Consider the following 144,179-nt stretch of genomic DNA (forward strand, 5'->3'; position numbering starts at 1 on the left):
AAAATGGTTTCTCATTGGCCTCAAAGTATTCATACACTTACTGTTCTGTGACACTGTATAAATGGTTGAAATATTTCAACCATTAGTATATGGCTAGATTAAAGATGAAGCAAGAACAAGGACTCTGTCTTTAGCTCTATCCTATGGGCTAATCTTCCAGAAGATTCAAGAAGCTAAGTGCGTGCTTATCAAACCTGACAGTGGCACAAACCTGGGTATTAAGTCCTAAATGGGATCAAAAAGGGAGAATGGGGAACAGCATGTCAATGCTTCTCTACATTCTTCAAGCCAATGTTTGAAAGCCACTTCCTTAACTCTGACTCAGGAAACCATTATGTCAAAGTCTGTTAAAGTGAAAATTTCCATATTTTGGGTCTTTATAAAATTATTCTTGGATGTTTTAGTTTAGCATCTAAAAGACATAGTGATTCCCATTCAATTCATGGTTATCAGTGTTACATTGTTAGAGTAATGCAAGAATTTTTGAAGTGAGGAGCTCTAATTAATTTCTATATGATTTTCCTAGAGTAAAATCAGAAAATCAAACCCCCAAACAATCACATTGAAAATCAATGAAGAGAACAGGTGTAAGAAATCTTATGCCTCCTAAACAGCCAGTCTAAATATTTTATTTTAGCAAAAAATTACTTTTGGCAGCTCAGTTTATCTAGTATTTACTTCTATGCTAATTATACTAAAATAGAAAGTTACAAGAATATATTGATGAATATTTTCTGTAATATCATTTCAACATAAATAATATGTAGGTACTTACATATATGCATATACTTGCATGTGAGTGTATATTTGGTGTGAATATGTATAATCATGGTAACTGTGTAGGAACTTGTGTTAATTTTCATTAATAAGAAATACTGTCCCTAAGTATCTTTCTGGATTTGGGGAATGCTAGGCAGTTTAATTTGTTTTATTTAAACACAATTTACATGTGTTAACTTTTACCTTTATGAATTGTACAGTTTGGTGCCTTTGTAATAGCAATGAATAGAATACCACCATTCAAAGTGTCTCTCCTGCCTTTTGCAGTCAAAGAATCAGAGCCTCTTACCCAACGTTGGCCTTCGTCTGACACTGGCCCTTGTTTAACCCAATATATGGGTTCGATTTTCCTGTTCTAGAATGTATATAAAATGAAATCATACAGTAGGCCTACAATGTACTTTCCTTCTTTGTTGAATAAAATATCTTAAAGACATCCATTTTGCTGTCCATGGTGTTCTTCCCTGTCCATGGAAAGGATACATCACATTTCATTTATGCCTTAACTGTTATACATTTCCGTTTTATTTTCTAGATTTGGGCTATTATAAGTAGAATTTTATAAACATTTTGTAGAATTATTTTCCTGAGCATACATTTTCATTTTGTTTAGGTAAACAGCTGTAAGAATTGTTGAGCCAAATGGTAAGGTGTAGGATTAATGTTGTAAGAAATTGCTGAACTGTTTTTGCATAGTTGGTGTTCAATATCATGCTCCCACCAGCAGTATATGGAAGTTCCAACTGTTCCACTTTTACCCTCACACTTGACGTTTTCAGTCATTTTATTTATAGTCATTCTAGTGGATGGGCGTTTCTGTGATGACTAATCATGTTCAGCACTTTTCATCTGCTGATTAGCATTCAGATATCTTGTTTTCCTGAAATGTCTTTTCAAATTTTTGCCTGTTGAAAATGTCTCTGTTCTTATTATTGAGTTGCGGATGTATTTATATACGCTGTTTAGAGTCCTTTGTTAGGTATATGTTTGCAAATAGATTCTCTTGTCAGTGGTTTGCTTTTCATTTTCTTAGTGGTACATTTGGAAGAGGGCAAGCCTTTAATTTAGATGAACCCCAAGTTATTAATTCATTATCTTGATGCTTCAGATCTGTCTTTGTTTGATCTAAGGAACTTTGCCTATATCACAGTAATAAAAGAAACAAACATAGAAGCAAACAGAGGAACTGTTAACCTAAAATTTATCATTAAGGCCCACGATACAACTTGAGTTCAATATTATATGTGGAGTGGGCTAAGCTTCAAATTTTGTTTTAATATGGATACCTACTGGTTCCAATACCAGCTTTCGAAGATACTATCCTTTCTATATGGAATTTCCTTGGCAGTATAAGAAAAAAACTAATTGGCAAATATGCATATATCTATACATCAATTCTTTTGTCAATAATACTGTGTCTTGATTACTGTTTTGTTGTAAATCTTAAAATTAAGCAATATCTTTTCATTTTGTCCTTTTCAGAATCACTTTGGCTATTCTGGGTCCATTGCCTTTCCATATAAATTCTGAATAAACTTGTCTATTTTGAAAAAAAAAAAAAAGACTACCAAATATTTTTTATTGGAATTGCATTTCAATCATAGATTGCGTTCAGAAAAATTGACACCTTGACAATATTGAGCCTTTTAAGTCATGAACCAAGTATATGTCTCCTTTTGTTTAGGTATTTTTACTTTATGTGTTTTTTCGTTTTTATTATTCTCTTACTTTTGGTTTAATGTATTCATTTTTATCTAGTACTCAAGATAAAAGATTAGATCATTTACTTTAGCACTTTCTTCTTTACTTATACAAACTTTTAAAGCTCTGTCCCTCTATGCACAGCTTTAGTTGCATCCTATGAATTTTTATATGCTATGTCCTTATTTTCATTCAATTCATAATATTTTCTAATCTTTCTTATGACTTGTTCTTCTAGTATTATTTGGAAATGAAACTTTAGCGGTGCATGGGTGGTTCAGTTCGTTAAGTGTCCCCACTTCGGCTCAGGTCATGATCTCAGGGTTCATGGGTTCAAGTCCCGCATCGGGCTCTGTGCTGACAGCTCGGAGCCTGGATCTGCTTTGGATTCCGTGTCTCCCTCTCTCTCTGCCCCTCCCTGCTCACAATCTGTCTCTCTCTTTCTCAAAAATAAATAAAAATGAAAAAAAAATTAAGAAGTGCAACTTTTAATTTCCAAATATTTGAAAACATTCCACATGCCTTTCTGATATTGATTATGCTGTTGTTGAATACGGCTTTCTCTAAATGTCAATTAGGTTTGTTTTTGTTGTTGTTGTTTTGTTTTTATCAGTTTAGTTCAAATTTTCTATGTCTTTATGGATTTTCTTCCTACTTGTCCTATTTTATGCAAACAGAGGATTATTTAAATCTCTACCTGTCATATTTGGTTTATCTGTTTCTCTTTTTTAGTTCAGCTTTTCTCAATGCATTTTGAAACTCTGTTATTAGCCACATACCCGTTTATCATTATGATATATTCCCTTTATTCATGAAAATATATCTGCCCTGTATTCTATTTTGTCTGATAGTTGTACAGCAGCCACATTAGCTTTTTTTATTCATTTTTACGTGGATCCCTCGTTCTATTCTTTTATTTTTTAACTTATCTATGTCCTTATATACACAATGAAGTTTTCTTTTAATTTTTTTTTAACGTTTATTTATTTTTGAGACAGAAAGAGACAGACCATGAACAGGGGAGGAGCAGAGAGAGAGGGAGACACAGAATCAGAAGCAGGCTCCAGGCTCTGAGCCATCAGCCCAGAGCCCGACGCGGGGCTCGAACTCACGGACCGCAAGATCGTGACCTGGGCTGAAGTCGGACGTCTAACCTACTGAGCCACCCAGGCGCCCCTACAATGAAGTTTTTTGTACCACACTTTTATCCACTCTGACAATTTTGCCTTTTCCCTATGTATTTCGACTGTCTACATTTAAAATAATTATTGTTATTATTGGTTCCCTCTCAACCATTTTGACATTTGCACACTTTGCTACATTATTCCTCTTTGGAATAAGAAGTTTCATCCTCACTATTGGAATTTTAACTGTACACTTTTTTGTATTTTTGTGGGGGTTTTTTTGGTATATTTTTTATGGTAAATTTATTTCTGCAACAGGCATTTTAACTTATCACAGTTTAGTTTCAACTAATATTTTATGATATTATGATGTAATTTGTGATGTAAGAAACTTTTAATCTTTTATTTCAATGTCCTACCCCTGTTCTTTGTGCTATAAATTTCAAATTTTACTTTTCATATAATATAATACCCACAGTACATTTCATTTCATTTTAAACATTTAGTAATCAGTGTAAAAATTTAAAAATAAGAAATAACATCTTACATTTACTCATATATTTAACATTTCCAACTCTTTTAGTTATATAGATATATTGATAGAGATACAGATAGATATATACAATGGTTTTATACACTAGCATTTCCTGGAGACTAATTCTCTCAGCTTTCGTTTGCCTGAAAAATGTTTTTGATTTTTTATTTGCTCAGACATTTTTTACATGGTGTAAATCTAAATGGATATTTTTCCTTTCCTCCTAGCATATTAAAGCTGCCATTCCATTAGCACTTGGGTTCTGTTATTTTTGATGAGAACTATAAAAATTCTTACATTTGTCCTTTTATATGTAATGGATATTTTTCCCTCCTTTTACTCTTTTTTTGTCTCCTTATTATTGGTTTTCAGAAAATTATAGTGTTTTAATATGTTTTTCTTTGTGTATTTTTTCTTTTGTTTTTTTTTTTGTAATTTTGCTGAGCTTGGATTTCATAATTTTTATCAAATTTGGAAAATATTCTACCATATTATCTCAACTTTTTTTTTCACCACTTCCTCCTCTTTCCTCAAACATCCGTTGCACATGTTAGATCTCTCCATCTTGTCCCCCATGTCATTGAGTCCCTGTTCATATCAAGTTCACTAATCTATGTTTTTCTTTTGCAGTATCTAATTTGTTAAAAGGGAATGTTTTTACTTCAAATATTATATCTTATCTCTAGAACTTTTATTCACTTCTTCGTTATATCTTCAATTTTGTCTTCTCATTAGGTTTCTGTTTCCCTTTAAAGTTTTGAACACTTAAAAATATTTATCATAATATAAAATTAGAAGGTAACTTCTAATCCATTGTGCTTGTTCTTTATTCAGTGATTTATTGTTTATTTCTGTTAGCTCATTTTTCTCCGGTTTCTAGTTTATATTTTCTGCTTCTTGACATGTTTAGTAATTTGTGATTGGATGTGGGACACTTTGTCTGAGTCCTTTCTTTGTTTAGTTTCTTTCTGTAAACATGTTTTACAAAGTGTTGAACTAACTCTCGCCCACAGATAAGTCACCTGTATTTCAGAATACGTGTTTTTCAGAATAACTATTAAGGTTTCTTTAGGGCAAATCGAATATAGTCTGTAGGCTTGGCTAAGCATTACTACTATATGAGCCTTCTGATACATTTAAAAAATGTTTGTGGGGCGCCTGGGTGGCGCAGTCGGTTGAGCGTCCGACTTCAGCCAGGTCACGATCTCGCGGTCCGTGAGTTCGAGCCCCGCGTCGGGCTCTGGGCTGATGGCTCAGAGCCTGGAGCCTGTTTCCGATTCTGTGTCTCCCTCTCTCTCTGCCCCCTCCCCCGTTCATGCTCTGTCTCTCTCTGTCCCAAAAATAAATAAACGTTGAAAAAAAAATTAAAAAAAAAAAAAATGTTTGTGTATTCAGTGAGGATTCTGCACTCTGGCTCATGAGAATTCAAAAATTTTCAGCCCTTTATGAACTCTGAAAATGGTTTATCTGATAATCCTTGGTAATTGTTATTTTCTTGAAAAATTTTATCTTCTAAGATTTATAGTTTCACTTACACATCTGCAGATTTATGTTCAGCCAGAGACTGTAGGGGACCCCATGCAGCTCTGAAGTTTCCTCTGTAGAGTTTCCTTCTCTCCATGATTGTATCCCACAAAATCCTGACACCTTGGCCTCCCCCAGAATGTCCTTATCCCTTAAATCAGAAAGAATACTAGGGTTTGTTCACTTTCCCCTTCTTAAATCTGAGTTTGTAAATTGCATCTAGATATAAATCTGTCTTTACAATGATTAATTCCTTTCTCTTTGGAAACACAGTGCATACTGCATGTGGTCCCAATTATCCAAAAACAGTAATTTCATATAATTTGTCTAATTTCCTACTTTTGTGAGATGGCAAATCAAAACGTTTATTCCTTCACAGACGGAAATGAATGATTCTATTTTTATTTATTGTCTTCCTGTTGCCAAAGTAATAACAGAATAGTTATTTGGCATTTACCCTCAACCAGGCAATGTTCTCTGTGTTTTATTTATTTTAAAGTTATTTAAATCAGTTTTCCATTTCCCAACAGAATGACAAAACTGAGGCATATAGAGCTTATGTGAATTTTCTTGAGATCACATTGACAAGAAAAGTCGCAGAGTCAGGATTTGATGCAAGGCATTCTGAGTCCAGAGCCTTTGCTCTTTATCACTCTGTTTCCATCTATCTATAATCAGATCATTTAATTTTTTTTTTAATTTTTTTTTAACGTTTATTTATTTTTGGGACAGAGAGAGACAGAGCATGAATGGGGGAGGGGCAGAGAGAGAGGGAGACACAGAATCGGAAACAGGCTCCAGGCTCTGAGCCATCAGCCCAGAGCCCGACGCGGGGCTCGAACTCACGGACCGCGAGATCATGACCTGGCCGAAGCCGGACGCCCAACCGACTGCGCCACCCAGGCGCCCCGATAATCAGATCATTTAAATCACATGGATACTCCATGAAGTTTATGAAATAAACATGCCCATTTTAAACATGAGTAAACTAAGTTTCATAGAGATTTATGAAACATGTTATTTGAATTACCTGATTTCCAACAAACTGAGCTTTATGATCTCTCTCACTGCAGCTTTTTCTTTCAACCCCAATAAATTCCTCAATCTTCCCTGAAGTTGTTCTTTACCAATATCAAGACCTCCAGGTCCTTAGCTTTCTCCCATCATTAAAATCTAAGCAGGGTCCTCCCTCTATTTATACACACCTATAACTGACAAAAACATTATTTTCCCAATGCCTGGATATTATGTGCTTCCAGCATAATCTAGAATTCATCTTTCCTGGACTCTCCAGGTTGCTGAAATTGGCTACAGGCTCACAGCACCATATCTGTTGTTTCTATTCAATTCTCTAGTTAACCACCAGCACAGCAAAGGCAGGGCAGACCAGAGATATACAAGGCTTAGAACCAAACCCCAATCCCTGTTATGTGGGAATTTCAAAGGAAATTTGACCTCCTTTCCACGTTGACTGTATTAAAACCCATGACTTACAAGGTTATGCAACAGGACTTTTTAGGTGTGTTGTTATTTTCCACTTGGCCCATTATCCTATATCATGTCTAACTTTCACACCTTCTGTGTCCTGGGGATGACTATGGCATACTGCGTCACATACCTCCCTGTTCCCCTTAGTTCTAACAAGGGGAAGGACAAGGAGAAGACTGGGAAGCACGAGAAGAGGGAAGTACTTTGTTCCTGATCCAACGAGATCTGTTACTCCTCTTTTCAAGTCACTCAACTTGTACCGCTCCAGCTCTCATGGGGCACCAGGAACACCATTTCCTCCCCTGTCCCTTGAAGCCTAAGGAAATAATTAATTCATGCTGTAGTTAGCCCATAGATAACACATTGATTCCATAAACTTTTCCTACACTCTTATAATAAGAACTCCATTAAATTGTCTTTAAATCCCAGCTTAGTATGTCTTTTGCATTGTGCTGGGACTCTGATAGATCACGCCAGACAGAAATCCATCAGTTAACAAATAGAAAAACCTTCAACAATTTCCTAGAACCCTAGAAAGGATGGTGATCACGAATGCAATCTATGTGAGTGATGCTTTCATAAACAGCAGAGTATCAACCGTGAGATTTGGTGTCGGAAAATCTCCAGTCTTTGCGAGGGGGCATTAGTATTTCTAAGGCTTCTTTCCAGCTCTGACAGAGGACCAGAGTATCATCATATTAGCAAAGGAAGAATCTCAAAACATGGGATATAACTGAACAACATGACTAGCTGAAGAAAAACAAGAAAAAACGTACATACGAAAATTAAACTGAATACATTGAAAGCACATTTGAGTAGCCCAGAAAACTGCAGAGGGATCAAAGACAGAAACATGCTGAAGGGCAGAATAAGACAGGTTTTGCATCGGTGGCATGGATCTGTGGACCTCTCTCAACTATATTACTATTAGAGTAAGGTTGGTCTGAGACTGTCTCAATTCGGTCAGTTTTTAATTTCATCCTAACGTAATAATAGTGCCCCCTTGTACTCTGAAAAAGTGTCATTCTACAATAAGATGACACAATTCCTGAACTTCACTGTTTCCCCATCGGTATTTCTTGATCTCACTACAAAGATTTATTGGCCCAGGCTGCTCAGATCTCTGCATCACGGGGTAAAAGACCAGAGAGCACAGATTTTGTTTACAGATGAGTCTCTGGACAATAAGAAGCCACTCTAAACGGTGTTTACTATGGCTTTTCATGCTCTGTTAGGAACATTAGATTTATAACTATGTTTGGAAAAATCTGAGAAACATTGAGCATGAATGCAGTGTAACCAAAATTGGAATTTGAAAAGCTTCACTAGTAACTTGGTGGATAATAGATTGTTGTGTGGAGATGCCATGGGAACGAATAGTGGACTCTGCAGAAATTTGGGAATGACATCACATAAATACAACTTGAAAAACTGGAACTAGAAAGTAGAAGCATATTTTCTGTAAATGAACTATCGAAGACTGGCAATATTTTGAATGTAGGGATAAAAGATACGAACAGAAAATAGTCAGATGCAACTTTAGACTTCCACGCTAAATGACTGAGTACATATCATTATCATTGGTTAGGACCAATCAAATTAAAGGCTACATGTCTTTGGGCAAAAGAAAGCATGCTCAGTATTTGACATAATAAGAATAGATGACTTGGTGTGCTTCAAGTTTTATCTCAGAGATATATAAACGTGGTAAGAATATATCGTTCCCACTGTTTCAATAAGAAAAAAGCTGGGGCACCTGGGTGGCTCAGTCGGTTGAGCGTCCGACTTGGGCTCAGGTCATGATCTCAAGGTTCGTGGGTTCAAGCCCCGCATCAGTCTCTGTGCTGATAGCTCAGAGCCTGGAGCCTGCTTCAGATTCCGTGTCCCTCTCTCTCTGCCCCTCCCTTATTCACACTTTGTCTGTCTGTCTGTCTCTCTCTCTCTCTCTCTCTCTCAAAAATAAATAAACATTAAAAATTTTTTCAAAAGAAATAAAAAAAAAGCTAACTAGGTGCAAATTTATGATTTGCCCAAAGATTAGATTGCAGAGCAAACAGATAACAGGCAGTGTGGAGTGATATTGGTGCTTACAGGGGGAAAAACAACTCAACGTATTTGGTGGATATGCTGTTGAATTCCAGGTAGGCCAGTGGGAAGATTGGCCTAGACGTTTTAAATAAATGTCAAAAGACACAGGCTTAATCCTTCACCACTACAATAATAAGTGTAGAAAAACAACAAAACAAAACAAAAATAACATAGTAGCTGAGAATGTGGTATTATCTGCTAAGAACAGATTCTTCCTGGGGAGGAGTGTGAAAGAAAGATCCACAACCTAGTGAAGAGACCCAAAGACAAGCCGGGAACAAACACTGAGTAAAACCGTTTGGCAAATCGACTCCCTCCATAAACACAAGTAAGCAATAAAGCAATTCGAAGACTCTGGAACACTGAGGGTAAAGAAAATAATAACAAACCTCAAACTCAGTCCAATGACTGACTGTATGAGCACAAATTCCCACACGAAAGTCCTAACAGAAGGAAAGTCATACTCATTCTCAAGCATAAATAAATATACTTCAGTATTTACTGTCCTATATAACACATAGGGTTTTCAATCAAAAATAATGAGGCATATCAAAAGGCAAGAAAACACACATTCTGAAGACAAAACAATTTTCAGAATCAAAATCAAGTTACGCATAGATAATGAAACCAACAGAAAGGGGATTTAGGGGCTCCTGTGTTACTCAGTAGGTTACCTGTCCAACTTCAGCTCAGGTCATGATCTCCCAGTTCATGAGTTTGAGCCCCAATATTGGGCTCTTTGCTGACAGCTCAGAGACTGAAGCCTGTTTCAGATTCTGTGTCTCCTTCTCTCTGTCTCCCTCTCTGTCTGTCTCTTCCCCCACTGGCACTCTCTCTCTCTCATTCTCTCTCAAAAATAAATAAACATTTAAAGTTTTTTAAAAAGAAAGAGGATTTAAAATAATATTAATATGCCAAAGTCTCCAATAGGAAAAGTAGAAAGTATGTAGGATCAAATATAAATCACTTCAGCAGATATATGGAAACTATAAGAATCACATAAATGGAAATGTCAGATTTTTTTTAAAAAAAGAAGAAACAAATAATAAACAGACTTATAAATGTCTTGATAAGCTTACCAGGAGGAAAGTATCAGTGAGTTTGGACACAGGTCAACAGAAATTTTACAAACTAAAATGCAAGGAAAAAAGTAGAAAAAAATAAAATAAACAGAGAACCCAAGAGCTATGGGAAAATATCAAGAGTTTAACAAACTGGATTCCTAGCTGGAGGAAAGGGAGACAATAAAGCATAAGAAATAGATGACAGTAAAAGAAATGACTCAAAAAATGCAAATTAGTGGCAGTCACCAAACCACAGAAGCTCAGAAAACATCAAAGAGGATAAGTAAAAAACACACAAACACTGTCCCCAGGGCATGCTGTGTTTAAACCTCTGCAAATTAAGAAGCTAAAGAAAATCTTGAAGGGGAGTCAGGGGGCAGGCATTACCAGTGTAATTATTATCTGCAAAGGAAGAAAGATAAGAATTACAAAAGACAGTTCTTTTAAAAAAGCATGTGAAAAAATAAAGCCTTTCTCAAAATAACAAAATTCAAGAGATTTGATTGTCAACAGCATATTCTATAAGAAGGGATTTCTTCAAGAAGATATATGAAATAGGGGTGTAAGAGGTTCAGGAAGATTCGAGTGCTTGGTGACAAGGATATCTTATAAGGGATTTTTTAGGGTGATGGAACTGAGTGGTACAGAGGTGATGCATATAGGATCATTCGCGTGTCAAGTCTCACTCACTGTACATCACAAACAGAAGACATTATGCAAGTTTTTAAAAAATAAACCAGAACGTTGGTATTTTGATTAGATATATGTAAGACTAAAGAGAAAGAACAATACGTGCATAGTGAACACTACTTGATAAATTCTGACACTACAGTGTTGAATCAATTAGTAAATACCGTATGGTGTATGGGAGTCTAGTTTTTCACCATTGGAGAAGGAAGCCAGAAGGAACAAGAAGGAAGGAGATGCTGGAAGGAATTGTGTAGAACTGGATTAGAATCAGATATATCAGTATGAACTCATCGGTATCTAATATATATTTAAAAAGAGAGATAAAAAAATAATTATAGACTCTGTGGGTTAGTATACAAACATTTATTTCTAGCCTTGTCAATGAGTAGGCCTAGAAGAAGCGACACCCCAGTAACAATGAAAACCCCTAGTGCCCAGATATTGTTACTCTAATTCCATTCTTTGATTAAAGCAAAGTGAGATCCTTGGAGAAATGCTGAATCTAAGCCTAGGGCAGGGGAAAATAAAAGAAATGCCCGGAGCATCTCCTAGTGCAAGAAAGGAGATGTTCTATTAAAAAAAAAAAAAAAAGCAGATGTTGAAGTCCTGTCAAAAGGACACAAAAGTCAAAAAGAGCTCTCAATGGCCAGAGTATCAAAGTAAACGGTGATCGTATTAAATTACAACCCCAAGAGTAAAATAAATATTCATGACTCCATACTAATATAAATAAATGAGGGAGAAGGAACAACTCTTCCTTATAGGAGTATTATAAATATTAACCTTGGAAGGAGCAAGAGAAGTAAAAAGTCATTCTTGGAAGGCCATCATAATAATAGCTGCTGCCAAGATCCACTAACAAATGCTAAAATTGGTGGGCAAACCTTTAAGTAGGAAAACGATAGCTGGGTGGCACCAGAATATCTCCCACATATACATATTATGTATTGTGGTGGTTTATATAGGTCCAAATTCTCCGATATTTTCCTCTTCAGAATGTGGGCCTTCATACACCTGCCTTGATTGTGGCTGGGAATAAGAGCTCACATCCAAGGAGTAGTGTCTGGAAAGGGAGAAAATAGACTACTTTGCAGTGGAGAAGCCAGGAAGACACAACGTCAAACAAGTGTTTATGTTTAACATAACCAAAATGAGTTATGTTGATATCATGCGCCTGGAAGGATGTAAGAGAAAAGAGCTTCACCTTGGGGGTATGCCTCCCCAGATTTTCCAGTCCCTGCCTAATCATGACAACACATTAGGCAAACTCAAATTGAGACATGTTCTTCCAATTATTTACCAATGCTTTTCAAAAGTATCTTCATGAAAATTTTTGAACAAAGGTACAGTGTTTCGCTGAGGTTGCTAGAATATCATTACATAGTTCCCATTGACAGCAAGTTCTGATAACAAATCCTACCTTTTAGGTGTCTTAATATGAAGAAAACGAGGGTCTATACAACTGAAGAATTCAGAAGGAGCACAATGCAACCTCTAGCTGATGAGTGCACAGTCTGAATGTGTGAAAATATGGACAGTGGGCAATTTTTTTCCCCTTACATAGGTATTGTTTTTGTAATAATTAAAAATTACATTAACTGGCTAAATTTTCCATTCCTCACCAATGCATTAAATTTGTACTTAGAGTTATAAAATGTGAAAGAATTTAGTATTGATTTTTTTAAAATTTTTTTTTAACGTTTATTTATTTTTGAGACAGAGAGAGACAGAGCATGAATGCGGGAGGGTCAGAGAGAGAGGGAGACACAGAATCTGAAACAGGCTCCAGGCTCCGAGCTGTCAGCACAGAGCCCGATGCGGGGCTTGAACTCACGGACGTGAGATCATGACCTGGGCCGAAGTCAGACGCTCAACCGACTGAGCCACCCAGGCGCCCCTAAGTATTGATTTTTTTAATATAGCACAGTTCCCTACTTTCAGATTAATCTTATGAAAGTTTATTTAAAAAGTCATAAAATTGAAACTGAGGGAGGAAATTTGAACATAATATTTGAAATAGGCTCAAGAAATCAGTCTTATCATTATGAAATTTCCAGATAATTGAGTAAAATGCAATTCCGCACACAAAAAAGTCTATAAAATTAAGCCCATTATTGGCTTATCTGTAAGACCTTGGTTGAAACTACAAAATTTTTTTTTTTTTACAAATAAACAATGGTTTTGAGAATCATGGTGCTTGTAAAAGAAACTTTATAAACAAAGCTTAAAAACTACATGATTCATCATCATCAAAAATTAAAACAAAGGATATATGTTAAAAAAAATAAAGCACTAATAAAATCATTCAAATTAACAACTCATGAAATATTTTGCTTTTCACAGCTATTCCAGAAAGTAAACGTTGGACGATGGAGTAGAAACCCTTTCCCTATTTCTCCTGTTAAATATGGGTGAAATACCTGGACACTCTATATAAAACAAAGACAAACAGATTCTGAAAAGTAGAGGAAATAAGGGACTTACCAAATGACCAGGCAGAGAGTTCCTTGGGTTTTGTTTTGTTTCGTTTTCTTTCTTCCATATTTCTCAGACTGAGTTCAACAATGACTCAGAAGCCAACAATGTAGAAACACCAAGAGGTACAGATAAAAAGGCCCATGGAGGCTTACTCTCTCCAGCCAAAGGACCAGGAATAGGGCAGCCTCAAAAGGCAGAAAACAATTAGATGCTAACCACCCGGCTTCTGGCAAACACCAAGGAAGGGTACAGCTCCCCCCACTCACACCTCAAAGGCCCAGTGGGGAGCTTAGACTGCACTCTTGCTCCCCCTCCAATTTCTGCCCTGGTGGTTTCAGAGAAGGCTGAGTGAAAGGCTACAAGTTTCATCCCTGCATAACCCCTTCCCTTAGAAGACTACATGGAAAGGTCGGACCTGCACCCAACCCGGTGGTAAAGAGACACCTCTCCCTCTTCTGGCTGGGGCAGTGTCAGAGAAAGTCCAGTGGAGACATGCACTCCCAAACTCACCCACCATAGAGGAGGCCCCTCTACTTTCTGCACCCCTAGTGTTAACAGAGGTCAAATGGAAAACCCAGAATTACACATACCTTACACTAACGAGGTGGTGTTCCTTTCCTTTTCTCTGGAGTGGTATCACAGTGCCTGCTAAAACACAAGATTTAAATAATACAAAAGTCTCACGTACTTAATAATAATAATGATTCCTGTATTTCAATGGAAAATCACTCTTGTACTAACGAGGAAATTTTCAAAAGGCCTGAGTAAAAAAAAAAAAAAAAAAAAAAAAAACGGAAACAGATGTTTACAGCAAGATGACAAAAACATTAGAAATATCTGACAAGGATTTGAACCATAAATCTCAGGCATCATAAAAAAAATTAAAAATCTGGATAAAGATTTCAAAAGAGCTTTTATGAAGAACTTCAACAAACTACAAGAAAACTCAAAAAGACAACTTAATTAATCTATATTACAACAACCAATAGGTCAAAGAGATCAAAAGGGATATAAAAATTATCTTGAAACAAATGACATGGGAAACACAACATATCAAGTGTATGGCATCCTGCAAGAGATATTCTGAGAGGAAAGTTTCTAGCAATATATCATAAATTAATAAATTAAAAAGATCTCAAATATACAACTTAACTGTATACCTCAGGGAATTAGAAAAAGATGGAAAAATTAAGCATACAACGTTAGCAAAATAAAAAACCTAATAGAGATTGGGTTGGAAATAAATGAAATATAGACCAGGAAAATAATTGAAAGGATCAACAAAACATAGAGCTAATTTTTTAAAAGATAAAAAAAAAACTAACAAATCTTTAGTCAGACTAACTAGGAAAAAAAGAGAGAAGGCTCAAAATTAGAAACTAAAGAGGAGACATTACAACTGATACTTCAGAAATACATAGGATTATGAGACTACTATGAGCAACTATATGACAACAAATTGGATAAACTATAAGAAGGATAAATTCTTAAAAACACACAATCTACCAAAAATGAATTTGGAGAAATAGAAAATCTGAACAGATCTATAATGTGTAAAGAGACTGAATCATAAGCAAAATCTTCCCAATACAGAAAACCCCAGGACCAGCTGGCTTTGTGGTTGTATTCCACCACACAATTAAGAAGAAATTAACACAATCCTTCTTAAAGTCTTTAAAAATGTTGAACACTTCCAAACTCATTCTAGGAGGTCAGCAATACCCTGATACCAAAGCTAGATAAGGACGCTACAAAAAGCTAGACCAGTATCAGTGATTAATGTAGTTGTAAAAATTATCAAAAAATATTAGCAAACCAAATTCAAGAACGTATTAAAAGGATTAGTCACAATGATCAAGTGGGATTTAGCCTTGGAATGAAATAATGGTTCAACATATGCAAATCAATAAATGTAATACATCATATTAATGGAATAAAAGATAAAAAAACATATGATAATCACAATAGATGAAGAAAAAGCATTTGACAAAATAGAACATCCTTTCATGTTAAAAACACTCACTGAAGTAGGTATAGAAGGAACAGACCTCAACAATAGAAAGGTCATATATGACAAACCCACAGCTAACATTACACTCAAAGGTGAAATTTTGAAAACTTTTCCTCCAAGATCAGGAGTAAGGCAAAGATGCCCACTCTCACCATTTTTATTCAATATAATACTATAAGTCCTAGCTACAGCAGTTAGGTAAGACAGGCAAATAAAAGACATCCAAATTGGAAAAGAAGAATTTAAATTCTCATTATTTGCAGATGGCATAATTTTACACATATAAAATCTCAAAACTCAACCAAAAACTCCTGCAACTGATCAGCAAAATCAGTAAAGTTGCAGTACATAAAGTCAGCACAGAAAAATTAATTGCATTCCTACAGGTTAATAATGAAACATCTGAAAAAATTATCCTATTCACAATAGCATCAATAATAATAAAATCCCTAGGAATAAGCTTAAATACAGAAATAAAGATCATACAAAATAACTACAAGGTTTTGCTGAAAAAAAATATTGAAGAAGACACAAACAAATGGAAAAACATCCCATGTTCATGGATTGGAAGAGTTATTACTCTTAAAATTTTTAAACTACCCCAAAACATCTATAGATTCTATGCAATCCCTATCCAAATTCTAATGATTCCTCTTTAGAAAAATAGAAAAATTAAGTAAATATAATTCATAATTGCTCAAAAACTAAAACACTTAGGTAAAACTAACCAAACATATGTGAGACTTATAAGCTAGAAACCACAAAATGCTGATGAAAGTAATTAAATAAGATCTAAATAAAGAGATATGCCTCTTTAATGGACTAGAATACTCAATTTAGTAAAGATGTCAATTCTCCTCAAACTGATGAGCAGGCTTAAAAGAAATTCTACCAAAATATCAGCTACATTTTTTGTAGATATGGACAAGATTACCCTTAAATTTATATGAAAAGAAACGGAACTAGATTAGTTCGAAGAATTTTGAAAAAATAAATAAGCAGAAGAAATACTCTGTCCCAATTCCAGTCTTATTATATAGCTATAGTGATCAAGATGGTGTGTTATAGATGAAGGGACACGTGAAAACATAAATGGAACAAAATAGAGCACCCAAAAATAGCCCCATGCAACATAGTCAAATAATATTTAAAAGCAATTTAATGCAGAAAGATTAATCTTTTCTACAAATAATGCTGATGTATTGGATATCTATAGATGTAAAAAAAGGAAACTAGGTATAAACCTCACATCTTATAAGAAAAAAATAAACTAAAATTGTTTATAGATCTATATGTAAATGTGAAACTAGAATACTTTTAGAGAATAACATAGGAGAAAAATCCATGATATGTTGCCTGGTGAAGAGTCCTTAGGCATGACAACCAAAACATCAAGTCCATAAGGCAAAACATTTAATGAACCAAAATTCTTGCAATCAAAATTATTGATCTGCAGAAAACCCTGTTAAAAAGATGAAAAGACGAATTAGAGTGGGAGAAGATATTTTGAAGCCAAAAATTTGACAAAGGACTAGTTTTTAGACTATATAAAGAACTCTCAAAACTCAGCCATACAATAGCAAACAATCCAAAGTGAATACACCAAAAGATGTAGATACGTCACGATTCAGTGTACATCTTGTATTTCCAGAGCCTCTCTGTTGAGATTAGCCATATTCCAAGTGCTCAAAAGCATGTGCGGCTAGTTACTACCACATTGTACAAAGCAGACTTAGATCCTTCATAAACATAGCCAACTTCCCTTGGCAGACATTATTATTCTCCAGAATAATTGATAACTTCTGCAACACATTCCACAGCCCCATCCCTCTCACTAGCCCATCGCTAATGGGTCACGACACACTTCGTGCTGTACCAGGACGTGGTCTTGGAACCTCTCCCCACCGCTCTCCGGGCAGCAGAACAACCGAGCAGTGTGTTACGTGGAGGAGACACATTATTGAGAAGCAATGGAAAGCAGGTGCAGATGGTCCCTCTTGCACAGGCCCCTCCCAAGGCGTCTAGAGGGTTAGTGGTGTCCATGTGTACTCACATCTCTTGAATGTTTTAGAGATCTTTTAACTTCAGTTGTTTTAGACAGATGTCTTTTGCATTCTTTTCTTTCACACTTCCTTTCATATGCGGAGTGCTGTTGGAAAGGCCAAGGGCTTTTGGGGAGCCTGGGAAGCAGGGTTTGGGCTTACTAGGATACATTTATGTCATTCACCATCAATTCCATTCAGAGGCTTTGGGTGGATTCGCCAATTAGTAAGGATGAAGTATGTAAAGATCCATGTTTCCATATCCCAAGCGTAAACAATAGGAGACAAATTGCAATGGACCATGGTGGAAGAAAAACTAAATTATCTTCCTATTCCCTTTATATAAAACAATAATGCAAAGTCATGGTCACATAAAAAAAAGAAAAATACGTGAGTGAAAAATTAAAGGATGACATACAGGTATATGAAACTATTAGTTAATATTTGTTCTATTTTTCTGCACTTCCTGATGTTTATATTTATTAGCTTATTAAAGTGTATAATTTGTTGTGATTTCCCTTCTATTCTACTATTCACTTTTGAATTTAATTTGTACTCTTAATTTTGTTTATTTTTTCTTAGTGAAGGCCCTCCACATTGCATAAACCACAAAACCTAGATTTTTCTCACTGCTCATGATTTCATGAGCAATCAATTGACTCATTCAATTTGCGGTCTCTGTTCATTATGTGTTAAAGCAAAACTTTATTATGGCAAACTTAAGAAGAGGTCTTGCTGTTAGACACTAATCACAATTTATTTCCATATTTTTTCTATTAAAATTGTCTTCATGACTAGTAGAGAATGTCAAAAATTATTTAAAAAAAATAAAAGAATATCTACTGTTGTAGTGCGAGATGACGATTATACGGATGCTCTAGCAGTTGACAAACTCAAACAGAGGTGAGCTGGTATACCGGCTGTCAATGAAAAAGCCATCATGTGGTATGCTTACAGATTTCCATCGGAGAAATACTCCCTCAAGGGTCCGTTTCAAGTTACTCTGCTTTTAGGGCGCAATCCGCTCTCTTCAGGTGGCTCCAACCTCAGCACACCACTACAGGTGAACTTCAGGGAAATTCCTGTTCGTGTTGATGAAAAGATTCAGCAAAGTCGCAGGATATAAAATCAACGCACAGAAACCGGTTGCATTCCTCTACACCAACAATGACGCAACGGAAAGAGAAATCAAGGAATCGATCCCATTTACAATTGCACCAGAAACCATCAAATACCTAGGAATAAATCTAACCAAAGAGGTGAAAAATCTATACACTGAAAACTGCAGAAAGCTTATGAAAGAGATTGAAGAAGACACAGACAAATGGAAATATACGTTGGTGAAGAGAATGGAATGCTCAGATCATGAATGTCTTCCGTCCTTAACCACCGGCCATGCTTCCACTTGTTGGGCCCACACTCACTTCCTGACTTGCAGTTTATGTCTCTGTTTGGTTCTGTTTTGACATAGAAGTCACAAATGGTCACTGGATTTTAAAAGCTCAATTGGAAAGAGTTAAGTCCTCTGTAAATATGGACAAGCCAATGTGGCTCCATTATCCACATTGGCTCCAATGTGTGATTACAGGTGGTAAACGACAGACAGATAAGGCCCCCAAACAGCGTTCCAGCGTTGATAAAATATGACTCTCAAAGCCTGTGGAGCTAAAACCACCCTCATGAGGAGTGCTCTAACTCGCAAGGGACAAAACATCAATTAAATACTTAGGGCCAAAAACAGGAGTCAGTGATTTTGCATAATGCCAATCCACAAGGAAATTTGAAACTTGGTATACAAGAAAAAGTACATAGGCATATATAAATAACTATCTGCAACCAAAATTCAGGGTCATATATGTAAATCATTCATATTTCCATGGTTCATTTTATGTTCAATACAAATGGCTCCACGTTTTCCCTTCTCCTTACCATTGTACACTGGGAGCACCCCATAAAATAAAGTCAGCATCCTAACTTATTTTCCTATCTCTTGTCTTGCCTCCCCACCCCACTCCGACCCCTACTTACTTCATCTTCTGTACTTCCCCCAGAAACATGTGAGACAATTCTCTGTCATTACCTTACTTAAAATTCTAAAAGAAATCTCTATTGTCTAACATATATAGATTAACTAGCTAATCGTGGTAGAAAAAGCCTTAACAGGGTGGCCTAAGTTTCCTTTTCAGTTTTTCTTCTAAGTTCTTAATCACATAACTCTACATTCTGCTTATACAGAAACTACCACTTGCTTTTCTGAAACACACACACACATACAAAGAGCTCTCATTTAAATCTCTTATATCTCTCTGCTGATATCTGAAGTAACTGTATTCCCCTTAACCTTTCCAGTCTTGTGAAAACTCATTTGTCTGTGACCAAGTATCATTCTTTGTAAGACATTGCCAAGAAAAAGTGGTTAAAATCCCTTCTCCTCTATTATATGCTAGAGCAAAGAGCCCTTTGTGTTCTTATGTGTTCCCTAATCCATTACAGTTAATGTGTAGGGGCAATTTTAATGTTTAATAAGGTATTTGAGCATCGTTGCACTGAACATTATTAAAGGGAGGCCATTTCTATTCATATTTTATTCCCGTCACCCAGGCACATTGCTCAATAAATATTTGCCGAATGAGTGAATGAATGTTGGATATGCCTGGGTGTTGACATGACATAAATTTTGCTCTAAAACAATAGTAAAAATGACCTGTGACAATAAATCCAAGGCTAAGAAGCGGTGATTTACTACTAGGACATATTTATATCTTGTGCAACTGATGGCTTTGGCTTCTTTCATCAATATTGCAATTCATTTATATGCAATCATATGCTCTATAAATCTTAGTTTGCTGAAGTTCATGCAATGTATCAAATCATAGTCTCCAATTTTAAGTATTTTTGGTTTTTATCCTTTTGCAACCATAATTCAAAATGTCTCTTAAGAACATTAACAACGTTAAGGATAAAAATATATCCTGTGTTATTAGAAGACAATTGTTAGAAATATAGTAGTTATGACCAGTCTGAGATTTTTTATGAATGAACAGTTACCCCCCTACCCATCAGACTTTATGATCTAATCCTTTCCTAACTTTTAGAATTTAGACCTGACCACGGATATACAAACATATTTCTGTTGGTATTAATTTAAGGTCACTTCATATACCAATTTAAACTATAGTTAAATTATTTCAAAACAGAGATTTTTTCATTTGTTTTTAGGGAAATTGTGATTATAAGTTCATTATTTTTTAGAGCAGAAAGATGCTTTTGGGTAGGTAACTAGTGCTGATATCTAATTACCAAGGAAGGAACACTGTCTAATGAATGAGTCAGAGTCAAAGAGAGCAAATCCAATGCCCTTCAGTGATTTTGGAAATAAATACAGAAATCTGAAACTACAAGGTGACGGAAAGTTAGGATACGAAAATGAACTGCATTTAGTTAATGATACAAAACCACACAGCGATTCAAAGGATATCAGTGTTTGTTGAATCAATTGATATTATTTTCCTATATTACTTTCAATCACAGTATATATGCTTTATATTTTTAAATAGAATACATTGACAACCTCTGACAAATACTTTGGATGCATTTTCTGTTTCAAATGCATTAAATGATCACAGAATCAGATCATTTTATTTCCTATCTGACTGGAATGATTTCCTTTCCTTCCTTGGTGTAGTAGCACACTGCTTTCCATGTGCCAGACATTCTGAGTCCTCCCGTTTCCTACCCTTCCCTATGGTTCTGTTCATATTTCTATTATAGCACTTCCTACATTTTACTGCAGATTACCTGTTTCTATTTCTCTTTCTCCATTGTTACAATAAAAATCTCTTCAAATTTATGAATTGGATTTCAATTCAAAAAATGTAAGCAATCCCAGCACTGTGTTGTTTCATTGCCAGCACTTGGTTCTCCATAACTGACATCGTGTGTCACTTTTTTGAAGCAGTGGCCAGTGGAACACTGCAAAATGCACAGAGGTAGTCAATTCTCAGCTCCCGCGGGAGGTGAAAATGCCACAGGTTCGCTGCAAGGGAATTCCTTACGTAAAAGGTTCTAGTCACAAGGTGACTAGATCTAAAAGTTTTAGGCTTCTTTTTTATTTCTCACTTTTTAAGTTATTTTTAATGTTTATTTATTTTTGAAACAGAGACAGAGTGCAAGCAAGGGAGGGGCAGAGAGAGAGGGAGACACAGAATCCGAAGCAGGCTCCAGGCTCCGAGCTGTCAGCACAGAGCCTGATGAGGGGCTTCAACCCATGAACATGAGATCATGACCTGAACCGAAGTCAGAGGCTTAACCAACTGAGCCACCCAGCGCCCCCAGGATTCTAACATCTAAATTGTTAGGACCCAGCGTGTTGGAAAGCTATTTCACTCTTTTAAAGTTGTAAAGGGTTCCTTTACAATGATATTCACTTCTGAAATTAAACTTGAAAACATACTAGAAGAAATATAGCTGCCTTTTTCAGGGAAACTTCTCAATAAGAATGCATTATAAGAGGATATTAATGGAAAGTAGGAACTTAGATTCCAAAATTTAAGTGAATGTGAAAACTCAAAGGGAAGATTAAGACCACCATGCAGAAATTTCAAAGTAATTGGACAGGAACCATTTTAAGGGCTGTGATATCCAAAAGGAAGATGAAAAGTAACAGGGAGTAAAAAAAACACTGAAGGTCTGTTTTTTGAAAGCATCACTTTGCAGAAAGAAAGATTCCAAATCCAAGCGTCTCCCTCTTCTATCCACCAAGAAGGGGAATGCGGGGTTCTTTTTTTTTTTTTTCACTTTAAGTCTAGAAAGAGAAGCTTTAATACAACCATTAGAAACTTAGCCCCACAGTTTGGGGAGGTAGAAGACTAGGTGTGACCCACACACAACAGATCCGGGAGGTCAGGGCTGGGCATTTTCTCTAACCTCAGAGTATGAAAGAGACGGTTCAGTTAGGATTTTCTTGCACTCCAAATGTTGACAGGGTCACCCAGGCACAGGTGTAAGTGGTGGTGTGAGGAACGGAGCCCGTGGAAGCCATGTTAAAGTTTGTAGGGGGACTTCCTGGAAGGGTAACACCAGAGGAATAGAATGGTTGGAAAGGCAGTTGAGAAAGGGGGAGATCCAGAAAGAACCCTCAGGGAAAAAAAAGAAGCCATTCTTGAACCCCTAGGGAAAGAGTTAGCTTTAACCTTCAGCAGGCTGGGAGTATAGCAAGTCATTTTATGACAGGACCTGTCAAGAAACAGTATTCAGACCTTTTATCTAAAGTCAGCCATTCATCTGAGAAGGAAGTGTGTGAGAATAAGAGAAGAGGTAATAATGCTTCCTTCTAGAATCACGTGTTCCCTCTCACAGCAAGCTTCTATGTGGAGAAAGGAAGTCCACTGAGACAGAGTCTGTACCTTGAAGTCACAACGGAGCTTTTGTCACTAGAAGCCAGCAGAAAAGTAATTTACGCCACTCCGTGGAACAGGTTAAATGAAGACCAAAATAAAACTAATTTCCAATTACGTCGCAAGCTCTGCTTATTGGCTATAGCTGGTACAGTATGTTTTACAGTATGATTAGCTAGCTCAGTGATTGTTGAAACAGTATTTAATAATTTAATATGAAATGTTTTCTGCTACATGGAAAGTTGTAATTAAATTGTTCGTGTGCTTTTGTAATACAAATTAAATCCAGACTAACACAGGCATCTTAAAAGGCGAAAAGTTTGTGTACGGGTTTCCAGCCCGGCTTTGTCAACTCTCAGCTCAGGAATTAGTGTGAGGACGGACGTGAGCCAGGTTTGCTAAGGTTGCCCTGTGGGAAAGCAAACTGCTACATTCCGTTTCCTCCGAACTCCACGTATGAGTGAGAGAGAGAAAACTTCTGTTTCCTTAAAGGATTTCAGTCGAGATAGAGCTTATGTGCAGTGAACTTCGGAGACCCCAGATGCACGATTCAAGCAGAAAAGGTTTTGATAAATTAAGTGAAGAAGAAAGTAATCTGATCTTTCTCATGTACCCGAGGCTGTTTTTGTCCCACATTATTCAGTTTTTTAATTTGTTCCTTGTCGCATTAATTTCTCCCAGAGTGCTCATTGTATTTGCACCCACAGCTGCCCAAAATCCTTAATTAGAAAATAAGTATCATCGTAAGACATCTGACCCTTGAATAATATGAGGGTTATGGGTACTGATCTTCATGCAGTTGAAAATTCCATATATAACTTTTGACTCCCCCTAAAACTTCTGGTAGTCTACTCTTAACTGGAAGCCTTATGAATAACATAACCAGTCAATGAACACATTCTTTGTATATTATTTTATACTTTGTTCTTACAATACAGCAGGCTAGGGAAAAGAAAATGTTATTAAGAAAATCATAAGGAAGATGGGGCGCCTAGGTGGCTCAGTGGGTTGAGAGTCCAACTCTTGCTTTCAGCTCAGGTCCTGATCCCAGGGTTGTGGGATCGAGCCCGACATCGGACTCTGTGCTGAGCATGGAGCCTGCATGAGAGTCTTTCTCACTCCACCCCTCTCCCCTGTTCGTTCTCTTTCTCTCTCCCTCTGCCCTTCTCCCCTGATCGTGCTCTCTCTCTCTCTCTCTCAAATTAAAGGGAAAAAAAGGAAAATCATAAGGAAGAGAAAATGCATTTATAATAATGTATTGTTAAAAAATCTGCCTATACCTGTTGAATCACCATATTGTACACCTGAAACTAATAGAACACTATCAAACTATACTGAAATTAATTTTTTTAAATAAAAAAGGCCAAAAGACAATCTACCTGTATGTAACTGGACTGTATAGTTTAAACCCCTGCTGTTCAAGGGTCACTCTACATTATGACGGTTTTCAGTTAACAGCATGAGTGTAGGTATTGAATAGGGCCGGCCTAGGAGTTTCTTAGTTTCTCTTTCCGTCTAGAATGTGAGTGGAATAGGTCATATTTAAATATAACTCCTTTATTACAGGAAATATTTCTTGACTAGAATTAAGGGTAGAAACACAGTTTCCTTCCATTAGGCAAAGGTGGCAAAGTTACAATAAATTCTGTTTGGTAGAAACTACAAATATAAGCCTGATTGGTTTTATTTACTTTATTTTAGTATTCTATAGAATAAATTCTACATGTTACATTGTGTAAGTTTAAGATATACAGTGTGTTATTTTAGTAAATTTATATATTGTAATATGATTGTCATGATAGCAATATCAATCACCTTACATAATTATACTACAATATTATTGTCTATATTCATTATACTGTGCCTTAGATCTCTATGGCTTATTTACTACTCATTATGTTTGTTCCTTTAAACACCATCAATCTAATCCCCACCCCCATCCTCTTGTAACCACCATTTTACTCTGTTTTTTACAGGTTTGATTTTGTTTAGAGTCCACATATAAATGAGATCACAGGGTACTTGTATTTTGTACAGCAAGAGAAACAATTAACAAAATGAAAAGAAAAACCTACAAAATGAGAGAAAATGTTTGCAAACCATATACCAGATAAGGGGTTAATATCCCAACTATGTAAAGAACTCATACAATTTAGCAACAACAACAACAAAAGTTTGATTAAAAATGGGAAGAACAAAATAGGCCTTTTTCCAAAGTAGGTCTACAATGGCTAACAGGCACATGAAACGATGCTCAACATCACTAATCATCACGGACATTCAAATCAAAACCGTAATGAGGTTTGCCTCCCACCTGGTAGAATGACTACCATCAAAGACAAGAGACAACAGGTACTGGTGATGTGGTCAAAAGGAAACACTTAAACGTTGTTCGTGTTAAACATGGTGTTGCACATGGTGTTGGAATGTAAATTGTCCCAACCACTATGGAAAACAATATGAAGGCTCCTCAAAAAATTAAAAATCAGTCTAACATATAATCCAACAATTCCACTTCTGCATATACACCCCAAAGCAATGAAAGCAGTATTTCAGTTGGATATATACAAATGAATGAAGCGATGTGCTACCTCTATCAATGGAGTATTATTCAGCCATATGAAAGGTGGATTTCTTGCCATTTGCAACAACATGGATAAACTTTGAGCTCATTAAGGGACTCATGGACAGACCCCGAACTGAGTGAGATAAGTCAGAGAAAGATAAGTACTGATTCGTTTTAGTTCAGACTTCACTTTGTACTCTTTAATAATGAGCATTTAATTATTGATAGACTATTCATAATTCTTTAAGAAGGTCTGAAATATATATATATATATACACATATATATATACACATATGGAAAAACTTAAGCATACCCTATTAATTTAAATTTATAATGTTGATCTTTTTCATTTTAATTTCTCTTCTACATATCCTAGTAATTTAAATTTATAATGTTGGTCTTTTCCATTTTAATTTTTCTACCTTTGCCCCAGAAATATAGGGATCAAGGAGGAAGCAGATTTCTCGTTGAGTGTGACCTAACTAGAGTTTGGGGTGAATGATAACAAGTGTATGAAGTAACAAGCTCTAGAAGAAAGAATGGAACTGAAGTAATGGAATAAAGTCCAGCAGTAGAGAAGACTGTAAGTCAGGAAGCATGGCAAGTGTATAACAGGATAATTGTTGTTTATCAGGTTCTGCCTGCTGAATTTTGCATGTGAAAAAGGCAATTTAGAATTCCAAGTATGTGTTAGTATTAACACATTCACATCTCTACTTTCCTTTCCTTTCCTTTAGTATTTCTTCACATCTATATAAATCAGCTATATATCATACAGTTGATTCTTGAACAACATGGGTTTGAACTGTGTGGGTCCACTTATATGCAGATTGTTTTATATATATACAGTACAGTGCTATAAATGTATTTTCTCTCCCTTATGATCTTAATCATATCTTCTTTTCTCTAGTTTACTTTATTGGAAGAATACAGTATATAATATACATACACATACAAAACATGTGTTAATAGACTGTTTATGTTATCAGTAACAACAGTTACTTCTGGTCAACCACAGGCTATTAGTAGTTAAGTTTGAGGGGAACAAAAGTTGTATATGCATTTTGGGGGCATCCGGGTGCCGGGCATCAGTCAGTTAAGCTGCCAACTTCTGATTTCGGCTCAGGTCATGATCTCACGGTTGTGAGTTCTAGCCCCATGTCAGGCTTTGCACTGAAAATGCTGAGCCTGCGTGGAATTCTCTCTTTTTCTCTCCCTCTCTCTCTCTTTCTCTCTCTCTCTGCCCTCTCGCCCCAAAAAAATAAATAAATAAACATTAAAAAAACACAAAATTTGTATGTACATTTTCAACTGTGTGGGGGATTGGCGCCCCTAACAACCGCATTCTTCAAGGATCACCTATTTCAATGTAATAGGAGTAAGTGAGAATTTCATAAGGCAAATTTTCGTGACAGTAGATCATATTATCATAAGAGATAATGCAGATTAATAAAAAATTTAACATAGGATTCCAATAAGTGCCCTCCCCGTGAAATAAAGGAAACTGATGACTTGAAAACACATTCAGTTAAATTCTTTAAAAGTAACTAAAGTTGTAATAAGTCAGAAGTGCCCTCTGGCACCCTCCAGAAACACAAACTTTTCTCTGGAGGTTAAGACAGAAAAAAATACATACTGTATGATTCCACTCATAAAAATTTTAAGCATATGCACATGTAATTTATTGACATATAACAGTGATCAATTCATGGGGCTAGAATGGTTACTGATTGAGAATGGACATGAGAAAACCCCTGAGACGCTAGAATGTTTTCAATCTTAGAATATTACACCTGCGTAACACAAGTATATCCATACATACAAATTTCGTCAAACAGTACTCAGTGTGAATTGCTCCGTGTATTTTAGGGTATAATCATTTTTTAAAAGGGTAGAGAAATAATAAGTGATACATTTTCCACATGGAAAAACAAGTAATCTGTCACCTCCCACTTGGCACAAAATCAAAGATCGGAACATGAAACTCAAAGTTTTAAACACTGAGAAGAGAATATATAAAAATCCCTTTACAATCTTAGGGAAAGAAAACTGCATTTTGCTACAAAGTGGCAAAAGCTATCCGCAAGACATATTATAAACAATTAATTATATTCAGAATATCTGAAAATTCCTAAAAAGCATAAGGAAAAGAAAATAACCACTATAAAAATGAGCAAAATATATACACTATCATTTCTGTCATCATATAAACACGATGATAATGCTCAACCTTAATTGTGAAATTATGAACAGAGTAAGACATTATTTTACGACCAATATATTGGCAAAAATTAGCAAGCATGTTAGGAATGTACCTATAAAAGCCAATTTAGAAAGCACTTTAGGGGCACCTGGGTGGCTCAGTTGGTTACCCGTCAACATTGCCTCAGATCACGATCTGTCGGTTGGTGAGTTCAAACCCCGGGTCGGGCTTTGTGCTGATGGGCAGCTCAGAGCCTGGAGCCTACTTTGGATTCTGGGACTCCCTCTCTCTAATGCTCCACTGCTCACACTCTGTCTCTCTCTCTCAAAAATAAATAAACATTAAAAAAAGTTAAAAAAAAAAAAGAAAGAAAGAAAGAAAGCAGTTTAGCCCCCTTTGTAAACCACATATAAAAACGGTAAGACTCTTAAGAAGAGTATTTTTCATAAACCCCAAGAATGGAGAACAATCAAATATTAATCAAATATTAATCAAATACTAATCCAATGTATATATAATTAATGGTATTGTTACCAAATTGCATTGCAGAGAAGTAAACATTATAGAGAAGAAAAATAAATAGTACAAGCACAAAATAACCACACAGATGAATCTTAAACATCATGTTTAAATAAAAAATGAAAGTACAGAGAGCTACACTAAATATGATAGCACTTTTCTAATGCTTAAAAACAAGCTAAACACAGCAATATATTCTTTAGAATATAGACGTACATGGGGCGCCTGGGTGGTTCAGTCGGTTGAGCGCCAGACTCTGGCTCAGGTCATGATCTCGCGGCTCGTGAGTTCGAGCCCCGCGTCGGGCTCTGCGCTGACAGCTCAGAGCCCGGAGCCTGCCTTGGGTTCTGTGTCTCCCTCTCTCTCGGCCCTTCCCCTGCTCGCACTTTCTCTCTCTCTCTCTCTCTCTCTCTCTCAAAACTAAATAAACATTTAAAAAAGTTTAAGAATATATCCATACATGGTTGAAATATTTTTTAACAAGACAAGGGAATGATAAATAGAAAATCAACATCCAGGCACCAGAGGAGGAAAGATTGAGACCTGAAATGCAGAAGGTCAAGGTAGGTGGCAACATTCTAGTTCTCCAATTGGTAGTGAGTCAACACAGGTTCATTTCAATAGATAGATAAATAATGATAGATATAGATTACAGGTCTCCCTATCTCTCTCTCTCTCCATATATATATATGTATGTATACATCCATATACATATACATATACACAATGTCATATATATGTATATATATGTATACATATATATGTATACATATATATGCCATATATATATGTATACATATATATGGCATATATATGTGTATATATATACACATATATATGGCATTGTGTTTGTGTGCATGTGTATATGTAATAAAGGAAAATATCACATATAATATTTATTTCTATGTATCAGTTTAGTAAAATGATTTTATACAGAAGGCTCTTTAAAAGCAGGGTGCCTTTCTAAAAGGAGGAAAAGGAGCAGAGCCGTCTGAAGGCACTGCGACAACAGCAGGTAGCTAGAGCTTTCGGATAAACTGTCATTCCAGCTGGAAGGAAGAAGCTATCATCAGGACGCGGCAAGTTCAGCTTTCAGTGGTGGCCTTCACTTTAGTTTCCTTTCCTGCTCTGCGAGAAGGAAAGCCCGGGAAGCAGACCCTGGCAGGCATGCCTCCCCCAGTCTGTTAGTTTTCCCTGCAGCTCAAAGCGGTGGCCAAGACGAGAGCGTTGGCTACGACATGTGGATGGATGATACCTGGGGGGGGAAAAGCTGGAAACTTCGAGAGGTTTGTAGCAGAGGTGAAGCAAGCCCAGACACAGCTGTGCTCCCAAACCTCTAAGAAACAAAGCAGCTTGAGGCCATGAATTGTCAAAGCCATTCCCGGAGAAGTAGCTTTTTGAGCTCCAGAATGACAGGCAGTCACAGTTCCGGAGGAAGAAACACGCGGTGAAATTATAACCAGGCTGAAGGTAACACCGCAGGTTTAATTTAAAAACAGAATTGATATAAAGGTGCACTTGCCAATTTCATGTCTCCTTTTTTTTTAACTTTGGCATTCATCAAATAGGAAATTTCTTCTGGAATTTTAAAGAAATTTGAGTCATATAACGATTACAAAGAAGCAAGTAGATTATAAAAATGCATTTAAGATTGACTATTTTGTGAGTGGCTATAGAATTTCTAGCTCTCTGGAATAATTAGTACAATGTACAATATACTGGAGTGATCAGTACCATATATAAAACAACGCCATTCTGTGGCAGGAGTCATCAACTGTACCCTTAGAAACTCTCAGATTCTTAAAGGTGGTGCCAGGGCATTAACCCGGGGAGTGAGTGGTGAGTATGACCAGTCCGCCCTTATCATTTATGACTCGCTTGGATCAACTTTCAGACAAATCCCCTGAGGAGCCAGGCAGCACAGAAGCAAGGGTAATGACAGACCTGGACTCTTCGGAGAACGTAACACAGCGCTCACTCTCGTTCAGTGCCTTCATTCACACTTTTGTGGACTGCACAGCATAGGTTAGGGAAATAGCAGGGGCCAGAAAAAATGATAAATGTGATACACTTCACATTTAAATGTCATATTATCATTGCATCTCCAGGAAGGACATATGCAATTGCATCCGTTTTAGGAAACCTCGCAATAATGAATGCATTTCTAGGGTGTGGAGTAATTGGAAAAGGCGTTATGGAAGAGACAGGTCTAGTGAAAACTTTTGAGAAAAGGTGTCATTTGTCAATCACATAAAAACAAATATACGAAGATGAGTCACACTTTAAATTAAATGTGAACATTCAGCAAGAAGTTGGAGACAATGGTGCGGGTGCAATGCATGGGTAGATTCAGAAAATGACTGCCTTGCATTGGTGACGCTGTTTGTCTTGGTAAAAACACGCTGACAGTGATTGTTTTCCGAGTCCATGCTATGAAACTGCTGGTAGCCAGGAGATCTGACAGATTATTCAAGGCAAGCAGAATAGAATATACGGAGGCAGCCTTAAAACCAACGAGAGCAGGTCTTGTTATGAAAGGACCTTAGTTCTTTCATCTCCCACAGGGCGTGAGCTGTATATAGTTCAAGGTTTCGCTTTATTCTGATTGGATGGAAAAAATACTGATAGCACTGCCATCTGTCTGTTCTTGCCTAGACTTGATAACCGACTTGTAGAGGAAAATAACGGATCATTTCCAATATTTCTGAAGAATGAGGATAGTGAACAATCAGTTACATTCAGATAGACCGCTTAATGAACCTCTGGTTTAGAAAATGTCAATGCGAGTAAGTAAATAATGGGAACGGATCCAGAAGATCTTTATTTTTGCCATTTGACGTGTGTGCAATGAAAATACATACAAATGGCCCACCTGAGATTCTAGGTCTAACACACAGTCCTCCTTGCCTTGAGATAGTGTTAGTAACATTTTAGGCAGATGGCGCATTTGGGTTCTGAGAGATGAATGAAAGAAATGGATACGTAATTAGAAAAACTTTAGAAAGAGGAGATTTTACAAAATTAAGAGAAGAAAAAGGAAAAGCATATCTATTTATTTCATGTTTATGTATTTATTTTGAGAGAGAAAGACAGAGCATAAACAGGGGAGGGGCAGACAGAGAGTAAGAGAATTCCAAGCAGGATCTATGCTGTCACCGTTGAGCCCAATGCGGGGCTCAAACTCATGAATCGTGAGACCATGACCTGAGCTGAAATCAAGAGTCAGACGCTCAACCGACTGAGGCACTCAGGCGCCCCGTGGAAAAACTTTCTTAGTGACGTGCTGAGTATTAGTCCAGAGCCAGGCTTTGGGACAACTCAATGAGGCAGCCACTGTTAAGAGTGTTATCAAACAAATACCGCCAAGTCATTTTAGACCAAATGATCTTCCTCATCATTTAAAAATGAATGACATTTTAGAATGAATGGTCTCCACACGTACACTCAGTTCCTCTGAGAATTAGGAACCCAGAAGACATTCCATGTATGTGCAAGGATGGGAATGAGTGGGAAGGTCAGTACACAGGGGACCTGCAGACTCCAGTCAGGTGTAACACCCGTAAAAGATAAAGGGGAAGAAGGAAGGTAGAATAAGAGATCTTGCCACCGGATGCCATTCTGTGACAGGTCCCCAGACCAGTAGAAAGTACGCCTCCGAGACTGCTGTTGGGCCCCCGCGCTGGCCAGAGTGGCTTGACTCTCCAACCTGCCCTCTTGGTCGGTGCCTGGGAGCAGCCGGGAGGGTGGCTCAGAGGGACCCTGGGCTGGCATGCTCCCTGCAGCTCATTTACAGGTTCACATGTGCTCTTACGGAGAGCCTGGGCAGCTCCTACTCATCTACAGAAAATAAGGAGACCCTGACATAGGTACACACGGGATGGACGCACTTCATGATAAGTGATGTGGAGAGGAAACCGTCGAGTAAGGAGTCAGGCCTGGAAGGTGATCTGTTGGTGTTGGTCAGGGGCAGGCCCCCAAAACACAAGGCAGACGAGTTTGAGGAAAAAGGAGATCAGGTCGGTTCTTGCCTCCTCTGGGTCCAGTGGGTGGAGGCACAAAAAATTACAAGTGCTTTTCTTTGTGTCAGTGGCACGTTCAGGTGGAGTCTCTCCATCTGTGTCTCATCTCCCCGAGCCCAAAAGCTCAGGCAGAGGCCTTGCATCCCAAATGGAGTTGCGGGCTCACTCCTGAACTGTGAGAATTAGATCGGAGTGCTCTGATCACGCCACCTCAGATCAGAGGCAAATACGTAATTTTCACAAAACCAGACAACTAAAAGTGGGACTATAGGGTGCTTTCCCTAAAGAGAAGACTTCATGGCAAGAAAAAGAAAAAAAGGGATTAGATAGGGAGTGTGGAACGAGGGAAAACCTTGAGTACATTTGTGTTTGCGTGTGTAGAAACCACCAGATACCTGCGAGTTCCCAAATAAAGGGGATGTTGGACAAATGTTTTATAGGCTTGAGGCACTCTGGATGCCTTCCTGGACGTAGCCCGGGGCAGACGCAAGGTGGCATGTTGACTGACTCCTCCCTGAATGACCAGAGCTGAGAACAGTGGTCAGCGAAGAAGAAAAACTCAACAACCATTTATTCCGGAGGTAGCCTCACTGAGTTAATAACAGCAAAGGTGGCCAGAAGGCAAATCTGTAATCAAATCGATGATCTACCCATTGGTGATCTTACCACATAGGACTATACTCGGGAAAAAGCACCATCGGATCTCCCCCCTCCAAAGAAAAATAAATAGGAAAAAAAACCTGAAAACCAAATCCCAATTATAAAATTGTCAAATGGAAACAATAAGTGGAAATCGAAACCGAAGACAGGAATATGGCATATGGTTGTATTCTCCGATAATGTGACACGCACGCGCACACACACACACACACGCACACACACAGAACTAGGAATTTGGTTTTCAGTTTAACACGGTTCTGCACTCGATATTATGTAAGATCGTTGCCCACATTTAGTTATGGAAAAAGTGGAGAGTCCATTGAACAACTAACCATAACAGATTCTCAGACACAGGCTAGATGAATTAGAATTGTGAATTTAATTTTAAGTAGGGAAACCTTGCCCTTGATTTAATAACAATGTAATGTGCAAAAGGATTCCTTATGAGAAAACTCTTTTTCTCCAAGCTTCAAAAGAACAAATATACGAAACAAGGTAGGGGGTAATCTCAGCTTTATCACTGTGGGTAGCTGTATTAGTCATGTTACACCAGACTACACGGCAGAATAAATAAAGCTCAGAATTGCGATGGGATGGCTTAAAATAGAAAATGTTTATTTCTCATTGAAATCACAACCTCAAGTGGGTCAGAGACAGTTGTCCCCAGCTGCAAACCTTTCATCTCAAAGTGTTTTTGTTCTAACTGTGCGGATCTAAAACAGAGTGCATGTGAATTTACATCCACTTCAATGGCCTTATTCTGAAAGTAACACACAGCCCTTCTGCTCCCATCAGATCGGCCCAAGACCTGAACCTAAATGTAAAACAATCCGGGAAATGTAAGAAAACACAAGGAAATCCTGGAGTGTTTTCCCTGCTGCGGTAGCCAATCTAGTAAAAAAACGGAGCTTAATTTTTCCATTTGGCTGGAAATGTCATTAGCAAAAAGATATTTCCATGATGGAATTATTAATTTTTTGTGTACCATTTTCTTAAGCATGTTTTTTCCCACGAGGCGACATTTGAAAAAAATAATCTCTTTTTAGTCATATGTATGTGTATGAATTATATATCATGTATGTATTAAATATACACACATGTACACATTCTGTGTGTATGCATGGAATGTATAAAATGTAAAGATGAGATAAAAAGTAGAATCTAAAAACCCATAATTCTTGTTTGACTCATTTATTTGATTCCAAAATCTGAAGCCCTTTGTGGAAATACAATTCTAGTTTTAAAGTTACAATTCCACCACTTATTGAAGGATTGGTCTTAGGACAAATGAATTGCTATTAATAAGGTCAAGCTTAAGGCTTTTTTATTGTTTTTATTTTAATCTTAATTTTAGTATCACATGCATAATTTAATAATCAATATGTTCATTTTAAAATCACATGCATAATTTAATATAATCAATATGTCTTTTCCAAAATAGTGATAATTTGACATTTAGATGCTTCAATCAACTATACTCGCCACAATTATACGAACCACTTTACTCCGTGATGAAATATTTGCTTAAAGTAATATTTACATATTTATAGTTCTTATATGAATCTTTATCATTTAGTCACAATCATTAATGCAATTGAAATTGATTTTACTTAGGGGCACCTGGGTGGCTCAGTCGGTTACACATCCGACTTCGGCTCAGGTGATGATCTTGTGGTTTGTGAGGTTGAGCCTCATGTTGAGCTCTGTGCTGACAGCTCGGAGCCTGGAGCCTGCTTCGGATTCTGTGTCTCCCTCTCTCTCTGCCCCTCCCCTACCCACGCTCTGTCTCTCTGTCTCTGTCTCTCTCAAAAATAAATAAACATTTAAAAAATTTTAAAAAAACGAAATTGGTTTTACTCAAAATATTTTCCAACTGAATAAATTTTTATCCATCCACTATTTACAACTTACACATTTTTGTAACGTTAACCAAAATATACAAGTGACAGATTAAATTTCTCAATGGCCAGAACATTTTACATCATAAAATATATTTTAAATTTTTTAATATTTATTTCTGAGAGAGACAGAGACAGAGACAGAGACAGAGACAGAGACAGAGACAGAGTGTGAGCAGGGGAAGGGGCAGAGAGAGAGGGAGACACAGAATCCAAAGCCGTCTCCAGGCTCTGAGCTGTCAGCACAGAGCCTGATGTGCGACTCGAACCGATGAACTGTGAGATCGTGACCTGAGCCCAAGTCAGACTCTTACCTGACTGAGCCACCCTGGCACCCCTAAAATATATTTTAAGCGTGTGGCTATTTTGACATGTTTGCAGTATGCTTAGTCATATATTCATGATTTTTAAAAGGTCTAGTTTCTAATTGCATCATTTGCCCCTCTCAAATATAACATCGTTTTTGGCATGATCTTTTCAAATTTATGTCTTTCACTGCTCGAAACACTTCAGCTCCACAAAGGTAAGAACACGTCCTTTTAATTCATAAATCTCTATTGAGTGCTCCATATGCGATTATTGTGTTGTAAAGCAAATGTTCATTGTCTCTCTCGAGTATCAATTTCTTCCAGGAGATAAAATTCAAGAAGAACTGAAACAATTATTTGATGACTCCGGGTGTTCATTTCTGCCCCCTGTGATTCCACTTGAGGGAAGGAACGGCCTGCATATCTGGCCATGTCAGAACCTACTTAGAGATTCTGTATTTGTTCGGGTTAATTACGAAGTAGTGAGAGACCACACACTACATTGAATCGATATTAGATATTTACTTTCGTGTTATTAACATGAGTGCTGCCTTTTATTAAAAGACAGAATAATCCTGTACTTCCAGCAGAGCACAAATACCTTGTTTATCTGGATTTGTCTCTTCTTTACCCACCAGGGATTCTTTCCAGTGGAACCTCTGTAAACATTCACCATGCCAAGAGGGAGTGCTGAGACTTTAAAATTCAAAAAGCATCCGGGTAGACTATGCGTGCCCTGGTGGGGTCTGTCTGTGCAGGGCCCAATTTCTGTCAAGCACCTATATATTAGCATATAAGATGCGAAACACCTGGGCATTTGGAAACATCAGTGGATATAAATCTTTTGAGGGTGCCCAGAGAGAAAAAAGGTGTGAAAGAGAAAATCATGAGGAATTGTATAAAAATAATTCAGAGAGAGAGAGAGAAAGCGCCAAAGACAGAGACAGAGAATGCTTTAGAAAATTCTATAAATTCTCTATGTCACCGACTGTCATTTTATTAGCTTCTCAAACGTTGATACGTATCAGCATCTCCTGGATGACGAAAGAGAAGAGAGACCCAGGCTCTCTGGAATGCGTGTGGCCTGGGTGTTTGCATTTTTCTAGCTCCTGAGGTGGTCCTGAGACCCACCACAGCTCGAGAGCCGTGGTTTATAGGCGGTGCTCGAGGGGACCAAAAGTGGGGCCTGTGGACCTCTAGCAGACTCACTGAGGAACATGATAGGGCCAGGAAGGACAGCTACAGGGAATCACATTTCAATACAGAACAATTTTATTTATTATAATTCACTTATCAATCAGCAACGTCATTCCCTATTTTGTTTTTCCTGTTTCATTTGTTTCTCACATACCTAAACTCTAAAATAAGAAAACGCAGCTTGGATCGCGTGTCTATACAACCATTTACATCACTCACTGTCTGCATATCCCGATGGGGTAGTTTGAAATCCTTTCTGTCAAAAAATCACAATGTCCTACCTAACCAATACCCGATATTTATTAGATTGAATTTGATGGTCTCTTAATTGTTTTTAAAGGTAGAAATATTCGTTTTAATTCTAAACTCATAGCTCATTTCAATGCTTTAATAGAAATGACTGGGGGAATGCCTGGGTGGCTCAGTGGGTTACACGTCCGACTTCGGCTCGGGTCATCATTTCACAGCTTGTGAGTTTGAGCCCTACATTGGGCTCTGTGCTGACGGCTCAGAGCCTGGAGCCTGCTTCGGATTGTGTCTCCTTCTCTCTTTGCCCTTCCTCCGCTTGCTCTCTCTCTCTCTCTCTCTCTCTCTCTCTTTCAGATAAATAAACAGTAAAAAATATATAAATACAATTTAAAAAAGAACTGGGATAAAAGTCCTAATTTGACTGGGCTGACTGACCCATTATAAAGATAGATGTAATAAAAAATTAATGCATTTCTTAGTACATCACTAATGATATTTTTAAAACTATATTGCAAAATTGTTTCTTCTCTCTGGCTGTAGGTAGCTGGTGCCTTACAGCGTGATATACTATGGTTTGTGGTCATCACTAAATTCTTGAATAACATTAGTCAGTGAACTCACCAGTACTTTCCCTCTTGGACATATCGTGGAGCTTAGTGTTCCTAGAATAATAAATACACAGCTAATTCAGATACATTTATTTTTTGAAATATATAAACTCTTCCCCTAAAGCTTATATCTTTCGTCACTTTCTGTTATCGCAGTGGTGAAGCGTTACACACAATAGTAAAACGGACACTATTAATAATAACATTTCCTTGTTAGGTAGTTGGGATAGTCTGTGTTCTATTTTAACCCATTCATGTGCATTATTTCCTTTCTTTTCACAATCCGGTGAGGTAGATTAAAAAAGGAGGTAGATGACAGAGTGATATTGGCCCTAGATCACAAGCAGAGACAGTGACAGAGCCGAGGGGAAATCAGGCTTTTGGACACAACCGCTTATGCTCCAATCACTGCAGCACCTGCCCCAAATGCAAATGTTCACTGAAGGAAAGAAGCCCATCCAGGGGACGGGTAGGTAAGTAGGAAAGGGGAATTTTCAGACCACTTTTGCCTCTACAAAATGACTGCATTGTGCTAAACCTACCGTAAGCTTTAAACCAAAAATTATTAATTAATACAAACTAAGCTCTATGTTTATCTGATGTGTTTGAATGACTTAGAAGTTAATTCACTACGTTTGCATATATATTATACATAAAACAAAATCTATTATATATATATTACAACTTTTTACATATTGCATCTTTATATATACTAAAAATGTGTAAAACTATAGCCACTCATAATAGTAAACAAGATACCAACAGTACCGATTACTAATGAGTTGTTAAAATTTCAGAATCGGAATAGGCCATGTTTTTAATAATCATGTGGCCGTTACTCTGTTCTTTACATGGGTTTTAGGTACCACAGAGCTGGAAGATAGACAAAATCAAGCCCACAGTCCAGGGAGGGAGACTGAACACATAAAACAAATGTCCATTTACACACACAGAAACCACGCGTGACTGTACTGAGCAGTGTGAAATAGAAATCTCTTAACTGGTTTTGTAATAAGAAAGTCTGAGGAAGCAAACAATGGTGGAGCCCGATGGAAAATCAGTATGATTCAATAAAAAATGGGAGGTGGGGAAGGGAAGGTATCATATGGATAAAGCTATGCTGAAGGAAATATTCCAAAATTAAGAAAATACTTGTGGCTAGATTATTATAAGAAAAATCATGGTGAGTCACAGGAGGGAGATTTTTCAGAATGAAGCCATTTCTGGACACCTCACCAAGTCCGGGCATTGGGAAACCACTGGGTGATCTGTAAGCTGAGGAATGATGTCCTTAAACGTGCTTCTTACAGCGATTGTCTGAACGCTGTCTACATCCCTTTAAGGAGGAAGCGATCGATGTAGGTAGGGAAACTAGATTGCAGACTCCTGGTGAGGCTGGCAGTTCTAGAAGTGGGGAGAAATGGTCAGAGCTGATCATGTTGGAGCTGACAAGGCTTAGCCATTGGACCTCTGGGTAGGAATCAATGTGTCAAATATTCTCAGATCTCAGATTTTAATATGAAAGAAAATCGAATGCGGCCACAAAAAGAAAACGGAAGATAATTTCTTTTGGGAAAGATCATAAATTCTAGTTTGGACACATGGGTTTGGACACTAAAACAGATATAGATAGATATAGATATAGATATAGATATAGATATAGATATAGATAGAGACAGATATAGATATATATACAGGTATATAGAAATACAGACCTGAACATGTGTCCTGAAATTCAGAACAACAGTCTGAATTGTCCAGGGTTTTCAGTAGGTCTCGGAATTCCTTCATTGCCATTTTACAATTCACAGCATACGGATACCATATTTTCATGGTTAAATATTGTTTTTTAAGTATTAAGTCTATATTTTATAAATTTTTTTTTTCAACGTTTATTTATTTTTGGGACAGAGAGAGACAGAGCATGAACGGGGGAGGGGCAGAGAGAGAGGGAGACACAGAATCAGAAACAGGCTCCAGGCTCTGAGCCATCAGCCCAGAGCCTGACGCGGGGCTCGAACTGACGGACGGCGAGATCGTGACCTGGCTGAAGTCGGACGCTCAACCGACTGTGCCACCCAGGCGCCCCTTAAGTCTATATTTTTAAGTATAACTAAGTATTTTATTTTATTGGAGCAATTGTAAATGGTATTGTTTTTAAATTTGGGGTCCTCATATTCATTGCTGATATGTTGAAATACAATTGTTTTTCTGTGTTGGTATTCTATCATGTGACATTGCTGACGTTCTAGCAATGTGTCTGTTTTTACAGTTTCCTTAAGTTTTTATGCGGGTAGTCAGGTCATCTGCAAATAGGGACAGTTTCCCTTTTTTCTCTGAAATTTGTAGGCCTTTAAACAATTTCTTTTTTTTTTTACTGATTTATTTTGTCCTATAGTAGCACCTATATTTCCTTGAAGAGCATTATGGCAAAAAGCGTTGGTGAGAGTGGACAGCCTTGCCTTGTTTCCACTTCTAGGGAAAAAGCATTCAGCTTTTCACCACTAGGTTCTGCGTTAGCTGAAGGCTTTTTATAGGCGCCCTGTAGTTTGGAAAGCTCCTAGAGAGTGTCTCAGGTGTAATCTGAAACCAAGCCCAGTACAAGGAGGGCAGAGAGAGAACAAAGAAAGAGATAGACCACTCAAGATTGGTAGTTGGCAGGTTTGATAGCAGGAAAACTTATATCTGAGGCTTGTCTTGGGCACCCTAACGGCAAGAAGAACCCATATTCCAAGGACAGGGGAGGCCTCCAATTGCCTAGTCCAGCTCATGATCAACCGGCACTCATGACCTCTTGATGACGTCCTCCAGCGCAACACCCCTAGTGACTCACTCTTACAATCTCATGCGCCCCCTCCATCTTTTGCAGTAAGTCCTGAGCATTCAGCAAGGGGTTTCAGGAGCATGGACATGGCTCATTGGGTGGCACTGGAGACACATACACGCAAGACACATACACGCAAGAGAAAACACAAATTAAGACAATGATTTCCAAAATCAGTGACAGCTTTTATCTTTTTGCCAAGAGACCCATTATCCTAACCGTTGTTTCATTAACTCTTCTAGGCTCAAGAGATCACTCAGGGAATTCCACTTGTGTCTTTATGTCATTTAATAAAGATGATACATTAGCAGACTCATCAGGTATGAACACATCACATTCTGTCGGTCTTACAAGGAAGGAAGGGAGACACCAAAGAAAGAGGCAAGCCACCACAGATGGGTGACAGGTTACTTAAAAAAATAAATAAACAAGGGGACATATATATGAGCCTTGTCTTGGGTGGTCACAAAACAAGTAAAATTCCATATGAGTCTCCTGAATCTTAAAAGTTTACACAGAGACCTTAATTGGGCTCAGTCACCTAGAACATCCAGATGGTCTCAACACATCAGGAACTCAAGGCTGTATCCTTGGAGCAGCCTCTGGGAGCAGGAAGATAAACAGAACCCACATTCCAAGGACAAGGGTAGGGGTGAGAAGCCTCTGGTTTCCAGAATCCACCTCACAGATCAACCCACAGTTGCATCCTCTTGAGGACCTCCTTCAACATACATTTTATCAAACTGAGTTAATCTCCCTCTACAAATTACTGGGATCCTGAAACAGAGTTGGATTTTGTCAAATTCTTTTCCTTCGTCACCTGATATGATAATATAAGCTTTCATCCTTAGGTTATTGATATGACGGGTTACATTGCTTGATTAAAGAATGTTGAACCTGTTTTGCATACCTAGGATAAAATCCATTTGGCCATGGTGTATACTTGTTTTTATACATTGCTAGATTAGCCTCGCTAATATTATTTTTGAGGATTTTTTACATCTATGTTCATGAGCTATATTGATCCATGACTTTTCTTGTGATCTTTTCTGGTGTTAGTGTCAGTGTAATAACGTACTTATAAGATGAGGTGAAAAATATTTCTACTTTCTCAATATTCTCAAAGAAATCATGTGCAACTGACATTCATTCTTCTTTAAATGTTCTGCAAGATTCTTTAATGAAATTATCTGGGCTAAAAGATTTATTTGGTGAGAAGGAGTTCATTATATAGTCAATCATTTATTGGCACTGGGAATATTCAGATTATCAGTTTTATCTAATTTGGATTTTGGTATTTTGTCATTTCCAAAGAATTGGTACTTTTCCTAAGTTGTTGAATTTATGAGCATAGTCGTTCATAGTATTCCCTTATTATTCTTGTAATGGCTGAAGGATATGTTGCAATAAGCCTTGTTGTGTTTCTAATATGAGAGATTTGTATCTTCTCTATTTCTCTCAAGCTTGCTATGTATGTATTAGTTTTATTGATTTCTTTAAAAAACATTTTTGTTTTATTGTCTGTGTTCTTTTTGTGTTTAATTGATTTCAGGATCATCAATTTGTTTGAAATTTATTATTCCCTCCCTTCTCTTTGCTTTGAGTTTGCTTCCAATCTATCACAATAGGAACTTACATTTGTGACCTTTCCTTTCTAATACTATAAACATTTAGTGCTAAAAATTTACCCTTTAGCACCACCTTAGCTGCATCTTACATAGTTTGATACATTGTATTGTAGTTTCGTTCATTTCTCTTTATTTTTTAAATTCCTTTGAGACTTTCTCTTTGCTCCATGGATAACATAAAAGTGCTTTCTGTGTTTTCTACATGTTTACAGATGTGCCTGGTGACTTTGTATTACTTTTTCCTGTTTGATTTCATTATGGAAACACTTTTATGATTTCAATTCTTTTAAATTTGTTGATGTTTTATGGCTCAAGATACGGTCTATGAGAGTAGGGATTCCATCAGTTCTTGAAAACAATGTGTATTCTGCCATTTTCAGTGCAGTGTTCTATATATATATCAATTGCGTCCTGTTGGTTGATTTTGCTGTTTAGATCTGTCATGTCTTTGCTGATTTGCACTTTCGTCATGCTGTCAGAGGGCTGTTGAATTCCCAGCAATAATCGTGGATTTTTCTTTCCACCGTCTCAGTTTTTGTTTCTTATATTTTGCTTCTGTTGTTTGTACACATGTTTTGTATATTCTTTGTATAGTTTTGCAGTGATTGCTCTGGGTATTATAATGGATATATTTGACTTATCACAAACTACTGGTACAGGCATTATAGCACTTAGTAGAGTGTTGACATCTTGCTTCCATTCAGCTTCATTACCTTCCCCACCTTTAAAAGTCATTGTCATGAGTATCAGATGCTATAACTTCTGGTTCATGGACCACTATCTTACACAATACATAAAAGTCAACTCAAAATGTATTCAAGATTTGAACATGCGACCTGAAAGCATAAAACTCCTGGGGAAAAAAAGGCGATAAACCCCTTAACATAGGTCTTGGTAATGAATTTTTGAATCTGACTCCAAAATCAAAAAGAACAAAAGCAAAAATAAACAAGTGAGACCACATTAAACTTAAAAGCTTCTGCACAGCAAAAGGAACCTTTCACAAATAAAAGGTAATTTACGAAATGGGAGAAAATATTTGAAAATCATATATCTGATAAGGGGCTAATATCCAAAATATATAAAGAACTCATAAAACCCAGCTGAAAAAAACAGTCGAATTAAAATTGGTAGAAAATGTAAATAAGCATTTTTCTAAAGAAGACATACAGATAACCAACAGGTACATGAAAAGATGCTCAACATCATTAATCAGTAGGGAAATGCAAATCAAAACCACAATGAGATATCACTTCGTACTTATTAGAATGGCTATTATCAAAAAGACAAGAAATAACAAATGTTGGTGAAGATGTGGAAAAAAGGAACCCTTGTGCACTGTTGATGGGAGTGCAAATTGGTCCAGCCATTGCAAAAACCACATGGACTTTCCTCAAAAAATTAATACATTGAACTGCCTTGTGATCCAGCAAATTCCACTTTTGAGTGTTTATCCGAAGAAAACAAAAACACTAGCTCAGAATGATCTATGCATCCCTATGTTCACTACACCATTATTTATAACAGCCAAGATGTGGAAACTACCTAAAGGTGCATCAATGGATGAATGGATAAAGGGATTGTTTATATATATACAGATATAAACTATATATAATGTATATTATATAATAGCTAATATATTGTGTATATATATATTTTTAATTTTTTATATTTATTTATTTTTGACAGACAGAGAGAGCATGAACAGGGGAGGGGCAGAGAGAGAGGAAGAAACAGAATCTGAAAGCAGGCTCCAGGCTCTGAGCTGTCAGCACAGAGCCCGACACGGGGCTTGAACTCATGAACCATGAAATCATGACCGGAACTGAAGTTGGATGCTTAACTGTCTGAGCCACCCAGGCACCCCTACATATGTAAATGTAACAGAATATTCCTTAGCCATAAATTTTGTCCTTTGCAACAACATAGATGGATAGAAGGCATTATGCAAAGTGAAATACATCAGGCAGAGAAAGACAGATACTGTATGGTTTTATTTATGTGTGAAATAAAAAAGGGGGAAAATGCAAGCTCATAGATACGGAGAACGGATTGGTGGTTGCCAGAGTTGGGGGGGGGACAGGGAGGTGGAGGGCGGGAGAGTTGGGTAAATGGATTCAAAAGATTTTTAAAAATTCCCTTTGAATTAACATAAAGAAAAAAAGAATATAAACAATATAATATGTCCCTTGTGTCTGCCCTGTCCACTGTTCCTTCTTCCTTCCAAGTGTTTCATATTTTTAGTTTTGTTATTTCCTTTGTATTTGAAGTTCGTGCTTTAGCCAATCTTTAGTAGTAATTTTATTAGTAATAAGTTCTTTTATTTTTCCTTCTTCTTTTATTCCCTTTGTTCCTGAAGAATGATTTCACCAGATGAAGAACTTCTGGTTGATAGTTTCTGTCCTTTGGTACTTTAAAAAAATGTACACTTTCTTCTGGCCTCCATGGCTTCCGGTGAAGATCCATTGTCATTCAAATTGGCATTTCCCAGTAGGTAATATGTCATTCATCTTTGGCTGTTTTTAAGACTTTGTTTCTTTGTCTTCCTTTTCAGAAATTTAATATGATGTGCCTGTGCATGGATTTCCTTAGGAATACTCTGTTCAAGTTTCACTCAGCTTCGTAGACCTCTTGGTTTGTATCATTTACCTAATTTGACAATTTTTTAGCCATTATTTCTTTGAACACTCATTCAGCCCTACTCTTTTCTCTCCTTCAGAGACTCCCATGATTTGAAAGTTAAACTCTTTATTATATTGCTACAGATTCCTGAGGCTGTGTTCACTTTATTTTTCAGACTACTTTCTTTTTACTGTTCAGATTGGATATTTTCTATTGTTCTTCTCTCAAATCCATCGAATCTATTCTTGCAATTAGTCCATCTGGTGAGGGGTTTTTTTTTTAGTTCTGTTATTGTATTTTTCAGTTCTATAATTTCCACTTTTTCTTCCATCCTCTTTCTTTGCTTCGATTTCTACCTTTCCATTTCTTTTAAGGAAATTTGTAACTAGTTGTTGAATCATTTTTATTGAATTTGGCTTAAAATTCTTGTGAAATCATTCCAATATCTGATTTATCCTGCTGTTGGTTTCAGTTGAAGTATTTTTTACTTCAGTTTTGACTTTCTTGGTCACTGTACAAAGGGTGATATTTTTTTATTATGCTCTATCACTTTGTCTATTATGTTTGGAGACTCTGGTCCTATTTGAATCTTTTATTTTAGCAGGTGCTTGTTGTGTTTAGGTTCACTATATAGGTCCAGGCCTTCTTTTGTGAGCTGTAGTTGGAAAGACGACTTAATTCTAGAAACTTTCTGATTTTGTTTGGTCTGTTTGGATTATCTGGTGCTTCTCAGTCTTCCACTGGTCCCCCCGGAGCTGCCTGAAGGACAAAATTAGTTTCCCAAGGAAGGGTAGTTAAATGCCTATAACAGGCGATGAGAGCCTCGCGTATACAAAAATGAAGAATCTACTCTCCATGTGCATTTGCTTGTGGTTCTTCTGCCTATGGGTGTCTGCGAATGCTTCCCAGGCCAAGCCGCCTGGTGTGATGATATTCGTCTCGCCAGCACTCCCTAACCCACCAGGATCTCTTGGTCCAGTGTGCAAAATCTCAGGTTGCAGAAAAAGAAAGCCACCACCCCGACCACTTATTGTAAGCAAGGCTCCTGCTGGCTCTCCCTGCTGGTGGTTGTGGCTCACCTGATGTCGTCAAAGGAACTTGCATTGTACTGGGAAGGTGAGCTCACCCACGTGCCTGTGTCTGCTAGTTTGTACGTCAAGAAACCCATGGTCTAGGGTGCCTTCTTTTATTGGGTCGGGGTATGAAAGGGACCTTGCTATTTTGCTATTGCTCTCCTGGGCTCCCAGAGAAGTTCATCTTTCTCTAGTGACTGGTAGACTTCTCCTTTGGTTTCATCCTGTGTTAACTCCAGGGTTTTATTTCACAAAGAGAGCCAGGTCTATGTCATCTTGTCCAGACAGGAAGTCTCCAATATGAAGACTTGTTGCAAATAGCAAGATTTCATGATTTTTATGGCTGAGTGTTACTTCATTATATATATATATATATATATATATATATATATATGAACACAGGGTTAAAAAAAGAGAGAAAAAAATAAGAAACAGACTCTTAACTATAAAGAACAAACTGAAGATTATCAAAAGGGAGGTGAGGGGGGATGGGTTAAATAGGTGATTGAGATTAAGGAGGGCACTTGTGATGAGCATTGGGTATTGCATGTAAGTGATGATTCACTAAATTCTACTCACGAAACTAATATTACACTGTCTGTTAACTAACTGCAGTTTAAATAAAAACTAAAAAAAAAAAAAAAGAAAGAAGAAGAAATCCTAGTTTCCCAAAACTTTGCATGTTTATGTAGACAAAAGTAATACCCAAGTATATATTACAAAACAACTTTTGTTTTATTTTTATGCAAAGTACATTAAGAAAATGGAAGCAGGAGGATGAGTTTGAGTGGTTGAAAGTATTTTGGTGAACAGATTCTAGAAGAATACCTAAACTTTAATTTCGACATTAATTCCTCACATGTGGTTTAAGTACCAATTTTTGAACTACTTAGCAGACTCTCACTGCTAAAGACTAGACATCCATCCAATCATGAAAAACAGAGTAAGGTCACAGTTTAATGATAAAAGCAAATCCTCTCAAAACATCAATGAAAGAGAGTAGGATCAGTGTTATTTGGCTAAGATGTATTGGCTGAAGATGGGCAGGGGGCGTGCCTAGCTGGCCCGCAGGCTAATTTGCAAATGTTAGACATCTTTCCATAAGATTGTGATCCTCGCCAGTTCTGGGGCACCAGGGGTCTGGATATTAACTCTGATTCAGGAGGGAAGACACATCTACACACGTGGACTAGGAGGTGGGGCAGGTGCAGGTGGGCTGCCCAGATCTTCTCTGACAAAGCACCTCTTCTGCTATTGTAGCCAATCTTCAGTGTCAGCCTTTTCCAGACCGTCTGAGGTGCCAACAGCCGTCCTTGCCCAGGGAAGGTCACGTTCCTTCTTGTGGCACCCAGTGACAGAGGATGGCAACTTTCAAATCCTGGTCTTCTAGCTCAGTGGAGAGCAACCCCCAATTCCATCCGCGGTGACTCACGGGGACACACTGCAGTTCAACTTCTCTCGTTCCCTTTCAAAGGTTCTGATCCCAAGGAAACGCTTCAATAAATGCCATGCTGCTAAACTCCAAATCAGAGTATCTCCCTCTGGATTTTGGAATTAGGAAGAAGACAAAAAAAGGCAGTCAAGGAGTGGCCATAACATAGTCTCATGCACAATGAAAGCTTTGCTTTGCTTTGCTTTGTTATTAAGAAAATTTAACTGGAATCCTTGTACAAGATGAATTAAGTTCAGGAATAATCAACGGCAAACCATGTAAATTATGGAAACTTGAGGTGATGAAACCTGGAAAAGTCACAGCAAATGTAATCAACAAAAGAGGTCATGGATAAAACAGATGACTAGACTTTATTTTATTTTTGAGTTTATTTATTTATTTTGAGCAGGGGAGGGGCAGAGAGAGAGGAAGAGAATCTCAAGCTCAATCGCATAAACTGTTGGATCATGACCTGAACCAAGATCAAGAATTGGATGTTTAACCGACTGAGCTCCCTAGGCACCCTGGGACTTTATTTTAAATAAAGGGAAAGGAAGCTTTTAAAACTTTCTCCAAATTCCTATGCTGAGGAACCAATAGAGAGTATTGTTTCTCTGACTGAAAAAAGTAAAAACTTTTTAGCCAAGAGAATTATTTAAATAAATATATTAATTTTTATGCTCAAAAGTATTTTATTTTCAGGCATCTATAATGGGAAAGGTTGGAGATGGGTAGTTTAAAGGAGTTTAAGTATCATAGATTAATGTTTCTCAATTGCATCAGACTCACCAAAGTTGTTCAGGAAAAAAAAATGTAGACTATTGATTCTATCTTTAAATCTACTTTTAAAAAAAAGTTACCCTAGAATCCTTATATTAAACAAAGTTTGAGATTCACTGCTGAAGGAAATGGAGAAACACATGTTGTACCTTTGTACCTGTCCTTGAAAATTTCTAGTATCCTTATTCTGAGTTCCTCATAAAGTACACAAATTAAATTTGCAGATAGAGCCTATTATATTTAAATCGGTTCTTTACAAAATCAGTTAACTAGGTAGCAAGGAGAACTGGAGCGTTTGTAATGAGCCCATTAGAATCAGTTGGCCACCTTGGTGGGAGGTGAATCGGTCATTAACTTGAAAAATAAGGAAAAATATAAAGGAAGGATGAACACTTTGAGCTTAAGAAATGAGTTATTGAAAAAACCTCTTTAAGTCTAGACTAAGGAAACTGTTTATTCTGTTAAAGGAAACATACATATTGTAAATTAAGAGCCCCCCCCACCCCGCCGTCTTTTCCAGGAGGTTGACATGAAAATGAGGAGATATGTATAAACTTTGGAAAAGTTTTATAGTAGTTTGGTTTGAAAAAGCAAAGATAAATATGGAAGTAATGGCTATCGGAAGCACTATTTACAAACTAAAATAAATAAATAAATAAATAAAAAGGAAATAAATGAAACTAAAGACTCTTAATTATTTTAAAATTCTGGCTCCCCAAAATCCCATCAAAGCAACTTTGGAAAGACAGCACTGAAGATAAATTCCCAGTTGTGCATCAGAGAGGGAAGGGCAAAGTTGAGATATTTGTTGATTTTAGTGTGGATTAAAGTGAGTCTTAAAATGTGGGAGTGTGATTAGGATTGATGGACACAACACAGTGAAGAGTTGATAGGTCCTTTAAGAAGTTTCTAGAATGAATAACGTTGTTTGCAATGTTTATCTTCCCAGACAAGTATTTCCTAGATACTAAAGTTACAGTGGTGAAGGCAGTGGGAAGGCAGTGAAGGCAGTAAAGTCAAATTAATATACAATAGACAATAAATAGAGTGGGTTACAAATATGTTAAGTTTCCATAATCCATAAAAAATTTTAAACTCTGGATTTCCCTCTGTCGACAGGGAATGATATGTGAATAAAATAGTACTGCAATTTAGCTAGGAAAGAGACAATGATCAGATTAAGAATATTGGATCCAATAGGACCCATTGTCAATTTAAAACTATCTCCAAGGCTATATTGAAGTCAAACAGAGAGTTCTAAAAGATAAAAGACATTGGACAATTCAGGAGATGACAACTAAGGCTACATATTTCTTTTCTTTTTTTTTTTTTTAATGTTTATTTATTTTTGAGAGAGAAAGAAAGCAAGCACAAGTGGGGGAAGGGCAGAGAGAGAGAGGGAGACACAGAATCTGAAACAGGTTCCAGACTCTGAGCCGTCAGCACAGAACCGGACTCGGAGGGCTCAAACTCACAACCGGGAGATCATGACCTGAGCTGAAGTGGGACGCTCAACCGACTGAGGCACCCAGGTGCCCCGAGGCTACATATTTCTTAATGAGAACTGTCTAGAAGTGACAGAAGGGTCCTTGATTTTATAGAAGCACGTGGGCAAGGGCGTCATCCAGATGGGAGTCATGAGAAGGGATGCAGATTAGATTTATTTTGGAATATACGGGGGCATGAGTATCTTGTGTGGTGAGCCATTTCCTGGAATATAAAAGGGTGAGGGAATTTACCAACTTCGCTGTTTTCTGAAAGCACAGGGATCAGGAGAAGTTTAACATTTTTAGCACACAGTATGTTTGTAAGTGGGAGAAACAAAGAATCTGTGTTTTGCCATCACTATTTTGGGAGCCAAGTAATTTAGGGCTGAATTTTTGTGATGACTGCAACGTATGATCGTATTCTCAAATCAGAAGCAGAGAAGGTAGCTCTAAATGAACTTTCGTTGTTAAACGGGAAGATTTCATAGCTCGACACAGAACGGCCACAAAACAAACCAATATTAACACCTTCATATCAACAAAATCAATGTAAAGTAGATTTTTTTAAGTCAAAGAGACAGAAACAATGAATAAAGAAGAAATTAAGAGAAAAAGAAGTGTGTATACTAGGAAATTATAGAGTATCATAAACAGTGTCTCAGATACAGATCAGAATAGCAGGTTTCCTGGCCCTTTTTAAATGAACTCTTATTATGAACTCTTATTAGGACGGAAAATATCTCACAGAGATTCATGAGATGCCATGCCGTCTGGCAATTGCATAAACAACTTCCCTGATTCTGTCCACTTAATTCCTAGACATTAAGTAGATAAATGTTGCAAAATAAATCCTTGATCTCACCTCCTTTGGCTACCGGTTATTTTTCCGTAACCTGATGGACGATGTACAAAAATAAGTACCGGGGAACATTACGATTGTCTGAACTTAAAATCGAAACAGAGAGATGAGATTTCCTTAGCAAAAGTAGAAGAATGCTTTAATGAGAAACAGAAAGAATTCTCTAGGACACTTCTCTCCTCTAATCGAAATGCCTCCTTAGTAGACAGGTTGGTTTTAACAGTGGTCAATTCTGTAGAAGTAAACAAAGACTACTCAAATGAGAACAACAACAAAAAAGCTGTTTATTCAGAGGTTGCTATAGCACGGGAGTCAGCCACAGTCACTTGCATTTTAACAGAGACTCAAAGGCAGACAGAGGAGTGGGTGAGCTTTAAAAAGAAAAAGGAACACTATGGTACCAGTGGTTCGAATTGTTGGGTGTGGGGAAGCTGAGCGGGGCACCCTATGTGGGTAGATTGGGGAGTGCCTTTGGTTTTCTCTGTCTAGTCCTGAGTTGAAATCAGGAGCGAAACATTAAATAAATAAAATAAATATGGGAGATTCAGTCATCGACTTTGTTGTAGAAGTTGTGGGTCTGAGCTCCATTGTCATATATGGTTTGTTCACTGCCCATTTATGTATTCAATCTCTCCCTGTGTGAGAGGGGAAAGTCAACTGCCTTGTAACCAGAAACCGAATTAACTTTCTGTCCAGGTGTCCTTGTACTAATCACTTAACTTTTCAAATACACAACTATCTTTGCTCCTCTAGTAGGAATAGAAGCAGTATTTTGCTAAGCTCTGGTTGTCTGCTCTTCAAAGGTATCCCTATCTTCGTTTTTATTTTTTTTTCTTATTTGTTCGTTTCATTTGAGTATGGTTGACACAACGTTACATTAGTTTCAGGTGTACAACACAGCGATTAGACAAGTTAATACATTATGCTAAATTCACCACAAATGTAGCTGCCACCTATCCTGAAACATTGCAATTATGATATCATTGACTATGTGCCTCGTGTTGTGCCTTTTATTCCCACGATTCATTTATCCCATAACTGGAAGCCTGTATCTCCCACTCCTCTTCACCCATTTTGCCCAACCCCACTAAAATTGGTATGGAACCCCGAAAGACCCTGAATAGCCAAAGCAATCTTGAGAAAGAACAAAGCCAGAAGCATCACAATTCCAGATGTCAAGGTATATTACAAAGCCCTAGTAACTGAAACAATATGGTACTTGTGCAAAAATAGACACCATAGATCAATGGAACAGAATAGAGAGCCCAGAAATGAACCTACAATTATATGGTTAACTGATCTATGATGAAGTAGGCAAGAATATGCAATGGAGGAAGACAGTGTCTTCAATAAATTGTGTTGGGAAAACTGGACCACTACATGTAAAAAAAAAAAAAAGAAATGAAACTGGACCACGTTTTAGCACGATACACAAAAATAAACTCACAATGAATTAAAGACTTAAATAATACTCCTCTAACAACCTTATGATATGGGTGCTATCATTATCCCAATCTTACAGATGAAGAAACTTATGCGGACAGAGTTTTGAACGTATGGTCAATCGGAGTAAAAATGCTGGGATTTGAATTCAAGGGAAAAAAATAATAATTCGAAGTTGCACACTGCTTCTTATTATAGGACCACTCCCTAAGGGTAATACCATCCTGTTTTCCAGGAGTATAGATTCATTTCTGTATTTTATTAATTCCATAGTAAAAACTTGTTTACACTCGGCGTATTTTTCTCAGTATCGCGCTTGGAAATTCATTCATGTTTGCTGCCTGTAGGTGTAGATCATTCATCATTTTGCTGTCTGCCACTGTGTGTGAATCCACCTCAACTCTATTCATCATTCAACTGCTTATGGGCATTTGGATACTTTACAATCGGGCACAATTATGAATGGCACCACTATGAACATTCTCAGATATATTTTGGTAAACGTATGTATCGGTTTCTGTTGGGTATTTACTGAGGGATGGGATTCCTGTATTCTATTATAGAGCATATTCACTATATTACCAACCAGTTTTCTAAACACGTTACCAATTTACACTCCTACCAAAGGTAAATGAGAGTTCAATCCAGTCTACCTGTTGCGGGACTAGGAGAGTATATAGTATACAGACTTAAGAGAAAAAAAATGAACATTTCCCAGAGAATTTAATTTCTAGTCCTATGCATTCTCTGAACATGACTTTACGTTAACTAGAGAGGGAAAGGTGTGTCTATGATTTCTGCATAAGACAGACCCCCTTGAATACCCTTCTATATATTTTCACAGGATTGTGTTCTCTGAAATAGTCCCTGCACAAGAAAAAAAAATTCCAAGAACATATTGACATGCATTATAACAGGTGATTTTCAAAACAGGTGTTCATGTGCCCAAGGCTGCAAAACAAATCATGTGAAGGACTGCCAAAGTAGAGATTACAGCAGTCAGTATCTAGTACAAGTTCAGTAGATACGGACACGTTTCCACAGCAATCCCTTAATACTCTATCTACTACATGAACTTCTTACAATAATGAGAGCAGGCAATAAATTCCAATAATTAAGAAGTAGTTAGGGGCGCCTGGGTGGCGCAGTCGGTTAAGCGTCCGACTTCAGCCAGGTCACGATCTCGCGGTCTGTGAGTTCGAGCCCCGCGTCGGGCTCTGGGCTGATGGCTCAGAGCCTGGAGCCTGGTTTCCGATTCTGTGTCTCCCTCTCTCTCTGCCCCTCCCCTGTTCATGCTCTGTCTCTCTCTGTCCCAAAAATAAATAAACGTTGAAAAAAAAAATTAAAAAAAAAAAAAAGAAGTAGTTAACACTTGGGAAAAAAAGGTAACTAAATAGGTCTGTAAAATTAAAAAAAAAAAGCACAAAGAACAATGGCATAGCTTATCCTGGCCAATTTAAATACTATGCCTAAACAATAAAAATATTTGTTAAATAATTTATTTAGATTTCTTGAAAAAAAGAATTTTTTAGCTGGCAAGAAAAAACTGTATAGGTACTGATATATTTTCAGTTGTGAAGGCTTTTGTAAGGTGAGATCAATGTGCTTTTTTCTAATGAGAACCTAGCTCCACAAGGAAGTGTGAATTATTAATCAGTTAGGAATCCATAACTATTGGAGTACCCTTGGGAACTGTTTCTTAAAGACTGGATTACCTTAGCTACAGATATTTCTCTGTTCATCACTTACCATAAGAGGAAAATTTTATTTCTTTTATTTCTTTTCCTTAAGAGACAGTTGACAACTGTCCATAAGAATCCCAAGTCTGACACGCAAATCAAAATGGTAGCTGAGAGCATACTGCCTGAGATCCTTTGGTGATTTGGAATATTCACATCAAGGATCTAAGGTTTTAAAAATCTGAAATGAATTGGAACCAAATAGTTTATGATGTTTTAGAAGTCACAAAGGCACTTCTCAGTATTGAAAGACTGACAGTTCAGTAACAGAATCTGGAGAGAGAAAAGTTTTATATATATATATATATATATATATATATAATCAATCATTGATAAAGAAGCCAACTGAAAAGCACTGCACTGGTTCTTTCGTTCTTTAACTTGCTTTTTAATAGTTCCCTGAACATCTGCCACAAATGCCAGGACCAATGAGAGGAACCCTTCAGCCTGGACACTCTAGGAAGTGGTTCTTCACCAGGTACTAGATTTTCTGGTCAGGGCAGTGTCCTGGGATCTTTTGGTAATCACGAGAGCCTAGGCCAACCTGGGAGACTTGAATGACTTTGGTCCCTATTGAGAACCTAAAACCCCAAATGATGCTAGAAATAGGTCAGGACCAGCAATGTCTGAAACAAAAGTATAACATCTCCACATCCAACCTCACAGCCTGCACCCCCGATCTGTATCAGGCCAGTTAATGTTGTTGGGGTTTCTGAGATGTTTTCTAAGCAGTTTGTCTCACAATATTCAACGGTTTTCCAGACCTAAGATTAGGCATCAAATTTATTATTTTTTTTACTTAGAGCACATATATTGATGGATGAACTTATAAACACTTACTAGAAATCCACCTAAAAGATTATTGTAAAAAGACCCCCCCATACACACACACATGGGGATGCATACTGTGACATTCCAAATACTACCCTAAAGTTGTCAAGCATGTGTCTTCAGAATCCTCTCTTTGCTGTTATGCTAAGTGAAATAAGTCATACAGAGAAAGACAGATACCATATGTTTTCACTCTTATGTGGGTTCTGAGAAACGTAACAGAAGACCATGGAGGAGGGGAAGGAAAAAAAAAAGTTAGAGAGGGAAGGAGGCAAACCATAAGAGACTCTTAAAAACTGAGAATAAATTGAGGGTTGATGGGGGGTGGGAGGGAGGGGAAAGTGGGTTGATGGGCATTGTGGAGGGCACCTGTTGGGATGAGCACTGGGTGTTGTATGGAAACCAATTTGACAATAAATTTTATATTAAAAAAAAAGAATCCTCCCTTTGCATTGTTTCTTCCCCTTTAAGATAGTACTTTGTATTTGCATTTGTTAGCGTGTCTTTAAATTAATACACTATTAGTTAATATGCTATTGGTGTTAGACCACCGATCGACACTGAATCATGCTGAGTGTAGAATAACACCTTCACTTTCTAAATCGGAGCTAGCAGGACAGAAAACTGTGTGATGGCACACAGTTGGTGAGAGAAAGCTTTTAATAGGCAATCTATAGAAATGACAACAGACTCCTAGGAACTCAGGTTTCACTAGTTTTATTAGTTGTTGATTATTTCATAAAATTCTAAATGATTCGTTCTGGCAAGGACCTTCATGATTCTTAGCCTTGTGTCTATATAGGAATGCGATGTCCTGGACATTCAAGGCCTTGCCTAACATCTTGAGTGATTAAGAGAGAGCAGAACCTGTTGCCTTGACTCTGACTCAGGGGTCAGGTAAAACCAAACTTCTTAACCGTGTATTCATTCACCTGAACAGGGGGGAAATGACTTATTACACATGACCTTGTGTTGTTGGCATCCCGCTACAAGAAATGAAAGCTGAACGAAACCACACTGGTCATGATGATGATAAAAAATGTTTATGTGTGGGTCATGTTCAATACTCTAATCATGATCTTACTTGATTGACCCTGTGCCCACAATTAGGAAGGTCTATTTTTACGACAATTTTACATATGAGGAAGTTGAGGGGCAAAGGTATGAAGCCAGGTTTAATTGTAGAGCTATGAAGACAGAGCTGGGAATTGAGTCGAAGCAGTATGACTCCAATTCCTTTGTTCTAACTCACTGCACTACATATATTACTGATTTTTGGTTCTATCTGTTAAAAATAAATAAAACATTCAAAGGGCATAAAATGGGAATGGCTATGTCAAGATGAAAGAAGCAACAGAAACAGGATGATATAATTTTAGCATTATATGCAAAAGTACTATTTTATGTTCTGAGCATATAAGGCAGTCTTTTGCCTTAAGTGTATGCTACAGAAATATGATTCTGTTGAATTACTGTCACAAATGTTGCCTTTCAAATCCCTATAGATTTTCCCTATGTAAATAAGTTAGAAACCATATTTCTTACATAACATACTTTTTAAAATTTTCTTGTAATATTGTACAAATTTAAAGCGTACAATGTGATCGTTAGATGTATGTATATATTGCAAAAAATTATGACAATAAGGTTAGGTAACATATTCATCCCCACACATGATTAAATATGTGTGTGTGTGTGTGTGTGTGTGTGTGTGTGAGAGAGAGAGAGAGAGAGAGAGAACATTGAAGATCTACTCTCTTTGTAACTTTCAAGTATCTATTACGGCATTGTTAACTATAGTAAACATGCTGTACATTAGATCCCCAGAACTTACCCATTTTCGAACTGGAAGTTTGTACCCTTTGGCCAATACTTTCCCATTTGCCCAGCTCTAGCTCCTGGCATCACCTTGCAACATTCTGCTTCTCTGAATATGGCTGTTTTTTGATTCCACATATAAGTGAGATCATACAGTATTTGTCATTCTCTGCCTGGCTTATTTCACACACTGTAACACCCTCAAGGTCCATCCATGTTGTCAAAAACGACAATATTTCCTTTTTTTAAAATATTTTTAAACCAATTTGACAATAAATTTTGTATATTGAAGAAAAAAATAAATAAAAATAAAAAATAAAAATATTTTTTTAATTTTTGAGAGAAAGAGAGAATTTGATAGGGCTCAACTCACACGTGAGATCATTACTGGAGCCGAAGTCAGACACTTAAATCAACTGAGCCACTCAGGTGCCCCAATATTTCCTTTTTTTTTTAATTGCTGAATAATATTCCAGTGTCTATGTACTTCTTTATCCATTCATCTGTCAGTGGACACTCATGTTGTTTCCGTATCTTGACTATCATGACTAATACTGCAATGCACATGGGAGCATAGATATCTTTTCAATATTGTGATTTCATTTCCTTCAGATATATACGTAGAAAGGGGAATGCTAGGCCACATGGTATTTCTACTGTTAATTTTTCGAGGAAATTCCATCCTTTTTTCTATGGAGACTGCACCAATTTAAATTCTGATCAACAGTGCAGTAGGGTCCCCTTTTCTCCACATCCTCACCAACATTTTATCTGTCTTTTATTTTTTTTAAGCTTATTTATTTTGAAAGACAGAAAGAGAGAGGGAGCGCAAACAAGGGAGGGACAGAGAGAACAGGAGAGAGAGAGAATCTCAAGTAAGCTCTGCTGTCAGCACCGAGCCCCACGTGGGGCTCAAAATCACCAACCATGAGATCATGACCTGAATAGAAACCAAGAGTGGATCGCTTTACTTATTGAGTCACCCAGGCACCCCTCTTGTTTTCTTAATGATAGTCATTCTAACAGTGTGCGGTGATATCTCATTGTGATTGTTACTTGTATTTCCCTGATGATTAGTGATGTCGAGAATCCTTTAGTTCATTTTTACCTGTAGTTCATTTGTATGTTTTCTTTGGAAAAAAAAATGTCTATTCAGGTACTCTGTCCATTTTTAAACCACCTTGTTTGATTTTATGCTATTGAGTTGTAAGAGTTCTGTATTTTGGATATTATTAATTCCTGATCTCATATCTGATTTCAAATATGTTTTCCCACTCTGTATGTCACCTCATTGTTTCTTTGGCTGTGCAGAAACATTTTAGTTTGACGTAGTACTGCCTGTTTATTTTTACTTTGGCTGCTTTTACTTTTGGTGTCATATGCAAAAAATTATACCCAAGACCAATGTCAAGGAACCTTTTCCCTGTTCTCTTCCAGGAGTTTTGCCATTGTCGGTCTTATGTTTAAGTCTGTTACCCATTTCAAGTTAATTTTTGTAAGTGGTATAAGATAGGGATCCAATTTCATTCTTTTCCATGTGGTTATCCAGTTTTCCCAACACCATTTGTTGAAGAGACTATCTTCTCCCCATTGAGTGTTCTTGGCTCCCACATCAAATACTTATTGGCTGTATATAACTGGCTTTATTTCAAGACTACAATTCTGTAGCATTGGTTTATATGTCATTTTTTCTGCTAGAACCATATTATTATTATTATGATAGTTTTGTAATGTGGTTTTAACAGGAAATGTAATGCCTCTAGCTTTGTTCTTCTTTCTCAAGTTTGTTTTCATTATTTAGGGTCTTTCATGTACCAATACAAATTTTAGAATAGTTTTTTTTTCTATTTCTATGAGAAATACCATTGCATTTTGATAGGAATTTCATTGACTCTGTAAATTAATTTGGGTAATGGAGGCATTTTAGTAGAATTAATTCTTCCAGTCCATGAATATGGGTATTTTTTCCATCTGTTTGTGCTTTTCTTCAATTTCTTTCACTGATGTCTTGTAACTCCCCACTATACAGATCTTTCTCCTCTTGGTTAAATATATTCCTAAGTACTTTATTCTTTTTGATTCCACTGTAAATAAAATTGTTGCCCTTATTTTTCTCATATATTTCATTGTTAATAATTACAAATGCAACTGAATTTGTATGTTTCTTTTGTATCTTGCAACACTGCTGAGTTCATATATTATTTCTAAAAGTTATCATATAGTCTTAATGATTTTATTTTTATAAGATCATATTATCTGAAAACAGACAATTTTATCTTTTCCTATCTGACCCGGATGCTTTTTATTTCTTTTTCTTACCTATCTGCTCTGGGTAGGACTTCTAGTATTATGTTGAATAGAAATCAAAAGAACAAGCACCCTTGTCTTCTTCCTGATTGTAGAGGAAAAGCTTTCAAACTTTCACTGAATAAGATGTCAGCTGTGTATTTGTCATGCATGGCCTTCATTATGTTGAGATATGTTCCTACTATACTCCATATGTTGAGAGCTGAATTTTGTCTAAAACCCTTTCTACATCTCTTGAAAAGATTATATGATTTTCATCATTTATTCTATTAATGTGGTGTATCACATGCATGGATTTGCATTTTGAAGCCATCTTTGCTCCCTGGCAGAGGTAAATCCCATTGACCTTAGTATATGATCCTTTTAATGTGCTGTTGAATTTGGTTTGCTAACAGTTGTTGAGTTTTTTGTACCTATATTAATCAGGGATATTGGCCTGTAGTTTGCTTTTCCTGTAGTGTCCTCATCTGGCTTTGATACCAAAGTATCAAAGTAAGGTATGCTGGCCTCATAAAATGATTCTGAGGGTGTTCCCTTCTCTTCTATTTTTAGAAGAGTTTGAGAAAGATTGATTATCAATTCTTCTTTAAACATTTGTAGATTTCAGTAGTGAAACCGTTTGGTTCTGGGCCTTGTTTGTTTTCCCATACTTCTGGTGGGAAGTTGCTGCTTACTGGTTCTATCTCCATAGTCCTTATTAGTTTCTCCAGACTTTCTATTTCTTCATGATTGAGTCTTCATAGTTTGTACTAGGAATGTATCTATTTCAACTAGGCTGTCAAATTTGTTGGCATATGGAAGTTCATAAGAATAATAACTCTTGTAATGGCCCTTTATATTTCTGTGGTATCCTTTAATTTTTAAATTCTGAGATCTATCTGATTTTTTCCTGGATAGTCCCTCCAAAGCCTTGTCAATTTTGTATATCTTTTCAAAAAAAAAAAAAACTAATTCTTCCTGTCACTGTTTTTTGTTTCCTATTGTCTTTCTAGATTCTATTTCATTTATTTCTGCTCCAATCTTTATTGTTTTCTTCCTTCTACTAACTTTGGGCTTAGTTTGTTCTTCTTTTTCTATTTCCATAAGATTTTAAGTTGGATTGTTTATATGAGATCTTTCTTTTCTCTTATTTGCATCTATTGCTATAAATTTCCCTCTTAGAACTGCTGTTGTTGTAGCCCATAAATTGTGGTATGTTGTGTTCTCAATTTTATTTGTCTCAAAATACTTTGTTGTTTTCTTTTGTTTTTTAGATTTCTTCTATGTTTTTTAGATTTCTTCTACATATATATATGTGTGTGTGTATATATATATATGTGTGTGTGTGTGTGTGTGTGTGTGTGTATTTTTAATTTATTGAGGAATCTACACACTGTTTTCCAGAGTGGTTGCCCAGTTTGCATTCCCACCAGCACAGCAAAAGTGTTCCCCTTTCTCCATATCCTCAACAACATCTGTTGTTGCCTGAGTTGTTCATGTTAGCTATTCTGACAGGTGTGAGGTGGTATCTCATTGTGGTTTTGATTTGTGTTTCCCTGATGATAAGTGATATGCAGCATTTCTTCATGTGTCTGTTAGCCACATGGATGTCTTCTTTGGAAAAGTCTCTGTTGATGCCTTTTGCCCATTTCTTCACTGAATAGTTTTTTAGGTGTTGAGTGTGATAAGTTCTGAATAGATCTTGGATATTAACCCTTTATCTGATATATCATTTGCAAATATCTTCTCCCATCCCGTCGGTTGTCTTTAGTTTTGCTGACTGTTTCCTTCGCTGTGCAGAAGCTTTTTATCTTGATGAGGTCCCATTAATTAATTTTTGCTTCTGTTTCCCTTGCCTCTGGAGGCAAGTCAAATAAGAAGTTGCTCCAGCCAAGGTCAAAGAGGTCGTTGCCTGTTTTCTCTTCTCGGATTTTGATGGCTTTCTATCTTATGTTTAGGTCTTTCAACCATTTTGAGTTTGTTTCTTGATTTTATTTATTTGGGTCCTTTTCTTTTTATTTTGATGAATCTGGTTGGGGTCTATCAATTGTGTTAATTCTTTCAAAGAAGCAGCTCCTGGTTTCATTGATCTGTTCTACTTTTTTTTTTTAATATATATCATTGATTTCTGCTCTAATCTTTATTATTTTCCTTTTCTTCTGGTTTGAGGCTTCTGCCCCTTTTCCTCTGTCTCCATCTTCTGGGACTCCTATTATTCAGATGTTATTTCATTTTAAAGAGTCACTGAATTTTCTAAGCCTTGTATCATACTTTTTTGCCTTTGTTTCCCTTTTTTTTATGCTTCATTATTCTCCATAATTTTATCTTCTACTTTGCTGATTCACTTCTCTGCTTTGTCCATTCTGCCATCGTGGCATCCATTTGAGATTGCATCTTGGTTATAGCATTTTTAATTTAGTCCTAACTAGATTTTACTTCTTTTATCTCCACAGAAAGGGATTCTATGTTTTTTTTTTCAAACCCAGTAAATATTCTTATTATCATGGTTCTAAATTCTAGTTCAGACATCTTGCTTATATCTGTGTTGCTTAAGGCCCTGGGTGTCATTTCTTCCTGTTGTTTCTATGGGGTAAATTCCTTTGTTTTGTCATTTTCAAGGAAGAATAAAAATGATAATAAAAAAATTAAAAAAATAAATAAAATGAAAGTAAATTAAAAAAACATAAAAATAAAAAAATCAAATGAAGGAAGCTAGACCTAAGTGTGTTTTGGTCTGCTTGTTGAAAGAAGCTTGATAGAATAGAGAAAATAAGGAAAGAAAAGAAAGAAAATAAAAAGTAAGAAAAATTTTAAAAATTAAAAAGAAGTTATATAATAAAATAGAATAAAATGAAATAAATGAAATGTAATAAAAATATACAAAAATAAAAAACATAGTAAAGAATAATATAAAAAAAATTTAATGTTTATTTTTGAGAGAACGAGAGACAGAGCGTGAGTGGGGAGGAGCAGTGTGAGAGGGAGACACAGAATCCGAAGCAGGCTCCCGGCTCTGAGCTGTCAGTACAGAGCCTGACACGGGGCTCAAATTCACTAACCGTGACATCATGACCTGAGCCGAAGTCAGACGCTTACCTGACTGAGCCACCCAGGTGCCCCAATAATATAATTTTTTTTTATTTTTTTCAAAAGAAAATAAAATTAAATTTTTCTCTTTCTGTATCCAGTAAAGACAAAAAGGAAAATAACAATGTAAACAAAGACAGAAGCAAAAACAAAACAAAACAAACAGAAAACAAACACATAAAGGAACAAACAGAATTAAACCCAAATGAAGTTAACTTCAGTTTCCCCTAGAACTCAAACTATGAAACCTTCTGTAGTCCTTACACTAAGCAGGTGGAGTGACTGGGGCACGTGCTTAGAGGGTGCAGTTGAGCTCCTTTCTCCAGTAGATGGTTTCAAAACCCCTGCAGCTTGGACCCACGCCGATTCTCTGGAGGCAGATCGCGCGGAACAAGGTCTGGGTGCCTCTTGCCCCAGAAAACATTTATGCAGAGGCAGCGGTTCAAAGATTATGGCAAATCACAACACACAGCTGGCACCGGGCTTCCCTGCACTCTAGTATCTTTGTCCGGATGCCAGGAAATGTGCCTGCTCTCCGGGGTCCGCCTGGACCTTGGCCCCGGGTGGAGGCCATATGGCCTCTACCAAAGGAACTCCAGGCAGGAGAACCACTTCTCCCCCTGTGGCATATGGACCCCGCAGGCCTCACTGTCCCCTCCTACGGATTCGCCCTACTCCCTCACCAGAGCACCTCCAGGCACTGAGCTCTGGAATTTCTGACTCTTTGCTCCACTGTTTGTAAAATCCTAACGGTATTGAAACCCTCTCCTTTCTCCCCGTCAGCGGATTTGGGGAACAGATTTCTTGTTCAGTCCCTTGCAAGTGTTTTTACTCTCTCGCTTTCTCTCTTTCTCTTTACTCTCTCTCTTTCTCCAGCTATTTGCGGACGAGTGCGTTTCCTGCAGGCTCCCAATGTCCTGCACTGTCCCCCTTTCTCTGTCCTTTCTCCACAAAACAGCTCCCTACCCTCCACAGCTTTTCTCTCCCCAAGTCCACGTCTCTGCCCCACATGCCTGCCAAGTTCTGTGGCTCAAGTTATGCAGATTGTTGTATTAATCCTCAGATCAATTTCCTAGGTGTGCAACACGGGTTGGTGCTGATCTGTGTCTCAGGGATGAGACAAGCTGAGAGCCTCCATCCATGCTTCTCCAACGTCTTCCTCTTGTTCTTTTTTTAAAATGTATTTACTTAGAGAGAGAGAGAGAGAGAGTGGGAGGGGGGGTAGCAACTGAGGGAGAGAGAGAGAACCCAAGCAGACCCCACACTGTCGGGCCCTGCACTGACAGGGCTTGAATTCACGAACCACGAGATCATGACCTGAGCCTAAACCAAGAGTCAGAATCTTAAGTGGCTGCACCACCCAGAAGCCCCTTAGTGAATCCTCTTACCTATTCAGACGCTTGGTCTTTTATTGGAGAATGTTAGCTATTTACTTTTAAAGTAATTATTGAAAGTAATAATTTGCTATTTTTATTTTTTAATTGTTTTCTTACAGTTTTTTTAGTTCCATTGTTCCTTTAATCTTGTCTTACTATGTCCCTTTCTGATTAATTGATTTCTCTTTCTTTTTTATGTAATTACTATAGGTTTTGTTTTTGTGGTAACTAGCACGCTTACATAAAACATCTTATAGATATAAATGGTCTGTATTAAGCTGATAATCACTTACCTTCAATTGCATACCAAAACCACACTTTGACTTTTCCTCCCTCCATATTTTGTGCTGGCGATGTTACACTTTACATGGTTTTATATAGTGCATGTGTTAACAAATTATTGTAGCTATAATTATTTTTAATATTAGCGTTTCTTAACTTTTATACTATAGGCACAATTGATTTATACACCATCATTACAACATTTGTAAAGAAAGTTTTCTGAATTTGACTATATATTTACCTTTACCAGTGAGTTTTATGTTTTTATATGTTTTCATGTAGTTACTTAGTATCCTTTCATTTCAACTTGCAGAAATCCCTTCAGCATTTATTATAATGCTGGTTTAATGGTGATTAATTTTCTTAGCTTTGTCTTTGTCTCTCTTTCATTTCTGAAGGACAGCTTTTCTGGGTATAGTACTCTTGGTTGTAGGGTTTGTTGTTGTTGTTGTGGTTGTCGTTGTTGTTGTTTTTCCAGTATTTTGCAAATATCCCATTCTCTCTTGGCCCACTGATAGCTTAATGGAGATTTCCTTGATAAATTGTTTTTATATTGCTGCTTTCAATTTTTTCTCCTTCTCTTTGACTTTTAACAACTTAATTACATGTATCTCTGAGTTATTTTCTCTTCCTGTACCTGGATGTCCACATTGTCCCATGATTTGTGAAGTATTTTCTCTCTGCCTTTTCTCTTTGTATGATATTTCTTCCCTTTCTCTCTCTCTTTTCTTATTGGACTGTCATTCTTTGAATGTTCACCTACATGGAGTTTTCCCATAATTCACGTAATCAATGATCTTTCTTCACTCTTGTTCATTCATTTCTCTTTTCATTTTTCTAACTGGCTAATTTCAATTTTTTTTTGAACTTTGCCTGTTTTTTCCTCTGATTGTTTTGTAGAAGCTCTCTTTTGAATTTTTCAGATGTATCATTGTATTCTTTAGTTCCAGGATTTCTGTTTGGTTCTTTTTGAAAGTCTCTGTTTTTTTTTATTAAACTTCTTATGTTGTTTATGCATTGTTTTCCTTTGTTTAGTTGCCTATGAAATACTTTCAGTGAATAAATAAAGATTATATAGAAACAGAAACTAAAATCCCTTTTTCTTTTTTTTTTTTTTGTTTCATCTGTTTCTGGTAGAAAAGGCATTAAAACAACATCTTAAAAACCCAGTCATTTGAAAATGTTGGTGGTACAGCCATCATATATTTTTCATACATGGAAATATTTTTGAAGATAAAGGGAGGCATCATTGACAATTGCATCAAGATATTGGTTATAAACAGCAACAAACTAGGATCAGATCACTAATTGTAGGCTAATTGTTTCATAAATGTAGATGATAAGTGTAGATAATAAATGAAAGTAGACCAGGAGACAGAGCAAAGTTGTTAAAGCTCAGGCTTTCTCTACATTGAATTGATTCTTTTTTTCCTTCTTTTTCTTTTTTTCCTGGCTAGTTATATCAGGATAGAAATATTTCAGATATAATTGATAGCCACTATCAAGGAATGATTGACTTCTCTGGATCTTGATCCTTCACGATGTGCCTAGAAAAAGACATGAACTTTTGAGCCCAGCTGTGGACTCCCACTTTCCTTTCCTTATTGGCAGTTACAGCCAAGGGCCAAAGGAACAGCGTCTAAACAGGTATTACCTCACCTTCTTTAAGGTCACCATGCATGAGGCACCGCTGCTCACAGAAGCCCGTTAGATCGTCGGTTTTCCTTCAGCAACACACTCACAGTGAGTGTCCTTGAACCAAAACACCATAACATCCCTGCGCATTAGCTACAGAGGAGACATTGAACAAGTAATACCCCTTCCTTAGTTAACCCTTCCAAAGACTTATAATCTGTAAAGCTGTTATGTCTAAAAGTACTGCAAACCATAAATATCAAGCTTTGCTTTCCTTAAATGCTCCATAGCAGCAGCACTAACAGAAAATCTCATGTAAATTCTACTCACTGAAGAATACATTTTATATCTCCACTTCCTGACAAATTCCTTTTGAAGATTTTTACTGCAATTTCCTGAATGACCTTTTGTAATTTCAAAGATCTTATTTGAGGCAGTCATTGTTCAACATGTTCTTTCTCTAAAATAAAGGTAATTGTTTCCTAGTTTTGTTTTTTCACTTGGGTACCTCACTCCCTGTGTAGTGTGGTCTTAGGAAATAACTTGTATTTATTTCAAATGTCAGTGTTTAGTGAGAAAAAATAATGTAGAAACGTATACTTGACATACACAGTTTGCTTGTTTTAAACTAAAAAAAAACAGGGGCGCCTGGGTGGCGCAGTCGGTTGAGCGTCCGACTTCAGCCAGGTCACGATCTCGCGGTCTGTGAGTTGAGCCCCGCGTCGGGCTCTGGGCTGATGGCTCAGAGCCTGGAGCCTGTTTCCGATTCTGTGTCTCCCTCTCTCTCTGCCCCTCCCCCGTTCATGCTTTGTCTCTCTCTGTCCCAAGAAAAATAAACGTTGAAAAAAAAATTAAAAAAAATAAAAATAAAAATAAAAATAAAAAAATAAAAAAATAAACTAAAAAAAACATATATACTTCTCTCTTTCTCTCTTTATTTCTCACACAAACAAATATAGATACACATATGCCCAAAAATTAATGCATTAGTGAAAGAATAGAAACAGTGGTTAGCAAAATAAAGGAGACCCAGAAATAGACAAAACATATATAGTCAGCTAATTTTAGACCAAACACAAAAGCAGTTCAATGAAGAAGAGATCATCTTTTCAACAGTGTTGAACAATTGTGCATCCATATGCACAAAAATGAAACTAGATCCAGACTTTACATTTTATGAAAAAATTAACTCAAAAAGGATTTTAGATTGAAATGTAAAATGCAAAGCCATACAACTCAGAAAAAAAAAAAAAAACAAGGCAATTTTGGATTTGGTGATGAGTTTTCAGCTACAACACTAAAAGCACAGTCCATAAAAGAAAAAAAACTTTTTAAAATTTTCATCAAAATGAAAACTTTTGCATGGACAAAGTCACCGTGAATAGATAAGACAAGTTTCTTACTGAGAGAAAATAGTGACAAATTACATATCAAGTAAAAGACATGCATCCAAAATATAATAAGAACTATTTAAAAAACAATAATAAGGAAGTGTCTGGGTGGCTCAGTCAGTTAAGCATCTGACTCTTGAACTCAGCTCAGGTCTTGATGTCAACGTCATGGATTCAAGCCCCAGACTGGGTTCCATGCTGGCTGTGGATCCTACTTAAAAAAAAAATAAAATAAATGTTTGAAAACACAGCAACAAGAAAATTAAAAATTCAATTAAAATAAGATAAAGACCTGAATGTCTACCTACCAATGGAGATGATAGAAAAATAGGTAGTTAGATGATAGATGATAAATAGCTCACAGATAGATAGCAAATAAGCATATAAAAAGATGCTTCACATCATTCGTTATTACGAAAATGCAAATTAAAACGGTTTTGAGGTGGTGACAAACCTGTAAAAACAAAGTTTAAAAACTAATAATACCAATTGCTGGTGAGGATGTAGAAAAACAAAAACTCTCACCCATTGCTGGTGGAAATGCAAAATGGTATGGCCACTTTGGAAAGCAATTTTAGTTTCTTGGAAAGCTAAACATTGTCTTATACTCTCAAAATGACACCAATTGGTATTTATCCAACAGATTGGGAAACATGTCCATGATAATATGTGAAAAAATATTTCTAACAGCTTTTTTAATTTTTCTGAGCAATCTCCCAAAATAATTTTCCTATCCTTATACACATAATCCTTTCCCCAATATTTTTCATGCGACTTCCCTAATGGAAGTCTTCGAAAGTCTTTTTTAAGGATAGATTTATTTATTCAAGGATGTTTTGGGGGTCACTACAAAGTTATGGGGATTGGTTTAGAGTTTTAATATGGTTGCATGATTGCATCTCAGCAAGGAAAACTCTGTACAAAAGTAAAACCTTTCCGCTTCCCTCAGCTTCTACAGAAAGTGATCTCAACCTAGAATGTTCCAGTTGACCTATGACTGAAGGTTAGCCAAAGATTTCCTTTGTTTTCAGTATATAACCAGGCTTCTGTAATTTCTCAGACAGAATAGTAAATCTTGATGAGAAACCCAAGGCTTAATTTGAGCTGGAAATACTGAGGATTGGATATCTTTTATAATTATTGATGCTAAAACTCTCATTTTCTGTAATGATTTTTAATTGAGACACAACTGACCTATGACAGCTTTAGGCACAGAACATGATTTGATAATATGTATACATTGCGAAATGACAGAGTATCGGAAGCAGGCTCTGCACTGACAGCACAGAGCCCAATGTGGGGCTCAAACTCACAAGCTTGAGATCATGACCTGAGCCAAAGTCGGAGGCTCAACTGAGCCACCCAGGCTCCCAAGCCTGGTTATTAATCAATGGTGCAAAGCCTCCATTTTACCATTCTTTTATATTGTATTTATTGAGCAAATTCAATAATCAAATACGAGGACCCAAAATAAGGACTCAAAAATAAACATGCAAAATTACTAAATCTAGAAAAGGATACACATGTGCAAATATGATCAAGTTTATGAGATGTTATACAAATGTTTGCATAAGCGTAAATGTTGCCTCAGGAACATCTCAAAAAAAATAGCAATGCCTAATCTGAGTTTTTTAAAAAAAAGGGAAATTTGTATATTGAAGGTGGAGAAATTTTAAAAAGAGAGAAAGAAAAATAATAGAGCAGGTGTGCCTGGGTGGTTCAGTTAGCTGAGCGTCTGACTTTGGCTCAGGTCATGATGTCACAGCTAGTGAGTTGGAGCCTCGCATCAGGCTCTGTGCTAATGGCTCAGAGCCTGGAACCTGCTTCAGATTCTGTGTCTCCCCCTGTCTCTGCCCCTCCTCCACTCATACCATGTCTCTGTCTCTCAAATATAAAGAAACATTTAAAAAAAAGAAAAAGAATAGAGCAGATAAAAGTGATGAGTAGCAAAGATAAGGCTGAGACACCTGACTATAAAGAAACGCACAAGCCATGTCTAGGAGTTTGGAATTAGCCTGTGTATTCATGGGTCAGGGCCGCCACAGCATAGTGCCACAGACTAGTACTGGGTGACTTGAACAACAGAAATATTCTTTCTCATGGTTGGAAGTCTGAGGTCAAGGTGTCAGGGGGATTGTTCTCTTCTGGACTATTTTCTCACTGTGTCTACACACGGTCTTCACCCTGTGTCTGTGTCCTAATCTCCCTGGAAGGACAATCGTATTGGTTAGGGCCCACCCTAATGACCTCATTCTATCTTTTTAACATCCCTACGTCCAAGCACAGTCACATTCTAAGGTACTTAAGGTTGTTATTAAACATATGAACTTTGGGAGGGGGTCATAATTCAGCCCCGAGCATAGATTCAGCCCCTAAAAATAAAATTAGTGAGGAAATGACAATCCCATGAAAGGATTTGTAGCCCCATCATGGTAGGGAGGATGAAACTCAGATCAGAAGACGCAATGTGCTAGCCCTGTGATAGAGGCAAAAAAAAAAAAAAAATACATAACCAGGAACTAAGACAGGTAAGGACTCATTTAATTAGCTAATTTGAGACTCATTTTAATAATTAATTATTATGACATGAGAATTCATTAGATGTGGAGAGAGGTTTCAAGTGGTAGCCTTTAAATGAATCAGTAAGGCTGGCGTATAAAAAAACAATCAGGACGTGGGAAGATGCAAAGATATCAGAAGGAAATTATGTTGGAAGGAAACACTGGATCTGAATTCATTAAACACTGACCCTGCACTACCTAATTTTCAGCTTAATGAGAACTCTGTTATTAAATACCTTTATGTGTGTGAGAATTCCTTTGTGAGGTAGCCTGAAACCTAACTAAAGATGAAGCTTATCATGATTTAATAGCTTTGTTTTGGCCAGAAACCTTTTGTGATCATTTGCATGACATCTTATGAATATTTCAGTTGAATAAAAATCAATACAACAGCTGCTATATGATCATCTCAAAGATAGCTGGTTATTGTGTCTTAAGGAATTCAGTGTCCCAGAGGAATATGGAACTATCATCCAAATGCAAAGTGTTACTTTTGTTATTTCCACCACTACAGGGGATATGCTTTCCCTAATTATCCAATACTGGTTACATTTTTATGAGAAAAAAACAACACGATGGCAGTGTTGTTGAAGTCAGTTTACACGAAGCCTTTAGCATAGCATAGTGTACCTTTTATGTATCACAGACATAGTCTAAAGATGTATGCCAGAGTGTGAAATTACAAATGTTTAGTTCATAATACAGCCCCTGGTTATTCATTTTCTCCTGTAGCTACTGGTTATTCCATTTCTAGTAACTATGCTTTAAAAAGAATTTTTGTCTTCTCCAATATTCAAAATGAGAGCTTCCATTTTTCTTGTCATGGTTGACGTATTGATAAAATATCATGAAAGATCGGGTGCTGTGTCTATCAAAATTAACTGCAATAAAAATGAACACAAATAAATATTATTTTCTTTCCACAAAAGATTGCAATGTACTATTCCAAGAATATATCATTATATATATATATATATATATATATATTTTAATACCATGACCTCTAGGCATTAGGTATTTAATATTGTGCGTGTGTGTGAGTGTTGGTAAAATTATACCATTTTTTAAAAAAGGAGTTAATTTTCCTGTATCTCTTTCATGTGTAGGCATAATACTTAAAGGAAAACAATAGTTGTTAACAAGTAAAATCATAAATGATATAAAAATTAATTTGGCAAACTATTACCTCCCCAGAACATAAAAGAAAACCTTGAAAAATAACATTAAACTCTCCTTCTCGAAACAGTGACTTTAATTGTGAAAACAAGACATTTTATTTCCCTATGACAGCCTCAATAATATTTAAATTTAACATATATGCTTGAAACACAAAGCTGGTTTTGACTGGTTGGTCACATTAGTTGTCTGATGCAAAACCATGAATTCTGGATTAGGTTTTATTGGTTAATATTAACAGCCACAGTATTTATCTGTATGATTCCACAGCCACTAATATAACCAATAATACAGCAAGAGAAAGAGAGTGTTCCGAGGTAATATAGATGTATATTCATACTCCAGGCACAGTTCAAAGATGTTATTCTTTGTGAATCCTTCACTAACCAGGCCAAAGATCACCGTATTTTTTCCTCTAGCTTTATAGAATTGTAAGGCTTTCATATATACACATGCATTACATACATACATGTTATAGACTTGAAGATAAGTACACTGCTCAGATTCCTTTCAATAAAGGATATGCCTTCAGTAGACAGCTTGCAGCTTTTAGCTACTTGAGCGTCTGCCTTAGCTGCAGAGCTGTTCCCCAAGTTCAGTCTTTCCCTGAACAGGGGATCATGCAAGCAGGACATGAAGGCCTGGCCATTGCAGTTCTGCTGGGTCGTTCAAATGGACTGCACTCACACCAGACTGGCTGAAGCTTCTGAGGAAGCTCCATATTGTTTTCCAGCATGGCTGCACCAGTTTTCATTCCCACTAATAGTGGATGAGGGGCCTCCTTTCTCCACATCCTCACCAACAAATGTCTTTTCCTATTTTGTTAATTTTAGCTATTCTGTAGGACAGGTCAATGAAACCAGAGCTGATTCTTTGGAAAACAATAATAAAATTGATAAACCCCAAGCCAGACTTATTGAAAAGAAAACAAAAAGACCCAAATAAATGAAATCATAAATGAGAGAGGAGAAATACAAACCAACGCCACAGAAATACACACAATTATAAGAGAATACTATGAAAATTGTATGCCAACAAATTGGACAACCTGTATGAAATGGATAAATTCCTAGAAATATATGAACTACAAAAACAGAGGGGTGCCTGGGTGGCTCAGTGCATTGAGCATCCAACTTCAGCTCAGGTCACGATCTCAGGGTCTGTGAGTTCGAGCCCCGTGTCGGGCTCTGTGCTGACAGCTCAGAGCCTGGAGCCTGCTTTGGATTCTGTGTCTCCCTCTCTCTCTGCCCCTGCCCTGCTCATGCTCTCTCTCTCTGTCAAGAATAAAAACAAAAAAACATTTAAAAAAATTAAAAATAAGCTACAAAAACAGAACTAGGAAGAAATAGAAAACTTGAATAGACAGATAACAAGCAAAGAAATTGAATCAATAATAAAAAAATCTCCCGACAAACAAAAGTCCAGGTCCAGATGGTTTCACAGGAAAACTCTAACAAGCATTTAAAGAAGAGTTAATACCTATTCTTGCAAAAAAAAAAAAAATAGAAATGGAAGAAAAACTTCCAAACTCATTCTATGAGGCCAGCATTACCTTGATTCTAAAACCAGATATAGAATTGTTGAATCACTATATTGTACACATAAAACTAATATAATACTCTATGTTTACTATACTGGAATTAAAATTCAAAAATAAAATAGAATAAAATAAATCAATAAAGTATGATTTTGAGGGAGAGCTTATTCTACCCCCCAATGAACTGGATTACAAAGACCATCATCACTACTGATACTGACTATTAGGGATAAAGTATTGTAGGCCCCATAATTTATGGCATGCTTCACATCATGGGGGGGGGGGGAGGGCAATAGATTCCACTGCCTGCAAGAAGAGTGAATCATTTCTACCACTTTGTTGTCAACAGATGAGCAGCTCAGAGAGGCTATAACATAAGTGTGTCTATTTAAGACATTGTATACAGTGAGCACCAAGGGCACAGGGTCTGGGTCTTATGAGAACTCAAGGGATGGCATTTGTAACTGAAAAAACATATTGGGCCCTACTCAAAATTGATATCTTTTATTTAAATAGTTACAAAAGGGGTGCTTGGGTGGCTCTGTCAGTTAAACATCCAACTTCAGCTCAGGTCATGATCTCACGGTTCATGGGTTGGAGCCCCATATCAGGTTCTGTGCTGGCTGTTCGGAGCCTGGAGCCTGCTTCGGATTCTGTGTCTCCCTCTCTTTCTGTTCCTCCCCCACTCATGCTCTGTGTCTCTCTCTCAAAAATAAATAAAGCTTACAAATTTTTTTAAATAGTTACAAAATATAGTAGCATTTCAACTAGTTAACTGAAACTAATTTAAGATTTCTGACTATTTGTAAATTATGGTCATGTACAAACTTAACCGCCATAATGGCTTAATAATATAAAGTGAAACAATGGGGAAAGTCCATTGTAAAAACCCATTAAAATTTAAATGCAAGTTATGTTAAAATCTTTGTAGATCTTACATTCTTCCACTTTTCAGCGACTCAATTCAAAAATATTAAACATACTAAAATGTACTTCACACTATTACTTAACTAAATAATTATTTGTATCAAATAATAAGTGGATACATTTTATATTTAAATGTGTCTAGGGGCATCTGGGTGGCTCAGTTGGTTAAGCGTCTCACTTCAGCAGGTCTGTCTCTCTCTCTCAAAAAATTAATAAACATTAACTAACTAACTAAGTAACTAAATAAATAAATAAATATAAATGTGTCTTCATTTTTCACTAAATATTTATATCAAATTATCACCTGTATCAATAATCATTTAAATCAAATAATATGTAGGTTGAATACAAAGAAAATATGGCTGTAATGTGTAAGAATAAACTGCTAAAAATCAAAGACAAAGAAAAAAACATTAAAATTATCCAGAGAGTAGCAATTTATGTTACTTTCAAAGAAGCAACAGCAAGGTTGAGAGCAGACATTTAAAGTGAAACAGTGGAAATTGGAATATTCCTTTAGGAAGATTTCTTATAAATGTTTCAAGTTTATTAATTTATTTGGGAGAGGGAGAGAGAGAGAGAGAGAGAAAGGGAGCATGCCAGAGAGCCCATGCATGAATGGAGGAGAGGCAAAGAGAGAGGGAGAGAGAGAATCACAAGCAGACTCCAAGCTCAGCATGGAGTCTGATGTGAGACTTGATCTCACAACTGTCAGATCACAACCTGAGCCGATATCTTGGATGCTTAACCAACTAAGGCACCCAGGCACCCCTAAGAAGATCTCTTTACTGAATGAAATCAATACACTGAGAAATTATAACAATTCTATATGTGAATGCACCAAATAGCCTTGCTTCAACAATTAAGGGGAAATTTACAGAAATAATGGGAAAATTACACATATCCACAATCATAATGAAAGACTTTAACACAATATACTCAAAATATTATAGAAGTACTCACACACATGCACACAGACACACACACACACACACAGAGAGAGAGAGAGGTCACAAGTTAACAAATACCAATCAAAAAATATAAAACACTGCACCCAACAATGGCACTAAACGCATTCTTTCTAGGTACAAAATAATTACTACTCATCTTGACTACATGCTGTATCACAAAACTAGACTGAAAAAAAATTCAAAGGATTGAAATCATGCATAACACTTTGTCTACTAAAAGGGAAATTAATCTTGAAATTAATTTTTAAATATTACTAACAAATCCCCAAATGTTTGGAAATTTTTTAAATATTTCTCAAAAGCCCATATATCAGAGGATAAATCACAAAGTATATTTGGAAACTATATATGATGTAACAATGATGTTATATAGCAAAATTGTATGTGAGCTGTAGCTAAAAATATTTGTATAGAGATAAATGTCTATATATACACAAACATATTAGATAAGAAAAGGATGAAATCAATCGTCTTATGTCCATCTAAAGCCAATCTAGAAATAGGTGATATGAAAGAGGAATTCTGGAATGGAGATCTGACTTACTGTATGGACCATCTCCCCAGAAAAACAACAATAACTAGTTAAAACATAATTTATAGATAGATGGTAGAAGAGTAAATAGATGAATAGATGATTAGATAGATGATTGATGATAGAAGATAGATGATAGATGATAGATAATAGATAGATGATAGATAGAGGATAGATAATAGATAGATGATAGATAGATATAGATATAGATATAGATGATATAGATATACATAGATATAGATGCTATAGGTATAAACTAGGCATTTAGAGTCTAGAAATTGTCCTAAGAACATACAACAAGCGAGGAAACATTTATTTGAGAAAATCTACTAAGCCTCATAAAAACTGCAAGAGTCTGTGCCTCTCGAGCCAGAATCTGCCCCATCTTTCCCCATTCCCAGCCTAGCACTACAGAGCTCCCCTAAGGATATGGATGGCCATGGACACGGGGATCCCACTCCTGCTGGTTTCCTGTGTAGGGTCACAGTAACGCTGTGAGAGGAGCGGGCTGATGAAATTCCTCATCCCCTAACTGATGTTGGAGGGGTTCTGTTCCAAGCAAGAGCTGCTGAGGAGTGTGGGGTTCTCTCCTTCCACCCGAACAGTAGTCATTAGGTCAGGGTAACCACACACATGAGAGACCAAAAGTAAGAAGGCCCCAAGTGTTCTTATTTGAGTTGACTTGAAGGGCAAAGATTCCAGTCCAGGAGAAGTAAGCCAGAAGAATAAACCGCCTTCCTTCCCAGCATGTTGACCTGCTTGTAGAGCAAGAGCCTCATTCTGAAAAAAGTGGCCCACTCTCCCTGTACCCCTGCTCTAGAGTAGTGAGGCCCGGGTCTTGTACAGGCAAAAGGCAGGCTAAAATTACAGCTCACGAGTTCTCTGCAAGTAAACTGACTATTTGAAACAGACTGTGGGAAGTTGAAGAATAAGGGCACGCTTGAGAAAAAGAAGGAGGTTATGGCCTTAAAGAATTAAGAGGTTAGGAACTCCTCATGAGAGCAACAAGCTTTATCACACAGAAAATTATCAGAAAGAACTAGAAAAATCAGATAGCTAAGAGGATTCCACCTGAAGTGGGAACAAACCTCAAAAGATGACTTCAAAGATTTCTCATAAAACTGGGCCCAAATTTAAACATATCAGACTTTGGAACAATGAATGTTCTGGAAGATTGCTGAAAACAGTAAAACAGTCAGCTGAAAATGAGTGCAGGATAGCAGCTGGGGTGATACAGAGCAGACTGTTTTCAAGGCAAAAGACCGTCTAAGAGAGTATTGCAAATACACTCAACCCAAAGGGATTCACTGTCCACCAAGGGGCACCATCAGAGATGGTGCTGTGGAAAAAAACAGGTGTCATTGAAATAGGCCAGCCAAGTCCCTAACCAAATATATAATAAGATGACAATAAAAATAAGCCCTGACGGAGGAAAATCATTATACAGGTAACAACATAGATCCGTATTTAGATAATGATGTTACTAAAATATCCAGTTACCACCACCACCACCAACAAAATTCAACACATGAAAAGAAATGTGTGTTTCTAAGCAGAATAAAAGCAGGGGACCTACACTGTCTTGGAAAGGCCCAAATTGCAGACTTTTCAAAGTCTTTAACACAGACATTATAAATATGTTTAAAGGAAACAATGTTTGTGGAAATAGAGGAAGGCATGATGACAATGATGCATCAGAGAATACCAATATAGAAATCATAAAAAAGCAAATGGAAATTCCATAGCTAAAAAGTGGATCTGAAATTTTAATAATCGTGGAGAGATTCAACAGTAGAAGAGAACTCAGCTCACAGAAAGGTACAATGATAGGCATTCTGCAATGTGAAGAATAGAGAAGATAATAATAACAAAATTAATAATTAAGAGAGAACCTTAGAGAAGTGTGGCACATCATAAGGCATACCAACCCACACATGATGAGAGAAACAGAGGGGAGTGAGAAAAAGAGCAGAAAATATTTTTAAAAAATTAAACTTGAAGATAAATTAATAGAATTTATGCTAGCTGAAGAACATACATAAAAGAGTTTTAAAAATTAGCAGAACTTCATGGGGTGTCTGGTTGGCTCAGTTGATTAAGCGTCCGACTTCGGTTCAGGTCATGATCTCACGGTTTGTGAGTTCGAGCCCAACGTTGGCCTCTGTGCCTGACAGCTCAGAGCCTGGAGCCTGCTTTGGATTCTGTGTCTCCCTCTCTCTGCCCCTTCCTGCTCATGCTCTGTCTCTCTCTCTCTCAAAAATAAATAAACATTTAACAAAATTAACAGAGCTTCAGAGATATGTGGGACACCATAGCGTGCACCAACATATAAATATCCGTAATACTAGAAAGGACAAAGAAAGGGAAGGAAAAAAATATTTAAAGACATAATGACTGAAACTTCCCAAATTTATTGGAAAACGATAAAATAGATACCCAAGAAGTTCAAAGAACTCTAACTTAGGACAAATACAAGAAGACACACATATAGACACGGCGTAGTAAAAATGTTGAAAGTCAGACACAGAAAATATTCTTGAAAGCAGCAAGAGAAAAATAGCATACGAGGTCCCAGGAGACCTCAATATGATTAATAACTAACTTCTCAGCAGAAACAATGTAGGCCAGAGGGTAGTGAAATAAGATATTCAAACTTCCCAAAGAATAAAACTGTCATCTATAAATCCTGTATACAACAAAGCTATATAATGAAGGCGAAATAAAGGCAAAAGAAAACTCTCTCAAACAAACACTGAGAGATTTTGTCAGTAGCGAACTCACACTAAAAGAAACATGACAGGAAGTTTTTCAGGCTGAAAGCAAGTAACCCCAAAGATAATTCAAATCTCCAGCGAATGAGGAACACTATTAAAGTATAATCGCATAATTAACTTTTACTGGTAAAAGTAATTATGTAATTATAAATACTATCAATACAAATTTGTTTTCTTCTCTTACTTCATTAAAAACTGAACGTATAAAATAATATATATAATGTTTTGTGGGACCTAAAACACAAAGAAATATATATCGAATACGTTTTCCAATAAACAGCACAAAGGAGACAAGTGAGAGCAAATCAGTAATGAGCAAAGGACACAATGACAGGTGATAAGTAATATTTGTAACAAAGCATTGTGTTTGTTACATTAATAGATGTAATATGTAAAACAATAATACAGCACAAAGAGTGAAAAAGAAAGAGCTACAAAGGAGTAATGTTTCTACTTACTACTATAATTAGGCTAGTATTAATTTAAAGCTGATTATGGTCATTTAAGACATATGGTAAACCATAGAGCAACCATTAAAAACAAGGAGGACAAAATAATGAAAAATTCACTCATAGCAAAGGAAACAATAAAGGGGTAATAGAAGAAATTTCATAGGCCAATAATTTATATGTATTCATGGATTGACTTACAAATGCTACCCAATATACACTTAGGATCAAGCATTTCTTTGAATTTAGTCAAGATTTTTTAATTATTCCAAAAAAAATTGATGATTCATATTTCTCTACAAATAAGCATAATCATTGATATTTGAATAATAATAAAATGAATGAATATCTTTCAGTTTATTCATCAAAGAGAATTTTAGATCAAGAAACTCATCCATTAAGTTTAAATTCTCACTATGGTTATTTTTATTTATGTCCCAAATATGGAACAAGGTCATTTTTGAAATCAAGAGAGGAGAGGCAAGTTGCCCAAGATCACATAAACAGTAGTCAAACTACAATTTGGACTCTATTCTGAATGATTCTGAACCTCTTAAGTTTTCATCTTGTTATGCTTCCCCTATGATGAGATTATGTAAACCAGATTAGAGAATATTCTAATGCAACCAAGATGGCAATAATGCAGTACCACATTTGGACAAGATGCTTAGAGCATCCTACCATGCCAGAAAGCAAGGAAGCCATAAAATAAATATAAAAAGGGAAGATGGAAATATGTCCAACACAGTAGGACAGGGTAGCCAACTGAAAGAGTTCCCAATGGCAAAAGATAGGGGAAATTTTTACTTTTTTTTAACTGTTTTTAATCTTTATTTATTTTTGAAAGAGAAATACAGAGACAGAGTGTGAACAAGGGAGGAGCAGAAGGAGAGGGAGACACAGATTCCGAAGCAGGGTCCAGGCTCTGAGCTGTCAGCACAGAGCCCGACGTGGGGCTCGAACTCACGAACTGCGAGATCATGACCTGAGCCAAAGTCAGACGCTTAACCCACTGAGCCACCCAGGGGCCCCTTAACATTCTTTTTAGTGTATTGTGGGGTTTTTTTGTTTTGTTTTTCATTGTTTTTTAATTCCAGTAGTTAACACACAGTGTTATATTAGTTTCAGATATACAATATAGTGATTCAACAACTCTATACATTACTCAGTGCTCAACCTAAGTGTACTCTTTAATCCCCATCACATAGTTCACTCATCCATTCACCCGCCCCCTCGCACCTCCTCTCTGGTAAGCATCAGCTTGTTCTCAATAGTTAAGAGTCCATGTCTTGGTTTGTCTGTCTCTCTCTCTTTTTTTTTTTCCTTTGTTCATTTGTTTTGTTTCTTATATTCCACACGAGTGAAATCATACGGTATGTCTTTCTCTGACTGACTTATTTCACGTAGTATTATACTCTCAAGCTCAATCTATGTTATTGCAAATGGCAAGATTTAATATATACCACACCTTCTTTATCCATTCACTTATCAATGGATACTTGGGATGCTTCCATATTTGGTTATTGTAAATAAAGGTACAATAAACGTAAGAGTGAATGTATTCCTTTGAATTAATGTTTTCCTATCTTTGGGGTAAGTACCTAGCAGTACAGTGACTGGATTGTAGAGTAGTTCTATTTTTAACTTTTTGAGGAACCTCCATACTGTTTTCACCAGTGGCTATGCCAGTTTGAATTCCCACCAACAAAATAAATATCTGTGTGTACAGACTGATATAAATAAATGACTGAATAAATGAAAGACACAAGTCTCCTATGCGGAATTCCAAATAATTAGTGTAGATGTTCAATTTTCAAGGAAGTGATCATTGACACCTTAAATGTTGGGGAGCATGATGACTTCATTGAATAGGAAATGGTGTGGAAAAGAAGGGAGTGAAGAAAGCTGAAAAAACTACCTCAGATAAGCAAAGTCAAAATCAACAGTGATAAGTCATACTTATAATTATAGAATAGAATAATATTGGCAAATTACATCCATGGTCTTCCTCTGAAGAATCTCTAACCTTAGTCATGAGAAAAAAAATCAGACAAATCTCAATTGAAGAGCAGTCTACAAAATTCCTGAACCACACTCCTAAGAACTGTCAACGTCATCGAAAGTCTAAAAAGTGTCACAGTTTAGGGGAGCTAAAGCAGACATGGAGAAAGTATGAAATATGGTATCTTAGATGAGATCTTGGGGCAGAAAAAATACATTAGGTGAAACTAAGGAAATCTGAATGAAATATAAATTTTATAAAATATATCATATTGATTTATTTGTGACAAATTCACTATTGTAATGTAAGGTATTAATAATGGAAATTGGGTGTGGGGTATATAAGCATTCATGCTATCCTTGTAACTTTCTGTAAATCTCAAACTATTCTAAAATTATAAAAATTTGTCTTTAAAAGTGAGCATTACAAAAAAAATCGTGCTCGCATACATGGTCAAATGATCTTTGAAAAGTGGCTCAAAACAACACAATGGGTCAAAGACTGACTGTCTCTTATACACATGGTGTTGCAAAAACTGGATATTCACCTGCAAAAGAATGAAATCAGATATTTGCCTTATGCTATATACAATAATTAGCTCAAAATGAATTAAAGATGGAAACATAAGATCTAAAACTATAAATCTGCTAGAAGAAAACATAAGGGAATGTTTCATGATGTTGAATTTGGCAACCATTTCTTGATGACAACAAACGGGGAGCAAAAGAAGCAAAAACAGATTAATGGAACACCATCAAAATTTAAAACTTCTGCGCAACAAAGGAAGCTATCAACAGAGTAGAAAGGCACCCTGTGGAATAGGAGAAAATAGGGGCGCCTGGGTGGCGCAGTCGGTTAAGCGTCCGACTTCAGCCAGGTCACGATCTCGCGGTCCGTGAGTTCGAGCCCCGCGTCGGGCTCTGGGCTGATGGCTCAGAGCCTGGAGCCTGTTTCCGATTCTGTGTCTCCCTCTCTCTCTGCACCTCCCCCGTTCATGCTCTGTCTCTCTCTGTCCCAAAAATAAATAAACGTTGAAAAAAAAATTAAAAAAAAAAAAAAAGAATAGGAGAAAATATTTGCAAATCACACGTCTGAAAAGGAGTTAATATCCAGAATGTATAGAGAACTTCTTATAATTAAACAACAACAAAAAAGCAGACAATTTAAAAATCGGCAAAGGACTTGAATAGATATATCTCCAAAGAATACATACATATGGTCAACCGGCAAGTGAAAATGTACTCATCATCAGTAATAATCAGGGGTATGCAAATCAAAATCACAACTAGCTGTCATCTCACATCTGTCAAGATGACCACTAACACCACCACCACCACTAACACCAACAACAAAAAAGAAACTAACAAAAATGTTGGTAAAAGTGCGGGACATTGGAACTCTTGTGCACTATTTGTGGAATGTCAAATTGTGCAACTGCTATGGAAAATTACGGAGTTCTTCAAGCAATTAAAAGTAGAATTACCATATGATCAAGCAATCCACCTTCTGTGTGTGTATCCAAAATATTTAAAAATAGACTCTCCAGGCACCTGGCCGGTTTGGTCAGTAGAGCATGCAGCTTTTGATCTCGGAGTCACGAGTTCCTGCCACACGTTGGGTATAGTGACTGCTTAAATAAATAAGCAATACAAAATAGAATCTCGAAGAGACATTTGCATACTTATGTTCATTGCAGCACTTTCGCAAGAGCCAAGAGATAGAAGTGACCTAAATGCCCATCAACAGATGAATAGATTTTTTAAAAATGTGGTGTGTACATATAATGAACTGCTATGCAACCTTTAAGAAATATTACATGCTGGGCGCCTGAATGGCTCAGTCAGTTAGATGACCGACTCTTGATTTCCACTCAGGTCATGATCTCACCTGATTTCCGCTCAGGTCATGATCTCACCATCATGATATTGAGCTCCCCATTGGCCTCCAAGCTGAGCATGGAGTCTGATTGGAATTCTCCCTCTCCCTCTCTCTGTCTGCCCCTTCCCCTGCATATGCTCTCTCTCTCTCTCTCTCTCTCTCCCTCTCTCTCTCTCTCTCTCTAATTAAACAAATAAATAAATAAGAAAATTGCATCATATTTAACAACACAGATGAACCTTGGGGACATTATGTTCAGTGAAATATGTCAGACACAAAAGACAAATACTGTCTAATTCCACTTATGTGAGGTACCTAACACAGCCACGCTCCTGGAAACTTTACAGGAAGTAGATGGTGGATGCCAAGGGATAGGGAGATAAACCATGAAGGCTTGTTCAATGAATATAGAGTTTCAGTTTTGCGAAATGAAAGATCTCTCAACTTCTAAAGATCTTTTCTACAAATGATATGACTACAGTTCTTACTGACTGAACTTTACACTCAAAAATGGTTGAGATGGTAAACCTTACATATGTGTTTTTACCACAGTCAAAGTCCAAATCCAGCCATCATGGGGCACCTGGGTAACTTAGTTGGTTAAGCAGCTGACTCTTGATTTCTGCTCAGGTCATGATCTTGCAGTTGGTATGATCGAACCCCATGTCTGGCTCTGCACTGACAGCATGAAGCCTGCTTGGGATTCTCTCTCTCCCTCTCTCTCTTCCCCTTCCCTGCTTGCTCTCTTCCTCGCTCTCTCTCAAAACAAAATAAAATAAACTTTAAATAATAAATAAATAAATAAATAAAATTTAGCAATCAATAAAGCACATTCTTCATTTAAAAAAAAACACATTGTCTTGACATAAACATGAAGGATATGAAGTATTTTTAAATATAAGAGCAGCATTATTTTACAAACTCACTTAATAAAATGTGTAGGCTCAAAATAAATTCCTTATTTTTCTTCATGTCTTTTCTACTTGTGTAACCTTCCTTAAATCATATATGGTTTTGAACTCTGACTGATACTCTATTGTATGTATTCCAGTACCTTGATTCTGTGGTTCAAAATTTTGTTGTAGTATTAATCTTTGTTGAGGCACATAGTAACAGTTCACTTTTTCATTAAGGGAGTGAGCTTTTTAGGGTCCCCCCCCCAAGTCTGAGTAATCTATTTTGACATCCTGCTTTGCATGGCCTAAACACTTATCTCTTGTCTCAATCATGGTGGTTGAATCAGGAAGCTCTATTTTGTCTGATATTAGCAGCTACCGTTAGAATATAGCCAGGTGCATTGCACATTGTTTTGATCACATTTCTATTTTTAATATCTGAGCGTATTCTTTACTGTCTTTCAAACTCAGTCTTGATGACTATTTTATTTAGATGTGATCTGTAAATTTTAGTTACTGCTGCTCTGAGAGTTCTCTACTTACCCAGAAGAACCCACATTGCCAGAAATATACCTCCTCTGAAGGCCTAGTCTCCAACAAATTATTTGCAACCACTTTAGCCACACTCAATTTCTTCCCCTTCTGGTAGCATCTGATTGAAGCTTTGCATGTGCAACTTTTGGCAAGTCTAGGGATTTTTCTTTTCTCATTGACTGTGTTTGGATTATGAGAACTACTGTATTAATTAGAGTAATCAGTATTTTTATTTTTAATCATACACGTGTTCTATATTATACATTTTAAACCATATGAATTTGTTTTATACATCTCAAAACACAAACAATCCTGTGTTTACAAATGTCAAGACTACGAAAATAGAATTGTTGAAAGTTGAAATCAGAATGAACTCCCATTGAATTGTGAGCCAAAATTAATTCAATGGTAATTCTTTAAAAAGCAATAGCAAATAGAGCAAAACTGTTGAATCCAGGTGAAAAGAAAATGAATGGTGGGTATTTATGGGTTTTTTGTTTACTTTATTTAACCAACACTAACATAGCATTATGCCAGTCAATTTTCTATATAATTTCTAAATATTAACTAAATGATTCCTTTTAACAACCCAACGATAAAACTGAGTCTCAGAGATTTCTGTAACTTGTCCCAAATCCAGGAGATCAGACAACAGATTCAGGATTTCAACCTGTCTACTCTGGCCCCAGGGTCTATATTCTTGCCCCCTACAGTATGCCGCCTCTTATATAGAGAAGTTTTATCTAGCCTAATTCTTGAACGTTTATCTTTCCCTTATGAAAGCACTTTTACCATTTAGAACAAAGTACATTTTGATTCCATTCATTTTATATTTAAGAAGGTTTGTCTTTAGGCTTTATAACCATAGTTTGGTTTAGTTGTAAACAGGAAATGACTAACAATGAATTTGATATCTTACAGCCTTCAAAAAGGCTTGAAAAGAACAGCTCATAAAGCAGCTGTTAGATTGCCTACGGTAACACTCATGGAAACATACGATTCTTTCCTATAAGATTACTTATAAATGAAATAGCATTACAGAAAATAAGTGGATGCAGTGAGACGTAAGTTAAAACTCAAAGTGAGAAGTATAATAATTTAAACAGCTTGATATATTTGAAATCCTCTATTAACAAGGAAGTTCCATTGGCTATCGTGTGTGTGGTGTGTGTATGTGGTCTGTGTTATAAACAACATCATCTCCACCACTTGGGCCATAGAGGCCACCAGTGTAGAGAAAATTGATACTGATAAGCCATCAAACAAAAGTCTTTCTCAAGGCATGTTCATTTGGTACTTCCCTAAGGTTACAAATTAATTGGCAGTCATGACACATGGGAGATGACAAGCTGTCGTTAAAATGTCAAATATTCTCATAAAGCAGGAATTTCTCAGAGATGAGAATGGAAACCACATTTAAATGAGTTTTTTGTAATGAGAGATCTTTCATGGCTTCATGAAAAAAAGTGCGTCGGTTCAGTATGAGAAATCTGCAACATGATGACAGAAAATAACAATTATTCAGTCACTGAGAGGCAAAAGAATATTTTTGAATAAAACTGTTGAGAGGTGTGAAAATAAAAACTACTCCTCTAGAAACTACACAAAAAACATTGAGCTTTATATAAACAAAATGTGATCTCACTCTTACAATTAGTTTGACGTTTGACATCTTTTCTGAAAATTACTGTTTTGTATTTTAAAAAGTGATTGAATTGTGTTTTCTTTAAAAATCACCCTCCTGAAACATAATTTCTACACTTTTCTATATATTTATATAGAAAGGTAGTCTTGTCAAACTAATAACTTAGACTGGGAAGACTTCCCTTTTTACAATAAAATTCTCTCCCTTAGTCCCGAGATTGATATTTTGTTCCTGATATTATGTATTATACAATGCAAATTGTTTACCAGTCTCTATAAATATTGTGTTTCAATTACGATGTCTTCTCTGTGTCTGGGTGTTTAGAGTAACCCAAACTGGCATTCACTGTCTAAAAATTTTAGACTAGGTGAGACATTGTTTCAGTGACCCTTGATATTCTACCATGCAATGTTTCAGGCCTAAGGAAACACCTAATGTGTGGAAAGACATTATATATACTGTATAGAGCAAACCAAAAATTTCAAACGTAGAACTGTGACACCAACTCTTACCAGTCTGCCGGGTGCTCTGCAGATTATGGGCATGCCAGCCACCATAATCATGTGAGAAAGATAGATAGATGTAGATATAGATAGATATAAGATATAGAAGTAGATGTAGATATATAGATATATGGGTATATAGGTATACAAATATATAGATATTTATATAAATATAAAATATATCTTATATGAAATATACGTACATACAAAGAATATATAATCACTTTATATATTGTACAGTATATTATATAACATATATAGTATTATATATATACATATACACACATTGTACTGTATGTATATTATATTAGTGAGGGTTCTACTCCCACACTCACACATGTATATATTGCTATTGTTTCTCTGAAGAGCTCTAATACAATTGTAGTATGTACATATGGTACATATATATGGATTATGCAATATTTATATACTGTATTCATGAGGGTTCTAATTCCACACACACAAGCATACATATCTTTTTTTTTTTTTTAATTTTTTTTTCAACGTTTATTTATTTTTGGGACAGAGAGAGACAGAGCATGAACAGGGGAGGGGCAGAGAGAGAGGGAGACACAGAATCGGAAACAGGCCCCAGGCCCCGAGCCATCAGCCCAGAGCCCGACGCGGGGCTCGAACTCACAGACCGCGAGATCGTGACCTGGCTGAAGTCGGACGCTCAACCGACTGCGCCACCCAGGCGCCCCTAAGCATACATATCTTAATGCTTGTGTTTGTCTGAAGAGCCCTAACTAATATATTCTATAAGCCGTTATTATGTTCCCAGCAGATAAGACATCTTGGCACATAGTAGGAATGCAATATTGTTGATTTCATTATCTGCTTTTTCACTTGAATCTTCTACAAGACTTGGTAAAAACAAAGCAAGGAAGAAGAGTAGAACTAATATCTGTATTCTATGATACTTTCTGGAAGATGTATACGCAAAGGGACACGAGACGTGGTAAGAGATGTTAAAAGAAACTGTTTTGAAGACACCAGACTTAATTTCTTCGAAGTCCCTTGTAATTTATGTTTATTCTCTGCTTATGTTTTTATTTGTTTCGCTGTCATATTTGTTTCCCCACTCTTTCCACTATGTTTGTTTGGATTTGCGGACTAACTACTCCAGGCTTCTTTTGTTTTATATGCTGCATAAAAGACACACAAAATCTGTATACACAAAGACAAAAGTGTTCTGTAATAAGACACAGGAGCGATTATACATGTTCATCATCTTTGTGACAAAAAGTATTTATTTCCTTTCATTGATTCACTATGATGAGATCATCAGAATCAGCACCCAGACCAAAATCCAGACACTAAGCAAATGGAACATGCAATCAGGATATGAATACTAGAGTGGAGTTTGAAAACCAAAGATAAGGATGCCTCAGAAAGCAAGTATGGAAGGGGCACCTGGGTGGCTCAGTCCATTAAGCACCTGACTTCAGCTCAGGTCATGATCTCACAGTTTGTGGGTTTGAGCCCTGCATTGGGCTCTGTGCTGACAGTTCAGAGCCTGGAACCTGCTTCAGAATCTGTGTCTCCCTCTCTCTCTGCCCTCTGCTACTCTCACTCTATCTCCCTCTGTCTCTCAAAAGTGAATAAACATTTTTTTAAGTTAATAAAAGGAAAACAAGTATGGAAGTGTTCTGGGAAGTTGGAGAAGTAGGAAGTAAAAAGATTGTCTCCCCACCTAGACAACAATTTGCACTAAGAGAATCTGTTGGGGCTTGACTATTTTGGAATACTGGAGTCAATTAGAAGGCTTGCAACTTCTGGGAAAAGGCTTGAAGAGTAAATTGCAGTTAATTTCAGTCAATTTCAGATTTAGTTCAGCAGTGGTGACCCGTTCCCCAATTCCCTAACCCCATGGCAAGCATTCATTCATGTCCCCAGAGCAGCTTGAACACAGCCTCCAGTATTCAAAGTTGAAAATGGAGACCCTATTCCCCAAATATTAGGGATATGTGTCCTCATTGCTGATTGTTGCTTCTGAGCAGAGATGGACCATTGTTGTTGCAACCTTCTTCTGCTGTTGAAAATCTCTCCTAGTTGGACTGAAGTGACTTTCAGGGAATTTAAAAAGCCAGCTTCTTTTTTCTCCCCTCTTTTACATTGTATTTTCTTCCTTTTCCATTTATTTTCCTCTTTGTCCCTTTTCAGGGACCAAATATTTAAAGTGTAGGACATTTTATTTAATGTTCGTTTATTTATTTTGAGAGAAAAAGAGAGAGAGCCAGGGGAGGAGTAGCGAGAGAGAATTCCAAGCAGGCTCTGTGTTATTAGCACAGAGGGACTCAATGTCATGAACCAAACACTGAGATCATGACCTGAGCCAAAATAAAAATTGAACGCTTAATGACTGAGCTACCCAAGTGCCCCTCGAGTGCAGGACATTTAAAAAACAACAATATATACAGGGAAATTTAGAAAGTTACTGCATGTGCCCAGGGAAAGGCTCATTAAAAACCTAAGACATTAAGTTTATCTCTCAGACTGATTCCCAGTACAGAGATAGCCTACAATAATCCAAAATCAAAGCAAACACACACACACACACACACACACACACACACACCACAAAAACAAAAGCAAAACAAACAAAAAAACAAACAGCAGCAGCAGCAGCAACAACAACAACAACAACAAAATGGTGAACGTAGGAAGGGGGATAATCTGATTTCCTGAGTTCCCTAATTATTTGATTCAAATGTCCAGTTTTCAAAAAGAAATAAATCACAAGACATACAAAGAAACAGGAAAGTATGGTCCTCACAATGGCCACAAGAAAAGATGGCAGACCTAATAGACAAAGACTTTAAAACAACTCTTTTAAAAATGCTGAAAAATTTAAAAAAGATGTGCAGAATGTCAAGAAAATTATGTATGAACAAAATGGAAATACCAATAAGGAGATAGAACACCTTAAAAACCATTCTAGAACTAAAAATAAAGTAACTGAAATTAAAATTTATGATAGAGATTCAAAGGTAGATACGACCAACAGGAGAATCAGTGAATCTGAAAATAGGACAATGGAACTAATCAAGTTAGAAGACCAAATAGAAAAATAATTGAAGAAAATTAACAGAATATAAGGGAACTGTGTGACACTATGAAGACTAACACATACATTATGGGAGTCCCAGTAGGAGAAGAAAGACAGAAAGGGGCAGAGAAGTTATTTGAAGAAATAATGGCTAAAACCTTCCCAAATTTGATAAAAGACATAAATAATAAACATCCAAGAAGCTCAAAAAACTGTAGAATGAACTATGATAATCAAACTGTCCAAAGCCAAAGACAGGGCAAAATCTTGAAAGCAGCAAGAAAGAATTTACTTTTCACATTCAAGGAATCCTCAGTAAGGTAATCAGCCAATTTCTCATCAGAAACCTTGAAGGCCAGAAGGTAGTGGACTGATACATTCAAAGTGATGAGAGAAAAACACAGTCAACCAAGAATCCTATATCTGACAGAACCGTTCTTCAAAAGTGAGAAATTAAGATATTCCCAGAGAAACAAAAGCTGAGGGAGTTCATCACCACTAGACCTGCCATGCAAGAAATGCTAAGGGGCCTCCTGCAGGTTGAAATGAAAGGACACTGGCAGGTTACTCAGAGCCATATGTAGAAATAAAGATCTCAGTTAAGGCAAATACATGGGCAATTGTAAAAGCTAAAATTTTAACTTCAGTTTATCATCAACTTTTTTCTTCTTCATGATTTAAGAAACTATTACATTTTTTACATATGTTTTTCCCCCTAATTTTATTAATGTACAATCAACAATTAAAATTTGGGATGAGCACTGGATGTTGTATGGAAACCAATTTGTCAATAAATTTCATATATATAAAAAAATAAATAAATAAATAAATAAATAAATAAAATTTATATATTTAAGCTGTACAGCTTGATGATTTCATATATACTGTAAATTACCACAATCAAGAAATTGAACATAATTATGACCTTATATAGTTGCTACCATTTTTATATACTTTTCAACTATTTTGAGATGTAATTGTCACAAAACATTGTGTAAATTTAACATGTAAAATGTAAGGATTTGGTACACATCTATATGGCAAAATGTTTACCACAATATTATTATTTAACACATCTTTCAACTCACATAATTAGCTTTTCATTGTCATTGTTGTTATGCTAAAACATTAAAATTCAATTCTGTCATCAACGTTTGAGTATATACTACCCAATCGTTAACTATAGTCACTATCTGTACCTTAACATTCCCAGAACTGATTATTTTATAACTGAAAGTTTGTATCATTTGATCAACATCTCCCATTCCCACCACGCTTCATCTGTAGCAACTACCATTCTATTGTGTTCCTATCAATTCCAGGTTTTAAGATTCCATGTGTAAGTTATATTATAAAATATTTGTCTTTCTCTATTTGTCTTAGCCTAATGCCCTCAAAGTCCATCCATGTTATTGAAAATGGCAGGATTTCCTTCATTATTATAGCTGAACGACATTCCATTTTATATATTTACCACATATTTATAATCCATTCACCTCTATATGGATACTTATGCTGTTTTTATTCTTGGCTATCACAACTAATGCTGCAATAAACATGAGAGTACATATATCTCTTTAAAATTCATTTAAAACTTCATTACCTTGGATATATACCTAGAAGTGGGATTTCTGGATCATATGGTTCTTCTACTTTTAATTTTTTGACGAAACGTTATACTGTTTTCTATAATGGTTGTACCAGTTTGCATCCCCTCCATCAGTAAAGCAGGGTTCACTTTTCTCCACATCCTTATTAGCATCTGTTATTTCTTGTGTTTTTGATAATAGCCATTCTAGCAGGTCTGTGAGATGATATTGCATTGTGATTTTGATTTGCATTTCCCTAATGATTAGTGATGCTGAGCACAATTTTGTGAATCTTTTGAGCATTTGTATGTTTTCTCTGGAGAAATGTCTATTTAAGTCCTCTGCCCATTTTTCAACCAAAATTTTTTTTTGTTTTTTTTTTTCTTGCTATTGCTTTGTATGAGCTCCCTTTATCAGCTATAAGGTTTGTAAATATTTTCTCCCATTCTATAGGTTTCCTCTTCATTATGATGATAATGTCTTTGGCTATGCAGTATCTTTTTCATTAATGGAGTCCCACTTATTGGTTTGTGCTTTCATTGCTTATACTTTTGACATCATTTCCAAAAGCTCATTCTAGAAGGAAAGAATTTTATAGTTTCAAGTGTTACATTTAAGACTTTAATCAATTTTGAGTTAATTTTTGTAAGTAGTATAAGAGAAGAACCCAATTTCATTCTTTAGCATGTGTATACAGTTTTCCCAATACCATTTTTACCATCTTTTCTCCATTGAGTATTCTTGGCTCCCTTGGAAAATATGAACTAACTATATATGCATGGGTTTATTTCTGTATTATGCTGCAATTATGTCCCATTGGTCTACAGATCTGTTTTTTTCTGTCTGTACCATACTGTTTCACTTACTATAGCTTTGTAGTATAATTTGAAATCAGTAAGTGTGATGTCTTCAGCTTTGTTCTTCTTGCTCAGGATTGCTTTGGGTATTTGAAGGTTTTTGTAGTTCCATACAAATATTAAGATTTTATTATTTCTCTAGAAAATGTCATGGTAGCTTTGATAGGGATTGCACTGAATCACTAGATGGCTTTGAGTAATATGTGTATTTTTAAAATATTAATTCTTCTAATACGAGAACAAAATATACCTTTCCATTTATTTGTACCTACTTCATTTTTTCTCTTCAAAGTCTTGTAGTTTGGGGATATAGATCCTTCACTTCCTTGGTTAAATTTATTCCTAAGTATTTTATTACTTTTGTTGCTATTGTAAATGAGATTGCTTACTTTATTTCTTTTTATTTTTTTTTAATTTTTTTTCAATGTTTTTTATTTATTTTTGGGACAGAGAGAGACAGAGCATGAACGGAGGAGGGGCAGAGAGAGAGGGAGACACAGAATCGGAAACAGGCTCCAGGCTCCGAGCCATCAGCCCAGAGCCCGACGCGGGGCTCGAACTCACGGACCGCGAGATCGTGACCTGGCTGAAGTCGGACGCTTAACCGACTGTGCCACCCAGGCGCCCTGACTTTATTTCTTTTTAAAGAGTTTATTTTTAGTATATACATATACAACTGATTCTGTTATGTTGATTTTGGATTTTGTAATCCTGAAGCCTTACTGGGTTTGTTTATTGGTTCCAATATTTTCCCTGGTGGTGTCTAAGATTTTCTGCATACCAGATCATGTCATCATGATTTTTTCTTCTCTAATTGTTCTGGCTAGAACTTCAGTACTATATTGAATACAAGTTGTGAGAATGGGCATTCTTACCTTGTTCCTAATTTTAGAGGAAAACTTCAACTTTTCACCTTTGACTTTGATGTTAGCTGTATATTTTCCTTTTTTGCCTTTTACTATTGAGGTATTTTTCTCCAAAACCAATTTCTGGAGAGTTTTTACCAGAAAGGGATATTGAATTTTGTCAAATACTGTTTTTGCGTCTATTGAGATGACCAGATGTTTATTTTTTTTATTTTATTTATTTTAGTTTATTTTATTTTGTTATGTATCATATTTATTGAATTGTGCACCTTTAATCACAGTTCAACTAATATGTTTTTAAAAAATAATTGTTATTTTCAAAGATGTAGCTTTAGTTTATAACTCCACATTTTGTTTTCTCTCTAATTTAATAGACAATGCATAAAAAGTTAGTTTATATTTTTAGACAAATGATGTATAAAGATCTAATTTTGTTGACATCAATAACTAAAAGAGGGTGTGGATTAATCTGTAAAAGAATGGAAAATTTTTATGTTATTGAAGTTAAACTGGTAACAATTCAAATTATAATGTTATAACTTTGGAATACTGAATGTAATCCCCATGACAACGACAAAGAAAATAGCTACAGAATTTACCAAAAAGGAAATGAGAAGGAAATTAAAACAGTTCCTTACCAAATATAAACTAAACACAAAAGAAAGTGGTAATGCAGGAAAGGAAGAACAAAATACTATAAGGCATAGAGAAAATAGAAAAAATGACAAAAGTTCCTCTTCATTAATAATTACTTTAAATGTAAATGGATTAAACTTTCCAATCAAAAGACAGAAATTGGCAGAATTGATGGGGTTGGGAGAAAAACATGATCCAACTATATTGCTGGGGGCAAGAGGCTCAGTTTAGATCCAAAGCCACAAATAGATTTAAAATAAAGATAGTTCATCCATGCAGTTACCAATGGAGAGCAGAGTGGCTATATTAATATAAGACAAAATAGAAGTTAATTTCAAAAGGTTTACCACAGACAAATAAAGATTATTTATTTATAAAAGTTTTAATGCAAGAATAAATATGTGTATATATAGTAATGGAGGAACACACAATAAACAACTAGATATAACAGATATACAGAACATGCTACCCAAAAAGAGTGGTATACACATTTTTCTCAAGTGCACATGAGATATTTTCCACATCACCAGACCATATGTTAGGCTAAAAATTAAACCTCAATTGATTTAAAAAGATAAAAAGATAAAATTATTCCGACAAGATTGAAGTAAACATCAATAACAGAAGGAAAACTGGAAAATTCACAAATTTGTGCAAAGTGAACCACACACTCTTAATCAAAGAAAAAACTCACAAAGGGAATTTATAATATGCTTATAGATGAATGAACATGAAAACACCACTTACCAAAAATGATACAGTGAAAGCAATACTAAAGGGTAAATTCACAGCTATATGCATTTTCGCATTATTCACAATATTCAAAAGGTGGAAGAAACTCAAGTGTTCATCAACAGATGAGAGAATGATCAAAATGGGGTACATACATACAATGGGATATTATTCAGCCTTAACAAGGAAGGAAATTCTGACTTCAGCTGCAACATGAGTGAACAAGGACACTGGGCTAAGTGAAATAATCCAGTTAGAAAAAGACAAATGCTATATGATTCCACTATGAAAGAGCTGGAAGAGTCAAATTCATAGAAACAGAAAGTAGAATGTTGGTTTCCAAAGGCTGGAGGGAGGAGTGAATGGGGAATGATGGATGCGTATAGAGTTTCAGGTTTGCAAGATGAACAACTGTGGAGATGGATGGTGGTGATGGTCACGATATGAATGCATTTAATACCACTGAACTGTACCCTTAAAAATGGTTAAGATGATAAATTTTATGCTATGTTTATTTTACCATAATAAAAAAAAGTTTTATTAAAAAAAGAAAAAAAAGCAGAATTGATTCTTTCTTTAATTAAAGTACTCAGGCAAATAATGCCTGAGGTCAAAGTTAGAAAAATAAGGGAATTACTTATTGAATGGGAGAACATGTTTGCAAATGAAATACCCAATAAAGGGTTAGCATCCAAAATACATAAAGAACTTCACAACACTCAACACTGAAAATCAAATAATCCAATTAAAAATGGGCAGAATACATTTCTGCAAAGAAGACACACAGATGGCCAAGAGACACATGAAAAGATGCCAAACACCACTCATCATCAGGGAGATCAAAACCACAATGAGATGTCACTTCACAGCTGTCAGAATAACTAAAACCAAAAACACAAGAAACAAGAAATGCTGACGAGGACGTGAAGAAAAAAGAACCCCTGGGCAGTGTTGATGGCAATGCAAACTGGTGCAGCCACTGTGGAAAACACTGTGGAGGTTTCCTCAAAACATGAAAACTAGAACTACCATATGATGTAGTAAATGCACTACTGGCTATTTACCCAAAGCTTACAAAAACACTAATTCAAAAGGGTATATATGTATATATATTGCAGCATTATTTACAATAGCCAAAGCATGGAAGCAGTTCAAGTGCTCATCCATACATAAATGGATAAAGAATATGTAGCATATATAATGGAATATTATTCAGCCATAAAAAAGAATGGAAACTTTCCATTTGCAACGAAATGTGTTGGGCTAGAGAGTATAATGCTGGGAGAAATAAGTCACTCAGAGAAAGTCAAAGACCATATGATTTCATTCATATGTAGAATTTAAGAAACAAACAAAGGAGAAGAGGGAAAAAAAGAGAGAAAAATCAAAAAACAGACTCTTAACTATAGAGAAGAGACAGATGGTTAGCAGAGGGGAGGGGGGTGGGAGGATGAGAGAAGTAGGTGAAAGGGATTAGAGTACACTTACTTTGATGACACTGAGTAATGTATAGAATTGTTGAATTGCTATATTGTACACCTGAAACTAATATAACATTTCATGTTAACTATAATGAAATTAAAAACAAAGAAAAAGAAGGTGGAAAAAGAGAAAAATAGGCAAATTACCACTCGGAGCCTTTAGGTGGATTATGTAAATATGTATCAATATTCATTTACTCCTAACACCATTTCTTAGAGCCTGTTCCTTTGTAGGCTTTGGTAACAACACACTGCTCAGGATCAATAAGTTTTTAAGAGCCCAGGGGATAAATCAGGCTCCAAAATACAAATAGAAAACTGCAAAAACAATTAGTACATCATGAAATTCTTCATTATATCTCATTATATCAACTAGTCACTGAAACTCAATTCAGTTCTTAAATAGCAGCAGTTGAATGTGGGATGGCATGAATTGAAACAATTTGACATCGTGGGAATGAGATTTCCAAGAGCAAGGGGACTGAAGATCGACAAAGTTCTTCTGATTCTGTCCCAACTAGGAGACTAACATTCTCAAGTTTGGTCCTGCTGCTTTTCTGTAGGCTCTTACAAGCTCATTGTAAGTAAGAAGACAAAGATGGGATGAAGGTGAAGAAGAAGGAAAGAAGAAAAAGGAAGAAAAAATAATACTTAATGCTATTTTACGTAGGTCGAGTCAAAGCATTTGTGCAACATGTTTCCAGACGCATCTGTGTTCCTTCCAACAGTGCGAGATACCTTAACATTGGAACTTTGCATTTTTTAACATTATTAACCTTTAAAGTTTCCCAATGTGCTTTGTGCAGACGAAAACCAAAGAACGTGAGCATTGCAAACGTGACCACAATTGTGCATACATAGGTGAAAATGAACTAAAGAGGTGGTTGATGAATGTGGTGCTGATTGTCCAGCAGGACAAGCAATTTTGTTTATTGGATAGTTTGTACAGAATGTGTTTGCCTTTGAAATGTTTTTAAATTTTTGGCAGCTGAAGCCTCTGTTTCTTGCCTCTAATCCCAAGCATTTCAATATGATGTCATTTAAAGATGGGAGCCAAGATAAAACAGGCATCTTTGGGATAAAAATTAGCCAGCTGCCAGGAAGTGGGGGGCGGGGGGTTGCGATAAACAACGGAGAGAGCTGTCAGTTGCACAGCCTGAAACCGCTCAGAGAGTCTGTTAATCACTGTCCCTGCCTCTATTGAGAGAGTCCTCTCTATCCAGGGTGGCCATCTATGACTTCCCTGTAGAAAAGGGGAAGGAAAGCCAACATACAGTGCCAATGGTCAACGTTGTCCAGGGGCTTTGCGCCAAAAATGTTAGAGTTTCTGTCAAACTATATTAATTAAAGGCATAGCACTTAATAGCACTATTACATTTTGTTGGGAAATGAACCCTTTGATATAGTTAAATGAGTAAAGTGGCACTGAGTGCCAATGAAATTGTGTCATATCTGTGGAAATACTACAAAAATTATAAACTATTCTTAAAAAAGGCACTTAGTGCATATCTTACAAACAAAAGTATTTTTTCATCAAAAATTATGGCACAAGCCTGGAATTTTGGTTTCAGTTTTATTATTTTATATTGCATCTACATCCATAATAGATTATGGTTAACACCTCTTAAAGGCATAGCGAAAGTAAACCATCACAATAGAAGACCATAGTAGTAGAATAGAAAAATACTTCTATGAGGAAAAATAAATATTCCTAAAATGAAAGTATTAAGAATTATTGGATATAATATTAAATTACCTTCCAAATAACCAGAAAATTCCTTAGTTTATTGACAAAATTTCCATCATAAAAATATTTTATCATGAAACCCAGAAATATCACTCTGAGGTATTAACTCAAGAGATTTAAACACACAAGTGGGTATGTGCATGCTTGCTGACCACAGGTACACACATACTCATAAATATAAATGAATATTTACAGAAGTGTTTGGCATAACAATCCAGAACTGGAAACAACACAAGGATTCACCAATAGATGTACAAATAAAGAAATTTGGTATAGTCATATAGTGAAATATTATTCAATGATAATTAGGAATAAAATACTAATGCATATACACACGGATGTATCTCAAAACCTACTGTTTAGTTAAAGAAGTTGGACCCCCAAAACCACAAACTACGATGTCATTTATATGAATCCCTAAAATCAACAAAACTAAGCCATGGTGACAGAAAGTCACCATGTGTGTGTATGGGGGCAAGGAGGAGGAGGTTGACTTCTAAGAGGCACAAAGGAACATTTGGCGTAATGCAAATGTTGTATATCTCTATTATGGTTAGACTCATTAATTGGGTGTATATTGCGATATTAGTGTTAAAACCCCTAAGAGTAAAGGCTCAGCAGTTATATAAGCAGTTGTCTTTGTACGTTTCAAAAGCTCATTGGGAACCTGGGGAGCTACTACCTGTTGCGAATTTGAATTATCTAATCTGCAATTTGGGCAGAGATTATCTCAACACCACCCTGTGGCCTGTACCCACAATGTTCCTCAGTCACCCAGATGTGCTCAGGAAATGCAGATCTCATTAAACCTTAAAGGAATTATAATGTGAGCTATTGGGGGTCCTCACTGCATGCTGCCAGACCACTTAAGGCTTTGACAAGACCCAACTTTGGCTAATAGCAATTTGGGTTCTCACAGTAGCTTGCAGAAGTTCATCTCCATCACGGGATTGTTTTTTCATGTGATTGCTGTTGCGGATTTATTCCTACACCATGTCATCCCATCCAGGGGGTAAACTGCCTATCTCACCACATCCTGATGTGTATGCTACAACACCTTGTTGTTGGGCACTTGGGTGGCTCAGTTGGTTAAGCATCCTACTCTGAATTCCGGCTCAGGTCATGATCTTTCAGTTCATGTGTTCGAGCCCTGCATCCGGCTCTGCACTGGCAGTGTGGAGCTTCGCTGGGATTCTCTCTCTCCCCATCTCTCCGCCCCTCCCCAGCTCTCTCTCTCTTTTAAAAAAAAAGTTTTCAAGTTTAGCTTTTTGATAAAAACAGAGACAGCACAAGCAGGGGAGGGGCAGATGGAGAAGGAGCAAGAGAATCCCAAGGAGGCTCTGCGTCACCAGTACAGAGCCCGAGGTGGGGTTTGAATTCACGAAACTGGGAGATCATGAGCTGAATCCAATAGGCAGACGCTTAACCAACTGAGCCACCCAGGTGCCCCATCTCTCTCTCTCAAAGTAAATAAATAAACTTATAAACAAACAAACACCTTGTTGTTTAAGCCACCTTTAAAAAAATCTCACTTTCTTGCTAGAGCTGTGCTGTCCAAAACAGGAGACACTAGCCACATGTAGCTATTTAATTGCAATTTAAACTAAAATTTAAAATAACGATATTCTAGATTGCTAATTCCATCCTTTTCACAGATCTAGGCATGCTAGGTATAATTCTAGGTATAATTTCATAGAAAGCTAATCTCTTAATATTTTAAGTCCTTAACCTTTTGTTATCTGAGTGTAGGGAATCACCTGTTCTCTACAATGACACGTTCATCAGCGGTAGGTCTGATGTGATTCCCTCACATTCGTGCAACAATATGACTCTTACAGAGAGGTGATTCCCTTGATCTCCAATACCTGCTGGCGAATGAGGACTGATGTTTACAATAATCCCACAGAACTTCTTGGGTTTTTAGGAGCTAGGCAGAACATGCCAATTATGTCTACCCCAGTGGATGTAATACAGTAGGAAATATGTAATTTTTATTGAAAGAATGAATGAATGAATGAATGATCAATTCCTACTGTGTTGATTAAGACTGTCTGATACACATGAGGAAGACTTCCAAATATACTTTGGATGAAATGATTGTTAAAGTCCTGTAATTAAAGGGTGGAAGCTTTTCCAAGATTACTAGTTTGTGGCTGTACCCCCCCCCCACACACACGCACACACACGAGTGTGTGTGCACACAAAGCTATATGGGACTTATATTCTTAATGCTATTGTTACAGAAGATATGAAACTAAACAAACTTCTACATATTAGAAGGAAAATATTAAACTACCATTTGGATTTTCCCAGGAGAAGTCCTATCCTTAATTTGAAACTGGCTCCTCAATCAATGTTTAAGAATGTGTAACATTAAAACTTGAGATGAACCTGACTTCCTGCTTTTACAATTGTATACCAATGATCAAATCCAATCTTTAAAAAAAAATACATTGAGTTTTAAAAGGAACATTCCAATTTGAGTAACATGTTCCCAACTTTATCATTCAACATATCACATACAATGTGTTTACTTGCTGGTGACTTTGACAGTTTGTCAGATAATGGAGTAATTTATATGTTTTATTAATGTGTAAACTAATCCTGATGTGCTCCAAATTAGGAAACCTCAAAGTACAGAACTTCAAAAGGAAACCTGACATTTTCAGGTAGGACTCACGCTATTTTTAAAATGTTATCCAAAATTCAATTATACAGATCAAAGCAAAGACAACTTTACATACACTTGAAATGTTTCCCCTATCAGAAATTGTATGTCTGGACTGATAAACCCATGGTTCATCTAATTTACTTTCTTAAATATTGTAATGTTTAGAAATATAAGTTGATTGAATTCTTTTAATAAGTCAGATTGTTTTAACTTTTTTTTCTTTTATTTTACTTTTTGAGAGACAGAGCATGAACTGGGAAGGGGAAGAGAGAGAGGGAGACACAGAATCTGAAGCGGGCTCCAGGCTCTGAGCTGTCAGCACAGAGCCCAACGTGGGCTCAAATCCATGAACGTAAGTCAGACACTCAACAGACTGAGCCATCCAAGTGCCCCAATAAGTCCAGATTTTTTTTTATCACTAAAGGTTTACATATAATGACTCATTTAACAAGTTTTTGGTAACTGTTTACTGCATAGTGTTGTCCTAGGCCCTGAGGAAGGGGCCCATAAATTAAAGATACAATTTTTTTCCAGAGATTCCTATGTTCTGGTAGGCAGGATCAGAGGTAGTTTTTCACCCAGATGGCTAAGGAGAGCTTATGCTATATTTTTACCAACACATCACTTATTTCACAAATACGTGTTCATATTTTCCATTGAATAATCAGAAAGAAAATCAAAGATACTGCTTTTTCTTTTGTTACAAGGAGCACATCTCTAAACAATTCTCTAGGAAGTTCAAATCTTATTAGAAGAGCATTTGCTGGACTTGACTGAGTTTTGGATGTCCCTCGACCTGTACTGATAAGATCAGGAAAGAGAAGAGTGCACCCATGCATCTTTTCCCTCTCTGCAAGATGTCAAACATCATCAACTTTCATAACCTCAGAAACCGCCTCTTGGTTTCTCTTCGCTGGCATGGGCTTGCCCTGCTACCGTGACCACAGGGGGAGTTGGATGAGATAAAATGTCATTCAATAAATATTGCGCTTCTGAATATTTTAAGGGTAAGTTCCGTGTGACCCGATAAGAATAAAACAACCATAAGGAATTTCAGTTTTATCTTAGGTATGGTGCAAACTTAATGTTGAATCTACAATCACTGCTATTTCAGTAACCCCAGACTCTTACCACCCCTGGGCACGCCGTCCCTTCACATCTAGGTTATATTCTTCCACTGATGGCCGATGAAATTGAACTGTGACCATAACACAACATTTACTATTATCCAAAAGGGGATTTCAAGAGACAGGTTGACCTTTGAAAATATCACTGGCTTAGTAGCTTTTAACATAATTTGATCTTGCAGGTTTGTTCACAATATAAAAGGGGCAAAATATTGAAAACTGTCACCAGTCTGCTTCTGTCACCGGTATACCCAGAGTTGAGGTGTTTGAACCGTTGCCAATGAGATTGCCTGTCTAAATGACAAGATTTCAAAACCTATAATTGAAAGTAAGTCTTAATTACTAAAAGTTGTTTTCCAAGTTTCCTATTTTCAGATACATCTATTGCTTTTTATTAAATCCCAGATATATGAAAGGCTTTTGAGAATATTCTGCCAGTTACAAGGCAAAAATTCCAAAGTCTTATCGAGACTCCACATATAGGGTAAAAATAAAACAATGTATGTTGCAAAACCACTTTCACGGAAGTTTTTTCACTGCCGTCACTATTTCATTCAGAAGTATATGCTAGCTTGTATTTTTAATTCTTTAAAGAGAAGGATCACGTTTCAAACTGCCAATGGTGCCGAACTCACTGTTACATGAGAGAGTAGAATTTCTCAAAGTCCGTCTCTTGTCTGGGAGCATCAGCATCACCCAGGACCCAGGTGAGACAAATTCTCGCATTTCCCCATAGACCTACTGAATCGGAAACTTGGCACAGGACCACCAAGAGTGCAGGTGATTCTTGCTCACACTCAGGTTTGAGAATCACCGGACTACAGCATCGTAAGAGCCTCAGATCTTGGGAGCCATCCAGTGCGGGAGTGTGTTCAGGACAATTCGTCTTTCTTTGCGATAGCTGGACATCTCCAAGAATGTGGAACTCACTGAGTCCAAAATAGCTCAGTGAATCCTTGGAGAGCTGTTAAAAACCTAAAAAAGCCTCTTTTCCCCTTGAACCAAAAATCGTTAGAACCCAAGTGAGGACCTAGTCCTTACAGTTTCATTCTTACATGCTTCATTTTAGACAATATATTCTATATATTTCTCTTTTTTAATTTGAGATAAAGAGAGAGTGAGAGAGAGTGAGCAGGGGAGAGGGGCAGGGGAGAGCGCTATCAGCGTGGAGCACAATGCAAGGTCGGATCCTATGACCCTGAGATCATGATCTGAGCCGAAATCAAGAGTTGGTCACTTAACCAACTGAGCTACCCAGGTGCCCCTGTCTATATTTCTATTTGAAAATTATTACCAAACCTACCATTTTATGCTAATTACCTTTTTCCTCTTAGAAAATATTTCTCCTGTCTTTTTATTTATGTATTTCTTTGTTTGTTTGTTTATTTATTTATTTTTGAGAGAGAGAAACACAGCGCCAGCAGAGGAGGGGCAGAGAGAGAGGGAGACACAGAATCCGAAGCAGGCTCCAGGCTCCGAGCTGTCAGCACAGAGCCCGACACGGGGCTCGAACCCACGAACGCTGGGATCGTGGAGTGAGCTGACGTCAGACACTTAACCCACTGAGCCACCCGAGCACCCCTCTCCCATTATCTTTCTAGAAACATCAGAAATTCACTCCATTTGCAAATAATTCTTGGTCCTCACTTTGATCCCTGGGGACAGTAGGTAATAACAACCTTGGTGCTTCCCTTGGACACGATGGAAGAGGCACCACTTTCAAGGTCATCGTGAGGGCTAAATGCCTCCATCCAGAGGCAAGGAGTTTAATTCTTGACAATAACTGGGTGCTACTTCGCAGTGTCCTTACCTTCCCTGGCTTCCCTCTGTTACTTTTCCCCTCAACCTTCCCACCAGTTCCAAGAAAACCTTTACTTTTCCACCTTCTTGGTGCGAATCTAAATTTCACAATCTCTCCTTGGCATTTTTTGGAAGTGTAAACATTTTTTTTTAATTTCATCAGTTCCATTGATTTCTCACAGTGCTACACCGCAGCCCGTATTTATTCTGGGTCATGTATGCCTATTTTTATGGTACGTGTATGTCCTTTAAACCTTAAAGAGATATTTTGATAGATGCTTCAATGTAGATGAAACCAGAGACACGTCGAGCCAAACAAGGCCGTCACAAAAGGGACAATGTCTGTTTCCACTTACAGGAGGTATTGACAATAGTCAAACTTACAGCCAGAGGGTAGAATGAGGCTTACCTGAGGATAAGAGACATGGATAGTCAGTATTTAATGGGTTCAGGGCTTCAGCGTGCAAAGATAGAAAATGTTCTGGAGATGGTTGGTGGTGACAGCTACACAACAATGTGAATGTATTTAACGCCACGGAGGTGAACACTTCAAAATGGTCGTTTTGGTTATGCATAGTTTCCCACAATAACAAAGTTTAAAAGTTAAAGAAAATAGGATTCATGCCTTTTATTTCAATAGCAGTGAATTATGATTACCTGTAGGAACTACCCCTTAAAGGAAAATCTGGTTTTTAAGGAGAAAATAGCATTGAGTATTTTATACAATCGCCTTAAAGTAACTGAGATGAATGAAAACAGGCCATTATCAGGGCGCCTGGGTGGCTCAGTTGGTTAAGCGTCTCACTTCGGCTCAGATCATGATCTCACTGTTTGTGGGTTCGAGCCCCACGTCGAGCTCTGTGCTGACAGCTCAGAGCCTGGAGCCTGTCTCTGATCTGTATCTCCCTCTCTCTCTGCCCCTCCCCCACTTACACTCTGCCTGTTTGTCTCTCTCTGTCTCTCAATAACAAAATAATAAACATTAAATTAAACAAGATAAAAAAAAAAACAGGCCATTGTAGCTTTTTCCAACAGTTGTACAGGAGGACTTTTTAATATGTCTGTGCATATTAACTTTGAGAGGAGACAATATTTGCAAGTACTTATTCCAGGGTGTAAGTTTAAATTCCAGTTTAAAAGAAGCATTAGGCTTAATCAAGGGGCCTCATATGTTCAATTCGTTGGCACACCTTCTCTCAGATGGGGGAAGCAGTCTCACAAACAAGCCAGCTTGGATTGGCTCTGTTGACTAACCAGACAGACCCAGCTCTGTCCCAATACCCAATGCCCGCGCTCTGTCAGGAACATTAGCCACGGTTTTCCTGCATTTCGGTCAGCTCTCCTTTACCATCATAAAAAGCTTTTTCAATTGAAATAACACATTTTAAAGTACTTACCCGGCAAGTCTGCTCAGAGGCCCATCCTTGGGCCACTGTCACTCCTTCTGCATGAGTTTGTTTTCTGCAAGAATTTATTTTCCACTCTACGAACATGATTCTGATATAAAAGAATGGAAGGAAATACAAATGTGACCACAAAAAAAAGGACAATACATGGAAGTCATTTAGATGGTTAACTTACAGATAAAATATTAGACTGTCACCAAAAGGAAAAGTAGACATGCGTTGTTTTATTTATATACGTGTATCACACTTACATAATTATTCATTGAAAAAATAGAGCAAAGCTCTATTTTTGGAAATTAGCTCCGACTACAACACTTGATATAAATGGAACTTGTGTATGCATGAAGATTTTAAACATATCAAGGACTAATTAAAAATTGTATATTAGGACAGCAGAACTGGGATCTAACTTCCTAGAGAAAAAATGAAATAGCATCTTTTGTGAACTTTTGTGAATTTTCTTAGAACTGTAGGGGCCCATGTACTTGATTTTCCAGGCCTTCGTAGGCTGTTTCGCTTCACTGGTAGGAGACCCCATGTGAGTTCAGGAGCCCCTGTGCTCTGTGTCCCTACAGCACGGCCACAGCCAGAGGCCTCCTGACCGGGGTGATGCTGCCCGCACAGAGCAGAGGTGAATGTCAAAAGGTGTGCAGTGCCTCAGAGCCCACACTTGCTGTGTTGAAGATCATAGGATGGCCGGCCATGACCTAACGGAAGCCACAAGACAGGCCGTCCTCCATAGAAAGGATGTCCTTTGCCGTATCATGTCATTTCCATTCACACACTGGACTTTTGTGTGCTTCCGTGTTACCATATTTTACCATTTTTTCAAGTCTCATCAAATCCCGTTACGTGTCGCTTTTTTAGTAGCAATTTACAAGAAGTTTGATTTGTATGAGTACAGTATTGTATAACCTTGTAAAGTTCTCTGTTTACTGTCTTTGTAATGGTTTACTCTGTTCCTCCTGCACCGGTCTTGAATACCTAAATTGTCAGTAAACTTATTGGTGTACCAAGCATCTCTTTCTAGAATGACGTTCTTTTTCCAAATCTGTGACTTTAGTTTCTATTTTGGGTGACTCTCATCTATATTGTGAAACTTGACTGGCAGGCAGCCATCTGAACATGCATTCCCATTCACAGCTTTAAATTAACTTGCTAAAAATGATGTCCTCTCTGTTCCGCATTGCCTCCCTGGCTCAGCCTAGCCCTCCGGCATCTTCTATCCTTGTAGGTGACCCAACTATTTACACCAACACCCAAGCAAATTCCTGAGTCATCTTTGATTCTTCTTCCTCAAAACTGACACTAAATCACTAATGAAGTGCGGTAAATTGTATTTCCTTAACTGATTAAATATGTTCCATTCTTTCCGCTTTTATAGCACTTTCTTAGCTTGGGCTGTAATTATCTTTCCTATGTTGTCAAATACCCGTAAAAGGGAAAATGATGGTCTTTCCTATGAATGCCACTGGAGAAACTGACTTTCCATATGGGAGAACATGAAACACAATTTATATTTCACACTAAACAAAATTATTAACTAATTAATTGATAATTCAAGATAGAAAATAGACTTAAATGGAAACGATAAAATAATGCTTCTGGAAGAACACATAAGAGAATATTCCCATAACCCTCTTGGTCTTAAAACAAGACCAAAAAGTACTCTCTACACTGGATTCCATTAAAATTAGGAAATTCTGTTCCTAAAAAGGTAACATTAATATTCTTTTTTTTTAATTGGGGAGATATTTGAATAGGCACTTTAAAAAAAGAGATGTCAAATGTCAATAAGCATAAGAAAAGATAGTCACATAGTAACTCAGGAGGGAAATACAAGCAAAAACCTTGATGAGAGACAGCATATCATTACCCTCCAACTAGGATTCACAAAGCTGTTAGTAGCAAGGGTCGCAGTTTGCGTTCATGGCTGGTGGTATATAAAGTAATCGAGCCATTTGAGACAAACAATTGCTTATTTCATAATTTGGCAATTTTAGCCTTAGTTTTATACCCTAGAAAAATAAGCATATATGTCCATCGAATGATATGTATGAAAACGTTTGTCACAGTTTTACTGATAATAGGTGCCAAACGAACATTGTCTACCAGACGCAATAATGGATTTAAAAAAAAAAACAAACATGATATATAATAAAAACAAAACAGGAATAGAAAAGTACTGCCTCATGAAACAGCACAGATGAATTCCCAGATGCAATATGGAGCAAAGAAGCCAGACGTAAAGTAATGGGCCCTCTGTCATTACATTTATATGATGTTCAAGATCAGGAATAAGGAACAGAAGTCAGGAAAGCAGTTCTGTCTTTTAGGGGGAAGGCTGTTGACTGAAAAGCCTCGATACACAATTCTGAGTCGTGGAGACATTCTTTACTCAGTCTGGTGAGTGGGAACACTGGCGTCACATATGTAAAACGTCGACGCATTGCACATGAAGATTATGCACTCAGTTGTATGAATATGATAGCTCGGTAAAAATGATAGCTATATAAATACGTAACAGTTTTTTAAAAAAACCAAAAAAACAAAAACTCCTTTCCCAATTGCCTGTCCTCCCCTTCGGTCACCATAGACATTTTTCTAAAATGTCTAAAATTTTACTTGATCTTTTTCCATTGCCTCCAGCTAGAACTCTTCCATGGCTTGGCCTCTGCCTGTACCTTCACACTCATCTCTCCCCCATTCCCCTTTGAACCTCCACCATCCCGTCCCATGCTAGTAAGGCAATTTCAGGTCTTTCCCTTTCTCCTAAACCCTTCCATCCCACAATGCACTTGACTGATTACATCCATGTGGTGACTAATGTGATTGTAGCATTACAAATAATTATATGCTCCATTTTTCATACTAGATTGTAGACCGATTAAAGATAGGGACTACAAACGTATTACCTCGTATTATGTCACGTTACATCTTGGATGCCAGGCAGTCCAACCCACAGACTCCAGCGCTCGGAGCACAAAGTGCGGAACATACAGCGTAGCACCCACCAGGACTTTTGTGTATGTTCTCAAGTAATATTTTAGTGGCTACAGAACGAGTGCTTTTCAAAGGAGAGAATAAACGCTGTGAGTCTATGACTGCCTATGGCCATTAGACAATAGCACCTCCGTCCAATAACTATCCAATACACAAATTAGTTCATTTGGGAAGTGATAATGATGTGCATTAAATCTAATGCTCTTTTAAATCTTCAAAGCATTTCACAAGCACTAATTAATTTTCCCAGAACCCCCGCCAGATAGGTGTTAGTATTGTGTGTCACTTAACGCAGTGAACTCTGATGAGCCCATAATTAACCTAAGTTTGCAAAGCAAACATGCAGGAAGATAGCAGTGGGTGAGGGACACTGAGGATACTGGGAGCAAGTTAAAGAAATAGTGACTTGTTTTTTAAAGATATTTTTAGTTACTGGTTCTGCAGTTTTTACTACAAACTTAGAAAGCACTTGATAAGTGTCAGTGATAGCAATTATAGTAAGGGAAGTAGGTTTGCCATTAAATTGAATTACTAATAAAGATGCTTGCAAACTATTTATATTTCATACTTTACCTTATCTTTTTCCTTTGGCCCTTTCCAATAATGCTAGTTATCTACCATAAAAATATGGAAGTTTGTTTGGGACTGATCCTAAATGTTGATAGCATGTAGACAGTCTTTGCATGGATCAATCACTAGCATTTTCATTTTTCATCTAAAATATCTTGCTAATAACAGGATAGTTGATGGGCTTCTTAAAAATGTTTTTCTGGGGGGGCGCCTGGGTGGCGCAGTCGATTAAGCGTCTGACTTCAGCCAGGTCACGATCTCGCGGTCTGTGAGTTCGAGCCCCGCGTCAGGCTCTGGGCTGATGGCTCAGAGCCTGGAGCCTGTTTCCGATTCTGTGTCTCCCTCTCTCTCTGCCCCTCCCCCGTTCATGCTCTGTCTCTCTCTGTCCCAAAAATAAATAAACGTTGAAAAAAAAATTAAAAAAAAAATGTTTTTCTGGGAGAACTAAGGCAGTGGCATAGTAGGAGGACCCTATACTCATCTCAAGCCTAGAATACAGCTAGATAACCATCAAATTCTGAATACCTAAGAAATCTCCTGAGGACGATAGAACAAATTGCACAACTAGAAGGGGAGAAGAGGCCCCATCAAGGGAAGTAGGAAGTGTAGACCATAGTTTGGGGGAGAAAGGGCTTTCGGGTGCTGTGCAGGGGAGGGGGCATTGGTCACAGAGAAAGGTGAGAGAGAGTGGAGTGCACAGGGGAATGTACAAGGAGAACACTTCCCCAAAGCCATTGGCTGGAAAAAGGAGAGGGGCTGTTTTTGTGTTTTTGTGACCAGTGGGGCTTGAAGACTGGCATTTTAAAGGTCAGTGGCATGGCTGGGATAGAGCCCTGGGGGCACCGCTCCTAGGGAGAAGGCAGGCAGGTAAACTGGGTGTCAGACAGTGGGATCTAAGGAACCTCTAAGGAGGCGAGGGGTACTATTCACTTCTTGGAGCACATCTCTGAGAAGGGTCGTTCACAGAGACTTCTCAGAGGACAGAAGAGACAGAGCCAGCAGATACCATTTCCCTGCCCTACCCCTCGGGATGAACACTGAGACACCTGCTGAGGCCTGCTCACCCTCACAATGGCGGCCTAGCCTACTTGCTCCAAGCCCCACATCCCTGCACTCTGGCATGACGGCTCTTCTTGCTCAAGTCTACATGCTTCCCAGCATGGTGAGACCCTCTCCCAGCAGACCAGCACGGGCCCCTATCACATCACATCCCTAACATTTGGAGTCTTAAAACTCAACTAGCCTGGCTGGGATAGAATCCAAAGTGTACTGAGATACTCCAGGCAGGCAAGTAACCTAGAGACACACAGCATGGAAATAACAATCTGAAAATGCATGCGATACAGGTGGGGAAATTATTTGTTCTTCTGGGAGGGCTTTACTGAGAGCAGCAAGCAAGCAAGGAGACTCCTCTCTGGGGACAAAAGAGCTGACTGGTGCCATTTCCCTCCCCCTCCCTCAGCATAAACACAGAGCAGTAAACATAAATACCTGCTTTAAACAGCACAGCATCAACACTGACTGCTTAACTTGCCTACACCAAGTAGTGCCCTCCTGTACTTTGCCAGTGCTGCCTTTCTAGTGAGCCTAAGTCCCAACACAGTGGGCCCCCTAGCTAGAAGACAAGCAGAAACCCCTGCACACACCACATCTCCTGATCAGAGAGTTCTGCAAGGCCTCAGTTCTAGTGGAAGTGGTATCAGGTCTCATTTAACAAGCAGACCAGAGCACAACTCATTAAAACTCATCACACTCAGGTCAAGGTCTAAAAATTGCCCACTGCAGGCAAAGGGCTCCTCAGCAGACAACTGGCCTGAAGGATAGAGTAGCCAAAACACAACAGCAAAGTGCATGCAACACACATCAGAGACACTCCCTGAACCACCAGGCCCTGGGCACTACATATGACCTCCTTTTCATAAACCCATTACTCACAGGAGCAGGAAAAATAGCAGGTTTTTCTAACACACAGAAGAAGACAGAGACTTAGACAAAATGCCAAGATGGAGGAATTCATTCCAAGTGAAAGAGCAAGATAAGGCCACAGCCAGAGACCTAATTGAAACAGATATAAGTAATATGCCTGATGGAGAATGTAAAGCAATAATCATAAGGATACTCACTGGGCTTCAGAAAAAAAAAAGCAAGACTTTGGAAAGACCCTACCACAGAGAGAAAAGAGTTACAAAAACAATCAGTCAGAAATGAAAAATGTAATAACTGAGATTCCAAACAGACTGGATGTCATGACCACAAGGATGGAAGAAACAAAAGAACAAGTAAGTGACATAGAAGATAAAATTATGGAAAATAATAAAGCTGAACAAAACGGAAAAAGAATTACGGAGCACGAGCATAGATTTAGGGACACAGTGACTCCATCAAATGTAATAACATTAGTATTATAGGAGCCCCAGAAGAAGAAGAGAGGGAAGAGGGGGCAGCAAATTTATATGAGGAAAAAATAGCAGAAAACTTCCATAATCTGGAGAAGGAAACAGACATTCAAATCCAGGAGGCACAGAGAACTCCATCAAAATCTACAAACAGCAGGCCAACACAAGGCATATTGTAGTTAAGTCTGCAAAATCTAGAGATAAAGAAAAAAATACTAAAGTGGCAAGACAAAAGAAGTCCCTAACTGGTAAGACAAGACCAATATGATTTGCAGCAGATCCCTCCAAAGAAACTCAGCAAGCCAAAAAGGACTGTCATGATATAGTAAAAGTGCTGAATAGGAAAAATCTACAGCCAAGAATACTCTACCCAGCAAGGCTATCACACAGAATAAAAGGAGAGATAGGGGCATCAAGCCTCAACAATTAAAAAAAGATTGAGATCATACCATACATATTTTCTGACCCCAACACTATGAAACTTGAAGTCAACTGCAAGAAAAAATTTGGAAAGATCACAAATATGTTGAAGTTAAAGAATATCCTACTAAAAAGTGAATGGGTCAACTGGGAATTCAAACAAGAAATAAAAAGACACATGGAAGAAAATGCAAATGAGAACATGACAGTCCAAAACTTTTGGAATGCAGCAAACACAGTCCTCAGAGGGAAGTTTATAGTGATAAGGCCTACCTCAAGAAGGAATAAAAATCTCAAATAAACAACCTAACCTTATGTTTAAAGGAACTAGAAAAAGAACAGCTAACAAAACCCAAAGCCAGCAGAAGAAGGTAGATAATAAACATTAGAGCAGAAATAAATGATATAGAAACTAAAAACAACAACAACAACAACAACAACAACACAACAACAACAAAAAACAGCAGAACAGGCCAATAAAACCAAGAGGTGTTTTTTTTAAAAATAATAATAATAATATTGATAAATCCCTAGCCAGACTTATCAAAAAGAAAAGAGAAAGGACCCAAATAAATAAAATCACAAATGAAAAAGGAGAGATCACAACCAATGCCATAGAAATACAAATAATTATAAAAGAATATTGTAAAAAAAAACTATGCCATCAATTGGACACCCAGAAAAAATGGATAAATTCCTAGAACTACATAAAGTACCAAAACTGAAAGAGGAAGAAATAGAAAACTTGAACAGACCAATAACCAGCAAAGAAATTGAGTCAGTAATCAAAAATCTCTCAACAAACAAAAGTCCAGGGCCAGATGGTGTCACAGAAGAACTCTACCAGACATGTAAAAAAGAGTTCATACCTAGTCTTCTCAAATTTTCCAAAAAATATAAACAGAAAGAAAGCTTCCAAATTCATTCTATGAGGCTAGCATTACCCTGACACCAAAACCAGGTAAAGATAACACTAAAACTGAGAACTACCGGCCAGTATCCTGATGAACATGGATGAAAAACTCCTCAACAAAATTCTAGCAAATTGAATCCAATAGCACATTAAAACATTCATTCACCACAATCAAGTAGGATTTATTCCTGGGCTTCAAGCCTGTTTCAATATTCACAAATCAATCAATGTGATATACCACATTAATAAAAGAAAGGACAAGAACCATATGATCCTTTCAATAGATACAGTAAAAGCATTTGACAAAGTACAGCATCGATTCATGATAAAAACCCTCAACAAAGTAGGGTTAGAGGGAACATACCTCCACATCATAAAGGCCATCTATGAAAAATCCACAGCTAGTATTATCTTCAAGAGGGAAAAACTGAGGACTTTTCCTTTATGGTCAGGAATAAGGCAGGGATGCTTACTCTCACCACTGCTATTTAACATTGTACTGGAAGTCCTAGCCCTCAACAATCAGACAACCAAAAGAAATAAAGGCATCGAAATCAGCAAGGAAGAAGTTTGAAGACAACATGATACTGTATATGGAAAACCCAAAAAACTCGACCAAAAAAATTGCTAGGGATATGATACACAAATTCAGTAAAGTTGCAGGATACAAAATCAAGGTACAGAAATCTGTTGCATTTCTATATACCAACAATCAAGCAACAGAAGAGAAATCAAGGAATCGATCCCATTTACAATTGCATCAAAAACCATAAGATGCCCAGGAATAAACCCAGCTAAAGAAGCAAAATATATGTACTCTGAAAACTGCAGAACGCTTTGAAAAGAAATTTAAGAGGGGGCGCCTGGGTGACTCAGTTGTTGAGCGTCCAACTTCAGCTCAGGTCATGGTCTCGCAGTCCGTAAGTTCGAGCCCCGCATCAGGCTCTGTGCTGACAGCTCGCAGCCTGGAGCCTGCTTCTGATTCTGTGTCTTGTTCTCTCTCTTCTCCTCCCCTATTCTCTCTCTCTCTCCCAAAAATAAATAAACATAAAAAGACTTTTTTAAATCAAAAAAAAAAGCTTCTGCAAGCAAAGGAATCATTCAGCAAAACTAAAAGGAAACCAATGAAATGGGAGAAGATATTTGCAAATGACATATCTGAGAAAGGGTTAGTATCCAAAATCTATAAAGAACTTGTCAAACACAATGCCCAGAACACAAACAGTCCAGTGAAGAAATAGGCAGAAGACATGAATAGACATTTTTCTAAGGAAGACATCCAGATGGCAACAGAGTCATGCAAAGATACTCAACATCACTCACCATCAGGCAAATACAAACCAAACTACAATGAGATATCACTTTACACCCGTCAAAATGGCTAAAACTAACACCACAGAAAATAGCAGACATTGGCGAGGATGTGGAGAAGGGAGGAAACCCTTATGATGTTGGTGGGAATACAAATTGGTGCAGTCACTCTGGAAAACAGTATGGAGGTTTCTGAAAATTTTTAAGGTAGAACCAGCCTATGATCCAGCAATTAGGCTACTAGGTATTTACCCAAAGCATAGAAAACACAGGATTAAAGGGACACACACACCCCAATGTTTATAGCAGCACTCTCAACAACACCCAAATGGAAAGAGCCCAAATGTCCATTGACTGATGAATGGATAAAGGAGATGTGGTACATTTACACGATGGAATATTACATGGTGATGAAAAAGAATGAAATCTCGCCATTTGCAACAACGTGGTTGGAGCTAGAGGGTATTGTGCTAAGCAAAATAAGTCAGTCGGAGAAGGGGACAAATACCATACGATTTCGCTCATATGGGGAATTTAAGAAACAAAAAGGATGAACGTAGAGGAGGAGAAAAAGAGAGGCAAATCCAGAAACAGACTTTGGGGCAGAGAAAATTTTTTTCCACCTATAATAAGCTGAGTAGTTTCTGTTTACATTAAATATCTTGCCCCTTCTCCTTACTGTTAGCAGAAGACACATCGGTGTCTCCTGGAATAACAGTGAGGAATAACAGCAAGGAATCTGCTTGCTTTCATTGCTGTCACCTGTCTGTCCCTCAGGCTAGGTGTCAGCACAGCCTCTTGGCCAAGTAAGCGTCCTGTGCTCCGCTATGTTTAAGACACAGGACGCGCTTGCCCTCCTTCCCCCACGACCTGTCTTTTTGCACACGCAGTCACAGCCCTTAACTTTAAGTCAGACCCAGACACTGAGCACGGGTAAATCAGGTCAAATTATTGATTTCTTTCACCTTTTTTGAGAGCTACAGAAAGCACAGTTGAATGGTGCACTGCGGCCAAGAGACTTTCTTATGGAACAGTTGGCTGCAGTTCAAGCCTCAGTCCCAGAGAGCATTGATCAATTGACTAACACAATTTGGGGGGAATTCAGTGGATGTGAAGAATGCAGTGAGATTGCTTTATGTTTTTGAAAAGGGCCTGTGATACCGGGAACCGAGCCAGTCTATCAAATAAACTGTCATGGCAAGGCAGGAAAAGTCATTATTTATTCTGCTTGTGGCCTTATCTCTCTAACAGGAAACAGATTGTAAGATGAAACACTTTCAAATCCGATTTTACACCGTTCCTGGTTATTAAAGTCCCCGTAGCAAGCAGCAAAGTTCTCAAAGTTAGTTTAATCCGTTCAACTAATGATTTAAGTCGCAAACGTCTGAGAGCTGTTTACTCCGGAGCGGGGCACCCACGTTCCTGGGGTTTCTGCTTCTGACCTTATTGGTATCTTAATAGACGTTGTGAGTTGGTTAAAGTTCTGGAGGTCTGGAAATGTTCTGAAAATCTGCCTCTGCACACAATTTTACGCTGACTCCTAAAATGCCGATACAATTTTAAGAGCCACACAGAGAGATGGCAGTTCGTGACGTAGAAGAAAGAGAGGATAAAATGTATCAGTAATTAAGAACAGATTCGCATGCATGTGAAGTGCGAATTTAGGACCAAACCTCACGCAGGTGATCTAGGGACGCAGGGAAGAGAATGACTTTGGTTGTCTCGTCGGCGTGTCCCTTGTACAGCTCCTGAGAACTCCAGACTAATTCCTGAATTGCATTTTTTAACTATCCAGAGATTATTTGGCCTGTGGAGATACCTTTAAATTGTAAACACTGGAGACGAGGCTTAATCGCAGGGATTTACCTCTGTTCCAAAGGGTAAAGACTCCCATTCACTGTTTCTCTAAGGAACCACTTAAATAACGAGGAGGGGACATCACCTCTTTGCCCTTTATAAGGGAGAAAATAATTTGCATTTACCATTTATCCTCCTTAGTAGTCTATTTTCTCTAAAATGTTACAATTCTGCCGTCCTATGCCAATATTTTGCCTCTCTCTCTCTATATATATTTTTTTGCCAGTTAGAACTTAAGTTATATACAACCCAGTCCTGTTGTATATATTTGGAATGTAAGTAATATGAAGAGCTGTGCTTCCCAATATATAAAAGGGAGTTTACTTCTCAATTAAGAAAAAGTCAATATTCTATTGGAACCGATGATTAGCTCAGAGAAGAGTATAGATTTTTTTTCCACATTATTTTTCTGTAAATGGATACTCAGTTTCAAGAAAATCACAATATTGAGTCCCTCATCTGCTCTCAGTCACAGTGCTTTAGATTTGGGGACAAACCCTGGTAATCAGCAAAAAATGTTCAGTTCTAGGCCAAAATTAATCTCATAAACCTGAGAGAAAAGATTTATTTGCAGGTCAGCTGAAAGATTTTCATTTATCCTTTTAATCAAGCCTCTAGTTTAAGGCATTTTTTAGAACAGGTCTATTTCTCTTGTCCTTTCATACTGAGACACAGAACAGTAAATACAGGAGATGAAAATTTCTCTCGTTTCTTTTACTCTCTCACATAACTCACAAATATCAAAGCAATAATTTAATAAATTATTGATCTTGAGGTAGAAATATTAGATATGTGACCAAATTTCTCCCTGCTATTTTCCTCTTTATTCATTTATTCACCACAATGCCTTTTTAAGAACAAATAATCTCTCTCTCTCTCTCTCTCTCTCTCTCTCTCTCACGCACACACACACACACACACACACACACACTTCCCTAATTCTATCTGCAGCAATAACCAGGATGCTTCTGTTATCAGAATATTCCTACTGAAATTATGTCAGAAAGGAGGGTCTCAAGAACTAGAAAGTTAGGAAATTTCTAGAACCTGCTTGGTATGGGGAAACTTACATTGGAAAGCGTTATATATGAGCAAATATTCAAACATTGTAGGTGGACCACATGCTCCCTGTGGAAAGTTTTATTCAAGTATAAGACTGAGGTATTGGGTGTCGGCAGGTTTTTGTGCATGTACGGTTGGGCTGTGGGAGTGTTTTGAAGCTGATGTATATCTATGTTTTAATTAAGAACACGACTTTTTGGGGTGCCTGAGTGGCTCAGTCACTTAAGCATCTGACTTTGGCTCAGGTCACGATCTCATGGTCTATGAGATCAAGCCCCATGTCAGACTCTGTGCTGACAGCTCAGAGCCTGGAGCCTGCTTTGGGGTCTGTGTCTCCCTCTCTTTCTGCCCCTCCCCTACTTGCTCTCTTTCCCTCTCAAAAATAAATAAACATTAATTTTTTAAAAGACTATATATATAAGAGTATATATATTGAGTTAAGTTTGTAGATTTACTACTTGATTACTTAAGGAAAAGAGAGTATCTGGAAAGATTCTATCTGAATTTTAAAAGGAGTAGATGGGCAATTCTGTAAAGCATTGTAAAGACTTGACCATGAGTTTATCATTTACCCAGGTTACATTTCTAAAGTAATTGATCTGTGCAATATGAATGTGGCAAGTTGAAATCACTGGATTCAACATTTACATAAAAACATGTCAATAATTTTCTCAGCAGGAAGAATTCAGACAACCTGAATACCAGAACAGTTGGATTGCCTCACATTTAAAGTAAGCTTGCTGACCGATGGCTCTACACTAATGCAGAGAGAGGTTTCTTTCTAGTCATGGAACATGAGTGCCATTCTTGGCCATATCCCAGCCAATATTTCTATGAATGAACTAAGTGAAGATATATTTATCAAATTTATGGAAATATAATAAATTGTATAAAAAACCAGAATAGAAACATTTTTAAGGCTAGAGATGTAGACAAAAAGTATTTAATCAATGTTCTGTATACACTACAAAAAAATTATAAATACCAAGTACTCAAAAACTAACTTTGCAAATCTAAACGCAAATGGTAGGAGAATATCACTGGTGAAAACACTTTGAGGTTTTCATATATTACAAGTTCAGGATAAAACAACAGTATGATTTAGCTGCCAAAAATTTACATGACTATAAATTACATTAATGGAGGTATAGTCATAGTGGCTAAATTCTATAAAGTCACCACGAGCGCTGAAATAGTGAACACCGAACCATGGATCCCAGGAAAAATGTGGGATTGGGTTCCTGTGAGACACTATTTTCACTCTATTTTGGGTTCCTGTGAGACAATATTTTCATCAACTAATAAATATAGAACCTTGTTTTATGTGTTTGTCTCTTTAAAGACAGCTTGTTTAATTTTTACACTGTTAACATTGAACTCATGGACAACAGCACTGTAACTCATTCCTGGCAAAACTTATCTAAAACACGCATTTTCTCTGTGAGGGACGTCAGAACCTTCTTGTGCTCTCAAACACTAGACAACACTTCAGCACCATGCTTAAGGGCCATTTTAAACAGAGAAATCGACAACAAAAAGTGCAAATCGTGGCATTAAATAGACCTCAAAAGGATACTTGTTACAGCTGGAAAAAGAAGGTAGAGCCCTGCCTTATTCTACCTTAGGTGGGATCATGCATATGGGGTAACTCAAATTTTTTGCTCCTCTGCACGTCCACAAATAAGCATGCAAGCATTATGAATATCAACTTGGGATTACAAATAACCGTTGGCTATTAGAATTCACAAATACAGTACCTGTGGAAAATGAAGGATCATTATATGTAAAATATGCCTTCTTTTACTTTCTCTTGGTCCCACTTTAGAAAAGATGTAAATAAAGTGTAATCAGAGGAGAATGGTGAGGACAGGTACAGTTCTGTAAAACATGCTCAGTGTACAAAACCTGAAGGAAATACGAACGTTCAATCTAGAGAGCGATTTGATAGAAGGAAATAGGAGTGAGTCATAGATCTGTCTCCACATGTTAAAATCATGTCAACCGTTTCCTTAGTGTTGTCTGTGCCCGCACCCAGCTATGGTCTCCTGTCTTCCCCCCCCCCCCATTCCACCTGGTAGCAAGCCTCTTCACATCAGGCTGCCAATCTTTCCACCTGGCCTTTCTACTCTGTCCCCAGGGATGAGCAGGGCCTGTGACCCAGAGGGGGCTACGACACATCCCTTCTTCTCTAACAATTTACATCAGTTTATGGGATCAATCGTAAATGGAAAATCTGTTTCTTCATGATATTTTATTGTAGTAATCACTTGCATTCCATGAATAAATTCCTTCTGAATGTATTAAGAAGCACACGTAGAATTATAACCAAATTATATAAATTTAATATTTCTAACTATAAAAACAAATATTTATTATAGGAAAATTGGCAAAGAAAAAACTCTAAAGAACAAAAGTATTTCCTCCTGATCTCACCACATATAGGTAGCATTTTTTAAACTTGTGATAAAGGGTCTCCTGGATGGTCCAGTCGGTTAAGCAAGTGGTCAGCTAAGGTCATGATCTCACGTCTTGTGGGTTCGAGCCCCACATGGGGCTCTGTGCTGACAGCTCAGAGCCTGGAGCCTGTTTCAGATTCTGTGTCTCCCTCTCTCTCTCTGCCTCTCCCCTGCTCACACTCTGTCACTCTCTCTCAAAAATATAATATACAAAAATAATTAAAAAACAAAATTAAATTATGGTAAAAATATACCAAAAAATTACTCTCTTAACCATTTTTGTGGCATTAACTACACGCACTTTGTTGTGCAACCTTTGCCGCTATGCATCTCCAGAATTCATCTGCAAAACTGAAAATTTATACCCGTAAAAATTTGTAACCTATTCTCCGCTTCCCCTAAACTCTGACAACCATCATTCTGAAAAGTTGCAAATTTTAACATGTAAACATTGGCTGCATGATGACAAATTTGACATTTGATGATTCTTAAGAGCTGACAAAAGATTCCTCACATTACAGAAAGATTTAAAGGAATAGAATCCTAAGACTTCCAGTACTATGTTAAATAGTAATGGTGAGAGTGGGCATCCTTGTCTTGTACTTGACCATAAGGGAAAGGCTCTCAGTTTTTCCCCATTAAGGATGATATTCGCTGTGGACCTATCATATACGGCCTTTATGATGTGGAGGTATGATGTGGAGGTTCCCTCTAACCCTACTTTGTTGAGAGTTTGCATCAAAAATGGATGATATATTTTGGTAAATGCCTTTTCTGTATCTATTGAGAGAATCCTTTAATGAACGAATTGGATTTGCTGGTATCTTGTTTAGAATATTTGCATCCAAGGTCATCAGGGATATTGGCCTGTAGTTCTCCTTTTAAGTGCAGTCTTTTCTGGTTTTGGAATCTAGGTAGTCCTGGCTTTGTAGAATGAGTTTGGAAGTTTTCCTTCCATTTCTGATTTTTGGGACAATTTGAAAAGAATAGGTATTAACTCTTCTTTAAAAGTTTGGTAGTGGGGCGCCTGGGTGACCCGGTCGGTTGAGCGACCGACTTCGGCTCAGATCATGATCTCACAGTTTGTGAGTTCAAGCCCCGCGTCAGGCTCTGTGCTGATGGCTCAGAGCCTGGAGCCTGCTTCTGATTCTGTGTCTCCCTCTCTCTCTGCCCCTCCCCCACTCATGCTCTGCGTCTCTCTGTCTCAGAAATAAATAAACATCAAAAAAAAATTTTTTTAAAAAGTTTGGTAGAATTACCCTAGGAAGCTCTTTGGTCCTGGATTTTTATTTGTTGGGAGATTTTTGATCACTTATTCAACTTTTTTTGCTGGTTATGGGTCTGGTCAAAATTTCAACTTCTTCCTATTTCAGTTTTGGTAGTTTGTGAGTTTCTAGGAATTTTTCCATTTCTTACTGTTGCCCAGTTTGTTGGCATAGTGTTTTTTTGTAATATTTTCTTGTATTTGTTCGTTATTTCGGTGGTGTTGTTGTGATCTCTCCTCTTTCATTCATGATTTTATCTGTTTCTTTCTCTTTTCTTTTTGATAAGTCTGGCTAGAGTTTTATAAATTTTATTAGCTTTTTCAAACCATCAGCTCTTAGTTTTTTTGATCTGTTCTACTCTATTTTTGTTTCCATCATTGACTTCTTCTCTATATTATTTCCCCTCTTCTGCTGGTTTTGGGCTATATTTGGTCTTCCTTTTTTTTTTAATTTTTTGGGGTAAAGTTATGTTGTGTATTTGAGACTTTTCTTGCTTCTTGAGGTAGCCTGGTATTGCAATATATTTCTATCTTAGGACTGTCTTTGCTGCATCCAAAGGCTTTGGACTGTCGTGTTTTCATTCTCATTGGCTTCCATGTACATCTTTATTTCTTCTTTAATTTCCTGGCTAACCCATTCATTCTTTACTAGGATGTTCTTTAACCCCCATGTATTTGAGAGCTTTCCAAATTTTTTTTCCTGTGGTACACTTCAAGTTTCATAGCATTGTGATCCAATAATAAGCATGCTATGATCTCAGTCTTTTTGTACTTGTTGAGGCTAATTTGTGACCCAGTATTTGACCTAGTCCGGAGAATGTTCCACATGCACTCAAGAAGAATGTGTATACTGCTGCTATAGGGTGAAATGTTCTGAAAATATCTGTTAAGTCCAACTGGCCAGTGTGTCATTTGAAGCCATTGTTTCCTTGTTGATTTTATACTTGGATGATGTGTCCTTTGCTGGAAATGGATATTAAAGTCCCTTACTACCATTGTATTATTATCAATTGGTTTCTTTATGTTTGTTATTAATTTATTTCAGTGCCTCTATGTTAAGGGCAGGAATATTTACAATTGCTAGGTCTTCTTGATGGATCAATTCCTTAATTATGATGTAATCTAATTGGCTACTCCAGCTTTCTTTTGATTTCCGTTAGCATGATAGATGGTTCTCCATTCCCTTACTTTCAGTCTGCAGGGGTCTTTAGGTCTAAAATGAATTTCTTGTAGACAGCATATAGGTGGATCTCATTTTTTTTAATCCATTCTGATACTCTGTTTCTTTTGACTGGAGCATTAGTTCATTTACATTCAGAGTGATCATTGAAATATATGAATTTAGTGCCATTGTGTTGCCTATAGAGTTATTTCTGGGGATGTTCTGTGGTCCTTTCTAGTCCTTGTTGCTTTTGGTCTTTTGTTTTGTTTTGTTTTTTTCTCCACTCAAAGAGTACCCTTTAAAATTTCTTGAAGGGTGGGCACTTGGGTGGCTCAGTCAGTTAAGCATTCGACTTTGGCTCAGATCATGACCTCACGGTTAATAAGTTCAAGCTCCACATCAGGCTCTCTCTGTGCTGACAGCTCAGAATCTGGAGCCTTGCTTTGGATTTTGTGTCTCCCTCTCTCTGCCCCTCCCCTGCTTGTTCTCTGTTTCTCTCTGTCTCTCAAAAATAAATAAACATTAAAAAAAATTAAAAATAAATAAATAAAATGAAATTTCTTGAAGGGTTAGTTTAGTGGTCACAAACTCCTTCTCATCTGTCTGGGAAATTATTTATTTATTTTTGCATTCTGAACGACAGTGTTTCTGGACAAAGAATTCTTCGCTATATATTTTTCCCATTCAGCACATTGAATATATCCTGCCATTCCTTTCTCTCCTGCCAAGTTTCTGTGAAAAGATCTGCTGCAAACCTGTAGGTGAAGGACTTTTTCTCCCTTGCTGCTTTCATGATTCTTTCTTTGTGTATTTTATGAATCTGACTATGATATGCCTTGGTGATGGTCAGCTTTTGTTGAATTTAATGGAATTTCTCTGTGCTTCTTGGATTTTGATGTCTGTATCCTTCCTCAGATTAAGAATGTTTTCAGCTATAATTTGCTCACATAAATCTTCTGTCCCTTTTGCTCCGTCTTCGTTTTCTGCTCTGCGTCATAGGAATCACTAAAATTTGTAGTTTTGAAACTCAGTAGCATGCCTGAGATAAAAAAGAAAAAGATGGACACAGTCAGGATGAACATGGTATTATGATGGAAACTGGAAACACAAGAGGGGTGATTAATTTCTCTTCTATGAGAAGAGTTGGGGGCACAAACTTTCAGCTTCAGGGGTAGAGAGCAGGGCACCACCATATTCATTCTGCTTCACAGCTTAGAGCCTTCAAGGAGTAAAGCAGCACAACCCAATGGAGGCCAGAGTCACTTACATGAGTCCCCACACCCCTGCACCTCAGGGGTGCATTGCCGCTGAAACAAGTCAGCCTAAGAATCAGTGCAGGAGGCTCCTCCCCCCAAAGACCAAAACAAACAACTCACTTGAGCCAAGTCTAATGGTCATAGACTTCAGCTCTAGGGAAATAACATCTAATTTCTGTTTTACTTTTATTCTTTATTTTTTTATTATTTTTTCATTTATTTTCTTAATTTGTCAATATTTTTAGTCTTTACTATTATCATTTTTTATTTATACATATACATTTTTATATTTACATATTCCTTTTTTGTTGTTTGTTTGTAGTTTGGATCTAGATTCCTTTGATAAGCAGACCAAAAAAACCCAGGATCTAGTTTTGGGTTTTTTGTTTGTTTGTTTGTTTGTTTGTTGTTTATTTCTTTTCGTTTATGTTTAATGTTTGTTTATTTATTTTGAGAGAGAGAGAGAGAGAGAGCATGAGCACATGAGCAAGGGAGGGGCCAAGAGAGGGAGACAGAAGACTCCAAGCAGGATCCACACTGACAGCAGAGAGCCTGGATGCAGTGCTTGAACTCACAAACTGTGAGATCATGACCTGAGCCAACATCAGCCACTTAAAGGACTGAGTCACCCAGGCACCCCCTGGTTTTCTTTTCCTTTTCTTTTCTTTTCTTTTCTTTTCTTTTCTTTTCTTTTCTTTTCTTTTTTCTTTTCTTTCTTTGCTCTTTTCTTTTCTGGACAAAATGACAAGATGGATGGGGCACCTGGGTGGCACAGTCCGTTAGGCATCTGACTGGCTCAGGTCATGATCTCACGGTTTGTGGGTTGGAGCCCCATGTTGGGCTATGTGCTGATAGCTTGGAGCCTGAAGCCTGCTTCGGATTCCATGTCCCAATCTCTCTGCCCCTCCCTCCCCCACTGCCTTTTGGTCTCCCTCTGTCTCTCAAAACTAAATAAACATTAAAAAGGTTTAAAAAAAAAATAACAAGATGGAGAAATTCACCCCAAAAGTAAGAACAGGCAATTGAACTTACAGCCAAGAACTTAATCAACACAGATATAAGATGTCTGAACTAGAATTTAAAACCACCATTAAAATACAATCTTGGGTTTAAAAAAGCATAGAAGACACCAGAGAATCCGTTTCTACAGAGATTAAAGAACTCAAATCTAGACAGGATGAAACTAAAACTGCTATAACTGAGATGCACTCTCCAATGAGTGGCATTATGGCAAGGATGGACAAAGGGGAGCAGCAAATCAGAGATACAGAGGAAATTATGGAAAATAATGAAGGTGAAAAGAAAAGGGAACAAAGGCAAAAGATCATAGTACAAGATTTAGAGAACTCAGCTACTTACTAAAAAGGAATAACATTCATGTTATAGGAGCCCTATATAGGAATATCTAGTCTTATATAGGAGTTTTTGAAAACTAATAGGAAAATGTTATGTGTTTAAATGTTTAAGAAAAATGTTCAATGTTAACTAACTAGAATTTAAATAAAAACTTAAATGAAAAAAAGTACTGCAAAAAATAAAAAATAAAAAGCATAGATGACAATTAAAAATATGTCCAAGTTTTCTGAAACTCTTCATTTAGAAGAAATTTTAAGGAAGTTAAAAGTATCCATTTATAAGTTTTGAAATTTTGGAAACATGAAATATTGAATTGTGTGTGTGTGTGTGTGTGTGTATAACATTGTTTACAGCAATGCAACAAAATCACATAATGATAGAAACGTTTCTATACCTCTATAATTAAAAGATTTTTCTTGGGGTACTGGGTGTACAATTTTGGCTCAGGTCATGATCTCATGGTCCATGGGTTCAAACCCCACATCGGGCTCTGTGCTGACAGCTCAGAGCCTGGAGCCTGCTTAGGATTCTGTGTCTCCCTCTCTCTGACACTCTCCCATTCATGTTCTGTCTCTCTCTCAAAAATAAATAAACATTTAAAAATTAAAATAAAAAAAAAGATTTCTCCATATCATGACTTCCTCTCAAAAGAGAAATTTCATGATCTCATGGCTCGTTGAGTTCAAGCCCTGCATCAGGCTCTATGCACACAGTGCAGAGGACTGCTTGGGATTCTCTCTCTGCCCCGCCCCCCTTGCTTGTGCTCTCTCTCTCTCTCTCAACATAAATAAATAAGCATTAAAAAATAGAGCTAGAGGTTTTAATACTTTCTTTAACCCCAAATGATTCTCTTTAGTACTCAAGAAGCTTTCTGAACATCTGATTTTTAAATCAAAGGTCTTATAATTTCTACCTCCTTTTTACCATGCAGTCAGTTTTATCCTATAATATTCTCTTAAAATGGTGTCCATTCTTTTGTCTTTATACTTCCTTTCAAATTACCTAAAATTTTATTAATCTGAGTTATTAACATGAGGATTTGAACACGTGAGAGTTTCACCCTTGACCAACAACAATCAACAAAAATGATAGAAAAGAAATGATAAACATAAAAATAAATATCTAGCTGTGTCCCACTTAAAAGTGACAAAGTAAGGGACTATGAGGATTCCTTCCTTTCACAATTGAAGCAGGAATTGTTGTATTTAAGGAGCAAACCAGCTCAGGAAGGCTACAGGGGCAGAGGACTAGAAGGAAAGCTATGCCACGCAAGACTTTGCCAAAGCCAGTAAGAAATAAGAGGGGTAGGGCCCAGAGAAATCTACTGTGTGCTATTCCTCAACATGGACCATCAAAAAGACTCTTATCCCTTGAAAGAAAAAAATGATTATGAAGATTATTGCATAAATGGAAAGAGACAAACGTGTATGAAGGGGAAAATAATTCAATCTTAGAATTTATATATATTGACAAAACCAAAATTTCAGTATTCGAGTACAAACAGCTGAGTAGTGAATTAGTACATTGAAATATCTGAACAAAGAATTTTTCTATAACTTAAAAGGGATAAAAACAGGGAAATGTTACAGAACTTTTAAGGAACACAGACATAAGCTGTAAGGTTGGAAATATACCACACACTTTCCAGAATTAAAAAAAAAAAAAAACAGAATGGAGAAAATGCAATATTAAAAATAAAAGACCAAATGCAATTTATCAGAGTTAAAGAACACTAAAAGATCTAAGAAATACATGTTCAAAATTTTTTTAATTAAAAGTTTTTTTAAATCTAAAGAAAATTAGATTTGTATAATGAAGTCTTATTTTCCTTCTAATATAACAAACTTGGCAAGTTTATATAACTAAATTTTTGTTGCCACTTTCTTGAGACACAATTTCCATACCATGCAATGAAATGCTTCAAAGTATATAGTTCGTTGTTTTTTAGTATATTCACAGAGCCCTGCAACCGCGACCACAATCCATTTTAGAACGTTTTCATCACCCCAAACAATAACCCCTAACCCACTAACATTCAGTCTGTATTTGAAGCCAGTCTCTTCAACCGTAGACAAGCACTGATCTACTTTCTGTTGGTATTGTTTTACTGGACACTTCATATAAGTGTAATCACACAGTGGTCCTGTCCTTTCTGACTGGATTCTTGGCACTTAGCATAATGTTTATCCATACTGTCAAATATATCAGTACTACATTCCTTTTTTTTTCTGCCTGAATAATGTTCCGTTGTGTGGATATACTACATTCATTTATCAATTCATCAGTTGAATCACATTTGGATTATATCCGCTCTGGGCCCATTATGAAAAATGATGCTATAAACATTTGTGTACAAGCCTCTGTATGGACATGTGTTCATTTCTTTTGGATATATTTCTAGGAACCGTTGATTTATTTGATAACACTATGCTCAATCACATGAAGAACTAACAAAATAACCACACTATTCTACATTCCCACCGTATGAGGGTGTACATTTTACTGCGTTCTTTTCAATATTTGTCATCGCCCATCTTTTTTTGTCAGAGTCATTCTAGTGAGAGAGCAGTGGTATCTCATCGTGGTTTTGATTCGCATTTTGCCAACAATTAAACATGTTGAACACCTTTTCATGTGTCTGTTTATTGGTCATTTGTTGATCTTTTTTGGAGAAACTTCTACTCGGATCCTTTGTGTGTTTTGAATTAGGTTGTCTGTATTACTGAGCTGTAAAAGTCATAAGGAGGTTTTACCGTTTAAAAATGATTACGTATAAGGAAATCGAAGGAATAATGAATGTAAGAAGAAACCACAGGCTACTTTGCTTCAAAGTTAGAAGCAAAATAAAAAACAACACTAAAAAACTTAATCTTGGAATGGTTACATATGGCAATGCTGAGCTTCACCTGAGCTCTCTACACCTGCAAGGCAGCAATGGCTGAGAAATTCACCCAGAAATCTGTTGTTCCAAGAAATGGCCAGCCACAAAGGGCCACCTTGTCTACACATATTCCTAGGTAAGACTTTTCTCCACACTTCTTCACAACTTGTGTGCCTGCCTTTGTAAAACTTTTCTTTGAGATTTTCCTCATTAGTGAATGTTCCCCGAGTCTGATAGTCTGATTTTGTTAAGTTTGAATACAGACTTATTTGACAATGAATAATGATTTACAGCTAATAAAGATAATAACATTGAATGTCAAGGTCATTAGAGCAGCTGGAAAAAAACTTGTCAATTTGGGTCGTTTAATCTAGATTTTATCAGAAAAATTCAAGTTATAGTATTTATGTGAATCCCTGGGATATGCATAATGTATAACTTTCAGATCAATAAGATTAAAATAATTAAAACAAACATTAGACCAACATCAAAGTCGAAATGAAATATTGACCATAAATTTCACATAGGGTCCCTGGAAAAGGCTAATGTTGATGTTAAAAAAATTAGGCTTCTCTGATATATTAAATTGAATGAAAATCATTATCAAGTAATAAGAAATATTTAACCTGTCCCTAAATTTCATATGAGCAAATGCTATTAATATAAATATTTCAGGAATTATATGAAAGTCCTGGAAATCTATAAGTATCCTCTATGCCCATATGTCCTGATACTCACTTGTCTAATGTGAGACAACAGTAATCTTATTAGTCGTAATTGCAGTTACTATATAAAATGTTGTGCATTATAAAACCTACCAAATTTCATCATCGAATCGCATTATTTTAAAAATGAGCTGTTTTTAGTTTTAACCATGGTTAAAAAGGATTAAACTTGAATGCCCGGATCCTTATTGGCATGATAGGTTATAAGGCACCTGCTCTTCTCTTCAAGCCCTGCAAGCTGAAACTGGTTGAGATGATACAAACTACAAAGGACTCATCATCACAATGGTTGAGCCACCCAAGAAGTTCTCTGGAACCCCCGTATGCTCTGCTCTGGGAAATAACCATGGTTGTGACATTGACGCCTATGCCATTACCAAATACATTCGAAGCGCAAACCAGGAAATCCTGCAGGCAGCCACTGCCATCCTCACTCCAATCATCCAAAAACGCTTTGAATCCAGTCTTTAAAAATCGTCTTTACTGGCTGAACTCTGGACCCAAAAACTGCTCTGACTATTAATCTTTAGTTTTCTTTCTTTCTCCATCAAAACGTCGCTCATTAAATTCCTTTTACCATCCAGTAAACACCCTCTACTCCTGGAACTTGAAGACTGATTCAACAGAATATGGGACAATGGATAGCTCTGGTTTTTCCTGCTAATTCATCTTTGTTCTAATTTATGTTCTTATTTCCCTTTGCAAGTGTCTTGTCAACTTCTGAGCTGAGCTGAATCTTCTCCACAGAAATCAACCCATATCCTTCTTTGTAAACCTTTTGGGGAAGTCTTAAATGGGGGAAGTGAAGGGATTAACAGCCCACAAGAGTGGTACAAAAATTACTTTAAACTGGAAATATCTGAACAATCGGCAGCCCCAGAAAGAAACATTACCGAACCTTGAGGGGAGCCTCCTAAAAATATAGCTGCCAGTGATCCCTCTCTGAGGGAGTTCCTGTTTAGAGGAGCGTTGACCCTTAGGACCAGGAAGTGTAAATTCAGCTGCGTGTTAGTATCAAAAAGCCAAATAGAACCTTCCATGCTTTCCCATTGAAGCTATAAACCTCTCTCCTACCATCCTTTTTGTTAAGTTCATATAGAAACCTTTACTTCTGGCTATTCAGGGAGTTAGTCGTTACCAAGTACTCTCACATGCATGTGTAAATAAACCTTTTTTTTTTTTTTTCTCCTATTAAGCTATTTTCAGCTAACTCACAGGTCCCAGCCAGGTCCCAGCCTGTCAGCTCCAAGTTGTTAGAGAGGTTTTTCTTCCAACACACAGTTCAGGAGCAGGGAGAACAGATGGGGTATGGGGGAAGTTCTGAAATCAGGACTCGGCTTCAAAGTCAGGTCAGGTACAATCTCAGCTTTATCTAGTATGGATTTTCAAGTCCCCTTCCCTGTCCTTTACCCTTTATCCTAAAACTTTCTGATAAGGTATTTAATCTGGTGCCCTCAGGGTACTTTGGTCTTCCCCAGTTCATCCATCTGCCTTTGCTATGTGCTCTCCCACAATGAAAATCAATTCTGAAGGGCAAGGTTAAATTCCAAGCCTGTGTGGGGCAAGCTTCATTCCTGAGTTGACAGTCTTAAGGAAATCCTCAGGCCCCTTCATTACTGGTCTTCTTGAAGTACTTCATATCTGCATCATACATTTTTACCCTTAATTATGTTCTTTCCTTTATTCTTCTCCATTTCTTTGAGGCAGACTTTTTTTTTTTAATTGTGTTTCTTAAAAACATCGACTGGAATCACAGTGATTTCTTCCCTCCCCATAGTCCTTAGTCACCTCTTCCTTCCCTTTTCCCTTTTTCTTTTCTCAACTCTGCTTCCCTTACAACACAACTGAATGTAGTCCTGTTAACCATACGGGTAAACTCAAAACACGTCTTAGGGGCAAGTGTTATTATTACGGTATTACATACGAAGAAACGTACACTTTAAGTGAAAGTCACTTGCACAGGACGCACAGAGAATAAAACAGGGAGTCAGTATGTCAACCCAAGCTGGTTCGATACAACTCTCTCTTTCTCACAGGCCACTCTTCTTGACTAAGATCTATTAATGGATTAAAAATGGACGACGTTTTCAAATATCAAATAAATTCAAACTTTCCGTGCTAAGTCACTGACCAAACACTCATATGTTAATATGCCCAAAATTCTCCCAGTCAACATTCGCATTGTAGCCCAAGAGAAGGCTACGTTCAGCTGAAAGTTTGTTGCATGATCATGTAGGAAAACATGGCACTTCATTGTTTAGAGCCTAGTCTGTGGCGTGATTTCATTTTGATTCTCATTCTAGGGGGCCTCTGTGTCTTTGACTGCCTTGGAGCTATTCTGCAACTCTGTAAGTTATAGACAACTGAAAGAAATACAAATGAGGCTTGTCTATTAACATGCAAATAAATTCTGTCCGGATGAAGTTCATTGACTATCCTCCCCCATCCCATCTTGAGAAAAGCCAATTTTATATCCACTTGCAAATTCCTTCAAAATTTGTGATCTGTAAGTATGCTTTTTTTTTGGTTTCTCCTTTGAACTGCTTGTCACGTATAATAGATTCATTAACAGCAAGTTAAATAAAATCTTAAACATGTGTTCATTTCATATCTATATGAGGATCATATTTTACCCTTTAGAAATTATGCCTTAACAATAAACTTGTAAAGTAATAATCTTACTTTAAAACACTTTTGTAATAATAAAGTTAGAAGAAATTTGAGAGATTTAGTCAATCCCCCTTCAGATTAATAAATGAAGACATACTGAAATTGATTTGTCTACCTTTCCCTAGCTATTTAATACCATAGTTGCAACCAAATATAGATCCTCTGACTAGACACCAAAATCCAGTGTTTTTCCCACAATTGTAATAAACCATTTTATTATGAATTCCTTTAGTGAACCTATCTTGAGAAAAAAATAGATGTAATAATAATGAACTGGCAATTCATGAAATAAAGACATTAATGGAAAGTAGAAAGTAATCTATTTTTAAATTATGTTTTCACCTAATTTTAATTCCCTAACAAAAAGCAAAAGTTGCAAAATTATTTTCATCACTGATTGCAGCTACATAAATAACATAATCATACATAAGAAGATAGACTTGAACTGACTATTGTCACAAGAACAAGATGTGATATATTTTAGTGATGTGATAATAACCAAAAAGATGTGATAATATTTTAGTATCGTTTGAAGCATCTACTTATAATTTATGTAAATCATGGTGATTAATAATTTGGGGTAATAGGGAACCACATCTGGGTTTATCCTTTTCCTCTAGATACTAGCTGTATGATCAGAAATGAGTTATGTAGAAAAGAAATTTTGTTTTTTAAAAACAATTTAGTGGGGCGCCTGGGTGGCGCAGTCGGTTAAGCGTCCGACTTCAGCCAGGTCACGATCTCGCGGTCCGTGAGTTCGAGCCCCGCGTCAGGCTCTGGGCTGATGGCTCAGAGCCTGGAGCCTGTTTCCGATTCTGTGTCTCCCTCTCTCTCTGCCCTTCCCCCGTTCATGCTCTGTCTCTCTCTGTCCCAAAAATAAATAAGCGTTGAAAAAAAAATTTTTTTAAACAATTTAGTGTCTATAACACCATTCAAAGTTATCGACTCTGCAGATTCTGTCCTATCTGGTAGTGATTTTAATGCACTTGAGGAAAAGCAACTTTTTTCCCATTTGAAATTAGTCTCAACACTCCTTTACCCCATGTAAATTTGTGCTAATTCTTAGTATTCCTTTGAAGAGGTTATATCAACTGCCTGTTTCCTTCAAATCATATGAATAAATAGATTCTTTGACATTTGCTCCTTTTCCTATCTCTATGAGAATCATGATTTCACCTTTTGCCCAGAATTTTTCTTTAACAATTCCTTATTCTAAACCTCTTAAGGATTTTGCAACTGTTAAATTAGATAATGTATTATAAGTTCCTGGAATAATATATGTTTCTGACATATGTTTATATGATCTATTAAATAACAAAAATTCAACTGAGTAAATTTTAAAGGTCTAATTGGCTTTATTGGACAATTTATGAATTGGGTAGCATCCCATCTAGCTAGCAAAAAGGAGCTCCAAAGGGCTCTAGAAAGGAAAAGGTTTTTTTTAAAAGCAGGACAAGGAAGTCATAATCAAAACAAACCAAAAAAAAAAATTAATTTGAGGCAAGATCATCTCCCTTTGGAGACAAAAAGTTCTTATTAGCAGGATAACCTCAACACTACGGACCGGGAAATTCCAGATTAAGACTCCATTTCTGGGGAAGTTTAAAAGAACCATTAGGTCGGTATTAAGCCCTGGTTTGTTGAGGTAGGCCTAGCACAAGTGACTCCATTTTGGATCTGTGGTTGTCTTTTAAAAATGTTAGTTTCTTTCAAAATAAATTAACGTTGTTTTATTTTTATGTGCCAATATTCATCAGTGGAAATAACATTCCTGAATGAGTATTAGATAATATGATTTTTAATTTAAGTGAATCACACCCTTTCTTTGCAGATCCACTTATTTTATTTTATATGTTGTTCCCTTCTACTAGCTTTGAGCTATGTGTCGTCAATCCTAACAGGAAGCTCTCTAGTAGATTATCAGAGCAGGCAGTAAAATATAATGCCAGTAAAGTCCACATTCTTTTAAGAAATACAAATTCTAAGAAAAAAGCTTTGCATAGTCATGCCTCAAGCTTGCAGGATTTGGACCTCTGGGCATCATAAGCCAACAGCTGCAGGCTTTAAGCCAATTCCAAAGTATCAAGCAGTTCTAGGAAGTAATGGTTATTTTCACAGCCCCTCAGTAGGTTTTCATTTATCAATCATGTGGCTCAATCAATTAGGGAAAACAGCAATACAAATTTACAACAACAAGAAAACTGATAAAATTATGTTCAATGCCCCTTCCCGACCATAGAACACTAGAATCTGTCTTGGATTGTTCTCAACTCTAAGAAATTCTTGTTTGGTTCATTTTCTTCCCAAAATGTTAATCATCCAAACCCATTTTGTGTCATGACTATTTCCCTTGAAGCCTAGAAAATATTTTCATCTCAAACCTAGTTGCTATTTCTACATCCTATCATCATGCTCAACAAGAACAACAACAACAGCAGCAAAACATTTATTCTCCAATGGAAAATCTGCAATAAGAAAAGACAATCGTATATTCAAAAATTTAAGAACTCCTCCAGATAACGTTTTCAGTTTCAAATAACAAAAAGGGACACAAAACTGAATTTTCTACCAACATTAAATATACACAAAACCCATAATTACAGTAAGTTGTGAAAGGAAGGCAGTGGCAGTGGTTAAAAGATGTGCTGTTAGAGCAACGGTGGGGAAGGAAACCAAAGAGGAAGCCAACTGGGAAGCTTCTGAGGTCTCCTGGGCGAATGACAACATAGTGTGGAAAATAGGTTTTGGTCCGTGTCGAGAAACTTGTTTCAAGGGTAAAATCACAGATTTTGGGAGGGTGGGGAGGAGTGAGGTTTAGCATTGGCATAACAGCTTCCAACAATGTGTGCCCATAATGCAGAAAAGTTGGTGTTGTGTTGGTGGTGGTGGTGGTGGTGTTTTTAAACAGCAAGTGTTTGTGATTATCAAACACCTATATGCTGCTAGAGAATAAAATTCAAAGACCAAACAGGTGATCAAACTAGAAGAGCCATTGAGTAGTATGTTTGAGAAGCCCTCAGCCACTTGTTCTCCAAGAATAGGAATGAGTGACAGAACCCTGAGTGGGCTTGCGGAGAGGAAGTGGTGTGGTCATATGAACGTTACAGATTGTTCACTCCTTAGAAATTAGAGGAAGCATCTTAAGTGAAGTCCGGGAGATGAGTGAAATTGTGTTGCAAATGGCCTGACAAGGAATCAGGGGGATTAAACCTAAGAAGGTAGTGTAAAGTTTCAGAATTTAGGACGTAGAACCATCAAGATTTGAGAGTGTTTTCTTCGGATATTGGTGAGAAAGGGTGTGTGTGTGTGTGTGTGTGTGTGCGTGTAAGATCTCCCAGTTTCCTGAGATTGGAATTAAGAACAGAAGACATTTGAGGAGCCTGTGGAACATCCAAGTGATGGTGTCCAAAAGGTCCTGAGCTCTGAAGTCTGAAGGCCATACCTGGCAGCATGGATCTGGGAGGCATCACCCTGTTGTCATTTATTAAAACTTAAAATGTTGATGAGATTATTTAGAAAAAGCTGAGTCTATAACCCTTGAAGGAGGAATCCAGATTCCAATACCTAATGCCTAAAAGTGAGACTGGTCTTCAAGTAACATGCCATTCAGCCAAAGCATTTAAAAATAAACTTGAATAGCTCTGTTATCTTTTTAGTGAAAAAATTTGTCACTATTGTACAAAAATTTCAAGATTCTTCTTCACGTTTTAATACAAGATCAATGATCAGATTTGCACTCAGCACACTTGCCAATATAGTGAGTCTTAAACATTTGCAAACTTAGCTGTTGTAGTTCCTTGGAAAGCAAAAGACAGAAAAATTTGCCCTTTAAGGATCTATTAAACTTTTTCAAGTGCTTCAACTTGCCCCCCGCCCCCGCCATGGAGATAATTATTAGACTACAGTAAAAATATTCTATGTGAAAGACTCATTTTCTTGGGGGTTAGAAAAAAAGGGTGTGTGTGGCAAATATTTCTTCCGCCATAGGACATGGAATGATTTTATTTTACTCCTGACAGAAACCTAAGTAGTAACCTCAAAATGACAGAGTATTAATTCTGGCGTTTTGATTTTAAACAAATATACATTAAGATGAACATCAGTAATTCATACCTTCTCCTGAATTGAATGTGTGACAAGGAAAGCCATTTCCACAGCAAGCACCTGTATTTAATGATGTGGGTGATTATGGTAAATCATTTGTGAAATTGCTTTGTCTTCTTATTCTCATATAATTTTTCTGTGGTTAATTCCTTGGTCTGTTGAAGGCTTGAGCAACGATTTCTAACATGGTTAAGTATATTGCTACACAACTTTGAAGAAAGACAATGGATTTTCACTTGAGGTTTACAGCAGTGTTTCACATAGTCACTTGTGATTTTACTGTATTTTGTAACCACTACCTCCCTACAAGGAAGATGTCCGTACTGATAAGTTTTGAATAGGATGGAGAAATAGGAAACCCCAGACCTTTTTTTTCCCTCTGAGACACTGTCTTGATGATAACAGGCAGTACAAAAAGCCTTTGCAAGAACTCCAGAAACAAGTTAGAAAGGCCCAGTATTCCAGGAAAGTGACTAACTGCACTGAAATGTGTTGTGTTACACTGTACATCAATAACCCCACCCACAAGCTGGCACAGCCTAGTACAATCAGGAGAAAACACGCAGCTCGTGGTTTCTCTTTTGGAAAGGAAAAAAAAAAGTAGAACAGACATTCAACGTTTTGACTTTTCAGGGAGCTGAGCAAGACGGGTTTCTGCCTCACCTGATTCAAAGTGCTGACTGAGAATCAGCATATTTTGGATGTCTGAGAGCCACTAAAACCAGGAGAGCTCAGTGGAAGAATCTACAGTACTATGGACAGAAAACCAGGAAGAGCAAGATTGGGAGCTTCTAGAAAAAAGGGAAAAAAAACAAACAAACAAAGGTAGCAAACCTCTCTACTTGGGGAATTGTCTGCGGAAGCCCAGAGAAGATACATCCTCAGAAGGTGTTTGAAAGGTCCCCAGAATCTCTAGCCAGGCTTATTGGTGAACATCTTCCCTTCTACAAAGACAGTCTTTAAAAACTAGGATAGGTGATTGTTTTTCAAGTGTCCAAATCCTAGCAAAAAAAGAAAAGGAATATGAAGAGACAGGGAATCATGACCCAATAAAAGGGATGAAATAAATCTCCAGAAAATGACTCTAAGGAAGTGAACATTTATTAATTACTTGACAAGGAATTCAAAATATCCTCATTATCTTAAAGAATCTCAATGAGCTATAAGCTAATCCAGACAACGAAAGGAAATCAGGAAAATGAAAATGTCAACAAAGAAATAGAAATTTTTTTTAAAGAACCAAATAGAAATCCTAGGGTAAAGCATACACAAAACTAAGCATGCAATAAGTAAATTGAAACTTCACTAGAAAGGTTCAACATCAGACTTGGTCTAACAGAAGAATCAGTTAATTCAGACGAAGCATTTGAAATTTTTTGGTCAGAGGAAGAAAGGGAAAACAGAGGGAAGAAAAGTAAACAAAGAGGGACTTATGAGACAGTGAAAATGAATCAAGATCCACATAAGAGTGAAAACATATGGTATCTGTCTTTCTCTGTATGGCTTATTTCACTTAGCATAACCCCATGGGGGAGGGGAAGGAAAAAAAAAAAGGTTAGAGTGGGAGAGAGCCAAAGCATAAGAGACTCTTAAAAACTGAGAACAAACTGAGGGTTGATGGGGGGTGGGAGGGAGGGGAGGGTGGGTGATGGGTATTGAGGAGGGCACTTTTTGGGATGAGCATTCGGTGTTGTATGGAAACCAATTTGACAATAAATTTTATATATTGAAAAAAAATAAAGCTTTGGGAAGTGAAAAAAAAAGAAAATGAATCAAGATGAATGTTGTGGACGTCTCAAAAGAAGAAGAGACAGAGAAATTATTTTGAGAAATAATAACTGAAAATGTCTCAAATATAAGGAGGGAAATGAATATCCAAATTGAAGAAGCCTAAAAAACTCCAATAGGATGAACTCAAAGAACCTATACTAAGCCATATTGTAATCAAACTGTCAGCAATGGAGTGAGTATTTGTGTCACCACGAAATTCATTTGTGGGAAACCTGTCCCAAGTGTAATGATATTAGGAAGCGGGACCTTTGAACCCTAATTAGGATTAGATCAAGTTATGTGGGTGGGATTATAAAAATCATAAGAAAATCTTGCTTCTCCTTTTGTTCTCTGCCATGTGAGGATACAAGAGAAGTTGGCAGTCTACTACCTGGAAGAAGTTCCTCACAGAATTTGACCATGCTGCTGCTGGTACCCTGAACTCAGACTTGCAGCCTCCAAAACTGAGAAGGACATTTTTGTTTCTTATCCACAAAGTCTGTGGTCCTTTGCTATGACAGACAGCCCAAACTGACTAAGGCCAAAGACAAAGAGAAAATTTTGAAAGCAGCAAGACAATAGTGACTTATCACATACACAAGAGCATTCATAAGATTATCTGCAGAAACATCACAGGGCATAAAAGAGAGAGATTATATAATAAAAATTCGGTGATAAAACAAAACAAAACAAAACAAAACACCTGCCAACCAGGAATACTATATCCAGCAACATTGTCTGTCAATAATGAGAAATAAATGAAGACTTTTCTGATAAGCAAAAGCCATGAGAATTCATCCGTTAACCATTATATCTGGTTAACATTATCTACTAAAGGGTATCCTTTAAGTTGAAATGGGAGAGCACTAGACAGTACCATGAAAGCATGAAAAATATAAAACTCTCTAAGGTAAATACATGGGCGAATTCAGAATTTTTGTAATACAGTAATGAGAGTGCATGAATTATTTTTACTATGGGTATAGAAATTAAAAGATAAAAACATGAAAAAATGTGTAACTAAAAAACCATGTTAATACTAAAAAACATTTTAAAAGATAACATTGATAACATAAGTAGAGTGGAGGAAGATGTAAATTGTCGTGGAACTGGTATGAAATTGAAACTAAGCTGTTATCTCGCTACAAGCATGAAACCTACAGATGTCACAATGACTCTAAACCCATATCTTTCTATAATAACACTGAATGTAAATGGACTAAATGAACCAATGAAGAGACATAGGGTATCAGAATGGATAAAAAAACAAGACCCATCTATTTGCTGTCTACAAGAGACTCATTTTAGACCTGAGGACACTTTCAGATTGAAAGTGAGGGGATGGCTCTCTCCCCGTATCTCACCGCTGCCTCTGTGCAGGCATCAGCAAATTAATGAGAGGAGAGAGGAGGCCCCTGCTCTTGGGCACCCGCAGGAACTTACTCCAGCTCCAGACACACCGTAAACACTTTCATCTAACGGAAGATAAGCTGTGAAATCGGATTTCTGAACCACAAGACACTTGTGTAAAAACTGCATTCCACGCCAGGCCTGAAATGTTCCAAAGCTCAGTTCGGTTTTGTTTGAACATTCTATCTGGTCTCGCGGAATCAAGCTCTCCTCTCCAGATCGCCCTATATGGGGAACTGAAAATGATCCTCGTTTCAATGAAATTATTTTGGGGAGGAGAAAGGGAAGATGGCGGCGTAGGAGGCCGCTGGGCTCACTGCGCGTCCTGCTGATCACTTAGATTCCACCTCCACCTGCCTAAATAACCCAGAAAACCGCCAGAGGATTAGCAGAACGGAGTCACCGGACCCAAGTGCAGACGAGAGGCCCACGGAAGAGGGTAGGAAGGGCGGCGAGGCGGTGCGCGCTCCACGGACTGGCGGGAGGGAGCCGGGGCGGAGGGGCGGCTCGCCGGCCAAGCAGAGCCCCCGAGTCCGGCTTGCAAAAGCGGAGGGGCCTGACGGACTGTGTTCCGACAGCAAGCGCGACTTAGCGTCTGGGAGTTCATAAGTTAACAGCTCTGCTCGGAAAGCGGGAAGGCTGGAGGACAAAGGGAGGGTGAGCTGCTGAGCCCCCGGACGACAGAGCTCAGCTTGGCGGGGAACAAAGGCGCTAGCCAGCGCCATCTCCCCCGCCCATCCCCCAGCCAAAATCCCAAAGGGAACCGGCTCCGGCCAGGGAAATTGCTCGCTCCGCGCGAACACCCAACTCTGTGCTTCTGCGGAGCCAAACCTCCGGCAGCGGATCTGACTCCCTCCGGCTGCACAGGGCCCCTCCTGAAGTGGATCACCTAAGGAGAAGCGAGCTAAGCCTGCCCCCCCCCTGCCGCCGTGCACCTTGCCTTCCCACCCCAGCTAATACGCCAGATCCCCAGCATCACAAGCCTGGCAGTGTGCAAGTAGCCCAGACGGGCCACGCCACCCCACAGTGAATCCCGCCCCTAGGAGAGGGGAAGAGAAGGCACACACCAGTCTGACTGTGGCCCCAGCGGTGGGCTGGGGGCAGACATCAGGTCGGACTGCGGCCCCGCCCACCAACTCCAGTTATACACCACAGCACAGGGGAAGTGCCCTGCAGGTCCTCACCACACCAGGGACTATCCAAAATGACCAAGCGGAAGAATTCCCCTCAGAAGAATCTCCAGGAAATAACAACAGCTAATGAGCTGATCAAAAAGGATTTAAATAATATAACAGAAAGTGAATTTAGAATAACAGTCATAAAATTAATCGCTGGGCTTGAAAACAGTATAGAGGACAGCAGAGAATCTCTTGCTACAGAGATCAAGGGACTAAGGAACAGTCACGAGGAGCTGAGAAGCGCTTTAAACGAAATGCAAAACAAAATGGAAACGATGACAGCTCGGATTGAAGAGGCAGAGGAGAGAATAAGTGAACTAGAAGATAAAGTTATGGAAAAAGAGGAAGCTGAGAGAAAGAGAGATAAAAAAATCCAGGAGTATGAGGGGAAAATTAGAGAACTAAGTGATACACTAAAAAGAAATAATATACGCATAATTGGTATCCCAGAGGAGGAAGAAGAGGGAAAGGTGCTGAAGGGGTACTTGAAGAAATTATAGCTGAGAACTTCCCTGAACTGGGGAAGGAAAAAGGCATTGAAATCCAAGAGGCACAGAGAACTCCCTTCAGACGTAACTTGAATCGATCTTCTGCACGACATATCATAGTGAAACTGGCAAAATACAAGGGTAAAGAGAAAATTCTGAAAGCAGCAAGGGATAAACGTGCCCTCACATATAAAGGGAGACCTATAAGACTCGTGACTGATCTCTCTTTTGAAACTTGGCAGGCCAGAAAGGATTGGCACGAGATCTTCAGTGTGCTGGACAGCAAAAATATGCAGCCGAGAATCCTTTATCCAGCAAGTCTGTCATTTAGAATAGAAGGAGAGATAAAGGTCTTCCCAAACAAACAAAAACTGAAGGAATTTGTCACCACTAAACCAGCCCTACAAGAGATCCTAAGGGGGACCCTGTGAGACAAAGTACCAGAGATATCACTACAAGCATAAAACATACAGACATCACAATGACTCTAAACCCATATCTTTCTATAATAACACTGAATGTAAATGGATTAAATGCGCCAACCAAAAGACATAGGGTATCAGAATGGATAAAAAAACAAGACCCATCTATTTGCTGTCTACAAGAGACTCATTTTAGACCTGAGGACACCTTTAGATTCAGAGTGAGGGGATGGAGAACTACTTATCATGCTACTGGAAGCCAAAAGAAAGCTGGAGTAGCCATATTTATATCAGACAAACTAGACTTTAAATTAAAGGCTGTAACAAGAGATGAAGAAGGGCATTATATAATAGTTACAGGGTCTATCCATCAGGAAGAGCTAACAATTATAAATGTCTATGCGCCGAATACCGGAGCCCCCAAATATATAAAACAATTACTCATAAACATAAGCAACCTTATTGATAAGAATGTGGTAATTGCAGGGGACTTTAACACTCCACTAACAGAAATGGATAGATCATCTAGACACACGGTCAATAAAGAAACAAGGGCCCTGAATGATACATTGGATCCGATGGACTTGACAGATATATTTAGAACTCTGCATCCCAAAGCAACAGAATATACTTTCTTCTCGAGTGCACATGGAACATTCTCCAAGATAGCTCATATACTAGGTCACAAAACAGCCTTTCATACGTTTACAAGAATTGAAATTATACCATGCATACTTTCAGACCACAATGCTATGAAGCTTGAAATCAACCACAGGAAAAAGTCTGGAAAACCTCCAAAAGCATGGAGGTTAAAGAACACCCTACTAACGAATGAGTGGGTCAACCAGGCAATTAGAGAAGAAATTAAAAAAATATATGGAAACAAACGAAAATGAAAATACAACAATCCAAACGCTTTGGGACGCAGCGAAGGCAGTCCTGAGAGGAAAATACATCGCAATCCAGGCCTATCTCAAGAAACAAGAAAAATCCCAAATACAAAATCTAACAGCACACCTAAAGGAACTAGAAGCAGAACAGCAAAGGCAGCCTAAACCCAGCAGAAGAAGAGAAATAATAAAGATCAGAGCAGAAAGAAACAATATAGAATCTAAAAAAAACTGTAGAGCAGATCAACGAAACCAAGAGTTGGTTTTTTGAAAAAATAAACAAAATTGACAAACCTCTAGCCAGGCTTCTCAAAAAGAAAAGGGAGATGACCCAAATAGATAAAATCATGAATGAAAATGGAATTATTACAACCAATCCCTCAGAGATACAAACAATTATCAGGGAATACTATGAAAAATTATATGCCAACAAATTGGACAACCTGGAAGAAATGGACAAATTCCTAAACACCCTCACTCTTCCAAAACTCAATCCAAATATGAAATACAGTGTTATTAACCATAGTCACTATTGATACAGTTGTGGAATGGTGGCGGAGGTCTGGAGCCAATGGCCCAGAAGAAATTCTTAAGATTCCTTGGTTCACAAAGTGATTTTATTAAAGCAGGGGGACAGGACTCTTGGGCAGAAAGAGTTGTACAGGGGTTGTGAGGAGTGACTGATTATATACTATGGAGTTGGGGAAGGCAAAAGCAGAAGGGAGGTTTCCAAAAGGACTTTCATATGCTAAAGAGGACCCCTAAGATGATGGAGGCCTAGCTTTTTTCGAGCTAAGGTTGTTTTGCCCTCTAGCAAAGCATTAACACTAAGACAGTAGAGAGTTCTGGAGGAATGTTATACTCTGCCAGGCTCAAGTATTTGTTAACGGGCTGCAGTTTATAAAGAAATGTAATTTTACCTACTGTTTCCTTTTTGCTTTGTTTCCCACATCACTATTAAGGGCAGGGTGATGTTAGGGCTGAGTCTATAGGAAACTGAGTCTATAGGATTCTGAATATTACAGGATTTTTTACCTGAAAATCTGGGATTCGTTGTCTCACCGCTTCGAAGAATAGGGAGATGGACACGAAATGAGCAACAAGTAAAAGTTGAAATAGTAGAATATAAAATTAGGAAGTGAGAATAGTAGGAAAGCTCTCTTTACAAAGAGGGGGCACTCAAAAGTGAATGCCCGCTGACTATAGGCAGGGGTCCCTGTTTTATACGGTTCTGGTCACACTCCTGCCCTCCATTCCCCCCTGTTCCTTCTCAGGTTCTACCCTTATTGGCTGGATAACTCTAGGTGCTGGGTTGTCCATTCCTGATTGGCTTGTTTCCACTGTATGAGGGGTGGTCTATGGCCATACCATTCCTCATGGGTCTTAGGTTTTATGATCTACTACTTATTTTTAGTTAGGTCTTTAGTCAAATACCTAAGGGAAACCTGAGGGACTGTAGGTGGTATCAGTTACATTCTTAAGAGCAGCCTTTACTCCTGGGTGGGTGGGGGGAGGGTTTGCTGCGATCAGACACTCCCAGCGTTGTTCCAAAATATGTCTTCCCCACTGAGGGACCTCAGGTAGGTCCTAATCCTTTCCCTCTCTGCCTATTTTATCCTATGTGTTCCCTAATATATGAAGATTAGGCTATTGATAAGATTGCTTTTTTCTTGTAATTTTCTAATACATATGTAAATGGATGGAGACTTAGGTCCTGCATGACTGTGATCTCTACCAGTTAACCATTTGTTTTGTGGGTTTTTTTTTTTCCTTTTCTTCGTTATTAGCAAGCAGGAGTGCCTGAGGAATGTCACACATATCCCACCTGGGGCTGGCAGGGTGGGAGGGGGTTGGGGGGGTGCAGGGTGTTAGTTTGCGCTTTGCCCTCAACTTTCCTTTTGCTCCCTCATCAGCAAACTCCTTGATATCAGTCTTGGCGATGACTTTTTGGATCTGACTCTAAAAACAAAAGCAAAAAAGCAAAAATAAACAAGTGGGACTCCATCAAACTAAACAGCTTCTGCCCAGCAAAGGAAGTAATCAACAAAATGAAAAGGCAATCTACTGAGCTTAGTATCCAATATATATATAGAACCCATACAACTCAACCACAATAACAACAACAACAACAACAACAACAACCTAATTTAAAAATGAGCAGTGGACCTGAAGAGTCTTTTTTCCATAAGTAGATATACAAATGGCTGACAAGCACAAGAAAAGATGCTAAACATCATTAATGACCAAGGAAATGCAAATCAAAAGCACCACGAGATATCAACTCACACCAGTGAGAACGGCTAAAATGAAAGACACAAGAAACAACCCGTGTTGGCCAAGATATGGAGAAAAAGGAACCCTTATGTACTCTTTGTGGGTGGGAAAGCAAATTGGTACAGCCACTGTGGAAAACACTGTAGAAGTTCCTCAAAGAATTAAATTAGCAAAACCATATAATCCAATAATACCGCTACTCGATATTTACCCAAAGAAAATGAAAACACTAATTCAAAACGATATATGTATCCCTATGTTAATTGCATTATTTACCATAGCCAAAATATGGAAGCAGCCTAAGTGCCCATCAATAGATGAAAGGATAAAGAACATGTGGGATATACATACAATGGAATACTACTCAACCCTAAAAACGATGCAATCTTGTCATTTGTGACAACACTAACGTACCTTGAAGGCATTATGCTAAGTGAAATAAATAAAATTTAGAAAGGCAAATACTTCATTCATTTCTGTGTTTGGAAAAGCCTTACATTCTTGCTTGATAAACTTTGGAACCATTTTCCATTAAAAGCAGAAATCAAAATGTCATGAAAGTCATTATGTGGATAAACATAGGTGGTTAAAATAATAAATGGCTTTGGCACTGACCAAGCTTTCCTTTAAATCATGTTAAATACAGTTAAACCATGTTTAAATCTTGACTTACAAGACATTTTTATTCATAAGAAATTATTTGAAAATTTTGAGTGGATTTTAATATCTCACGCCAAATATATAATAAGACTAATTAAAAGTAAAAGTCATAGTTTTAATTTCATTGTGCTCATATAATTTGGGTCTCATTTATCCTTTGTAGCAATCTATATACATCAATTTAATAAGTATTAAATGCCCATGTCATGATATATGGATAACTCATCAAGTAATTTTTTCCCTTTAGATTAATTTTTTTCACCCTCCTTCCCCCTTCATATTCATTTTTTTTAAAAAGCATAAAATGCTACTTTAAATTAGTATTTTTATGTTCTCTGGATAAATATCTAATAGCACAATTGTCAGACCATATCATAGTTTTATTTTTAATTTTTTGAGGAACCTCCATTCTGTTTTCCAGAACAGCTGCACCAGTTTGCATTCCCACCAACAGGGCAAGAGGGTCTCTCTTTCTCCACATTCTTGTCACACCTATTGTTTCTTTTGTTGTTGATTTTAGCCATCCTGACAGGTGTGAGGTGATCTCTCATTGTGGTTTTAATTTGTATTTCCCTGAGCATCAGTGATATTGAGCATCTTTTCATGTGTCTGTTGGCCATCTGTACATTTTCTTTGGAAAAATGTCTATTCATGTCTTCTGCCCATTTTCAATTGGATTATTTGCTTTTCGAGTGTTGAGTTTTATAAGTTCTTTATGTATTTTGGATAGCAGCTGCTTATCAGTATGTCATTTGCAAATATCTTCTCCCACTCCATACATTGCCTTTTAGTTTGGTTGATTATTTCTTTCCTTCACTGTGCAGAAGCTTCTTTATTTTAATAAAGTCCCAATACTTTATTTTTGTTTTTGTTTCCATTGTCTCAGGAGATTTGTCTAGTAAGAAGTTGCTATGGCCAATGTCAAAGAGGTTATTGCCTGTCTTCTCCACTAGGGTTTTTATGCTTTTCTGTCTCACATTTAGGTCTCTAATCCATTTTGAATTTATTTTTGTGTTTGGTGTAAGAAAGTGATTCAGTTTCATTCTTGTTCATGTAGCTGACCAGTTTTCCCAGCACCATTTGTAGCATTGTCAACAATAGCCAAATTATGGAAAGAGCCCAAGTGTCCATTGACTGATGAATGGATGAGGAAGATGTGATATATATGTACACACACACACACACACACACACACACACACACACATACACAATGGTCTATTACTCAGCCATAAAAAAGAATGAAATCTTGCCTCTTGCAATGACATGGCTGGAGCTAGAGAGTATAATGCTAAGTAAAATCAGTCAGAGAAAGACAAATACCATATGATTTCACTCATATGTAGAATTTAAGAAACAAAACCAATGAGCAAAAGGGAAAAAAGAAAGAGAGAGAAAGTGACAAACCAGAAATAAACTCTTAACTCCAGAGAACTGGTGGTTACCAGAAGGGAGGTGGATGGGCCATGGGTTAAATAGGTAATGGGGATTAAGGAGGGCACTTGCTGTGATGAGCACTGGGTTATGTATGGAAGTGTTGCAACACTCACTATATCGTATACCTGAAATTAATTTTATGCTGTATGTTCATTCACTGGAATTAAAATAAAAACTGTTTAAAATTAAAAAAATAAAAACTAAAAAGTAATTTTCATGTGAGCGTTGGGATTCAAAATATCACAGAAGGTGGTCAACACCATGCAAGTGAAAGGAGACTATACATCATATTATATAAAGTGTCAAAATATTATGTTTCTCATAATAAAGGTGCCGCCTTTAAAGATATAATATGCACATTAGTGAAATGAATCAATAACATTCTCGTTTTAATGTTGCTTATCCTAAGCACATTTTCTTAGTGTTTTTTTCATCAGTTGTGTGCTGTTTGAATTATACGTCCCCAATCTGTCATGACATTTTCTCAGTAAAAGTAGGCTTTCCCACCTCTGGTTTTCATTGGCCATTGTTGCAAAGTAATTTCATAAGTCCACAATGCCAATTCTAATGGCATTGAACTTACAAAATAAAAATGGCTGGTTTTGCATATTCATTAAGACAATTTAAGCCTCAATTATTTAATATAAATTGCAATCATAGGCATAGGGTATAAGATGGCAAAGAAAATAGTCTTTTGGACATAGTTGTGCTATCCACCGGATTCTTTCTCAGGATGTATTAGCTTCTCTCATTTTTTATGAATCATTGAATCCTTCTTTTGCTTTTATGATAATACATGCAACTTGTATGGTAACCAGCTAACTGATTAGCATTTGTATTGCAAAGTTTGTTCATTTATATGGAAAATTTGAACTTTCAGGAGCCACAATGCCTTAATATTTCTTGCTTCTTAATTTATAGTCATGACCTCTATGACCTATTTATAGTCATGACCTCTTAATTTATAGTCATAACCTCTATGTCAGCGTTTCTCACCTCTGTGTGTGCGTGTGTGAGTTTATAAATGTAGTTCATGAACACACACATGATGAATTCTCCGAGGCCTCATCTATTTGTGGCGATAGTCGCTTTCATATTTCAAGTAACTTGAATTCCACTGGATTTTGCCCCAACATGTGTCCACTGCTCCCAAAAAGGTTTTGTAGGTTCCTAGAAACACTAACACATATAGACCAAACTTCAGCATGGAGGACCTGAAGCCAGCTAGAATTGGGTTCCATTTCCCCAAGGTCCACTGTCCAGAGCGGGCACTTCCTTCAGGCGACCCCGATTTCCTGACAGAGGTGGTGTTCCCAGGCAGCCCTGCACCTCTGATCATTTCTGTTTCCAAGCCCCAGGCCTCTATCAGATTCTGCTGAGCAAGGCTGCCTCCGCTCTCATTTTCAGTGAAACGTCCCAGCAGTAGTCCCAGGAGGTGGGGGCATAACTTATTCCCTTCGTGCTGCGCACTGTATCTAAACAGTGCTGTTTGCATCTTAATAAAATAGCCTCGCATTATTTTCTTCTAGTTGATTTTTCTGTCTCGGCACCCACACATCACAGCATGACAAAGGTACCAGTGGTGATGTTGAGCCCCTTTCTGTCTGCCCTTAGTCTCTTGATGCAAGTGAGTTTTTGCGGGTCTTCTCAAGTTTCCCCGAATATCCGTGCATATATAAGCCCAAGTTTAAACATGTTAGGACCTACCACACACCTCTCTGTATGTATTTAAAAAAAATCTCCCTGGGTTTCTCTCTCTTCACCATGATACTCAGTCCCTTCTGTTCTCTGCTTTAAAGAAAAAAAAAAAAAAAGGGAAGGTGGATGGGGCACCTGGGTGGCTCAGTCAGTTAAGCATCTGACCTTTGATTTCAGGTCAGGTCATGATCTCGGGGCTGTGGGTTTGAGCCCCTCATTGGGTTCTGCACTGACAATGTGGAGCCTGCTTAAAATTCTCTCTCTCCCTCTCTCTCTCTGCCCCTCCCCCACTCACCCTATCTCTCAAAATAAATAAATAAAACATTTGAAAACAAAAAGAAGGAAGAAAGGGAGGGAGAGAGAAAGGGAGGGAGGGAAATGTCACTGACATACAACCAATCCCCAAAATTCATCTATATTTTTACCATCCCTCATAATATGTTTTTTCATTTTACT

This window comes from Lynx rufus, unplaced genomic scaffold (assembly GCF_022079265.1).
Source record: "Lynx rufus isolate CCGP_SWC_20201006 ecotype Redwood Valley unplaced genomic scaffold, mLynRuf1.p SCAF_12, whole genome shotgun sequence".
Classification (NCBI taxonomy): Eukaryota; Metazoa; Chordata; class Mammalia; order Carnivora; family Felidae; genus Lynx; species Lynx rufus.